Source organism: Delphinus delphis, chromosome 1 (genome assembly GCF_949987515.2).
Source record: "Delphinus delphis chromosome 1, mDelDel1.2, whole genome shotgun sequence".
NCBI lineage: Eukaryota > Metazoa > Chordata > Mammalia > Artiodactyla > Delphinidae > Delphinus > Delphinus delphis.
This window is the reverse complement of record NC_082683.1, coordinates 145421806-145565984: the sequence shown is the minus strand read 5'-3', so window position 1 is coordinate 145565984 and position 144179 is coordinate 145421806. Positions and strand designations below refer to the sequence as shown.

At 39.4% G+C, this 144179-nt stretch overlaps 1 protein-coding gene, 1 long non-coding RNA gene and 1 pseudogene across 6 annotated transcripts; 2 read left to right on the top strand and 1 right to left on the bottom strand.

Moving 5' to 3' along the window:
• Positions 1-41695: 41695 nt before the first annotated feature.
• LOC132413282 (uncharacterized) lies at positions 41696-57843 on the bottom strand. Its single transcript, XR_009516682.1, has 3 exons — positions 57286-57843; positions 48294-48446; positions 41696-42362 (listed from the first exon to the last, which is right to left on the bottom strand). It is a non-coding gene; the product is annotated as an uncharacterized lncRNA (long non-coding RNA).
• LOC132425665 (small ribosomal subunit protein uS7m pseudogene) lies at positions 45730-47947 on the top strand (annotated as a pseudogene).
• Positions 57844-57991: 148 nt separating the features above from the next.
• Positions 57992-108521, top strand: RCOR3 (REST corepressor 3). Of its 5 annotated transcripts, none has more exons than XM_059995180.1 (12): positions 58000-58400; positions 58793-58849; positions 67152-67229; positions 69887-69939; positions 71568-71729; positions 72659-72783; positions 73543-73621; positions 83224-83442; positions 88394-88471; positions 96394-96451; positions 105234-105475; positions 105935-108521. In XM_059995180.1, exons 1-12 carry the CDS (start codon positions 58232-58234, stop codon positions 106277-106279), a joined length of 1665 nt encoding a protein of 554 aa, XP_059851163.1. In that variant the 5' UTR covers positions 58000-58231; the 3' UTR covers positions 106280-108521. The 5 variants fall into 5 exon arrangements, with proteins under 5 accessions (XP_059851188.1, XP_059851163.1, XP_059851171.1 ...); XM_059995188.1 differs by having other exon boundaries at positions 58001-58397; XM_059995205.2 differs by lacking the exon at positions 105234-105475 and having other exon boundaries at positions 57992-58397.
• The last annotated feature ends 35658 nt before the right edge of the window (positions 108522-144179 follow it).

The window sequence follows — 144179 nt, the reverse complement described above, 5'->3', positions numbered from 1 at the left end:
CCTTGACACATTTGAAGATTACAGGCCAGTTATTTTACAGAATGTCTCCCAATGTCTGGTGTTTTCTCATGATTAAATTCAGCTGATGCATGCTTGGCAGCAATATTATGAAACAATGCTGTGATCTTCTGATTGCATTCTATCAGGGGTGCAGGATTTTGATTTATTCCTTTACTGAGAAAGTCAGCCTTAATCATTTGATTAAGGTGATGTCTGCCAACTTCTCCACGGTAAATGTACTCTTCTCTTTCTAATAAATAAATAGTTCCTGTAGAGGCACTTTTATTTCAAACTTTATCAAAAGTTTTTATTTAATTAAATTGACTTTTAAAAAATTAAGCAGAAATTCTATTTCCAAGCACTTCAAAGATTATAACAAACACAAATAAAGTATCCTTTTAGAAGTGTCCCAAATTAAATCAAAGGTACATCATCAAAGTAAAACACTTGTGACATTAAGAATTCATTTAGGTTGTAATATTTTCACATTACTTTAAAAAAATCGTTTGTGGGTCTTCCCTGGTGGCACAGTGGTTGAAAATCTGCCTGCTAATGCAGGGGACATGGGTTCGAGCCCTGGTCTGGGAAGATCCCACATGCCGTGGAGCAACTAGGCCCATGAGCCACAACTACTGAGCCTGTGCGTCTGGAGCCTGTGCTCCGCAACAAGAGAGGCCACGATAGTGAAAGGCCCATGCACGCGATGAAGAGTGGCTCCCGCTTGCCACAACTAGAGAAAGCCCTCACACAGAAAGGAAGACCCAACACAGCCAAAAATAAATAAATAAACAAATGTGGGTTTAAAAAAAAAATCATTTACAATGTTCTATAGATCACATTTAAACATTGTTTTAAAGACGTGAAATAGTATTTAAAAATATTTTTACTTTATATTGGAGTATAGTTAACAATGTTGTTTTAGTTTCAGGTGTACAGTGGAGTGATTCAGTTATACACATACATCTATCTATTCTTTTTCAAATTCTTTTCCCATTTAGGTTATTGCAGAGTATTGAGCAGAGTTCCCTGTGCTGTACAGTAGGTCCTTGTTGGTTATATATTTTAAATCTTAAATTTTAAATCTAGCAGTGCACACATGTTAATTCCAAACTCCCAACCTGTCCCTCCCACCCACTCTTCCCCCCTGGTAACTGTAAGTTCATTCTCTAAGTCTGTGAGTCTGTTTCTGTTTTGTAACTAAGTTTGTTTGTATCATTCTTTTAGATTCCCCATATAAGCGATATCATATGATATTTGTCTTTGTCTGACTTACTTCACTTAGTATGATAATCTCCAGGTCCATCCATGTTGCTGTAAATGGCATTATTTTGTTCTTTTTAATGGCTGAGTAATATTCCACTGTATATATGTACCACATCTTCTTTAACCATTCATCTGTCGATGGGCATTTGCAAATATCCCATTCTTCATCAGACTTTCCATGTAGGAATTTACATTAGCATGGACTCATGACCTCCTCTTATATTCAAGGGGTTACCACCACTTAGATAACAGATGTCATTATCTTTCTGATGCTCAAATTAATCAGTGGGATCTCCTTTCAGCTGGCTTCTGTGTCCTTTGGACATGGTCCTATCATTCCCAGAACACTTGTACTCCCTGGCTCAATAAGATGTCCCAAAAGTTTTGACAGAGCCCTGAAATCAGTCATCTCCAAGAAGCTCTGATTCTTTTGAGTATAAAAGGATACTTAGAAACCTGGGTGAAAAGGGTGTTCATTGCTATTGGGGAGGGAGGGAGCAGGTGCTACTGCAAGGCGATGGCACACACACACCTTCACATCTATATTTATTTAATTAATTTAATTTATTATATGTATTGAAATCCATGAGTTCACAAATATACAACCACAGTGTTCTTTCTAGTTTTCTCCCTTTCCATTAAACAATGAAAATTCTGATTCCTATTTTTTCTGGATATCTTTACTTTTTTGATCAATCCCCATTTTTAATCCATCTCCCATTAGCATTGCCACATCTCCCCTGCTTAATGCCCTCTTTATTCTGTTCAGGCCCTGGAACCTCTTGCCAGGCTGCCCTATATTGGCACCCTTCTCACACTGCTTGGCTCCAAAATTCCCCTCTGGGATGCCCCCCACGTGAATGTCCTCCTCACCCAGATCAGCTGTAAAACCCACACTGTGCTGCCCCCAAACATAAAGGGCCCCCTCCCATTGGGGCTCTTCACTCCTCACACTGGATGGGAATGGGATCAAGTCCAGTTGGATGCACTTCGCTACTGCGTGGGCTTTGGTTCTACCCTCCCACCCCCGCCCCAGGCCAGGCCCACTTTGCTCTGCATCTCATGACTTTACATCCCAACTCTTCAGAGAGCAGAAGGGAAATAAATTGATAAATTTTCTAATGCTATTTAAATACATGGAAGTTGTTCAGAAGAAAAGGAAATCACTGGAGATGTTGGTTTAAAACTGCTTGAAAAAAGATATTCAACAATTCAAAGCAAGATTTGTGTTTTTTTAAAAATGAAAACAGTTATAACCATGAAGAAAATGTTTATTTCCCATGAAGATCTTATGTCAACCAATAAACAAAAATGTATTCATCATATATGACTTTGTAGAACTTTCCCTAGTATTTGCTCGGCCCCTGGCAAGAGTACTAATGGAGACTCACATACAAATAGAGAAAATACTTGAAAGTTATACAACACATGAATAAGCTTTCAACTAAAATATGTTCTATCCTCTCACCTTGACAAATTGCCTTTCATAGCAACAAAAAACTTTTAATAACTAAAACTATGTTTTCATATGACCAAAAGTCAGCTAAATATCAAAAGCAACTGAAGTTAATTACTACTGGATGTGTCTGGGTGTTGTTCTTTTGATGAGCCAGTGATTACCAATGAAACAGAACAAAGGCATACACAATTCATTAATTACATTTTTTGTATGAAATTTACATTTCTAGTTTTCATTCTAGCAAAATCACTAATTACGTGGTCATAATCAAGATTTTCACATAATTTGCTTTTACTTTAAGTTACCCAAATTAGATGACCTTTCTTGAACAACAGAAGTTCTTATATAAATTTTGGATTTTTTGTTTGTTTGTTTTTTACTAATTTCAATTTAGAGAAACTTTGCTGAGGTAACAGCACCTGAAGTAAAATCTCGAAAGCAGGGCTTCCCTGGTGGCGCGGTGGTTGAGAGTCCGCCTGCCGTTGCAGGGGACGCGGGTTCATGCCCCGGTCCGGGAAAATCCCACCTGCCGCGGAGTGGCTGGGCCCGTGAGCCATGGCCGCTGAGCCTGCGCGTCCGGAGCCTGTGCTCCACAACAGGAGAGGCCACAGCAGTGAGAGGCCCGCGTACCGCAAAAAAAAAAAAAAATCTCTAGAGCATTACTTAGATTCAGAAACAAATCATGAACTTTATGTATCATGTTCAAACATGATAAATTTGTTAACATAAATATAAATAAAATATAAATAAACTTATTGTAATAAATGTATAATTACAAATTATTGTAATTGTTAAATATTACAAAGTACTTTAATTTCATCACATAAATTATTATCATATAAAAATATTTTACCATCTCTTAAATCAATATTTATATCCGAGCTTTTATGTAAAGGATCAGTATCACACTTCACCCATGTTATATCTAAACCTACATATATATCAATCTAAGAGTAACGTGAATCATTTAATATTACAAAATGTTTCTCAGATGCCATGTTCAATTGTTGTGAGCAAGAAAGTGGATGCTGAGTAATATTCCATTGTATATATGTACCACATCTTCTTTATCCATTCCTCTGTTGATGGACATTTAGGTTGCTTCCATGACCTGGCTATTGTAAACAGCGTTGCAATGAACACTGGGGTGCATGTATCTTTTTGAATTATGGTTTTCTCAGGGTATATGTCCAGTAGTGGGATTGCTGGGTCATGGGGTAGTTCTATTTTTCTTTTCTTAAGGAAACTCCATACTGTTCTCCATAGTGGCTGTGTCAATTTACAGTCAAAAAGGAAATTGTGCCATTTGCAGAGACATGGATGGACCTAGAGACTGTCATACAGAGTGAAATAAGTCAGAAAGAGAAAAACAAATATTGTATAATACCGCTATATTATTATTCCTATAATCTGAGAGTTAATTTGTTTTCTTTCTCTTACTTAGGAAATTTTACTGCTCAAATCCTTCCCTCAGAAATGCTGTTTGATTCTGATATTGGCAATGGCACAACCTGTCACCTTCACTGCACTCAGATATGGTCAACTTTTATTCTGAGGACATTGAGCAGGTTAGTCTTGAGGGAGGCTGTTTAGGATTACAGGTTCTGCTCTGCCACAGCTCAACAAATCACAAGTGACATACTGCCCATGGGTTACTTAACACATTTATATTTTGTGTGTATGATAAATGGAGCCCTCTGAGGCATATGGTCCAAGGCAAAGTCCCCTTTGTTGGAGTCTAAGGACAGTAATGCTATACTGCCTACAGTGCCTTAAGTGCTGTGTAAAATTAAAGATGAAATTATAAGACATGGCATGTTTCTTCATAAGAGTGTGAAATCTAACTGTGGAGGGGGAGAGTACTAGGATCCATATGTGAACAAACATAGTAAGACAGAAGTTGCCCAAATGTCCAGAAAGATGATGCACTTTGTACCTATACACCTGCAGTATCCCCATGAGTCCCAGGCTACCTAAAGGGCAGGGACTGTCGCAATAGTCATGGAGCTTTGCGGAACACCTGGTACAAAATCAATACACAAGAAATGCTGAGGATGAAAGAAAGGAGCATACAGCTCCTGAAATAATGAGATCAATTTTCTGATGCCTTAAAAATAAGTCCTTCTCACCCCAATTTTTCCTCCACTTCTCTTTCTCTCATCTGCCCTCTTAATTCATCTTGTCCCCCACAAAGGCATATTCTTAGAAGTTAAACTTATCGGCTCTCAAGTTTGACTCCAATGCATATTTGATATTTCCCCCCTATTTGATGTTCTTTTAATTAATATTTACCATAAGCATGTTGTATATACTTGTGTACATATTAAACTATTTCACTGACATTAGGGAATTTTTTCCTCTGCATCCTGTGTGATTTCTATTTGTGATTTCATTTCTGTTCATGAAGTTTCTGACAAGGAAGTGAGTCATAGTAATCTTTAACTTTGTTAAACATTTTTATAACAAAGTAACATTCTTGAGATGACTTTGTAGACTCATTGAAAATGGGAAGTGTTAATCATGCCTGGTATGGATGAGAAAAGCAATAGCTAATGTGAAATGAAACCAAATCGTTGTTCATCTGTTTTGGAACAAAGAGCTATATGTGCACAAACACTCATATAACCACTTGTGGCTATGCTCTAATTCACTCTCTTAAATGCCTGATATTTGACCCTATCTTGGTTTAGCTCTGCTTGCTTTAATTATGATCAAAAGCTGAGAGTCAAGAAATAATCCAGATATTTGTCAAGCACCCACAAAATTTATGGTACCATATGAGGTCCTCGGAACATGGCATACAGAAAAGGCAGTCCTTTTCTTAAAGACCTTATAATCTAGGAAGAAAGGAAATAAGAATATACAATTATAGTAACTACAAAATGAATAGGTCAAAGATTGCATTTGCAAGTTAGAGAATGGGTTGAATAAATTCAAGTCTTACCTAAACCTGGGTTTGCACAAAAGTATACACAGAAGGAAAGAAAGAAGCCAACTAAGAGCATGATATACTCAATTTAATTTTTTTAACTTAAGGTACAACTTACAGTGAAATGCATAGGTCTTACGTGCACAATTCAATGAGTTTTAACAAATGTACACACCATGTAACAAAATAACAATTATGATATATAATATTTCCATCACCCCAGATAACATTGTAGAATCTATATAGTGATATCCCCTCTTTCATTCCTGATTTTAGAAATTTGTGTTTTCTCCTTTTCTTTTTGTCAGTCAATTTTATTAATTCTTTCAAAAAACTAACTTTCAACTGTTAATTATTCTCTATTGCTTCTACTTTTTCTATTTTAGTGATTTCTATTCTTTATTATATTTTTTTCTTGTACTTTATTTGGTTTTAATTTGCTCCTGATTTTCTAACTTCCTAAGGTAGAAACTGAGATCATTGACTTGAGAACTTTGCCATTTTCTAGCAAAAGCATTAAAAAAATAAATTACCCTCTAAACATTTTTCATAACTTTAATGTTTTATTTTTTATTATCATTCAGTTTGAAATATTTTCTAGTTCCCTTTATGATGTTTTTATGGTTTAGAGAAAAAATGTGTTAACTTCCAAATATCTGGAGTTTCTTTAGATATTTTATATGTAATTAATTTTTAATTTAATTCCATCATGTTCTGACAATACACTCTGTAAGATTTCAACCTTTTGAAATATACTGAGAATTATTTTATGACCCAGCATATGGTCCAGCTTAGCAACCATTCCATATTCACTTTGAAAGAATTCATATTCTGCAGTTGTTGGGTGAAATAGTCTATAAATTTTAAACAAGTCAAGTTGGTTGACCCGTCTTCTACGACCTTATAGATTCTTGTCTGCTTGTTTTATCCACTTAATTACTGAGAGAGGGATGTTAAAAATTGTGGGGACTTTCCTGGCAGTCCAGTGGTTAAGACTCCACACTTCCAATGTAGGGGGCATGGGTTTGACTCCTGGTTGGGGAACTAAGATCCCACATGCCGTGTGGTGTGGCCAAAAAAAAAAAAAAAAAATGTGGGTTCATTTATTTCTCCCTTTTGTTCTGCCAGTTTTGCTTCTCATATTTTGAAGTTCTGTTATTAGGTTTATAGATACTTAGGATTGTTATGTCTTACCAATGAATTAATCCTTTTATCATTATAAAACGTTCCTCCTTTACCATATGATCCAGCGAGCCCACTCCTGGGCATATATCCGGAAAAGAAGAAAACTCTAATTCAAAAAGATATATGTACCCCAATGTTCATAGCAGCACTATTTACAATAGCCAAGACATAGAAGAAACCTAAGCATCCATTAACAGATGTGGATAAAGAAGATATGGTATATATACAAAGGAATATTACTCAGCCATAAAAAAATGAAATAATGCCATTTGCAGAAACATGGATGGACCTAGAGACTATCATACTTAGTGAAGTGAGTCAGACAGAAAAAGACAAATATCATATGATATCACTTATATGTGTTATCTAAAAAAATGATACAAATGAAATTTCTGTTTATAAAACAGAAATAGACTCACAGACATAAAAAACAAAGGGGAAGGGGGAGGAGAGACAAATTAGGAGCTTGGGATTAACATACACACTTCTATATATAAAATAGATAAATGACAAGGATTTATTGTACAGCACAGGGAACTATATTCAATATCTTGCATTATAATAACCTATAATGGAAAAGAATCTGAAAAAGTTATATATATAAAACTGAATCACTTTGTTGTACATCAAAAACTAATACAACATTGTAAATGAACTATACTTCAATTTTAAAAAATGTTCCTCTTTATCTATGGTGATATTTCTTTAGTCTACTTTGATATCAATACAATCATGACTCTTTTCTTACGCTTATTACTTCATGGTGTATTTTTTCTCATCCTTTTACTTTGAACTTATCTATGTATTTATATTCAAAGTACATTCTCTTGTAGACAGTTGAGTCTTTTTTTTTTAATCCATTGTGACAATCTTTTCCTTTTAATTGAAGTATTTAATCCAATTACAGTGAATCTAATCATTGATATAATAGTTGGAATTGAGTTTACCATCTTGCTTTTAGTTTTCTGTGTGCCACATCTATTATTTCATGTCTTCATCATTTCCCTTTTGGCTTACTCAAATATTTTTAATATTACATTTCAATTCCTCCTTTGATTTTGTTTGTTTGTTTTTGAGTTATTTTCAGTGGCTGTTCTAGGAATTACACTGTACACTTTTAACTTACTATGGCCTAGTTAAGGTTAATATTATACAATGTAAGAAGAGTATACAGTATGATTCCTTTCCTATCCCTCCATATTTTGTGTCATTTTGTGATGTATTTTATTTCTATATAAATCCCAGTATGCAATGTTACTATTTTTGCTTTAAATAATATTCTTTTTAAAATACAATAAGCAGTCTAGTGTGTGTAATTGGAATCCCAGAAGGAAAGAGGACAGTGAATGAAGAGAACATACATTTGAAGGAATAATGGCTAAAATGTCCTCAAATTTTGTGGAAAAAAAAGATGTATTTAGACACATATTTATCCAAGAAGTTTCGTGAACCCCAAGCTAGACAAATTCAAAACACACACACACACGCACATACCCCAAGCTGGAGAAAAAGAGATACATTACATACAGAGGAACAATGATAAGAAACATCAAATCAGCTAAATTGTCACTAGAAATGGTGGAGGCCAGAAGTCAGTGAACAGATCTTAAAGTGCTGAAAAAAAACCAAGAAAATGCTGTCAGAAGAGAATTGTAAATGCAGTAAAAATGCTTTTCAAAAATAAGAGAGAAAGTCTGGTTTCCCATATTTGTGGGGTGACGTGTTCAAGCAAATCCACATATCATAATTATGAAATCTGGATGAAATATTTTTTTAAATCCATTATTTAAAGGCTTTCAGAAGAAACCAGATGAGAATTTATGCTTGAAAATCCACAAGTGAAATGAGTAAGAATATGAGTTTCTGGTGTTTTTGTCTTAAAATATTCCCTTAAACTCCATATTTCCAGAAGCAGAAAACTGAAGCCTTAGTCATTCAATATGACAGAGGACAGAGTTCAAGGATGAAAGAATAGCTAGAAGTTTAGAAACAATTCTAGAAGTGCAAAAGTGTCAAAATATGAACATAGGGCTTCCCTGGTGGCGCAGTGGTTGAGAGTCCGCCTGCCGATGCAGGGGACACAGGTTCGTGCCCCGGTCTGGTAAGATCCCACATGCCGCGGAGCGGCTGGGCCCGTGAGCCATGGCCACTGAGCCCGCGCGTCCGGAGCCTGTGCTCCGCAACAGGAGAGGCCACAACAGTGAGAGGCCCGCATACCGCAAAAAAAAAAAAAAAAAAAAAAAAAAAAATATATATATATATATATATATATATGAACATAAATCTGCCCATATTACTGGCCAACGACTAACTTATGAGTGCCTGGGAGATACCAATGGGACAATAACTGTTTTAGCTCAGTCAAGTTAACTGCCTATTAAAATAAAAACCCAACAATCCTTAGAAAACTATAAGAGTATCCAGCATGGCTACAATGTATTATCTACAATCTTCAGTTTTCAACCAAACATTATTAGCTGTACAAAAAAAACAGGAAAGCATGACCCACTCAGGAGGAAAAGAAGTCAATAGGCAATGATCCCAAGTGGGCCCAGATTTTATATATAGAAATCAAAGATATCAAAGCAAATTTTGTAAAGAATTAAATTGTGTTCAGAGGACCTTCAAGATGGCGGAGGAGTAAGAAGTGGAGATCACCTTCCTCTCCACAAATACATCAGAAATACATCTACATGTGGAACAACTCCTACAGAACACCTACTGAACGCTGGCAGAAGACCTCAGACTTCCCAAAAGGCAAGAAACTCCCCATGTACCTGGGTAGGACAAAAGAAAAAAGAATAAACAGAGACAAAAGAATAGGGACAGGACCTGCACCTCTGGGAGGGAGTTGTGAAGGAGGAAAGGTTTCCACACACTAGGAAGCCCCTTCACTGGTGGAGACAGGGGGTAGATGCGGGGGAAGCTTAGAGCCATGGAGGAGAGTGCAGCAACAGGGGTGCGGAGGGCAAAGCGGGGAGATTCCCACATAGATCGGTGCTGACCAGCACTCACCAGCACGAGAGGCTTCTCTCCTCACCCGCCAGGGTGGGTGCAGGCTGGGAGCTGAGGCTCGGGCTTCGGAGGTCAGATACCAGGGAGAGGACTGGGGTTGGCTGCGTGAACACAGCCTGAAGGGGGCTAGTGCACCACAGCTAGCCAGGATGGAGTCCGGGAAAAAGTCTAGACATGTCTAAGAGTCAAGAGACCATTGTTTTGGGGTGCACCCCAATATTGGATATTCAGAGCACCACCTAAACGAGCTCCAGAGACGGGCGCGAGCCGCAGCTATCAGCGTGGACACCTGAGACGGGCGTGAAACGCTAAGGCTGCTACTGCAGCCAACAAGAAACCTGTGTGCAAGCACAGGTCACTATCCACACCTCCCCTCCCGGGAGCCTGTGCAGCCCGCCACTGGCAGGGTCCCGTGATGCAGGGACAACTTCCCCAGGAGAACACACGGTTCGCCTCAGGCTGTTGCAATGTCATGCCGGCCACTGTGGCCACAGGCTCGCCCCGCATCCGTATCCCTCCCTCCCCCCGGCCTGAGTGAGCCAGAGACCCCTAATGAGCCACTCCATTAACCCCCTCCTCTCTGGGCGAAGAACAGATGCCAGAGGGCGACCTACACGCAGAGGTGGGGGCCAAATCCAAAGCTGAACCCCAGGAGCAGTGGATTAAATCTCCACAATCAACTTGATGTACACTGTGTCTGTGGAATACCTGAGTAGACAACGAATCATCCCAAAATTGAGGAAGTAGACTTTGGGAGCAACTGTAGACTTGGGGTTTGCTGTATGCGACTGACTAGTTTCTGAGTTATATGTTTATCTTAGTTTAGTTTGTAGCACTCGTTATCATTGGTGGATTTGTTTATTAGTTTGGTTGCTCTCCTCTTTTTTTAAATTACTTTTTAATTTTTTTTATTTTAATAATATATTTTTTTATTTTAATAAGTTTATTTTATTTTATTTTTCTTTCTTTCTTTTGTCCCTTTTCTTCTGAACCATGTGGCTGTGGTGCTCCGGCCGGGTGTCAGGCCTGAGCCTCTGAGGTGGGAGAATCAAGCTCAAGATATTGGTCCACCAGAGACCTCCTGGCCCCACGTAATATTGGCGAGAGCTCTCGCAGAGATCTCCATCTCAACGCTAAGACCCAGCTTCACTCAACGACCAGCAAGCTCCAGTGCTGGACACCCTAAGCCAAACAACTAACAAGACATGAACACAACCCCATGCATTAGCAGAGAGGCTGCACAAAATCATAATAAGTTCACAGACACCCCAAAACACACCACCGGATGTGGTCCTGCCACCCAGAAGGACAAGATCCAGTCTCATCCACCAAAACACAGGCAACAGTCAGTCCCCTCCACCAGGAAGCCTACACAACCCACTGAACCAACCTCACTCACTGGGGGCAGACACCAAAAACAGCAGGAGCTACGAACCTGCAGCCTGAGAAAAGGAGACCCCAAACACAGTAAGATAAGCAAAATGAGAAGACAGAGAAATACGCAGCAGATGAAGGAGCAAAGTAAAAACCCACCAGACCTAACAAATGAAGAGGAAATAGGAGAGAGGGCGAAGATGGCGGAAGAGTAAGACGCGGAAATCACCTTCCTCCCCACAGATACATCAGAAGTGTTTTACGTGGAACAACTCCTACAGAACACCTACTGAACGCTGGCAGAAGACCTCAGACCTCCCAAAAGGCAAGAAATCCCCACGTACCTGGGTAGGACAAAAGAAAAAAGAATAAACAGAGACAAAAGAATAGGGACAGGACCTGCACCTCTGGGAGGGAGCTGTGAAGGAGGAAACGTTTCCACACACAAGGAGGCCCCTTCGCAGGCGGAGATTGCGGGTGGCAGAGGGGGGAGCTTCGGAGCCGTGGAGGAGAGTGCAGTCACAAGGGTGCGGAGGGCAAAGCGGAGAGATTCCCACACAGAGGATTGGTGCCGACTGGCACTCAACAACCCTAGAGCCTTGTCTGCTCACCCGCCGGGCCGGGCCGGGGCTCAGAGCTGAGGCTTGGGCTTCCGTCGGATCACAGGGAGAGGACTGGTGGCGTGAACACAGCCTGAAGGGGCTAGTGCGCCACAGCTGGCCGGGAGGGAGTCCGAGGAAAAGTCTGGACCTGCCGAAGAGGCAAGAGACTTTTTCTTCCCTCTTTGTTTCCTGGTGCGCGACGAGAGGGAATTAAAAGCGCTGCTTAAAGGAGCTCCAGAGATGGGCGCGAGCCGCGGCTAACAGCGCAGACCCCAGAGACGGGCATGAGACGCTAAGGCTGCTGCTGCCACCACCAAGCAGCCTGTGTGTGAGCACAGGTCACTATCCACACCCCTCTTCCGGGGAGCCTGTGCAGCCCGCCACTGCCAGGGTCCCGGGATCCAGGAACAACTTCCCCAGGAGAATGCACGGCGCACCTCAGGCTGGTGCAACGTCACGCCGGCCTCTGCCGCCGCAGGCTCGCCCTGCATCCGTACCCCTCCCTTCCCCCGGTCTGAGTGAGCCAGAGCCCCCGAATCAGTGGCTCCTTTAACTTCATCCTGTCTGAGCAAAGAACAGACGCCCTCCAGCGACCTACAAGCAGAGGCGGGGCCAAATCCAAAACTGAGCCCCGGGAGCTGTGCAAACAAAGAGAAAGAGAAATCTCTCCCAGCAGCCTCAGGAGCAGCGGATTAAATCTCCACAATCAACTTGATATACCCTGCATCTAGTAGAATATATGAAGAGACAACGAATCATCCTAAATTGAGGAGGTGGATTTGGAGAGCAAGATTTATTATTTTTTCCCCTTTTCCTCTTTTTGTGAGTGTGTATGTGTACGCTTCTGTGTGAGATTTTGTCTGTATAGTTTTGCTTTCACCATTTGTCATAGGGTTCTGTCCATCCGTTTTTTTTTTTAATTAAAAAAAATTTTTTTTCTTAAAAATTATTTTTTATTTTAATAACTTTATTTTATTTTATCCTACTTTATTTTATTTTATCCTCTTTCTTTCTTTCCTTTTTTCTTTCTTTCTACTTTTTCTCCCTTTTATTCTGAGCCACGTGGGTGAAAGGCTCTTGGTGCTGCAGCCAGGAGTCACTGCTGTGCCTCTGAGGTGGGAAAGCCAACTTCAGGACAATGGTCCACAAGAGACCTCCCAGCTCCACATAATATCAAATGGTGAAAATCTCCCAGAGATCTCCATCTCAACACCAAGACACAGCTTCACTCAACGACCAGCAAGCTACAGTGCTGGACACCCTATGCCAAACAACTAGCAAGACAGGAACACAACCCCACCCATTAGCAGAGAGGCTGCCGAAAATCATAATAAGGCCACAGACACCCCAAAACACACCACCAGACGTGGACCTGCCCACCAGAAAGACAAGATCCAGCCTCATCCACCAGAACACAGGCACTAGTCCCATCCACCAGGAAGCCTACACAACCCACTGAACCAACTTTAGCCACTGGGGACAGACACCAAAAACAACGGGAACTATGAACCTGCAGCCTGAAAAAGGAGACCCCAAACACAGTAAGATAAGCAAAATGAGAAGACAGAAAAACACAGAGCAGATGAAGGAGCAAGATAAAAACCCACCAGACCTAACAAACAAAGAGGAAATAGGCAGTCTACCTGAAAAAGAATTCAGAATAATGATAGTAAAGGTGATCCAAAATCTTGGAAATAGAATGGAGAAAATACAAGAAACGTTTAACAAAGACCTAGAAGAACTAAAGAGAAAACAAGCAACGATGCACAGCACAATAAATGAAATTAATAATACTCTAGAAGGGATCAATAGCAGAATAACTGAGGCAGAAGAACGGATAAGTGACCTGGAAAATAAAACAGTGGGAATAACTACTGCAGAGCAGAATAAAGAAAAAAGAATGAAAAGAACTGAGGACAATCTCAGAGACCTCTGGGACACTAAAGGCACCAACATTCGAATTATAGGGGTTCCAGAAGAAGAAGAGAAAAAGAAAGGGACTGAGAAAATATTTGAAGAGATTATAGTTGAAAACTTCCCTAATATGGGAAAGGAAATAGTTAATCAAGTCCAGGAAGCACAGAGAGTCCCATACAGGATAAATCCAAGGAGAAACACGCCAAGACACATATTAATCAAACTATCAAAAATTAAATACAAAGAAAACATATTAAAAGCAGCAAGGGAAAAACAACAAATAACACACAAGGGAATCCCCATAAAGTTAACAGCTGATCTTTCAGCAGAAACTCTGCAAGCCAGAAGGGACTGGCAGGATATACTTAAAGTGATGAAGGAGAAAAACCTACAACCAAGATTACTCTACCCAGCAAGGATCTCATTCAGATTTGATGGAGAAATTAAAACTTTTACAGCCAAGCAAAAGCTGAGAGAGTTCAGCACCACCAAACAAGCTTTACAACAAATGCTAAAGGAACAGAAAACACGAGAGAAGGAAAACACCTACAATAACAAACCCCAAACAATTAAGAAAATGGGAATAGGAACATACATATCAATAATTACCTTAAATGTAAAAGGGTTAAATGCTCCCACCAAAAGACACAGACAGGCTGAATGGATACAAAAACAAGACCCATATATATGCTGTCTACAAGAGACCCACTTCAAACCTAGGGAAACATACAGACTGAAAGTGAGGGGATGGAAAAAGATATCCCATGCAAATGGAAACCAAAAGAAAGCTGGAGTAGCAATTCTCATATCAGACAAAATAGACTTTAAAATAAAGACTATTACAAGAGACAAAGAAGGACACTACATAATGATCAAGGGATCGATCCAAGAAGAAGATATAACAATTGTAAATATTTATGCACCCAACATAGGAGCACCTCAATACATAAGGCAAATATTAACAGCCATAAAAGGAAAATTGACCGTAACACATTCATAGTAGGAGACTTTAACACCCCACTTTCACCAATAGACAAATCATCCAAAATGAAAATAAATAAGGAAACACAAGCTTTAAATGATACATTAAACAAGATGGACATAATTGATATTTATAGGCTATTCCATCCAAAAACAACACAATACACATTTTTCTCAAGTGCTCATGGAACATTCTCCAGGATAGATCATATCTTGGGTCACAAATCAAGCCTTGGTAAATGTAAGAAAATTGAAATTGTATCAAGTATCTTTTCCAACCACAACGCTATGAGACTAGATATCAATTACAGGAAAAGATCTCTAAAAAATACAAGCACATGGAGGCTAAACAATACACTACTAAATAACGAAGTGATCACTGAAGAAATCAAAGAGGAAATCAAAAAATACCTAGAAACAAATGACAATGGAGATACGATGACCCAAAACCTATGGGATGCAGCAAAAGCAGTTCTAAGAGGGAAGTTTATAGCAATACAATCCTACCTTAAGAAACAGGAAACATGTCGAATAAACAACCTAACCTTGAACATAAAGCAATTAGAGAAGGAAGAAAAAAAACCCCAAAGTTAGCAGAAGGAAAGAAATCATAATGATCAGATCAGAAGTAAATGAAAAAGAAATGAAGGAAATGATAGCAAAGATCAATAAAGCTAAAAGCTGGTTCTTTGAGAGGATAAACAAAATTGAAAAAACCATTAGCCAGACTCATCAAGAAAAAAAGGGAGAAGACTCAAATCAATAGAATTAGAAATGAAAAAGGAGAAGTAACAACTGACACTGCAGAAATACAAAAGATCATGAGAGATTACTACAAGCAACTCTATGCCAATAAAATGGACAACCTGGAAGAAAGGGACAAATTCCTAGAAATGCACAACCTGCCAAGACTGAATCAGAAAGAAATAGAAAATATGAACAGACCAATCACAAGCACTGAAATTGAAGCTGTGATTAAAAATCTTCCAACAAACAAAAGCCCAGGACCAGATGGCTTCACACCTGAATTCTATCAAACATTTAGAGAAGAGCTAACACCTATCCTTCTCAAACTCTTCCAAAGTGTAGCAGTGGGAGGAACACTCCCAAACTCATTCTATGAGGCCACCATCACCCTGATACCAAAATCAGACAAGGATGTCACAAAAAAAGAAAACTAGAGGCCAATTTCACTGATGAACATAAATGCAAAAATCCTCAACAAAATACTAGCAAACAGAATCCAACAGCACATTAAAAGGATCATACACCATGATCAAGTGGGGTTTATTCCAGGAATGCAAGGATTCTTCAATATATGCAAATCAATCAATGTGATACACCATATTAACAAACTGAAGGAGAAAAACCATATGATCATCTCAATAGATGCAGAGAAAGCTTTTGACAAAATTCAACACACATTTATGATAAAAACCCTGCAAAATGTTGGCATAGAGGGAACTTTCCTCAACATAATATAGGCCATATATGACAAACACACAGCCAACATTGTCCTCAATGGTGAAAAACTGAAAACATTTCCACTAAGATCAGGAAAAAGACAAGGTTGCTCACTCTCACCACTATTATTCAACATAGTTTTGGAAGTTTTAGCCACAGCAATCAGAGAAGAAAAGGAAATAAAATGAATCCAAATCAGAAATGAAGAAGTAAAGCTGTCACTGTTTGCAGATGACATGATACTACACACAGAGAATCCTAAATATGCTACCAGAAAACTACTAGAGCTAATCAATGAATATGGTAAAGTAGCAGGATACAAAATTAATGCATAGAAATCTCTGACATTCCTATATACTAATGATAAAAAATCTGAAAGTGAAATCAAGAAAACACTCCCATTTACCATTGCAACAAAAGGAATAAAATATCTAGGAATAAACCTACGTAAGGAGACAAAAGGCCTGTATGCAGAAAATTATAAGACACTGATGAAAGAAATTAAAGATGATACAAACAGATGGAGAGATATACCATGTTCTTGGGTTGGAAGAATCAACATTGTGAAAATGACTATACTACCCAAAGCAATCTGCAGATTCAATGCAATCCCTATCAAACTACCAATGGCATTTTTCACAGAACTAGAACAAAAAATTTCACAATTTGTATGGAAACACAAAAGACCCCAAATAGCCAAAGCAATCTTGAGAACGAAAAATGGAACTGGAGGAATCAGGCTCCCTGAGTTCATACTGTACTACAAAGCTACAGTAATCAAGACAGTATGGTACTGGCACAAAAACAGAACTACATATCAATGGAACAGGATAGAAAGCGCAGAGATAAACCCACACACATATGGTCACCTTATCTTTGATAAAGGAGGCAGGAATGTACAGTGGAGAAAGGACAGCCTCTTCAATAAGTGGTGCTGGGAAAACTGGACAGATACATGTAAAAGTATGAGATTAGAACACTCCCTAACATCATACACTAAAATAAGCTCAAAATGGATTAAAGACCTAAATGTAAGGCCAGAAACTATCAAACTCTTAGAGGAAAACATAGGCAGAACACTCTATGACATAAATCTCAGCAAGATCCTTTTTGACCCACCTCCTAGAGACACGGAAATAAAAACAAAAATAAACAAGTGGGACCTAATGAAACTTCAAAGCTTTTGCACAGCAAAGGAAACCATAAACAAGACCAAAAGACAACCCTCAGAATGGGAGAAAATATTTACAAATGAAGCAACTGACAAAGGACTAATCTCCAAAATTTTCAAGCAGCTCATGCAGCTCAACAACAAAGAACCAAAAAACCCAATCCAAAAATGGGCAGAAGACCTAAATGAACATTTCTCCATAGAAGATATACAGCTTGCCAACAAACATATGAAAGAATGCTCAACATCATTAATCATTAGAGAACTGCAAATCAAAATGATAATGAGATATCATCTCACACCAGTCAGAATGGCCATCATCAAAAAATCTAGAAACAATAAATGCTGGAGAGGGTGTGGAGAAAAGGGAACACTCTTACACTGTTGGTGGGAATGTGAATTGGTACAGCCACTATGGAGAACAGTATGGAGGTTCCATAAAAACTACAAAAAGAACTACCATATGACCCAGCAATCCCACTACTGGGCATATACCCTGAGAAAACCATAATTCAAAAAGAGTCATGTACCAAAATGTTCATTGCAGCTCTATTTACAATAGCCAGGAGATGGAAACAACCTAAGTGTCCATCATTGGATGAATTGATAAAGAAGATGTGGCACATATATACAATGGAATATTACTCAGCCATAAAAAGATACGAAATTGAGTTATTTGTAGTGAGGTGGATGGACCTAGATTCTGTCATACAGAGTGAAGTATGTCAGAAAGAGAAAGACACATACCATATGCTAAGGCATATATATGGAATCTAAGGAAAAAAATGTCATGAAGAACATAGGGGTAAGACTGGAATAAAGACACAGACCTACTAGAGAATGGACTTGAGGATATGGGGGGGGTAAGGGTAAACTGGGACAAAGTGAGAGAGTGGCATGGACACATATACACTACCAAACGTAAAATAGATAGCTAGCAGGAAGCAGCTGCATAGCACAGGGAGATCAGCTCGGTGCTTTGTCATCACCTAGAGGGGTGGGATAGAGAGGGTGGGAGGGAGCGAGACGCAAGAGGGAAGAGATTTGGGAACATATGTATATGTTAACTGATTCATTTTGTTATAAAGCAGAAACTAACATGCCATTGTAAAGCAATTATACTCCAATAAAGATTAAAAAAAAAAAAAAAGAGTAAATAGTCAGTCTACCTGAAATAGAATTAAGAGTAATGATAGTAAAGATGATCCAAAATCTTGGAAATAGAATGGAAAAAATATAAGAAACTTTTAACAAGGACCTAGAAGAACTAAAATGCAAACAAACAATGATGAACAACACAATAAATGAAATTAAAAATTCTCTAGAAGGAATCAGTAGCAGAATAACTGAGGCAGAAGAATGGATAAGTGACCTGGAAGATAAAATAGTGGAAATAACTACTGCAAAGCAGAATAAAGAAAAAAGAATGAAAAGAATTGAGGACAGTCTCAGAGACCCCTGGGACAACATTAAACACAGCAACATTTGAATTACAGGGGTCCCAGAAGAGGATGAGAAAAAGAAAGGCTCTGAGAAAATATTTGAAGAGATTATAGTTGAAAACTTTCCTAATATGGGAAGGGAAATAGTCAATCAAGTACACGAAGTGCAGAGTCCCATACAAGATAAATCCAAGGAGAAACATGCCAAGACACATATTAATCAAACTATCACAAATTAAGTACAAAGGAAAAATATTAAAAGCAGCAAGGGAAAAGCAACAAAAAACATAAAAGGGAATCCCCATAAGGTTAACAGCTGATCTACAGCAGAAACTCTGAAAGCCAGAAGGGAGTGGCAGGAATAATTTAAGTGATGAAAGGGGAAAACCTACAATGAAAATTATTCTACCCAGCAAGGATCTCATTCAGATTCAATGAAGAAATTAAAACCTTTACAGACAAGCAAAAGCTAAGAGAATTCAGCACTACCAACCAGTTTTACAACAAATGCTATAGGAACTTCTATAGGCAGGAAACACAAGAGAAGGAAAAGACCTACAATGACAAATCCAAAACAGTTAAGAAAATGGTAATAGGAACATACATATCAATAATTACCTTAAATGTAAATGGATTAAGTGCTCCAACCAAAAGATATAGACTGGCTGTATGGACACAAAAACAAGACCAGTATATATGCTGTCTACAAGCGAACCACTTCAGACCTAGGGACACATACAGACTGAAAGTGAGGGGATGGAAAAAAATATTCCATGCAAATAGAAATCAAAAGAAAGCTGCAGTAGCAATTCTCAGACAAAATATAATTTAAAATAAAGACTATTACAAGAGACAAAGAAGGACAGTACATAATGATCAAGGGATCGATCCAAGAAGAAACTATAACAATTGTAAATATTTATGCACCCAACATAGGAGCACCTCAGTACATAAGGCAAATGCTAACAGCCATAAAAGGGGAAATCAACAGTAACACAATAAAAGTAGGGGACTTTAACACCCCACTTTCACCAATGGACAGACCATCTAAAATACAAATAAATAAGGAAAAACAAGCTTTAAATGACACATTAAACAAGATGGATTTAATTGATATTTATAGGACATTCCATCCAAAAACAACAGAATACACTTTCTTCTCAGAATGCTCATGGAACATTTCCAGGATAAATCATATCTTGGGTCACAAATCAAGCATTGGTACATTAAAAAAAAAAAAATTGAAATTGTATCAGGTAACTTTTCTGACCACAACACTATAGACTAGATATCAATTACAGGACAAAACTGTAAAAAATACAAACACATGGATGCTAAACAATATGCTACTAAATAACCAAGAGATCACTGAGGAAATCTAAAGATACCTAGAAACAAATGACAATGAAAACACAATGACCCAAACCCTATGGGAGGCAGCAAAAGCAGTTCTAAGAGGGAAGTTTATAGCTATAAAATCCTACCTCAAGAAACAAGAAAAATCTCAAATAAACAACCTAACCTTACAACTAACGCAATTACAGAAAAAAGAAGTATCAACAACAAAAAACCCAGGGCTCCCCTGGTGGCACAGTGGTTAAGAATCCACCTGCCAATGCAGGGGACACGGGTTTGAGCCCCGGTTGGGGAAGATCCCACAGGCCACGGAGCAACTAAGTCCATGTGCCACAACTACTGAGCCTGTGCTCTAGAGCCCATGAACCACAACTACTGAGCCCATGTGCTACAACTACTGAAGCCGCGTGCCTACAGCCCGTGCTCCACAACAAGAGAAGCCACTGCAATGAGAAGCCATGCACCGCAACGAAGAGTAGCCCCCACTCGCCACAACTAGAGAAAGCCCGTGTACAGCAATGAAGACCCAACACAGCCATAAATAAATAAATAAAATAATAATAAAAAAGAAAACAACAGGCCAAAATCACTGATGAACACAGATGCAAAAAACCCTCAACAAAATACTAGGAAACAGAATCCAACAGCACATTAAAAGGATCATACACCATGATCAAGTGGGGTTTATCCCAGAGATGCAAGGATTCTTCAATATACACAAATCAATCAACGCGATACACCATATTAACAAATTGAAGGAGAAAAACCATATGATAATCTCAATAGATGCAGAAAAAGCTTCTGACAAAATTCAACACACATTTATGATAAAAACCCTCCAGAAAGTAGGCATAGAGGGAACTTACCTCAACATAATAAAGGCCATATATGACAAGCCCACAGCAAACATTGTTTTCAATGGTGAAAAACGGAGAGCATTTCTTCTAAGATCAGAAACAATACAAGGGTGTCCACTCTCACCACTATTATTCAACATTGGTTTTGAAGTCCTAGCCACGGCAATCAGAGAAGAAAAAGAAATGAAAGGAATACAAATTGGAAAAGAAGAAGTAAAGTCATCACGGTATGCAGATGACATGATACTATACATAGAAAGTCCTAAAGATGCTACCAGATAACTACTAGAGCTAATCAACGAATTTAGTAAAGTTGCAAATACAAAATTAATACACAGAAATCTCTTGGGTTCCTATACACTAATAATGAAAGATCAGAAAGAGAAATTAAGGAAACAATCCCATTTACCATTGCAACAAAAATAATAAAATATCTAGGAATAAACCTCCCTAAGGAGACAAAAGACCTGTATGCAGAAAACTATAAGACACTGATGAAAGAAATCAAAGACGACTCAAACAGATGGAGACATATACCATGTTCCTGGATTGGAAGAATCAATATTTTGAAAATGACTATACTACCCAAAGCAAACTACAGATTCAATGCAGTCCCTATCAAATTACCAATGGCATTTTTCAAAGAACTAGAACAAAAATTTTACAATTTGTATGGAAACACAAAAGATCCCAAATAACCAAAGCAATCTTGACAAAGAAAAACAGAGCTGGAGGAATCAGGCTCCCTGACTTCAGACTATACTACAAAGCTACAGTAATCAAGACAGTATGGTACTGGCACAAAAACAGAAAAATAGATCAATGGAATAGGATAGAAAGCCCAGAGGTAAACCCATGCACCTATGGTCACCTGATTTTTGATAAAGGAGGCAAGAATATACAGTGGAGAAAAGACAGCCTCTTCAATAAGTGGTGCTGGGAAAACTGGACAGCTACATGTGAAAGAATGAAATTAGAACACTCTTTAACACCATACACAAAAATAAACTCAAAATGGATTAAAGACCTAAATGTAACCCAGACACTATAAAACTCATAGAGGAAAACACAGGCAGAACACTCTATGACATAAATCACAGCAAGGTCTCTTTTGGCCCACCTCTGAGAGAAATGGAAATAAAAACAAAAATAAGGAAATGGGACCTAAGGAAACTTAAAAGCTTTAGCACAGCAAAGGAAACCATAAACAAGATGAAAAGACAACCCTCAGAATGGGAGAAAATATTCACAAAGGAAGCAACTGACAAAGGATTTATCTCTAAAATTTACAAGCAGCTCGTGTAGCTCAATATGAAGAGAACAAATAACCCTACCGAAAAATGGGCAGAAGACCTAAATAGACATTTCTCCAAAGAAGACATACAGATTGCCAACAGACACATGAAAGGATGCGCAACATCACTAATCATTATAGAAATGCAAATTGAAACTACAGTGAGGTATCACCTCACACAGGTCCGAATGGATATCCTCAAAAAGTCTACAAACAATAAATGCTGGAGAGGGTGTGGAGAAAAGGGAACCCTCTTCCACTGTTGGTGGGAATGTAAATTGATACAGCCACTATGGAAAACAGTATGGAGGTTCCTTAAAAAACTAAAAATAGAACTACCATACGACCCAGCTATCCCACTACTGGGCATATACCCTGAGAAAACCATAATTCAAAAAGTGTCATGTACCACAATATTCATTGCAGCTCTATTTACAATAGCCAGGACATGGAAGCAACCTAAGTGTCCATTGACAGATGAAGGGATAAAGGAGATGTGGCACATATATACAATGCAATATTTCTCAGCCATAAAAAGAAATGAAATTGAGTTTTTTGTAGTGAGGTGGGTGGACCTAGAGTCTGCCATACAGAGTAAAGTAAGTCAGAAAGAGAAAAACAAATACCGTGTGCTAACGCATATGTATGGAATAAAAAAAAAAAAAAAGAAGGTTCTGAAGAACCTAGGGTCAGGACAGGAATAAAGACGCAGACGTAGAGAATGGACTTGAGGACATGGGGAGTGGGAAGCGTAAGCTGGGGCGAAGTGAGAGTGTGGCATGGACATATATACACTACCAAATGTAAAACAGATAGCTAGTGGGAAGCAGCCGCATGGCACAGGGAGATCAGCTCGGTGCTTTGTGAGGACCTAGAGTGGTGGGATAGGGAAGGTGGGAGGGAGACACAAGAGGGAGGAGATACGGTGATATATGTATACATATAGCTGATTCACTTTGTTATACAGCAGAAACTAACACAACATTGTAAAGCAATTATACTGCAATAAAGATTTTTTTTAAATGTGTTCAAATATTAAAGGAAAACATGGTCTTGATGTGTGAACAGATAGATAATCTCAACAGAGATGTGGAAATTATATATATTTTTAAGAACAAATAGAAATAAAGAGTAGAATGATAGAAATGGAAAGTTAGCTAGATGGACTCAACATCACATTTGAGATGGCAGTAGAAAGAATCAGGGAACTCTAAAAAGATCCAAAGAAATTATCCCATACGAAGAACAAAGAGAGAAAAGAATGAACCATTTCAAAACCCTATGGGACCATGTAATTGGAGTCCCAGAGTAAGAGAAGAGAGAGGAGGGGATAGGAAAAATATTTGATGAATAATAGCTGAAAATTTCCCAAATTTGGTGGAACATGTTAACTAGCAGATCCAGTAAGCTCAACAAATCCCAGGCAGGATAAATACACCGAAAACCACAGCTAGTTAGCATATCAGAGTCAAACTGCTGAAAACCAAAAATAAAGAAATATCTTGAAAACATATGTTTTGTCTGGTTTTCTTATTGTAGGTAGGATAGGAAATTCAAGACCAATTATTTCAGTAATGGTTGGAAGTAGAAATCCTATATATTCCTTTTAAGTCTGGTTTTCACAAGACCAGCTGATTAACTTGTACCTATTCTACTTTATTTCTGTTATGCTCGGGCTACATGTCCCATCACTTACTTTTAAGATTGTCCTGTACATCCCATGACTTTAACCTATCTGTATTAATCAGCTCAGGCTGTTATAACAAAATACCATAGACTTGGTGACTTAAACAACAGACATTTGTTTCTCAGAGTTCTGGAGGCTGCAAGTCCAAGATCAAGGTGCGGGCAGATTCAGTTTCTGGTGAGGACTCTCTTCCTGCTTGTAGATGGCTATCTTCTTGCCCTTATGGGGGAGAGAAAAAGAACTCTAGTGTCTCTCCCTCTTCTTATAAAGATACTAATCCCACCATGCAGGTCCCTCTCGCATGATCTCATGTAAACCCAATTACTTCTCAAAGACACCACCTCCAAATACCATCACATTAAATATTTTGGAGAGACAGACATTCAGTCCCTAACACTATCATTGGTCCCTTTAAAACAATGAAAACAATCTGAATTGCTTTGCTATTTTGGTTGAAGTTTTGGTTAAGTTCTTAGCATTAAAAAAAATAAACTCCTAGGACTTCCCTTAAGGCAAAATAAACTCTGTTTGTTTGAGAAACAAGATGCATTCGAGGACTTGAATTTAGGAAGAGCAATGGGAGGAATGCTGCCATCTGACCCAGTTTTCAAACATTCCAAAATCGTTCTTTGGCTGAATCTTTCCTTTCCTTCTTTTATCTCTTTCTGGGTCACTATCTTGGAAATTGGAATAAGAGTATGGCTTAACATATTGTTAAAATAATCACCTAAAGCATTCTCCTTCCTTTCCCCACCTCCATTTCAAAGCATCAGATGATAAGCTGTATTAACAACTTTTTAACTCATAAACATCATTGACATAGCACTTCCCAACCTGCTGTCCCTTTATCAGAAGGAAAAAACTCTTCTCTCAGTGAGACCAAATATAACACAAAAATATTTATTTAACTGGACTCATCCTTTTATTTCTAAGACTGTTTTAATTGTGGCAGCCTAGCCTGACACTGGAACAAAACTGAAACAATTGAAATCTGAAAACAAATTGCACACATTTACTAAATTGGAGCACTATATTTAACTGCACTTCAAATAAACTTAAAGGATTTTAAAAGCACTTCGCTAGTTCAAATTGGAAGTGAGTGTGCAGCTGTTTTTATAAAATTACTAAGTAAATTTGGTCTACAAAAAATATTCTCCAAAACAACCTAAAGAGAAATGATATTCATGTGGTTAAGTTTCTGCCCCTTGAGAAGGGAAGGCAGTGCTTTTAACCTTGAGTATTTTATGGTATATGTCTAGGAGAACTGGAAGTTTTGTTTTGCTTTTGTTTTTATGAAGACATCACCACGTTTAATATAGTGGTGAATGGCAGACGTTAGGGAAGAATAATGGATGGAAAAGTTGAGGGAGAGAAGGGGCCGTGTTTGAACTCCTTGGGTCTAGCCACAGTAGAGTGGCATTTCCCCCAGACCAGAGTCAGCACATTTCAGTAGAACCAGACCCCAGTTTGAGTTTCGTGACTTGTGTTTTCTTTTGTAATTCTAATCACATTTTTATTTGTTCTTCACTCTTTTCTTGGCCCTCTTAATTATTGACACAAGGGACAAATAGGTCAAATTTGTGGCTAAAAATTGGGATCTTTGTACCTGACAGGACTTTGTGTTTATCTTTTATAGCCTGGAGTATAAGACTCCATCCAAAAGTGAGCAAGTGAGATGTTTAAGATGCAATGGGTAGAAATGGAATTTTTCAGCCCTTAAGAAGGGCAAGAGGACAAGAAATATGTATTCTGTACTTTTAGTCTAGGTTTACTTTTCTCAGCACATTTTACCCATGTGAAATACAAGGAGGAAATTACTTTACCTTGGATGGCTGTAAATTTCAAACTCCTTTGGCTGTAATACAAAGAACTTTTGAAAACTGGTCCAGATTGTTAAGTGTCTGTCAGTTTGGTTTTGCTTCTCCACATTGAGACAAACTTGACAAGCTTGTCAGAGGAGCTGCATCTTCCTTGGTTTTCCTCCACTTTCTCTCTCATGGAGTTCCCTTCCTGCATATCCAAGCATTCTCAACATTTCCATCTCCCCTATCCCCCCAAATTATGGTCATTAGTTTCTTCCTTGCTTTTTTCATCTGTGTGGAAGAGGGCATGCAGGAAAACTCTACAAAATTATCTTTATACAAGGGTTTCCAAATGTGGGTAATCATAAAAATTGTCTGGGAGCTGGGCAAAAATGCTGATTTCTAAGCCCCATGTCATGGACTTGAGTGAGCAATAAGGCTTTGAAATTTATTTAATTTGAAAATCTCCCTGAGGGGTTAGAGATCAGTTACGTTCTGGGGATCCACTGCTTTAGTATATTTTCTTACAGCGTATAAAGTAATTATTAAATTAAGTTATTAATTATTAAATTAAGTTAGGATGATAATATACCAAGTTATAGTTGAGTATCTACTGACTCAACGCAGTGGTTTTGCATGATGACAGAAAATATTTTGCTTAAGTTATTTATAGATTCATGGCTGTGTGTCAAGCTGGCCTGAATCTGGAGGGCTTTCTCTGCTTACACTGCTCTTCCCTCTCCCCACTATACCCTCACCTGAAAAAATTACTTTTATCCCCCAGTAAAATATCTTTATTGTTATGGTAAGATTATACAAAAGTGTATGGCTGGCAAAAATTTAAACAACACATAAGTAAAAAAAACAAAAAGTAGGGGACTTCCCTTGTGGTGCGGTGGTTAAGAATCCACCTGCCAGTACAGGGGACATGGGTTCGAGCCCTGGTCTGGGAAGATCCCACATGCTGAAGAGCATCTAAGCCCACGAGCCACAATTACTGAGCCCATGTGCCACAACTACTGAAGCCCACATGCCTAGAGCCCGTGCTCTGCAACAAGAGAAGCCACAGCAATGAGAAGCCTGCACACCACAACAAAGAGTAGCGTCTGCTCGCTGCAACTAGGGAAAGCGCGTGCACAGCAACAAAGACCCAACACAGCCAAAAATAAATAAATAAATAAATAATTTTTTTAAAGTAAAAACGATTTCAAAATCTACCATGTTCACAAAACTATTAATTTGAGGTCTAGCCTTTCATAAAACTCTTTATGTACACATAGAAATGCATAACTCTAAATATAGATTTATATTTACATTTGTAGATTAGATCAGAATTATTAACTCCCTCTCCTATCCCCAAGTCTAGGCTTAGAGTACACTTCCTCATCCCTTGATTTTGTCACTTTCTTTGGCCAATAAGTGACAATGTGCCAGTGTCAAGCCGAGGCCCAAAGATGCCTCTCACATCTCCTCTTGACCTCTTGAGCTTCTGCCATTCCATGAGAAGAGCCTGTCCCAGCTTCCCCAGGAAGAGGGTGAGAGCCACATTGAGTGATGTCTTCCCTGCCAGCTCAGCTAAGCCACAGATATAGAAGATAAAGAAATGTTTATTCCAATGTCACTTAGAGTTTGCAATTCTTTGTCCATACAACAATAGATAGGAAATGAAAAAAATTTTTTGAATAATAAATTGTATAATATTATCCATGCATACATGGACATCATATTTCTTCAGCTCTTGTTGTTGATTTAGGGTTTTTTTTTTTGTTTGCTTGCTTACTATATCTCTCCCACTCTTCTTACTGGACCCTCCCCTCTAGTCCCCATGTAACCAATGTTACCAGTCTAGATTGTATCTTTCTATACCTTTCTCCATTTTCATATTATTACACACAAATATACAAACTTTATATAAAGGAGAATATCATGGTTTGTTTTACAAAAATGAGATAATATTACAATTATGATATGTCATAAAGGAGAAGTGTAGGAACATTTATGTATATGTGTGTGTGTGTATATATATAAAACAGAGGGATGCAAACTTCTTTCAGAGTCAGAAAGTGTTTCCCTGAGGAAGTGATATTTAAGCTAAGCCATAAAGGATGGTGTTATGGGATGGTGTTATGGGCTGAACTGTGTCTTTTCCCCAAAATTCACATGTTGAAGTCCTAACCCTCAGTACCTCAGAATGTAACTGACTGTATTTGGATATAGGGTCTTTATTAAAGAGGTAATTCAGTTAAAATGAGGTCATTGGAGTGGGCTCTAATCCAATATGACTGGTATCCTTATATAAAGGGGAAATTTGGATATAAACACACAGAGTAGAGACCATGTGAAAACATATGAGGAAGTCAGCCAACCACGAGCCAAGGAGGGAGGCCTCAGAAGAAGCCAATCCTGTAGAAGACCTTGATCTCAGACTTCTAGCCTTCAGAAATGTAAGAAAATAAATGTCAGTTGTTAAGCCATCCAGTCTCTGTGGCCTTGTTATGGCAGCCCTAGAAAACTAAAACAGATGGATAGGAGTAATTTGTTACAGGGATGTAGGAAAAAGGGTACTTATACACTGTTGTGGAAATGTGAATTATAACATTTCCATTATACTCGTTTTGGAGAGTAATTTGCCAATAGCTATTAAAAATTTATTTCTATGGGCAAATTCTCAAGAGTGGAATTTCTGACACCAGATCATTTAAAAAGATGCTTTCCTTGTGGGTTCCCCAGAGTCCTATTTTTCCTGCGATTACACTATAAAACTGCTGCTCTCAAAATATTTCATTTTCAAAAACTCAAGCAGCATACTAAGTATGAAAAACAGTTAGGAAACTCAATATCAACAAAATAAAAGGTATCAAAATTCTGTAACAATGTAGATTGTATTAATTTTCTATTGCTGCCTAACAGATTACCACAAACTGAGTGGCTTAAGGTAACATACATTATTATTTCACAGTTTCTGTGGGTCAGGAGTCTAGGAATGGCTTACCTGGGTCTTTTGCAAGGCAGCAATCAAGGTGTTAGCTGGGCTGTGTTCTCATCTGGAAGCTCAACTGGTGGAAAATTTGCTTTAAAGCTCATTCGAACTATTGGCAGAATTCAGTGTGTTGTGGCTATAAGAGCCCAGATTCTTTTTTTTTTTTTTTTTTTTGGTATGCGGGCCTCTCACTGCTGTGGCCTCTCCCATTGTGGTGCACAGGCTCCAGACGCGCAGGCTCAGTGGCCATGGCTCATGGGCCCAGCTGCTCTGCGGCACGTGGGATCTTCCCAGACCGGGGCACGAACCCATGTCCCCTGCATCGGCAAGCAGACTCTCAACCACTGCGCCACCAGGGAAGCCCAAGAGCCCAGATTCTTACTGGCTGGAGGCTGGAGGCCACCTGTAGCTTCTTGCCAAGTAGGTTTCCCCAACATTGCCATTTACTTCATCAAGCCAGCAAAAAGAGCTTGTAAGTGAATCTGCTAGCAACACGGAGTTTTACTTAACCTACCATAGTCACAGGAATGGCATCCCATGACCTTTGTCATATTTTATTGGTTAGAAGCAAGTCATAAATCTTGTCTACACTCAAGGGGAAGGGATTACACAAAGGTGTGGACACCAGGAGGCAGAGGTCATGGAGTGACCTTACAGTCTGTCTGCCACACAAATTTAAAACCTTCCTTTTCTGTGAGTTAAGACATACCCTCCTTTTTTGTACTCCACTAATCAAATTTATTAGTGTGCCTGACTTCCCAAAACTAGTCAATAATGTTACCTTTTGTTTCTTGCTTCCTTCCTGGGCTTTCTATGGCTTGACGTTGCTTTCACTTGCTTTGTTACAATTAAATTCGAATCAGTAAACATTTGTTGAATATCTTCTAAGCAGCAGTCTTTCCAGAGGTTGTGGGAGGTCTGATGACTTCCATCTTTTGAGGCTACTATTATACTAAAAAATTAGGAAGAATGCCTAATAAGGGTTATAACATGGTTGCATATTTTGAATGGGAATCTTAGAACTGAAAAATATAATATCTGCAGTTAAAAAATTCATGGGTGGACTTAATAGCAGAACAAAGATGAGAATAGAAAGGGTTGGTTAATTTCAAGTTAGATCACTAGAAAATATCCAATCTGAAAACAGAGGGAAAATTATCAAAAAATTAACAGAGCCTTAGGAATCTGAGGGATAAAACCAAAAGGTCTGACATACAGGCAACTGGAATTTCAAAAAAAGAGGAGAGAGAATGAGATAGGAAAAACGGTGAAGAAATGATAACAAACTTCACAAATTTGGTGAAACACATACATTTACAGATTCAAGAAGCTTAGTAAATCCCAGTCAGGATAAACACAAAGAAAATCAGGTCTAGACATATCATAGCCTAACTGCTTGTGGTAGTTTCTGACATGGTTCCCAATGACCCCAACCTCCTTGTATTTATTCCTTTGTGTAATCCCTCCCCATGAGTGTGAGCTGAATCTTGTGACTTTCTTTTGATGAATAGAATACAGAAAAGCTATGCGATGTCACTTCCATGATTAGGTAACAAAAATTATAACTCTTGGTAGCACTCTCTCTCTGTGTCTCTCTGCCTCTGTCTTTCACTCTCTCTCTCTTTCCCTCTTGCTTGCTTGCTTTCATGAGACAAGCTGCCATGTTGTGAGGTGCTGTATGGAGAGGACCATGTGGCAAAGAACTGAGGGAAGCCTCTGGACAATAGTTCATGAGAAACCGAGTCATCTGGCCAACAGCCCATAAGGAACTGAATGTCGGCAACAATCACATGAGTGAACTATGTGCAGGTTCCTCACAGTCAAACCTGAGAAGACTGAAATGTGTGAGAGACTCAGAAAGTTCTGCCCAAATTCTGGATTCCTGACCCATAGAAACTGTGAGATAATAAGTGTGTATTGTTTTAGCTGGTAAGTTTTGAAATAATTTGCTACACAGCAATAGGTAACCAATGCACTGCTGAAACCAAAGATAAAGAGGAAATTCTGAAAACAGCCAGGAAAAAAAACCAAAAAAACCCCAATACATTACACACAAGAGGAAAAGTATTCAATGATTTTGGACTTTTCCAGAAAATATGAGGGCCAGAAAACAGTGAGCAATATTTTTCAAGTGCTTAAAGAATGAAACTATTGATTTACCATGCTGTATCTAACAAAAATCTCCTATGAGAATTAAAGAAAACTAAAAACATTTCCAAGTAAAGTTAAACTAAGAGATTTCACTAGCACCAGATGTGCACTAAAGAAGAAATGCTAAAGGGATTTCATCAGACTGAAGAGAAGTGACACCAAAGGAAAGCTTAGATCTTCAGGAATGAATTAGGACTATCAGGAATGGTAAATACCTGATAAACATATACGTCTATTTTTCCTATAATTTGTTTAAAATAAACATGATTGTTTAAAGCAAAAATTATAGCATTATCTTTTGGGGTTTATAACATGTATGGATGTAATACACATGACAACCAGAACATAAAGGAATGGCAGATAGAGGGTTAAATGGAACTATACAAATGGAAATTTATACATTTTTTTGTGTGTGTGACATGATACACTAAATCCAAACAGACTGTGAAAAGCTAATGCTATGTATTATAACCTCTGGAGTGAACAACTAGAAATTAATGCAAAATATAGTTAAAAAGCTAGTAGATAAATAAAGGTAGAATTCAAAAAATTATTCAAATAATTCAAAGAGGGTTGAAAGTGACGAAATAGCAAAACAAACAAACAAAACAGAGGATACAAATAGAAAATAAATAATAAAACACCATACTTAAACCATATCAATCATTACATTAAATGTTAATGGACTAAACACTTCAAAAATGGGGAAGGGGAGAGGAATTATCAGAGTAGATAAAAAATCAAGGCCCAACTCAGAAATGTATTTAAAACCATGCTTGTTAGCTATTATCCAGTACTTCTAGATGTTTTTAGCAGAAAGGTTTTCAGGTCTACTATTTTTCAGGGACCTGAAAACTTATTGTCCTCCTTTATAAAAGAAAACTTATTGTCCTCCTTTATAAAAGATTACTAGGAAAAAGAAGTAGAATGACAACCACTACGTACCAACTCACTCCCTAAATTCTATCCATGGTTGGTGATATCCTTAAACAACAGGCAAGGAAGTTTACAGAAAAATGATGTCCTAGGCATATGGACAAGTTAGTGACTCTCAAAAAGGAACATGTTGTACAATATGTCCCCTGTGGGCTTTAGACTTTAAATTATCTTTTTTCCTTCTGCTTCCCATTTGACAAATATTTTTTGACCACCTTTCTGCCAGCCACTGTGCTATGAATTTGAAATATGGAAAGGAACAAAACAGACATAGTCCCTGCCCTTAACAAGCAGCCCAGTTGGATAAATAAACATTTAAAAATTACTCAAATAATTATTTAATAACACATTATGACAAGTGCTAAGTATAAACTACTGTGAAAGCCAGAACTGCAGCTGACTTCAACTGAGTTTCCAAGCCTCATCCATTTGGAGCACTCCATTATCTTCAAGAACCAAAAAAGAAAGCTCAGTGGGGGGCTTCCCTGGTGGCGCAGTGGTTGAGAGTCCGCGTGCCGACGCAGGGGACACGGGCTCGTGCCCCGGTCCGGGAAGATCCCACATGCCGCGGAGCGGCTGGGCCCGTGAGCCATGGCCGCTGAGCCTGCGTGTCTGGAAAGCTCAGTGGGTTGTAACAAACCTCATTTGCCATGCTGTCATCAGTTTTCTGTGTTGGGCTGAATTTATTACGAGAACTTTCCGTGCTATAGAAATCAGTGATTATATACTACCTTGTTCCTGTCTGATAAGGAAAGCTTTATGTAACTGTATATGCTCCTCACCCGGAATCCAGAAGGTATGGAGCCCCATTGATAGGAATATTGGCCACCTTCTATATGCCTTTAGGGTGCCATAAACCTATGGTACTTCTTAGGGAAGAAAAAAGATGGCACATATGCATCAGTCAGGGTCCAATTCAAAAGAGAGAAACTACACAAATTATTCAACAGAGAGAATTTAACTTAAATAGTTGTTAGTCATTTGTAGGACACTGAAAAGGCAAACATGGAAGCTAAGTTTTCACAAAGATAATCATTAAGGGAAGCAAGCACTGCTCTTAGGGCTGTCACTTTTAAGGTGAAGAATCACTGCTTGGTGACAATGATCATAAACAGGAAGGAGGAAGTTTCTTTTTCCTCCAGACTTATAGCTTTCCTCTAGCATCCCCTATTATCAAAGCCTAAGGTGGAGTGGGTCAGCTGGTAAAGCAAAAACTGTAGTTTGCAGGGCCCAAGAACACAAAGCAGAGAATAGAATGGTGGGTTTGGAGAAGAAACTAGTTGATAACTGTCACAAAGTGAAAGAGCAGATTAAAACTACAGAATTAAGGTCAGTGGGAATTTAGGAAGCTGAAAGTGGACTGATCAGCTCATTGAAGAGAAAAGTTGAACAGGATGAAGTTTGCTGACTTTATCCAGTGAGTGGCCTTTCTTTCCCACTAGTCCTTTACCACTTGGGAACTAAAAGCAGAGGCTGCCAAGAATGAGTTAAAAAATTACCCTTAGGTCTGTCCTTATTCATTCATATTATAGTATTTTTTTCAATTAGGACCATCTAAAATATGCCATAGTGCTTGTCTTCCTCCCCAATCTCTCCAACTACATTGTCTGGACTTTCTCTTCATACATATCACCCTATTTATCTGGTACTCAGACTTCCAGGAACCCCCACTCTGGAACAGCCCGACAAAAGGCTTAAAGTAAATGCAGAAAGTGCCTGAAGCTAGTTTGAAATAGATGTCATAAAAGTCATGCACTTTATCTCTATCCAGACACAGAATATTTAAATTAATATTACACTTAATACTTACTTATCTGGTTTCCATTGGCAACCATGCAGAAGTGGCTGAACAAAAAAGAAAAGAAAAAAAGTTACATCATTCTGGCAGCTTCAAGAAGTTACCATGGAGAAGAGAGATGCAACAAGACAGAAAAAAAAAACATTATCACCACCAAAAAGAGAATGACAGCATGCAATGTGGAAACAGCCCTACAAACCTCACAGTTTCAAAAGCATCAGTGATGGAGAAAACAGATCAACTATAACTCAAGACAGTGCAACAGCATGGCAGTATTCAAGAATAAGAGTGGTTAAGTTCTACGTGTTTCAGACCCCTGAGGCATGTCATTTTTGTCACAGACTAGAACAGCCATGTGTCTATTCACCATTTGTATGCTCAGTGCCTGAAACAAGACAGGCATTCAGTTGAGGAATCGTGGATAACTATATGGATGCCAAATCACAAAAAGAGTTTAAAATTATGATGAATATAGTCTACTGGCAAATGCAAAGATGTATCAGTTGCCTTTTGGAAAGTCACTACTATGATAAGCTACTACCTGAGGGCTATAGAAAGTAGGACCAAAGAAAGTTATTTCAAGAACAAAAATGCACTACTATAGGCCACTACCCTGATTCTAAATGGGAAAAAGGCAAGGATTTGATTCATCATGATTTACTTAAGAAAGAACTGTATTTCTCCTGCTCAGCTAACTATTTGGCCCCTTTTGTTTTGTTGCTATTCAAAGACTCTTCTGTTGGGATAGATGTAATAGAAGAGATAGATAGATACATAATGAACAGTTATATGATTATCTCACAAGGAGAGAACAACTGAAAGCCATCTGCTGTTTGGTGTAACAGAAGATACTAAAAATCTAAGAGTCTAATAAATAGTAATTGGAAATGGTATGGTTCTTTTAACATTAAAAGGCTGCATAGGCTTTAGACTTCCAGTTTTTAAGTCTAAAGTTAAGCTTCTTAAGAGAAGCTCTTCTCAAATTAACACTCCCATCAAGGACAACTATAAACGTAGGTAAAACACAAAAATAAGTCAGTTATTTGAAGACATTGAAGAGCAACCAAGGTAGCCAGGCCCAAGAAGTCAAGATCATAGAGGAAAGGGAAACAAACTGGAATAAATGACGTCCTCCACCAGTTTTTCCTCTGAAGGCTTCTTCCATTTTATAGCTAGGAGATAGAGGCACAGCAAAGAGCAGTGGCCAAGAGCTTTTAACAATCACATGGGGATGGAAAGACCAAAGTTGGAATTCAGACAAGTGGAGTAGCTAAGACTTGAACAGCCAGGATCCCATAGAGAGTGTAATCACAGAGAAATGAGTATGACATTCTGCAAGGATTTTGCCTCAAGGACTATTCTGAATCCTAAGTCTCTAGATAATGGGGGAAGGAAGAGGAACAGTTGCAGTAAAAAGAAAAATAAAAAACACCTCACAGTTGTTAAGGTGTTTAAAAGGTAAATGGAGATTTGGGCAGTCTCTTGAAGCTCAACATACAAAAACAGGAGTTCAGAGCCTGAAATGGAGAAGGAATCCTAGACAATATGCCAGTTTTCAAGCCAAGACCTCTGAATGACTATTCCCTAGGTTAAAGACTACAACATAGAGATCTGAGATATATAAAAGTAAATCAAGTAGCAATCTTAGAAATTAAGAATAAAATTTCAGAAATAAATACTCAATATATAGGATTAACAACAAATTAGACACAACCATAGAGATCATTAGTGAACTGAAAAATAGGACAGAAGAAACCATACAGATTAAAAAAGAGATAAAAAGATTGGAAAACAAAGAAAATTATAAAACAGACTTGTAAGACATGACAAAAAATCAACATATGTAGTCCCAAAGTGACAGGAGAAAGAGAAGGAGCAAAAATCATGTTTGAAGAGATACTGTCTGAAAATTTTCCAAAATTGGTGAAAGACAAGCTACAGATTTGAAAAGCTCTAAAATCCTCAAGAAAAGCAAATATAAAGAAAATCATAACTAGACACATCATAGTAAAACTGTTACAAGTTAAAGAAAAAAGAAAAAGTCTTAAAAGCAGCAGAAGAAGAGAGGGAGATGCATAATTTTAAAGGTGTAAAAACAAAACTGATGGCTGACTCTTCAAAAGAAAATATGGAAGCCAGAAAACAATGGAATAAAATCTGAAGGAGAATAACAGCCAAGCTAGAAAGTTATATCCAGTTAAAATATCCTTTTAAAGGTGAGGGTAAAATAAAGACATTTTCAGACACACAAAAACTTGTGGGAATTTAATGTCAGTAGACCTACACCAGAAGAAATACCAAAAAAATTTTCCAGGCAAAGGAAAATCATCCCTGGTTGAAGCTCAGTAACACAAGATATAAAAACAGATGAAGGGGGATTCCCTGGTGGCGCAGTTGTTGAGAGTCCGCCTGCCGATGCAGGGGACACAGGTTCATGCCCTGGTCCGGGAGGATCCCACATGCAGCAGAGTGGCTGGGCCAGTGAGCCATGGCCGCTGAGCCTGCGCGTCCGGAGCTTGTGCTCCACAATGGGAGAGACCACAATGGTGAGAGGCCCGTGTATCGCAAAAAATAAATAAATAAATAAAACAATAAAAAAACAGATGAAGGACTTCCCTGGTGGCTCAGTGGTTATGAATCTGCCTGCCAATGCAGGGGACATGGGTTCGATCCCTGGTCTGGGAAGATCCCACATGCTATTGAGCAACTAAGGCTGTGCACCACAACTACTGAGCCTGTGCACCACAATTACTGAAGCCTGCACACCGCAACTACTGAAACCTGCATACCCTGGAGCCTTTGCTCTGCAAAAAGAGAAGCCACCACAATGAGAAGGCTATGCACCTCAACAAAGTGCAGCCCCTGCTCACCACAACTAGAGAAAGCCTGCACACAGCAATGAAGACCCAATGCAGCCAAAAATAAATAAATAAAACTTTAAAAAAGTAAAAAAAAAAAAAAACAGATGAAAGGGTAGATATATGGTTAAAAGTAAATGAATACTGACTGTTTAAACAATGGTAATATCTTGTTGAGGTTAAAATATATGTAAAATACATGTAGAGTTAAAATACATGGTATTGATGACAAAAATAGATGTGAAGGAGAAACAGAGTTTACCACACTATTTTTCAAGAATAAGTGTAAAATGAAAGCATTTTCAGTCATAAAAGGATTATGAAAGTTCAGTAGTAATAAGTTCTTTGTGAAAAAAGAACTAAAGGATCTTCTCTGTAAAATGAAAATGAGCCCAGAAAGAAATAGTGGAAGCAAATATATTAATAAATTTTTTTTATACATGAGAACTTCCTACAATCCCCTCTTTGGCTTTGATTAATTTATTAGAGCAACTCACAGAACTCAGAGAAACATTTCACTTACCAGATTACCAGTTTATTATAAAAGGATATAGCTCAGTAACAGCCAGATGAAAGAGATGCATAAGGCAAAGTATGTGGAAAGGGGCACAGAGCTTCCATGATCTCTTGGCACACCACTCTCCCCCCATCTCCAAGTGTTTACCAGCCCAGAAGCTCATCAACTCTTATTGTTGAAGAGTTTTATAGAGCTTAATCTACGGCTGCCCTTCTCTTCCTCTTCCCAGAGGTCAGTGGGTGGGTCTAAAAGTTCCAACCCTCTAATCATTTGGTGTTTCTGGTGACCAGCCCTATCTCAAGGTTCTCTAGGGACCCCACCCTAAGTCATCTCATTAGCATAAACTCAGGCACTCTCAAAGGGACAGCTAATGAATGACAAAAGACATTTCTATCACTCAGGAAATTTCAAATGTTTTTCTTGGGGACAAAGACCACATATATTTCTTACTATACTATTCTAGTCAATGCAGCTACCTATTATCTATCAGATGAGGCTGTTAGTTTAACAGTGAAGACCTTGTCTCAATGTCCTTCATGCCTTTCTCATATACATATCTCATTGCTCCAGTTTCATAACTAGAGCTGAAACTCAGCTAGTATTACCAGTGAAGCTATACTGGTTGCTCATAACTGGAATCTATTTTGATTAGCTTAGCATCTCCTCTGATTGAATGGTGACCATACCTAAATAGCTGTCAATAACTAGAGTCAGACCATAGTCTATCAGTCTATAGTCAGGAAACAGAAACCTCTCTAGGCATTTCAGGCAGGAGGGTATTTAGTGAAAGGAATTAAGTGTTTACAAAACTTTTGAAAGCACCAAAGAGGGCAATAGACAGGGAAAGTCATCAGTTATCTTTGGAAATCAGAAAATTGCAGGAAACTACCACTAATGATCTCAATAGCCTATTGCACCAAAGCAGATGGTGCTCAGTAGAAAGCCCAGAAGTCACTGCAAAATCTCACATTTAATGTCTGCTGAAGACCACATGCCTGCTTGTTGAGGCTGAGCAATAATAATTTCCATTGTCTTCCAAAATCTAGCATGAATAACTCTTATTGGAAGAATCAAAACCATAACTCTGCTGGCAAGGGGTTCTGGGAAACATAGTTTTCAGATTCTGAAATATAAGGGAACTCTTAGAAGGGCAGGGATGATGCTGAGTTACCATCAGACAATATCTGGCAATGCCAGAAATCCCGAGAGATGATTACAATTTTTCTTATTAAAATATAGTTAATTTACAATGTATTAATTTCTGCTGTACAGCAAAGTGATTCATATATATGAATACATATATATGTACTTTATACATGTATATATATATTTAAATATTCTTTTCCATTATGCTTTATCTCAAGATATTGAATATAGTTCCCTGTGCTATACAGTAGGACTTTGTTGTTTGATAATTACAAATTTAAAACAAGAAGAGAAGGATTACAGTTCTCAATAATTGCAAGATTTTGCTAATTTATGCTGGCAGAAGTCTGGAGAGTAAATGTGAAAATGAATTGTGAAGGTGGTAGACCAAGAGAGGAAGAATATAACCTTAGATGCTCACTGAATTTACTTGTCGACCTAAATAAAGAGGTAAACTGAGGTAAGCTCAAAGAGATGAGTTTATTCGAGAATAGCAGAGAAACTGCAATTCAGGACACACAAACTATAGCAAGCTACAGATGAGTCCGTTGAGGGTTTGGGGTAGGCTGTATTTATGGGAAGGGAATGTAAAGAGGGGAGGGTTCTGTTGGAGTCTGTTAAAATCAAAACAAAGAGAGAGCAGCTTTGAAAATTCAAGCAGACAAAACCAGTCCAGTCATACAAACAAAGCTCCCTTCAGCTCCCTTGGCAAGACCAACTCAACCTGGGTCATTTCCCATTCAAAACTCTGGAAACCATAAGCAAAAACTTCCCAAAGTTGATATGACATAACCCCCGATTAACTCCCTATCATTTAAGAAAATTCCAACATTTTCAGTTTTCAGTATATCAGGAAATCCGTTTTTCATTCCTTAAGTTTTGTTTTTCTGAAGGCACATGAATAAGACTTTCCATTTTATATCCTCTGGCTCCATTTTAGATTGAAATTCTTTCTATATCGATATTGGTATTGAAATAGGCATGATACAAACAAATGCTGAAGAGGGTGTGGAGAAAAGAGAATCCTCCTACACTCTTGGTGGGAATGTAAATTGGTGTAGCCACTATGGAAAGCAGTATGGAGGTTCCTCAAAAAACTAAACAGAGTTGCCATATGATCCAGCAATCCCTCTCCCGGGCATATGTCCAGACAAAACTATAATTCAAAAAGATACATGCACCCCTATGTTCACAGCAGCGCTATTCACAATAGCCAAGACATGGAAGCAACCTAAATGTCCATCAACAGATAAATGGATAAAGAAGATGTGGTATATATATACAGTAGAATACTACTCAGCCATAAAAAAAAGAATGAAATAGTGCCATTTGCAGCAACATGGATGGACATATGCAGTAGGGAAGAACCTTTTGTATTTTATTACAAGTTAATCACTAAAGGGATGTTGCCTATAAGCTTAAATTATACATAATGGCCCATCTCTGGGAATCCTGCTTCCCAGGTAATGAACTTTAAGCTAAAATACTTTTGTTTAGCTCACAGGAAATAACATGACCAGGCCCACCTGTGAATGACTGCAGGGAAGAAGAAATTAACACATCCCCTCCAGAGGCTGATGGGAACCAGGAAGTGTTTGACTTTACTCTCTCCCCTTTTAGTATAAAAGAGCCTGAATTCTAACTCAGGAAAGATGGTTCTTTGGGGCATGAGCCCGCCATCTTCTCTATTTGCTGGCTTTCCAAATAAAGTTGCTATTCTTTGCCCCAACAACTCGTCTCTTGATTATTGGCCTGTTGTGCGGTGAGCAGTACAAGCTTAGACTCGGTAACACCTAGAGGTTATCATACTAAGTGAAGTAAGTCAGAAAGAGAAAGACAAATACCATATGATATCACTTATATGTGGAATCTAAAGTATGACACAAATGAACTTATCTACAAAACAGATTCACAGAAATAGAGAATGGACTTTCGGTTGCCAAGGGGGAGGTGGTTAGGGGAAGGATGGATTGGGAGTTTGGAGTTAGCAGATGCAAACTATGATATCAATATATAGAATGGATAAACAACAGGGTCCTACTGTATAGCACAGGGAACTATATTCAATATCTGGTGATAAACCATAATGGAAAAGAACATAAAAAAGAATGTATATATATGTATAACTGAATCACTCTGCTGTACAGCAGAAGTTAACACAACATTGTAAATCAATTATACTTGAATAAAATAAATTAAAAAAAAAGAAATATACAGGATAGGCTGGTTTATGCTCCACAACAAGAAAAGCCACTGCAATGGGAAGCCCGTGCACCGCAACAAAGGGTAGTCCCTGCTCGCCACAACTGAAGAAAGCCTACTCGCAGCAACAAAGACACAACGCAGCCAAAAAATAAATAAATATAAATAAATAAATATAAACACTTTATAAGAAAAAATGTTTAAAAAAATAAAATAATTTTGAAGCTAACTTTGTTGGTGCTTTCAAAGAAAAGTTACAGAGAAAGGTTTCATGCTTGAGCCTAATGCTACAATGAAGGAAAGGCAAATGAGCAAAGAATGCTCTACCTCTCTAAAAACTAGAATCCTAAGTCAGGCGTAGGGCAGCCTGAGGCAGGCCTAGGAATTGTGTCCGGCCTGGTATGAGGAAAAGTTTGATCTAAAGGATCAGTGTAGGGCTATATTTCTGCCTGTAATTTAATGGGGTTTCAAAAACCAGTATCAAGAGTTTGTGTGATTGGAAATGAAAATCTATTAAGAAAAATTAACAGATTTAGGATGATTCCCTCTGGGGGAGAGAAGAGGATGTTTCCTGTCTTTAACCATGGCTCTTAGAATCTTTTGTGCAGCATTTTACAATTTACATGTTGCTTCCATATACATTATCTTATTTTGATCATGACTAAGCATTTACCAAACAGGTTAGATAATAAGAAAATAATCAAAATGAGTTTTTCCTTTTTAAATGAGATTTAAACACATTTTAAACTTATTTTTATAAGTACAGACTTTGAATATATTAAGTTTCAAAATTATCATCATTATGGCATAAAGACTATAACTTTTTATTACATAGCACAGATGGTCCTCCTCAGTTTTAGACATGGTTGAAGTTAAGGGAAAATAAGGCAGAGCTAGCTGACTGGCTGTACCTTTGGGAAGCCCAGTCTGTCCCAGGGAATGTCCACAACTCAATTTCGTTGTAATATCCAGAGCTGGTGTAGCTTTCAGGTCCTTCCCCATACTAAACAAACACTCAACAAACCTGAAGAGTATTTCCCCATTGTAATTAAGAAAATTACTTCCTGTTTTATAAATATTCAAGGATTTTGTGACACAATAGAGGGAAACAGATAAATACATCATTTCAATGAAGTATTGTAGTTATTATCAACGGATCTGCACAATCTACTCAAGGGAGTAAAACCCATAGTTTCCCTGGGGTGGAATCAGAGATGATCTTATGAGAGAACTTCATCTTTAAAAAAATCATTGCAATACCAGAGAACATGCATAATAGCAGAATTGGGATACTTGATTCAAATAATAACTAACATACTAGTATTTCTGTTTTGAAGCTTTTTAATTCATAAAATTAAAATGTAATACTAGGTATTTAATGCAGTTTAAATTTTAAAATCATACATTAAGTAAAATGAAAAATTACAAAAATTTAAACATTAAATATAAATCATTACCAATATCAGTTGTTGGCCGGTAAAATAAAGTGTTACAAACTAATATACACACTACATGAAATAAAGAAAATGTAATTAATCATGAAAAATATAAGATGAAATATGATATCTCTTTTTAAAGAAAGATGTTTCTTTAAGTGTCAATTGGTTTTTATTAGACAGTGAACTTATTTTTGTGCACATTTTTCCAGTTGCTGAGAAAGCTCTTTCTAATTCTACACTAGTTGGAAGAGGACATATTGGTTATTAGCTAACTCCATATATTTTCTTTTTACTCCATCTCCAAAGATCTCTGTCTCTGTCTCTATCTCTTGTTGACTTTGATGACATATTTTTAATAGCTATCTTTTCCATGGGTTGTGATCTTTTTGTTGACAGCAAGCTGTTGTTCTAATTCTTTTAAAAGAGATATTACAGTTCTCTTTTGGCTTCTTCAGTTTCATGGTGGGATTCCATGCAGAGAGTTTCTTGCCTTAGGTTCAATACTGGCATTTTCATATTCTATTTGTTCAGAAGTTCCTGGAACACAAGTAAGTATTATTCTTCCAACAGGAGATTTTCCTTTCAATTGTCATTAATTCTTCCTCTTAAGAATTATGGAGGCAGTGAAGAAGTTTATCTAAATAAGTGAAACAGTTTGATTAGAAATTGTAATCCAGTTTAATATGTAAATGACTCAAATTTCAGACATTTTTAGAATAATGGATTTATTCCAACAAAAAATACTGATCTTCTGGTACCTTAAAATATCATAGTATATGAAACACTAAAAAATTTTTTAAAAACCAATATTGGGGCTTCCCTGGTGGCACAGTGGTTGAGAGTCCGCCTGCCGATGCAGGGGACACGGATTCGTGCCCTGGTCCGGGAGGATCCCACATGCCGTGGAGCAGCTGGGCCTGTGAGCCATGGCCGCTGGGCCTGCGCGTCCGGAGCCTGTGCTCCGCAACGGGAAAGGCCACAGCAGTGAGAGGCCCGCGTAAAGAAAAAGAAAAAAAAAAAACCAATATTGCATTTACTAGCTTAAAAGTGAAATGTAATCCACATAATACAAGGCAGATGTGCGGTTCAGTTCTAGCATTAAAAGAATCACAAATCCAGCAACCTGAAGTAATTAAAATAGAAATTCAGATCTTTACTATACCCTCTGAAGAAAATCCCTAAGGAGAAAACTTACTTAAAACTTCAACAAAATCCCCTTTCTTTATCACAATTGCCTGGAACACATCTGGAAAGTTATTCAAAAGTCTTTCTTCTTTGTTCATTACCAAAGTTCTCAGAACTTTCATTTGAACACATACAGGGTGAATTCTTGTCTTCCCATTATCCTTCACCTTCCAGAATTACCATTTGTTCTTTTACTTGTAACCCTCCCCTCTTTTCCATGAAGGTCTCCTGTGTCCTCAGGTTAAAGATGGAACGGGAGGTAAGGGACTTGAGGTAGGTCCTATATTCCTTCAAGGAGCATGCCTACATTGAGAAAGAGGAAGATAGAACAGTAGCCTGAGGAGGACACAATGTTGAGGGAGGGATTATTTTTTGCATTGCTTTTGAATATAAGAAACATTAACATGTTTATAAGACATGGAAAAGGGGCCAAATGGAAAGACAGAGATTAAAAACACAGAAAAGATGGACTAGAATAACCCAAAGATGGAGGTCCTGGGCCTTTGCACATGCTGTTCCTCTCTTGCCCAATACTCCCTTCTATTTATTCCATCTGGCTGTCTAGTGCTTGTTCTTCAGGACTCAATTCAGACATCAGGTCCTACAGAAAGTCTTATAGGATCCCCCCTCCATGTTTCCATAGCTACTGAAGCTCATCCTAGTGTGGCCCTCACCCCTGTATTTAACGTCCTTGTGCACTCACAGACTCCATCACTAGAGACCAGGTCTACAAAGCAATCTTGAGAAAGAAAGACAAGAGTTGGAGGAATCAAGCTCCCTGACTTCAGAATATATTACAAAGCTACAGTAATCAAGACAGTATGGTACTGGCACAAAAACAGAAATATAGATCAATGGTACAGGATAGAAAGCCCAGAGATAAACCCACACACATATGGTCACCTAATTTATAACAAAGGAGGCAAGAACATACAATGGAGAAAAGACAGCCTCTTCAATAAGTGGTGCTGGGAAAACTGGACAGCTACATGTGAAAGAATGAAATTAGAACACTTCCTAACACCATGCACAAAAATAAACTCCAAATGGATTAAAGACCTAAATGTAAGCCTGGACAGGAAAAACACTCTTTGACATAAACCACAGCAATATCTTTTTTGAACCACATCCTAGAGTAATGAAAATAAAAACAAAAATAAACAAATGGGACCTAATAAAACTTAAAAGCTTTTGCACAGCAAAGGAAACCATAAATAAGATGAAAAGACAACCCTCAGAATGGGAGAAAATATTTGCAAATGAAGCAACAGACAAAGGGTTAATCTCCAAAATATACAAACAGCTCATGGAGCTCAATATCAAAAAACCACACAACCCAATTAAAAAATGGGCAGAAGACCTAAATAGACATTTCACCAAAGAAGACATACAGGTGGCCAAGAGGCACATGAAATGCAAATCAAAACTACAATGAGGTAACACCTCACACTGGTCAGAATGGCCACCATCAAAAAAAATCTATAAACAATAAATGCTGGAGAGGGTGTGGAGAAAAGTGAACCCTTTTGCACTGTTGGTGGGAATGTAAATTGATACAGCCACTATGGAGAACAGTATGGAGTTTCCTTAAAAAACTAAAAATAGACCTACCATAATGACCCAGCAATCCCACTCCTGGGCATATACCCTGAGAAAACCATAATTCAAAAGGACACATGTACCCCATTGTTCATTGCAGGACTATTTACAATAGCCAGGACATGAAAACAACCTAAATGTCCCAAAAATGAATGGATAAAGAAGATGCCGTACATATATGCAATGGAATATTACTCAGCCATGAAAAGGAACAAAACTGGGTCATTTGTGGAGATGTGGATGGGCCTTGAGTCTGTCATACAGAGTGAAGTAAGTCAGAAACAGAAAAACAAATACCGTATATTAATGTGTATATGTGGAATTTAGAAAAATGGTACAGATGAACCTGTTTGTAGGGCAGGAATAGAGATGTAGACGTAGGGAATGGACATGTGGACCTGGGGGGAAAGGGGTGGGTGGGACTAATTGGGAGATGACGTTTGACATAAATACACTACCATGTGTAAAATAGATAGCTAGTGGGAACCTACCATATAGCACAGGGAGCTCAGCTCCGTGCTCTCTGATGACCTAGATGGGTGGGATGCAGGGGTGGGAGGAAGGTCCAAGAGGGAGGAGATATAGGTATACATGTAGTTGATTCACTTCATTGTACAGCAGAAGCTCAAAATTATGATAGATAAATGTTTGTGGAATAATGAAGAAATGAATTTTAAAGACTCTAGATTCACTGAATGTAGTTTGTGACTTACTTGCTCCTTCAAACTAAGAAATTGTGAAAAAGTAGAAAAAAAGTTAAGAACCAGGAAAGCCATTTCTGGTTTATTAATAAATAGGAAGAAAAATATGAAGACTGAGTTAGTCTGAAAACCTAACAACTTAACACCTTAAAACACAGCGTTTGCTTTATAATAGTTAAAAATTTAAAACATTTGGTTGGTTAAAATAATTGCACGTACATTTATATTTTATTCCATTCCACAGAAATTGAAAATAGTTTTATATGTGTTTGTAGAGAAAAAAAATACACAATTACATAAAACTTGTTTAAAATAGTATTATTCACAGTGAGGTGTTAAACCCCTAAGCATATTCAGTGGTGGGTTCACAAAACTTACAAAGTAAATATGCCATATCTTCCAGAAACAAGAGTGTTACAATGATTTTTCCTCTGGGAGGGTGGGGAAGGAGCAACCTGAGAGGTAGGTTGGGGATGAATACTGTTCTCCTTAGTATACATAGCATAAAGAGGCTGTGATGGTTAATTTCATGTGTCAACTTGACTGGTCCACAGGGTGCCCAGATACTTGGCCAAACATTATTTTGGGTGTTTCTGTGAAGGTGTTTTTGGATGAGATTAACACTTAAATCCTTAGCCTGAGTAGAGCAGATTGCTCTCCCCAAGGTGGGTGGGTCTCATCCAATCAGTTGAAGACCTGAATAGAACAAAAACGCTGAACTTCTTCTAAGTGAGAGAATTCCTACTGTTTGATGGCCTTTGAACTGGCACATCAGCATTTTTCCTGCCTTCAGACTTGAGCTGAATCATTGGCTCTTTGGACTAGAACTACACCATCTGCCCTCCTGGGTCTCCAGCTTGCCAACTCACCCTGCAGATCTTGGGACTTTCCAGCCTCCATAATCACAAGAGCCAATATACATATGATAGATAGATGGATAGATAAATAGATAGATGATAGATAGATCCATCTTCTCTGAAGAACCCTGATCAAAACAGAAGCCAAGAACATTCATACTTGACCTGTTGAATTAGAAATGATTCCTTTCCCAGAGTCTTCACTAGTATTTACTAACTTCGGTAAACAAAATAATAACCATTCCATTTCCAAATTGTTTTTGTTTGTTTGTTTTTTGGCGGTACGCGGGCCTCTCACTGTTGTGGCCTCTCCCGTTGCAGAGCACAGGCTCCGGATGCGCAGGCTCAGCGGCCATGGCTCACGGGCCCAGCCGCTCCGCGGCGTGTGGGATCTTCCCGGACCGGGGCACGAACCCATGTCCCCTGCATCGGCAGGCAGACTCTCAACCACTGCGCCACCAGGCAAACCCCATTTCCAAATTGGCCTCAAACTGAGATTGACATAACATAAAAATAAATTGTAGAATCCAGGTGGTAGGTAAATTAATTCTCCCTGTATAATTCTTTCTACATTTCTGTATGTTTGATGATTCTCATAACAAAATATTGAGGAAAAGAAATTTATTGGCCAGCCAAGTTGGCTGCCGCCGCAGTGAAGGCTGCACAAGGATGGTCGGGCTTGCTGCTGGGCGTGCGGAGTGCTGTCCTGCGGCTTCCAGGGCTGACCCAGGTGAGGTGGAGCCGCTATGGTCCTGAATACCAGGACCCCCAGATTGCCAAGGCATATTACCGCAAGCCCTCGGCCGAGCTGAATGAGGAGGAAAAGCATGAGCGGAAGCTCAGGAAGACTCCGGTTATCAAAGCTGCTCCAGCAACGAAAACAAGCTCTGTGTTTGAAGACCCAGTGATCAGTAAATTCACCAACATGACGATGAAAGGAGGAAACAAAATACTGGCCAGATCCCTCATGACGCAGACTCTGGAAACTGTGAAAAGGAAGCAGTTTGAGAAGTACCACGCTGCTTCTGCAGAAGAACAGGCAACCACTGAACGCAACCCTTAAACCATCTTCCAACAAGCACTGAAAAACTGTGAGCCTGTGATTGGGCTGGTACCCATGCTCAAGGGTGGCCATTTCTATCAGGTCCCTGTGCCGCTAGCCGACCAGCGTCGCCACTTCCTGGCCATGAAGTGGATGATTACTGCATGTAGGGAGAATGAAGCTCCGGCGGATGCTGATGCCGGAGAAGCTGTCTCGGGAGCTGCTGGAGGCTTTTCACAAGCGGGGCCCTGTGATAAACAGAAAGCACGACACGCACAAGACGGCCGAGGCTAACCGCGCGCGTACCCACTACCGCTGGTGGTAAGGGGTGGGCGGAGGAGCTGGGAGGAACACAGCGCGCTCTGTTGCAAGAAACAGCGTGAGCCACCTCCATGTTGCAGAACACCTGTGGGTTAAGCGTATACTTCCCTTTCAAGGGCAGGCGGGCCTCATAAGAAGGATGGAGCAGCATGTTTACTGATTGTTAGTCCTTTCTTTGGGGGCTAGAACTCGCTCTCCCTGCCCCATCTCCTTGCAAAGAGGGGACATATCAACTTGGATTTCCCCCAAGAAACTTAGGGCTCATCCAGCCCTTCTCTTCCTTCAGATTGGGGTGGATCTTTGGGTGATATGAAAGGAAGGAGAAAAAGTATCAGAAAAAGTTTATTAGAAAATTCTCATCCTGAGCTAGTGTAGCATGTGATGTGGCATTGCCATTCATTGAAACCAACTGGAGGAAACATGCTTGGTTCCAAAGTGATCCTTGTACAAAATGTATAAAAAGCAGTTTCTGATGTGGAAAAAAAAAAGAAATTTATTTTAAATGCACAGGTTGTGAGAAAAAAAACCTTTTAGGTTAAATAGGAAAATGAATGTTTATAAAGTAAATAGAATAAAGTGGAACAAAATCCTTACTAGGATTTTAAATCAATTGAGTTTAATTCAAATCCCCCCAATTCCAAAACGGCAGTAACAAGATGCCATCTCAGCAGATGATCTTGACCCTTAATTCATAGACAAGAATGATACCTTCAGGCATGAAATACCCCAAATGTCCAGCACCCTCTCCTACAGACTTACCTACCAGTATCTCCTTTTTAGGAGGATGAGGTGTACTGCCTCTTGGTCAAGACCACCTTGTCCTTGTCGCTCCTTCATTCTTCAACGTTTTGCTCCATCAGTTAATCTCTCTCTGCTCTTGTTTCTTCAGCTCCTTTCTCATTACTGGTTTCTTCCCCTACAATATTTATGAAACGCTTAAGAATCTACTTTTCCAAAACATCCCTTCTTTGTCTCAGATACACAAGATAACTATTTCATGGAGATTCCTGTTTAGAAGATTCTGGGTCTTCCTTGGGTAATGCTGGTCTGTGAACTGTTTGTTACTGATCAGAGATTGAGATAAGGAAGTTTCATCAAAGTGTAAAGCAACTACACCAATAAGCATGCAGTTTCATTCAGTGGACTTTTTTTTTTTTTTAAGTAAGATTTTTCTCAATGAAATAAACAGTGTGTTCGTTTATATTCTGGAACCTTACCTCACTATGGTCACGGTCTAGTAATGAACAGTTTGTGGACTGGCACCCGTCAGTGGACTAGCTTGTTTGTGGACTACACATCGAGTAATACTGATTGGAGTGACAAGAATGCAAATCTCACTATATCCCCACACCAACATCCTACCCCAGTCAAGTGAGGCTGGAGAGAGAATTGTCAGAATTAACTCAGTTTGGTGTTCAGATTACACTTCTAAGACATAGATCACGTATGTCTGAATCAACATGCCTCTAGAAAACGGTTTTTCAAACTACAGATCTTGACCCAAACTACTTGCTAAGAATTGTTTTATGGAACTTTTGATTCAGTTATATTTATATATTTTTGATAGCTTATTGTTTAAAAATATTCATTCCCCTTATCTCCGTGAGTATACTTTTCTGTCCTTGACTTAGGGCTTGCCATTGGCTTGCTCTAGCCAGTGGAATGTTAGATGTGACATGATCAAAGGTTTGAAGAATATTTGTGCAACTGGGCTTACTATTTTGCACCTCTGCCATTTCCGTAAGAAAAATATGCTCAGGCTAGTCCACGAGAATCAATAATAGGATGAGAGACACATGGGGCAGAACCACCCAAGCTAGACCCCACCAGCCAGGATCAGTTTATATCAGCTAACCACCCACCAACCCACAGACCCATGAGCAAGCCCTGCCAAGATCAGCCGTGACACCCAGCTGAGTCCAGCATAGATCAGCTGACCCTAACCAACACACAACTGAGTGAAAGAAATGCTTGCTCTTGTATATCCCTAAGATGTTCTGGCTGTTTTATTACAAACAAATAGCTGACTGATACACATGTATATGTCTGTATTGGGTTGACAATATAATATGTATTGCAGTGGGTAACAAAAGGTTTGAAAGCCACTGGTCTAGAAAAATACCATGTTTCTCCTGCACTCCTTACTATTTAATGAGCTTAAAGGAAGTTCCTGTCTGGGAGTGGCTGCTTGCAGTAACAAAGAATGAAGGTAAACAGAGAGAGAATAGAGCTGAGAGATGAGAAATGAGGGGTGTGTGTGTGGGGAGGCAGAAAGAGACAAAGACTTCATAGCAACAAGCCTTTATTTTATATGCTGCGGTCCCTAAAATTGACTGTTTCCTGTTGCTTCTTCGTAGAGAAGCTTTTCTCAAGTTCTAATACAATAGTATTTATTAATAGTATTAAGTCCTGGTTTTCACACTGGCATATATTCATTCTGTTTATAATCCATCTCCTTGCAGTATTCTTAGCTTAAATCATATATAAAATTAAATGTTGGAAACAAAGGTAGGATTTTTCTTCACAATTTAATTCATCCTACCCATTATCATTACATCTCAAACTATAAAATGTTGGATGCTTCACAGAGGCTTAAATATCTTATAATTAAAACACTTTAGTTTCAAAATGCAATTCATGGCTCAGAAGTAATAATTTCTAATAACTGTCTCAATTAATAACTCCCATTACTATAAATTTTATATTTACCATGTTTTCAGTACTCCATTTAAGAGGGCTGCCCACCAGGTGAGGGTTACAGATCAGTAAGGTGAGTCACCCACAGTAAGGGCTGAGGGACAGTGGAGGAGGTAAAGGCCTTTTTTGAGGCGGAGGGGGATTTATTTTGTTTTTTATTTTTGAATTTTATTTTATTTTTGAATTTTATTTATTTAGTTTTTATACAGCAGGTTCTTATTAGTTATCTGTTTTATACATATTAGTGTATATATGTCAACCCCAATCTCCCAGTTCATCCCAACCCCGCCCCCAGCCCCCTACCCTGGTAAAGGCCTTTTGAAGACCAACAAAAACACCCCCAGAATTTGGAACTGCCATAACCAGCGAGTGTTAGAGAAGCAGCAGTAATGACAGAGTGAAGGTTACCACCCTAAGAATAGTGAAGTAAGAAGACAATCTGCCTCCATTCTTCTTCTTCCCTGGACCCACTTCAAAGGGCTGGGGGATGACAGGGGGGAGGGTCCCATACCCACTGCAAACCCCACAAATTTGGCCTATGTTAAACAGAACCGCATTACTCTGATAACCAAAAGTAATGGAATTAGATCAAGATGTAGCTAAGAAACCCTGTATCCAGAGGGAAAGGGGGACTTTTTAACAGTTACTTTTTAAAAATCCTGTTTATATCCTAATAAATCGAGATTCTTTAGGAAACCTCTTTCTTTGTATAGTTATCTCTAGGAATATTTCTATCCAAAAAAGAGACCATTGTATATATTTGGGGTGCCATCTCCTTGGTCAGTTCTGGAGAAGCTTTGATTTTACTTCTAATCTCTATATTTAATAATAATAATTAACATCTGAATATTTACTATGTGCCAATGACTGTGTTTTTGTCAATGTCTAAGTGCCAAATTTATAGATTATTCTATACATTATATTTAGATTACTATCTCCAATCTCCCAGAATTTATTTTAGGAGCCCCTAATCTCATGAGCAGCATGTTTCTGAAACATTTTCAAGTTACTTTCACAAGTCAATTTAATGTTAGTTTGTAGTCGTTTCAGAGGTTGACACATCTAATCTTATCCCTGGATCTTCAGATTACCTCACAATTTGGATTCTATAGTTCCCTATAGACTGGTTTTAATGAATATATATATATATATATATTTGGCTGCGTTGGGTCTTCGTTGCTGCACGTGGGCTTTCTCTAGTTGTGGCAAGCAGAGGCTACTCTTCGCTGCAGTAGCTTCTCTTGTTGCAGAGCACGGGCAGTAGGCGCGAGGTTTCATAGTTGTGGCACATGGGCTCAGTAGTTGTGGCTTGCGTGCTTAGTTGCTTGGCGGCATGTGAGATCTTCCCAGACCAGGGCTAGAACCCATGTCCCCTGCATTGGCAGGCAGATTCTTAACCACTGCACCACCAGGGAAGTCCCTAATGAATATTCTTGCAAACACCTTTTTTAAGCAAGAAAAATTGATTTGTGAATTCTCTTTTATAATTTGTGAAACCAAGGGAAAGAAATGAATGAGTTGGTATATTCTGTATCGGGGCAGAATTAAAATGTAAACTTTAAACTTTTCACTGTCTAGTCTTTTTCTTTCTTTTTTTAAAAAATTTAGCCAAACAAATCATTATAAAATCATATTTGTATGATTTAGAAGTTTAGCAAAATTGTTTAAATCACCTGCCTACTTTTAAAAGACTGTATACACATTTAAATATAATTCTCCCAGATAAAAGTCTATATTATTTTTAAAGACAGGAAGATTTCATAGTCTTCTTTCACAAACAATTCCAGAACTTAAAAAAAAATTCTTCCAGAAAATGCTCTTTATGTCTAACTGCGTAATTCATTCCTTAAACAAACATCTACTATGCATAGGCATTGTACCCAATGCTGAGAATATAAATTAAGACACTGTTCCTGACCTTAAAGATAAATTTCATTTATCACAGGTAGAAATGCCCACAGCCAAGTCATTTAGTATGTTGGGTAAGAAAGTCAGAATTCAAAAAGTTCTCAAAAGTTTCAGGTAAGCTAAAACAAGCCAGGTGAAATTAAATGGCAATACATTTAAACTCATTTACTGAGGAGAGAGGGGAGTGGGGGGGAAAAAAGGAAAATAAAAAATCTACTGGAGTCTAAGTGGGGAGAGACCAGGCAAAACACTAACAAATGCAAAAGCCTGGAGGATGCAGTTGATTCTAGATTTAGTAACCATGTGCAGTTGTTGCCAAGAAAGCTAATTTTAGGATGGATTAATAAAAATATGGTGCAAAGAAAAGGGGTCAAAATATTTCAAATTGATTTTGTAGCAATTAGATCTCACACTGTCGTGGGGGGTGTCTTATTCTAAGTATTCAACACAAACTAGAGCATGTTAACAGGACAGTTGAAGAGGTGAAGGGTCTGAAAACAGTATCACTGTCGATTTGTCAAAGAGAATGATGATGTTTACCCTAAAAGAGAAGCTGAAGTGGGACATGATTGCTGTTTTCAAATATTTAAAGGACCCATGTGATAGAGCTTGCTAGCTGCCTTTCAGTACTCATTTTTCCCTTCATCCTTAGCCACAGAGCCTTCATTCTTAGCAGAGCACTTTGACATTTCCCAGCCTCCTTTGAGGTTAGTGGGCCATGTGACTAAGTTCTGAACATTGATATATCAGCATAAATGGTATATGGTACTTCCAGAAAATCTCCTTAAAGAGAAGGGGTGTGCCCTCCTGCATTTCTTCCTCTACCCTGCTGTGAGGAGTGTGATCATGATGACTGCCCTCTAGCAGCCACTTTGGATCATAAGGGCAAAAGTGACACTCCAGGAATGGAGGAGGGGTAAGAGAGAAGAAGCCTGGGTGCCTGACACCTTGATGGCAGTTGTTATTTCAGCCAAGGAGTTTCAACTTCTGGATCCCTTTTACATGAAAAGAAATAAATTTTCATTTTGTTTGACACTGTTATTTGGGGTTTCTCTTACATGTAGTTGAGCTTTGAGTGTCAAAAAAAAAAAGATATTTTCTAAGACCTAGACATCTTTAAAAAAATGAAATGATCTACTTTGTGATGCAGTTACCTATCTCTGTATCTGTTTAAATGGAGGCTGTAAGACTAGCTTCAGAAATGGTAAATATTCCAGGGGGTTAAGAGAAAGTGGGTTACCAGAACTCTGAAGTTTCTTTCAGCTCTTAAGGTATGATTTCCCCCCACCCCACCCCACCTGGGGATCAGGGGCTCTAAAAAACAAAACAAAACCACACAGCTCCTCCTTCCTGTTGAAAACATGCGTGGACTGTCCCCACCAGACCTGGTCCAACATAAGTGGCTTAATGGTGGGTAGTCTCCTGGCCATGCTGCCTGACTCTGTCTTGGAGTTAAACTTATTCCAAGACAGGCACTGCTAAAGTAAAAATAAAGGAGACCCAAAGAGCAAATCAATAAACTCTTCAGCAAAAGTGATGTCATAAAGACACTCACTATGAACCTGGAAATGAATAAAACAGGACCTCTGTGGAGGTCCTTCCTGTGTGCCTATTGTAGTTGGCGAATCAAGGTGTAGTCCACAATCATCACCATGCTTAAATTTTTTTCCTTTTGTAAAATGAGGATAAAACCCCTATTGCCTTTCCATCTTTCCTCTTCCATTCTACTTCCCAGCTTCTAATAACTGTAACATTACTTTGTTTACTTTGTTACATTGTCTTAATATTGTTTTTTTAACTATATTTACCTGTGTTTTGTCTATTAAGTGATTCTTTAAATATTTATTTCCTCGGAACAGTAATACATACAAATTGTAAAAGAGTCCAACCGTGAACAGAACACACAAGAGATAAAGTCTCCCTTTCATCTCAGAGTCTGACACCCCATCCTCTAAGCATGTATATAGGCTGCTATATATATTCGTAAGTATTTTCTAGAGACACTATTATCTTTTACATTTAGGTCCACAATCTATTTACAACTTTTGCATAAGTAAAATGTTCACATAAGCATCTGTTTGGGAACCCTATTCAGGTCCATTGGTCTACTTTCTAACATCTGGTAGTATAAATCCCCTAACTTTGTTCTTCCAGATTGTCTTGGCTGTTCTTGATCTTCTGACTTTCCATATACATTTTAGGGTCAGCTTGTCAATTTACACAGACACACACACAAAATCTGCTGGGATTCTAGTAGGGATTAGACTGAACCTATAGATCATTTGGGAGAACTGACATTTTTACAATATTAAGTCTTTTGATCCATGAGCATTGAATATCTGTCCAGCTACTTGGGTCTTCTCTAATTTCTCTCAATAACACAATTTTCAGTACAGAGTTCTTGTACCTCTTTCATTAAAATTTATTCCTAGGGCTTCCCTGGTGGCGCAGTGGTTGAGAGTCCGCCTGCCGATGCAGGGAACACGGGTTCGTGCCCCGGTCCGGGAGGATCCCACATGCCGCGGAGTGGCTGGGCCCGTGAGCCATGGCCGCTGAGCCTGCGCGTCCGGAGCCTGTGCTCCGCAACGGGAGAGGCCACAACAGTGAGAGGCCCGCGTACCGCTAAAAAAAAAAAAAAAAAATTTATTCCTAGGTGCAATGGGTGGGATGGTGCCCCAAAGACATTAGGTCTTAATCCCCAGAAACTGTAAAATGTTTTCTTATTTGGAAGAAGCATCTTTACACATATGATTAAGGATCTTGAGACAGGAGATAATCCTGGACTATCCAGATGGGCCGTAAATGCCAGTAGTGTCTTTACATAATAAAGAAAAAGGGAAATTCAAGACACACACAGAGGAGAAGGCAATGAGAAGATGGAGGCAGAGGTTGGAGTGATTGTGGCCTCAAGCCAAGGAAGGCCAGCAGACACCAGAAACTGGAAAAGGCAAGGAGCAGATTCTCCCCTAAAGCCTCTGGAGGGAGCGTGGCCCTGCTGACACCTTGATTTCAGACTTTTGGTTTCTAGAACTGTGAGAGGATGAATTCATTTTAAGCTACCAAGTTTGTGGTAATTTGCTACAGCTGCCACAGGAAACGAATACACTAGGTATTCAATATTTTTGGTGCATTTGTATATGGTATCACTTTAAAAAATTCATTTTCTAATTGTTTAGTGCTGGTACATAAAATATAACTGATCTTTACATACTGACTGTATCAACTTGCTAAAGTCATTATTAATACTAAATGGTTTATAAATTATTATAATTTTATATAGAGACTATCACCCTTTCTCCAAATAACAGGTTTACATATTTCTTTTTAACCCTTATATATTTCTACCTTGCCTTTTTACAGTCGCTGGGAGGTCTAGCACAATAGTGAATTATAAATTCTTATACATTTTGATTTTGTAACTATGAAAATGTACTGTCTGTTCCAAACTTAAAATATAATGAAAATAATATTAGAAAATTTTAATACAATAAAAAAGCAGCCAAACAAAATAATCAACATCCTTCTAGTTAACAAATCCAAAGGACTTTTCTTAAACCCCTCTCATGACTCTGCATCCTTAGATATTATTAACCCTTTTTAATGCTTGCTTCTTCCTTGTCCAGATTCTTTTCTTCCTCTAATCCCTTACAGACATCCCCCAAATTTTCTTAAAACTTTTCTCTTTCTATACTGTCCTTGTTCACTGTTGGGATACCATTTTGAGGCCTATTATTATTCTTCAGAATCCTTTTCTTCAGGGGCAAAACAGAAACTTCCTTCCCTGCCTTTTTTTTTTAAATGCCATACCCCAAGACCCTTTCTTCATCCGACTAGAATGCAGTCTGGCCTGCTCTGCCTTCTTTGCTATACTCAAGAAAATCGTGAAATCTTCTCACTTTAAGGGTTTTACTAATAAATAAAAGTTACAGAAGTCCCCAAACTTTCACAATGTTTTGGTCCTGATCTATATATGAAAATTCCTTTCTGTAGAAAAGTGGCTGGAAGGTGTTGCAAAGTTGGGGTGTCAGAAAGCTGGCTGGCCAAGCAGCCTCAGAGTGACATTTATCTTTGTGAATTCACTCAGTTCTGGGTCTGGCCTTTGTGTTACATGACCAGAGATGCTGAATCATGATCATTAGAACTTGTGTATGAAAACCAAAGTACCAATGTGTTAATTCACAATGAAAAATATAACTGTCAGGGGAAACGACTATTCATTTCATTCGGCGAAGACATTCCTTGTAGAAAAATTATATGGGAATTAAAATAATATTCAGAACTGTATTTAGTAAGGAATAAAAGGTTTAGTTTTATGATTCAAATATTTAATGGCATCATATCAGGTTTTGATAGAGATGAAATTACCTCCACTACCAGAACCGGATAGGTTTTGTACCTGCTCAGGAGACCTTCCCCTTTATAGACTGAGACGCTGTCAAATACTTACTTCCCAGGCTTTTCTTGGCTCAATTCCTGATTTAGACATTCCTGCTTTAGGGATGTTGTTTCTTTCAGTGAACTATTTTCTGGCCAGAGAGGCTTATTTTTGGTTCGATCCATTCTGCATTGACCTACTATAGAAATCTTCCAGGACAATCTTTATTTTTAAGTGTTTGAAGACTACCTTACTGTGGACCCCAAATACCACTCTGCATACATCTGCATACTAGATGTTCACAACAAGTCCTCACTTCTACTTACTGGTGAGCAAAATTTAAAAAAAAACAAAACCCCAAAAAAATAAAAAAAGAAGAAAATCCTAAGTAGCCCCCAATGCCAGGCAGCCTGGCGCAGAGCAGACGTCCTCAAATCTGGTGAACGAAAAATGCAGTTCCTACTCCTGCCTAATGAAATTCAGGAAAGCATTACAGAGCGCATCGCCTGCCAGGCTGGAAACCCTGCCAGACTGCAGCTCTGGCCTCACCTCCACTACGGGCCTCCGCCCTCTCCAGAGTTCTGCTCCAAGGCTCGACCGCAGGTCAGGCGCACTGAGAAAGCACCAACAGGGCAAGGACCCTGTCCTAATTTTATTTAACAACTGACAGCACCCACTCCCCTAATGAAATAGCAAAGACACACACAAAAAAAAAAGGTAAGAGAAGGAAAACGGAGGAGAAAGGTTACCAAAAAAACCCAACAAAAACAACCACCTTTTAGCAATATACAGCTGTATTGCTCGGCACTGGAAACTCATCTCGGAAGCCTCAGTCTCTCCAGGGAATCAGGCCCCGGTTCTGAGGATCAGAAACAAAACTGCAGCGTCTGGATGGTTAGGATCGAGCCTACTTCTCCGGCCACCTCGGCCTCGGGACCCGAAGACCGCCCTGTTACTCCGCCCGACTCCACCGCGGGCAAGCGCACGACCCTAGCTCGACGCTGTTGGAGAAGCCATGAAACTGGGCAGCCGGTCCTCCGCAGCATCTCAAGAGGGCCGCGCTCCTGCCGAGGCCTGTCCTGACATCGCGCCGCGCAACCCCCCCAGAAAAAAGGGGGGCCGCTCCCAGAACTCGGGCGCCTAGGGTCTCACCAGGCCCTTTCTCAGGCCGGCCGCGTTCCTTCCGCCCAGATAGGGCAAAGAGTCCGGATGCCTCGCGTGCGCCTCCGCCCGCGCTCCGAAGCGCCCCCTAGAAAGGGAGCCCGAGAGGCGGCCGCGCCTCTACGGCGATTTTATTAGCGCTCGGTTGGGGTTGCCCGGTCCGTCGGCGAGCGGGGCTTCCCCTCCCCTCCCCCTCTTCCCCGGCGCCCCTCCTGCCCTCCCCCGCCCGGCGGCCGGAACCTCCCTGCGGGGCGGAGTGATACCGGCGGCGCCGTAGAGCGCGGCGCGGCCGAGAGGGGCGCCGGGGACTGCGCGGGGCGGCCGGCGGGCGGAGGAGGAGGGGAGAGAGGCGGGGCCGGGGCGGGTTGTTGTGAGGCGACTGCGCTACTGCCGGACCGGGGCGGTTATGGCGGCTCCATATTAACACCCTCCTCCTCCTCCGCCGCCACCGCCGTCTCCTCCTCCTCCTCCTTTCCCTCCCGCCCGCGCTCGTAAGCCATCTCCCCCTTCACCCTGACGCCTACCTCTTCTCCTCACCTTTCCCCCTCCCCTCTTCTACCATGCCCGGCATGATGGAGAAAGGGCCCGAGTTACTGGGGAAGAACCGATCGGCCAACGGCAGCGCCAAGAGCCCGGCGGGCGGCGGTGGCAGCGGCGCCTCGTCCACCAACGGCGGGCTGCACTTCTCGGAGCCCGAGAGCGGCTGCAGCAGCGACGACGAGCACGGTGGTAGCCTCGAACTCCTCCCAACCAGCCCGCCTGCCCCCCTCCCTCCTCCCCTCCCCCAGCCCCCTCCCCTCGCCGCGCTCCCGCCCTCTCTCCCCTCGGAGCCCGGGCGCTGCGGTAGCCTCGAACTCCCGGTGCAGTGCAGCAGCACCCGCCGCGACCCCCGTCCCTCCGCCCTCGCCCAATCCTCCGCCCTCGCCCCCCCCCAGCTCCCCGCCCCCATCCGCTGCCATCTCCCGGAGTGCCCGGAGTTAATATCTTCCCATCCACCCGCCGCTTCTTTCCTCCCTTCAGCAATTTTCATATTTTATTAAGTGTCTCTTCCTTTTTCTTTTTTCTTTCTTTTTCTACCCCCACGCCTTTTTCTTTTTTTCTTTTTTGACCTTGCTTTGCAGATGTTGGGATGAGAGTCGGAGCTGAATACCAAGCTCGGATCCCTGAATTTGATCCAGGTAGATCTGTTTGCTTAAGCAAAATCCTGTCTCCCCTTTTCTGGGATTGGTTTAGGGTGGAAGGGGTAGCGGGCGGGCGGGTGGGGTTGGGGTCCGGGTGTGCGGTTGGGAGGAGATGCGGGGCTGGGATGGACAGGCATCTTTGGCGGGGAGGCTGTCACGCTTGGCAGGGCTGTGACACAGGGCGTGTGGGCAGATGTGTGCATTGCAAGGTTAACATGGTTCCTTTGGAGGCCACTTGCCCGCTGGTGGCATCACCTTTCTACCGCTTGAGCCCAGGGTGAACGGAGGAAGACGGCCCCTCGGCGGATTCGGGGGTCGGAGGCCGGGGGTGGAGCGGCTGCGGGGCCGAGAGCTAGAGGAGAGGGTGTGCGGGCTGTGTGTGGAAGAACCATGCAAATGTCAGTTGCCACACCACCGGCCCCCGGGAGCGGAGGCCCGCGCTCTGCCAGGGCGGCGATCCCCGGGCTGCTGTCACCGGCCGAAGCCGAGGGCGAGCCCTGCCCAACCCGCGCACACACGGGATTTTCTTTTTTCTTTCTTTTTGGCTAGGTGGTGTAGCTTTGGTGGCGACAGCTTTGCGGAGTGTAGGAGCCGCGGAGCGAATGGGATTGGGGGAAGAGGGTGGGGAGAAGCCAGAGGCACACCTCGCTCCAGAGCCAGCCCTGGGAAGTCAGACCACAGGACAGTGACTGCAGCTGCCAAGGAGACATTTTCTCCCCTAGCAGCCAGGTTCCAGCGTCCTCTGCCAACCCAGCTTGCGGGCTCCCTGTCTACTTTTCTCCAAACAGGCTCTCTGGCGGTCACGGGATTTCAGCCTGGACGGGGATTGGGCGAGAGTTCCGCATATGGAGGCGCCCTTGTTGGAGCCTCTCGGAGTGGAGCGTGTTTCCTTCTCCCCCCAGCCCACCACAGACCCTCTTCAGTACAGGCTTTGGGCAGACTTTGAAGGGGCTTCCCCACCCCCTCGCTTCTTGTTTTTGCCCATTGCCCGCGTATAGTAATGTGTCTCTGTCAGACTCTCGAATTCTATATTAGATATTAATAGGGCTTACTTGTATTTCTTGGGGGGGAAATAGCATGTTTATTTGATTATAGGGTCTCGGTGGGTATTTTCATTCCTCTCCTGCCCATTACTGCAATGCAAAGTGATATTTACCAACCATTTAAAGATTTTTAGGGTTTAGACAGCTTTTCTTGTCCCAAGGGAGAGGGTAAAATAATGTGTGTTAAAAGGATTGTCAGTGCAGGCTATTTTTCAACACGTAAAAACAATGATACAAGAGTGCTCACTAGATCAGAGTTGCCTTCTAAATGACATGGCTTTGATACATTTTATTCAAAAGCTATCAGTGTGTGTGCTGGAGGGCTTCAAATAATTTTAACTGTTGTGAAACTAATTTTCTTTATTAATGTAGCTAGTGGGTGCATGGCGCTTTCATATTACAGTGCTGCCTCAGGTTTTAGCTTGACATTTGGAAAGTGCTTGCTCTGGCTTAAGACAGACTGAATTAATCACTCATGTCTTATTTTTGTGCCCTGAGCAAGTCACTGGCCCTCCCTAAACCTCAGTTTCTCTAGCTGTAAAATGGAAACAAAAATACTTAGGGGAATTCTTGCCAAGGTTGTGTGAGTGGACAAATGGCAGTTACTCAATGAAGATTAAATTTCATAATTGTGAAGAATGATTCTGCATACATTTATTCCTTTCTGATTTGGGGCTTTCATTGGTATCCTGCTTTTTCTAGAATAAACTTATTTCCACATTAGAACTCAGCAGTGTAATAAGCATACCTGTCTTTTTTCCCCATTAGATAGGTTTATATTTCATAGACAACTGTACACAAGTTGATTAGGATCTTGTATTTAAGACCCAGACTTCATGCTAGACCAAATTTATGCATGCCATAGCCTGATCACTGTAGCAACTTTTGGAAAAAATTTCAAGCAAACAAATAACTAGAACAAATTTCAAAGTTTGAAAAATAATTCATTGAAAGCACAGAATACTTTTTATGTGGTTTCACATGGCCACTATTTGTATTATCCAATTTACGTTACATTTTGTCTAAGAATATTTGTCTAAGTAGAATATTTGAGGGAAAAATCACAAATATTACAATTTTTAAAGTTATATTCTCAATAATTTACTCAGACTATAGTTGATACTTTTTATTAGAATAAGGACGAATATGATATTCTTTAATTTCATCTACAAGTATGCCTCAGAAATAATTGCAGGTTTGGTTCTAGACCATTGCAATAAAGCAAATGTCACAATAAAGCAAGTTACACGAACTATAGTTTTCCCAGTGCATATAAAAGTGTTCAATAGCATTAGGTCTAAAAATGCAATGTACATACCTTAATTAAAAAGTACTTTATTGCTAAAAAATTCTAACCATTTACTGCAATAGTAACATCCAAGATTGCAGATCACCATAACAATGTAACAATAATGAAAAAGTTTGAAATATTGCAAGAATTACCAAAATGTGACACACACATGAAATGAGCAAATGCTATTGGAAAAATGGTGCTGATAGACTTGATCGACATATCTGTGAAGCACAATAAAACGAGTTATGCCTGTATTCACTTTCTCCTTAATAATCTGCAGAATATTGAACCCAAGGACACAACTAAAACCAGTTATCATTTAAACTTAGGTGGGCTTTTCTATAGTTGTTATAGGCAAATCTTGTCAAGCAAATGTAGATTATCAATTATTAGACACCTTTTACAAGGAAATTTTGAGCCTGTATGCCATTCAACATAGTACCACTGCTCTATCTTATTCTAAGTGTTGTGGTGGTGTGTGAAGTTTTTACTCCACGTCAATCAATATCATTGGGTGAGAACTTAAACATATTTCTTTGGAAGAGATAAAGAGGAAAAGATGTTTATTAATTAATGATAGAAATTGAGAAATGGTCAGCTCCTCTCCTTTTCTCTTCTTCATACTATTTAGTCTCATAAACCACTCAGTCTGTCTTCATGAAGATTGCCCACCCATAGCCATCCAAGTCATTTGGAAGAAAAATTCCTGAGGTATCAAGATTATGATGATCAGAATGTAGGAAAATTAAGAGGATTTTTTTGTGGAGGTTATTTTTATTGGAGGAGATGATAGAAATTAAGCACAGAAAGAATGAATTATTAAAATGAGTATTGTACAAAATATGAGAAGAACTGAGATTTAAATTGGAATTACTGAAGTTAGGAGATTAGGAACAGTTTATGTTAATTGATGGACCATTGCTAAGAATGCCGTTATAAAAATTTACTAAGCGGATTTTTGATTCTTTTTTAGGTGACTCTTTTCCTTTTGATTCTTTGCTAGGCCCTCCCCAACTTTTATTTAGTGCCTACTGACTATGCTTACGTCACGAGGAGCAGTTTTGTGTGGTGATTAAGAGTCTTACCTCTTATTCATATGCCTTTTAGCCACTATGGCATAGTGACCTTGGATGAACTGGGTACCTGATGTGTCCAAGCCTTAGTTTTCTCATTTGTAAAAGGGAGATACTCTTAACTATATGACAAGATTAAGTAAAAATTCATGTATATAAAGCAGTGGCATTCAAAATATTTTGCCTGCATACTCGTAGAAGAAATTTGGAAAAACAGATTCACATATTTTTAAGTTGACATCTGTTATTTGTCACTGAGTTTATTAGTTGAAAAATGTAATCTCCAGTGTACTGAAAATGTTAACACTTTGAAATAAAGTTGTTATATACTTATTTTAAATGCATCCAATTAAATGTAAATACGATAGTAATGTGGTAGTATCTATTTTATAAAATATATGAACAGTCTCCTAACATTGTTCCTTTTGTTTTTGAAATCATTTCCATGCATTTTCCTCACAGAATTTTATAATACATTTTTGTGCTTGAAAGTGCTTTATTGATCACCTATCCAATTTCTCTACCGTCATAGTATGTATTCTTGTGAACATAAGGTTCTAAGTGTTAAATCTCTTCTGGCTTGAGTTATTATAATTAATGTGTAATTAATTAAAACTGTAATAGTCATGGTGCCTTGAGTAAAAGAGAGCTTTGCTGATGTTCGTTTGGCATCATAGAGGTTTTTAAATTTTAGGCAGTGTACTCTTGTAAGATTTGGGATGGATAAGAGACCTGCCTTTTTTTTTTTAAAGTGAGGGAAGGGTGTTTATGAAGAAGGAGGTCAGAAGTAGAATAAGTGTACAGCTTAGACTGCAGGTGATTTCTCAGGCAGATTGTCTTGGGAAAGAAAACATAGGGAAGTTTGAAGTCCTGAAAATTGATTCCCAGAAAACTTATTAATGCTTGTGTACTGCTTGGAATGTCTTTGTTTACCTTGGTTTGAAATTGGTGAATTAAGTATATTTTTAAAATATTTGGAGTGTCTTACTGATCTCAGTATTTAAGTTCTTTATATAGAATATTTGTTCCATGATTTCCATCAGAATCCTTAGTTGGAATGTCTTAAAGGAAATCTTCAAAGAAATAGAAGATTTATATTTTTGTACTTACTTTGAAACTTGCTATTGTATAGAAATCCTAATCAAAATTATACTTTTGTTGTTGGTTTTCCCCAAATTGGTCTTATAAATGTATTTTACCAACTGCAGTTAAGGAGATCTAAAAGTTTTCAGAAGGCTTGAACTTTTGTTTCATTTAATACTTAAAAAAACTGATTGCTCAATAATTTTATTTTCATAGCTGTTGAGCTACTATAGTCTTTAAAATTGTGGTTGCTTGCTGTCTAAGTTTTGGTTTGTTTATTTTTGATCCATTCAGAAGATAGGCTACTTCTAAGGCCTTGGTTATTTTGTTGCTGAGTCAAATTGGATTCTCAGTATTATTTCTGAATATCAGACAGTTTTGAGGTATAATCTTAAACATTGTTATAGATAAAAGCAAAATAAAAATTGTGTTTTTGTGTCCTTTAAATATTTTGGTTTACTTCAACTTTTATGATGGAAAGTGTAAAGCTTTACTGAATGCAAATCATCCTGAGAGGTAAATTGTTTTTAATAATGCAAGTTACTTTCTCCTATTCTTTTATAGGAGAGGAATCAGGTCTGAGTTGTCAGAAAAACAAAAAAGTCATTTCAGCTATTCAGTTTCATTTTCAAAGGGTACAGCCGTTTGAGTTAAGGCCCCATGAGATTTTATACATTTATATTTTTATTTGATTGATAGGTAAGAAGAAGCCTTTCCAGAGTACAGAAAGAAGGGAACTTAAAGAACTGTCTTCAGTAAGCATATAGTAGTAATCATAAGTCTTAGGTAGTGCTTACCACATGCCAGGTATTTTACAAATATGAATTCACTTCATTTTTGAACAACTCTGTGAAGAAGTTGTTCTTCACATTATCCCTAGTTTTAAAGATGGGTTAAACTGACGCAGAGACAGATGAAGTAAATTTGCTCAAGGTGACAAAGCTAGGAAGTGGCAGAGCTGGGATGCAAACCTGAAGTCTGGCTCTATAAGTGGTTACACTCTTAACCATTATACTAAGCTATCTCTCATTTCTTATAAACATTAGTCATCTTTTGGTCCTAGTGGGACACATATATGATTGAAAATGGTGGAGCCCAATTCAAGAGTAGTCAGGGAAAGAACATTGTGAAATGCCTAATTAGGCATTCTCTATACTCCAGATATATACACCCATATTAGAAGAGCTGTTAGTCTCCACAGTTTGGATGCCAGTTTCTGTCAGAAGATCGGGTCCTTAATTACAGTGCTAAGAATTTTTGAGGAAACTTAACTGTTGTTCTTCATGGGCAAGAATACCAAAAAAAAAAAAAGTTTATATCTGTTTAAGAAGAGATATTTAATAAAAATATTTTAATACAGATTTTCTGTAATACAAGAATCAGATGAAAGGAAATATGTCTAAATATTAAGCATGTATGCTATCAAGACTTGAGACTTAATGGAAGCCTTTTCTTTGTTGCATTCCATGTTCTTTTAAGTAGTATTTAAATTATTTTTGTCACAGTCCATAGTGAAAATGAATCAGTCCCATACTAAAGGATTGAAATTTAGGATACTCACTAGAAATAGCAATAGATTTTATTAATTAAATAAAGGCTTCTGATCAACTTAGATGTCTGTTTTATTTCCACTGAGTGGTTTAGCTATTTTGCTTTTGTGTTTTTATTTTATGTGGTTAAAAATTAAATATATATCTTAATATTTTTTAAAGAAGTTTTTTAAAATTTATTTTTATTGAATATAAATTTTAGATAATGTACTCCTAACTTGCATTTTCTTAAATTCTCAGCTCCTATTTTTATCCTCTTATTAAAGATAGTTATGACAAAATGCAGTGTTTTGCTTTTAGGTTTATTTTGTAATTATGCTTTTTTCTAATACTTTTATAGTATTCTGTCAATACTTTTTTCTCCATACCTAATTTTTCCTTATAGTAAAACATACATAACTTAACAATTTTAGCTTCATATTGCACTAACAGTGTGTCATTCTCTAACTAAAATTTGTTGATTGAATATACAGTAGTGATGTGTTATGATTCTCCAAAAATAAAGAACGGCTGAATGACATTAAATTATTGCTTGACAAAGTCTGTAGTTGGGAGTATAATAGTAGTTACTTTTACCCCTGGAAGTGAATATTCTTTATTCTGAATATCTTATAACTTTATAAATGATTACAGTTTAACCTCAGAATTATATTAATGTTTTCTGTGAGTGATTTTGGAATTCTAGGCATTAGTTGCTGGTGGCTATCAACAGCTCTTAGGTTTTTTTCGTTTTTGTTTTTGTTTTTTTTGTTGTTTTTTTTTTGCGGTATGCGGGCCTCTCCGCTGAGCCTGCGCGTCCGGAGCCTGTGCTCTGTAACGGGAGAGGCCACAACAGCTCATAGTTTTAATTAACTTGAATGCACCTAAGAAGTAGGAAGAAGCCAGAAAAGGACCATCGAGTATTTAAAGACAGAACCTACTGGCATTTACTTGGCTCTGGGATAGATGTGTCAGGCCTTTCGTTCATTCTGTCTATTCTTTTTTATTTGTTAGTAATCTTTTTTATATATATAAATTAATTAATTTATATATTTATTTTTGTCTGTGTTGGGTCTTCGTTTCTGTGTGAGGGCTTTCTCTAGCTGCGGCGAGCGGGGCAACTCTTCATCGCTATCAACTCTCTCGCTATCGTGGCCTCTCCCGTTGCGGAGCACGGGCTCCAGACGCGCAGGCTCAGTAGTTGTGGCTCACGGGCCCAGCCGCTCCGCGGCATGTGGGATCTTCCCAGACCAGGGCTCGAACCCGTGTCCCCTGCATTGGCAGGCAGATTCTTAACCACTGCGCCACCAGGGAAGGGTTAACTTACATACAGTTTCAATAGAGCTTGATTTTTCTGACTTTTTAGATTATAACAGATTAGAAATAAAATTAGAAACAGCAGGCTTCCCTGGTGGCGCAGTGGTTGAGAGTACGCCTGCCGATGCAGAGGACACAGGTTTGTGCCCCGGTCCGGGAGGATCCCACATGCCGCGGAGCGGCTGGGCCCGTGAGCCATGGCCGCTGAGCCATGGCCGCTGAGCCTGCGCGTCCGGAGCCTGTGCTCTGCAGTGGGAGAGGCCACGACAGTGAGAGGACCCCCGTACCGCAAAAAAAAAAAAAAAAAAAAAAAAAAAAATAGAAACAGCAATAGTATGCTTCTAGATGAGAGGTAGACTCAGATTACATTAAGGAGAAATAGCATTATTAACTTTTCCATGGTTTGACTTTGTTTTCTTCTTACACAGAGTACAAACTTTCATAAATATAAAAAGTAATAAATGAAATTAAAAAGGAATAACTGGCAGATTCCTAGCAAGGAGAACAAGATTAAATAAAAACCATAAAAAGCATATACAGGTATTTAAAAATTATAATAATCTTGGCCCATTTAGATATGGGCAAAACAATTAACTCATCACCTGAGGTATTTGCTCTAGTTTTAAAGCCAGAGTTTTTAATGACTCCTAAGTAACGTATAGAAGGTTAAATCAGATTTACTACCCGTTAAGAAGTAGGGATATAAAATGTACTTAATAAAGTCTTTCTTTTTAATTTAAAGAGGGTAAGCTTCAGTGTTTGTGAAATTTCGTTGGTATCTATAAGTGGTATATTTACTATATTTAGTGTATATCTGTTTTCCTTCCTTTGTTTTCCTGTACTTTGTTTCTTTGTCCTCTTTTGCAGGTACTGTACTAAAATAGAAATAAAACTTACTTTGTTTATACTTATTTTGAATGTAAAGTTCATCATATTCAAAATAATTAATTTTTTCCCCAGGTGCTACAAAGTACACCGATAAAGACAATGGAGGAATGCTTGTATGGTCTCCATATCACAGTATCCCAGATGCCAAATGTAAGTTTTCTGAAATTGAATGTTTATGTCAGTAGGGAATCTATCAACCAATTCAAAATGCAACTTATATTTGTTTTTGAGTCTTTTAGATTCTCATAAGAAATCAGTTTGTCTTTGTTTTGTTTTGTTTTTTTGATGGAGCTTGTTATGTTAGAATGTTTTTCCTTTTGAAAGATAGTGGGTTGATCATTCCAATTTGTGTCAGGCCCAGGAAGACTGAAAAAACCTAGGATCTGATGGCATTGCTGCTTAAATCCTCAAGCAGGGGAGGGAGTTACTATGTAGACATCTGCACAGGCTATTCCTCAGTATATGAAGCTGTAAAGAAATGCCTTCAAACTTCCAAGAGCCCACTATCATTACCATTTTAAAGAGGAAAGGGGAAAGAACTGACTTCAGCAGCCATCAATCAGGTCATCTTTGTGCTCTCCATTTCTGGACGGAGACCTTCTGGATCATTGACCATGCACTTCTTGAATCATGGTGTGGCTTTAGACTTCAATGTGATGTAGCGGACCTGATCCTTTGCGGCACATCAGATATAGGAAACGTGCAGGTAACAAAACTAAGATCCCCACCCCTCCATTCAGTTATCATTTGATTTATTAAAACAAACAAACAAAAAACACTGAACAGCTATTCTAGTGGCTGTAAAATAAGCTTGTCTTTTAAAAATATTTACTAAATCTTAAAGATGTCCCATGATGGTTTATTTAGTTTCATGAAAATTAATGATGTCCTATATATCATGTGCATAGTAAGTCTAGTCATACTTATTGATGCAGTAAGAGAACTAAAAATTGAAAACGGGGTATTATTCTGCATACCTGATAATTCTTCCTATTTAAGAGCTTCAGAATACCAGCAAAAAGTCTAACTGGTAACCTAGGAATTATATACCCGTGAGGTATTCCTAACAGAAAACACAAAATTGTACATTTTGTGTACTGAGAAACCTGAAAGAGACGATCAGGTTTTTTGGTTCAATCTTCATTATAGGCAGAGGTTTTCAGTCACAAACTGAGCATTAGGGTGTCATTGGCGTTTGCTGTTTTAGCACTGTTTTATACAATGGTGCATTTCTTAGCAAAATGGAAAACAAAATTCAGAAAGCCAACATGTCCTGGTAGTGGTGTGTCCATGTGGAATATCCAACTGAAGGTACAGGGTAGTGACTTTCATCCCTGGCTGTGCTTGGAATCACTTAGGGGAACTTTAAAAAAAATTCTGTTGATGTCTGGCCTCTACCTCAAACTGATTAAATCAGAAATCTTGGGGGTGGAGCCAGGACTTCCTTTTTTAAAGCTCCCCTACTGATTCTAATGCATAGCCAGGGTTGAGAACCACAGGGTGATTGGTATTGTTCAGCCTTCTATTTATAGGACTCTAAGACATTTTTGTTAATCAGCATGTGTTTAGACCTGTCATATGTTTAAGTACTATGGGTTCTAAATAGAATATAATATTTGGATTTTCTTCATCAAAAGCTTCCAGTCTTAGGGAGATATAATAACATCCATAAAAATTAGTTAATCTTAACAGCATTATTGTTATAATAGCATATTTATATATTAAACTGTACTGTACTATTAATAACAGCAAACTCTTAGAAAGTACTTAAAATGGGCCAGATGCTGTTTCAAGCACTTTACATATATTAGCTCATTTAATCCTAGGAGGAATAGTATTAAATATAGTACTATTTTTATCACTATTTATAGTGAGGAAACTAAGGTACAAAAAGGTCAAGTTAATTGCCTAAAATCCAAAAACAAGTGACAGGGCTGGGAACCAAGTCCAGGTAGCCCAGCTGTTCTAGGATCAGAATTCTCAACCACTGCTTCTCAAAAATGTGCTTAAAGAATTTATATATATATATATATATATATATATATATATATATATATATATATATATATATAAAATATAGGATCAAGAAGGACTTCATGTAAAACTGAGTCCTGCTGAATGTGAAGTGGCAGATTTCTTAGCAATGAAGCCTTGAAATAGCCAGTATATATATCATCATAGAAACTGCTTATTTAAACAACTCTACTGGCTTGATTACAATAATTGAGGATGAAGAAAAATGGAATATTCAAACATCTTTTGTATAGCTAGCCGGAAGAGCTGAAGAAAATTTTAGGAATACTGAAGTATATATAAATTGTAATTATGTATAGTTGGCAAAACTATAGATAAACCATCCTTTATACAGTAATCAGAAACGGGAAGGTAAAAGCTTTGGGAAAACTCTAAACATGAGATGGGGTCTTAAATAATTGTCTCTTCAAATAAAGACTGCAATAGAAGTTACCTAATATTTTATACTGTAATTAGGCTTTGTTGGCTAACCACAGATTGGTCTTTTTTTTAATACAAAAATAATTATAGTAATGTCAGTGAATTTAATAAGTAGATGCTGTATGGTCACAGAGATAACTCATACTAAGTAGAATTTTAAACCAAGTGAACTTCTGATCCTGGTCACAGAAGTGAAAGTCTTTTTTATAGTATTTCATGGAAAATGACTTTGGCTATTCTTTTACCCCTAGAGTGTAATTGTTTTTAAATTTTGCTTTGTTAAAAAAAAAAGAGTCAACCGGGCAAATGAAGTAAATGAGAATAATTAATTATATAACATTGTTTCATTACAGTGGATGAATATATTGCAATTGCAAAGGAGAAACATGGCTACAATGTGGAACAGGTATGTAGAGAAACATTTTAATATTAAAGTTTGCCTCAGTATTTATCAAATCCAAAGAACATCTCATGATAGTTTCTGTCTTAAGAAACTGCATAAGTTCAACCAACTTTATAGATACTACAAAAGTCCTAGCAAAGTCTGACCTTTCATCATCAAGGATTTTGCTTTTATAAACATTATTTATCTCAAGGACTTGAACATTTTTCTCTCGACACCTCTGTTTCTTATCTGTTTTGAGTTCTTCAAGTATCTGAAAGCCTTCAGGATTACTCTAGCAGATGCTCAAGAAAAAGGGAAAATATTTTTAAGTAGAGGTAATTCTCTTTGACTTTTTAACCTAAAAGTCCTAAAAGTTAAACTTTTAATTTAAAGAAATACTTAAGATTTTTAGATTTTGAAGGAAATCATTCACAAAGGGCTTTAAAAAAAATTAGATAACTTTAAGAAGAGATATATATGGCATATGGTTCATTATCCCTAGTAATAAGGGAATGGAGAACATGGAAAAGTAAAATAGAAATTCTTAAATTTCATTTTGACTAAGTAAAAAATCAACCTTTATCAGAATTAATATAAAGTAAGTGAATTTTCTGTAACCTGGATTATTAAGAGCTAACTTTATAGTTAGTAACATGATTAAATAATAGAAAGTCGTTTCAGTGAAACTGAGATGTTTATCTAAATGTAGTTAACTATTCTGTGGATTTTGAAGACTTTGATTACGTATTTTGTTTTTAAGCCTCGGCTTGCTTTTTAATATTTGTTTGAGAAGGTTAATCCTTCAAAATGTGACTATACATATTTTCGTTTTCAAGGAGTATTACCAAAGTACAGAAATTTAAAACTCACTATTTAAAAAGTTGCTGTATCTCTTCTTAAAAAATAAATCTTTATCCCCTAAATGATACTCTGTACCTTATAGTAAAGATAAAGACCTACCGCTTACTTACAATAGAGGGGAAAGTTGTTGAATTGTTAGAAATTATCCATTTCAGTCTTTCCTATGATTTGGTAATAAAGTCATTGAAGTAATTAATATGCCTCATAATAATTCTTTGTGTATATTATGATAATAAAGAACATTAAAAAATATATGTGGTAAAATATTGTTAAAGTTGCAGTTGAGGTACTCTTACTTCTTAGAAGTATTTAGCCCATGATACACTTCTAACAGGTTAAAACATAAATATTTCTCTACTGAGTCTTGACTGAGCACTTCTAGTTTTGTGTTATAATTGATAGTTTCATTTAAGTATTGACTTACAGGTTATTTTTCCTTTTAGCATATTTTTCTCTACACATTGACAAATGAATAAATGTGAGTGAAAGTCTTGATATGAGCCTACAAACCTGCTTTAGTAATTATAGCCACTCTCCTCAGCTCACTTTTTCTAGATTCTACAGCAAATATGGTATGTAAGAACATTTACTGTTCTGAGGCCCTGATTAAAAGAAATAAATAAATGAGGTATGCTACCTGGGCACCCCTGATTAAAAGCCCCAAACTGTGAGTGTATCTTCAGTTGAAGTCATAGGCTTAAGATTTTAACCTAATTTGTGTTTAACTCTCTTAAGTGTGATGGAACATAAGTCCATTAAAACCAAAGGGGAATGATTTCTCTTCAAAGGCACTTGGCATGTTGTTCTGGCATAAACATAACATTGAGAAGTCCCTTGCTGATCTCCCTAATTTCACTCCCTTTCCGGATGAGTGGACAGTGGAAGATAAAGTCCTATTTGAACAAGCCTTTAGTTTTCATGGGAAGAGCTTTCACAGGATTCAGCAAATGGTATGGTAATTTTGCTCTTACTGTGATTCATACCTGAGTGATAACCTTATTCTGTTGTTAAACACTTCCTAATTATTAAAAACAAAAAAGTTTTCCAATCTAATTTTAATTTTTAAAAATATTTTTAAATAAGTATATTTACATACAGTCTTATTTTCTACTATTCTAATGCATGATCATTATGTGTCATTTCATTGTAATAAATTAACATTTATTATGACTTAAGTATATGTTTAATAGAGTTATTAAATACGTCTGTCATTTCAGGAAAAAAATTTCAATTTTATTTTTAAATGTTTCATTTTTCTAACATTAAGATTTCATTTTCAAATTTATATTCCTTTGGATATGAAAACCAATTTTTAGAAATTCTGTATTATTTCAACATTGTTCAGGTGCTGTTGCTTTTTTTTTAATTTAAAGAAGAGCTATTTCTAGTTGTTAAATTTCTAGTATTATGTCAAAATAATATAAATCTGAGAAGTTGCTACACTAAACTCTTTTAACTTGAATGAATGGAAATTAGATAATGTTTGCAAATATATCTAAGTGTCTTCCATAATCAAAGAGAACATTTTTAATTGGAAGTGTGTGTGCTTGTTTGCCAGTATGACAAAGCAGTGCATGATCATTAGTCATTTTGTAGCTTAAGTCTATTTGCATCATTTATCATTTTAATTTTATCTCTCCTTTCCCTGCTCAGAATAAATAGGAATATTTATTTAGAAATGTGAGTGACATAGGTGTGGTGGGGTGCTATGACTACAGCTGCATTTTTTAGCTCTATAATTCATAAAGGTACCTGGGAAAATATTTTTTGTCTATGCTTTTGTTTGCTAAGTATCAAAGAATAATAGAAATATTTTTCATTCTGTTAATCAGAGTTTATGAATAAACTTGCTTGATATTAACATGATTTTTTTTTCAAGCTTCCAGATAAGACAATTGCTAGCCTTGTGAAATATTACTATTCCTGGAAAAAAACTCGATCTAGGACAAGCTTGATGGATCGCCAGGCTCGTAAACTAGCCAATAGACATAATCAGGGTGACAGGTGGGTTGAATGCCTTTATGTAGTTACCGGTATTGCTTGTATTTCCTAAGGCAGAACAATTATCACAATACAGTGTAAATGCTTCTTATCCTTACATTCATGTTTCCACTCTGACGAGAACTGAGTGATCAGAAATCTTAACAGTAAGAACTCTCTTCAACTCTTTAACTGTTAATCATAGCCAGCAAACCTTGCAACTGAGTTATATGTGAGTTGTATTTAACTAATCACAAATGCTTCCTTTCAGTACTGATGTATTCAATACATACATTTAGAATATATTAAGAAATATATTCTCTGGCAGATGGTCTTTCCACAGTTATCTGAGTAACTGAGGTCCACATTATTGTAGCTGTATCTTTCTGGTAGTATAAAAGATCATTTTTTCAGTTCTCCACTTGGAACACATTTATTAATTTGATATAATAACTTATTATTTCAGTTCTCCAGTTGGAAAATAAGTATTATATCAAATTAATAAATGTGTTCTTTTTCCCAAATGATATTTCTTTCTAAATATCTTTCCTATTGGATCTCTGTTTTTAGCTAGAAATGTTTGCTTAAATGATTCTATATACCTAAAAGGGTAAACGTTTCTAAACACTACAGAAATCTAAACTATAAAAGCTCATCTTCCCAAGGACAACTCCTGGGGAATATTTAGTAAAATTATTAGCCAGGTATATTGCAGTTCGATGAGAGCACTGGAACAGAATGAAAGGAAGTGAATTAAGTTTATTAATCTTTGTTTTTTCTCAGTGATGATGATGTGGAAGAAACACACCCAATGGATGGAAACGATAGTGATTATGATCCCAAAAAAGAAGCCAAGAAAGAGGTAATGATAATCATTAGGGTGCTTATAATTGTTCTACAAATCCACTCCAAAAAACGAATAGTACTTCATATTAAGAAAAACATTTTTATATAATGGGTTAAAAGGTAGTAAATTTCAATGGTAATTGGAGGTTTTTGGAAAAACGATAACATCTAGAACTCCAATTAGCCAGTGAGTTAAGTAATTTTGGGGTTATCTCATCCACTCCGAAGTATAAAAGCCCTGCTACGATGTCTACTCTTTTTTTTTTTAATAAATTTATTTATTTATGGCTGCATTGGGTCTTTGTTGCTGCACGCAGGCTTTCTCTAGTTGCGGTGAGCAGGGGCTCCTCTTTGTTGCAGTGTGTGGGCTTCTCATCGCAATGGCTTCTCTTGTTGCAGAGCACGGGCTCTAGGCTTACGGGCTTCAGTAGTTGTGGCTCGAGGGCTGTAGAGCACAGGCTCCGTAGTTGTGGTGCACGGGCTTAGTTGCTCTGTGGCATGTGGGATCTTCCTGGACCAGGGCTCGAACCCATGTCCCCTGCATTGGCAGACGGATTCTTAACCACTGTGCCACCGGGGAAGTCCCCATGCCTATTTTTTTTTTTTTTTTTTTTTTTTTAATTTCTGGCTGCCCCAAGTAGCTTGTGGTATCTTACTTCCCCGACGAGGGATTGAACCCAGGCCACAGCAGTGAAAACCACCAAGCCACCTGGGAACTCCCCACGATGCCTATTCTTCACGCAGGCTCAGCGGCCGTGGCTCACGGGCCCAGCCGCTCCGCGGCATGCGGGATCCTCCCGGACCGGGGCACGAACCCGTGTCCCCTGCATCGGCAGGCGGACTCTCAACCACTGCGCCACTAGGGAAGCCTGATGCCTATTCTTTAATCCATAGAAAAGAAGTAGAACCACCCTCAGATAATACAATATTAGGTGTAGAATATTCTTGGAAAACATTTAGTTTATTCCATGTTATAACAAATTATTAATTAGTACCGGGTATACTGACAGCAGTGAAAATTGAAAGCTGCATCAAAGGAAGAGATGGAAGAATCCCCAACTAGAAGAGCACTCATATTCCTCAATTTAATGATAATAACAGTGACTTAAAATCATTAAAAAGAAAAGTTTTAAATTGATACGCATGCTCATTTATTAAGGCAAGGAATTACATAATTGTAAAAAAATAGACCAAATGTTGATGGGTAAAGGCTTGTGATGTATTGGCAGCTGTGGAATAGTGAAAATAACATTGAAAATTGGAGAATGTGACTTCATCCAATATGACTCCCATTCCTCCTCTTAAGGAACTCAATGCCATGGCCCATTCTGGCCCTTGTCATCTTTCATCAATGAAATTTAATAAATCCTACCCTTAACTTGATATTTTACTGATTTTCTTACTACTGCTAAATGTTCTCAAATTCCTTGATTCCTTCATTTCTTTTCCGAGTCTCCTTGTTTCCCTAAACCATAGACCAAATGACCAATTACTTAAGTTGCTCTCTTCCCAGTATCTTTGACTCCCCATTTCTCTCAACCTTCTGCTATTCCTTCTCTAACCCTATAAACCCACAATGCTGGATCAATTGCTATTCTTGGTCTGGTGTAGCAGGAGAAAATTGCAGGATCATGTACATTGTTGCTACTTACAAAAAGTAGTTTCCAATCTCAGTGTAGCCCTTAGCACCTCTCAGTTTTTAACCTGTAATTTTCAGTTTTTTCCATTGGTAAAAGTAAAAGGTTCTGACAATCAAAGAGGTAATATGTATAAAAGCACTTATTACAGTACCCAGTACATAATAAATCTTGAATAAAATTTATTATGTAAGCAACTGTTTGAACATTCATCCTTTGCTACACATCACCTACCACCTCTCCACTCCCCTAAAAAAACTTAGCAGATAACTTCACTTTCTACTTCATGGAGAAAATATCAAGCAGGAACACCCTTAAATTCCAGCCCTTCCTCTGTGCTACCATACTAGCCTTTTTATCTGAGTATATTTACACTTAGGATGTTATACTAAAATTATTGTCTTTTGCCCACTAAGCTGTGAACTCTTTGAAGTCAGGCCCTCAGTAACACTGGAACATCTGGTATCCCCTAGCACTTCACATAGTACTCATTGTCCACTTCCTTGCTGGTACTTGATAGGATCAGATTTTTAAAATGTCACAAATTCAGTAATATGAAATTACTGAATGAACAGTCTGAGCTGAATGCCTCTCTCATTCAAGATAGGCCCCTCCCCTTGTTCTGTATAATTTCACTGCTTGTTTGACCTATCTTATCCCTTCATATTGCCTCTAGGACCTTCTGTTTGCCATACTTTCAACCTTTTCATTGCAGCCCAGAAGTAAGCTCCAGTCTTTCGTTTAAAAGCATGACTATCTCCCAACCAGTCTAGAAAGAATTATCCTCCTTAGCATGACTTCACTTGAGTTTGCTTCAGTCAGACTTCTGTCCCTTTACTTCACTGAAACTGCTGATAGGTCAGCAGTGACCTCCTAACTGCCACATCCGAGGACTGGTTTCTCAGTGTACTCTCCTTGTGCTTCCTGTATTATTTCAAGTTATTGACCCCTCCCTTCTTCTGAAAATCTCTTTTTGAGTTTTCTAACACCATTCTCTGATTCCTGTCTACCTTTTTAACCACTGTGTCTCAGTTTTAGTGACTTCTTTTTCTCAATTACTCTGTTCATTTTGTCATTACCGTTTTTAATTCTCTCTCTCAAATAACTGTAAATTTTGTTCTTTTCTCTTTGGTCTTTCTAGGTGACTGCCTTTTTTTAGGTTCTCATCTCTTCTCTGAATTACTGACATTTTCTGTCTTATCTTAATTTACCTTATCTCCATGCCTCCAGACTCTGCACCACACCTTCCAAGTCCATTCTTCACCCTGCTGCCAAAGCAATCTTTTTAAAACCAAATTTACTGTTTGCAGCCCTTCCGTGGCTTTGTCCATAGGATAAAACAGTCTTTCTAGTTAGGCATTCCCTGCCCCACCCCACTTATTTCACATTCCTAAGAGAGTTTCAGGTAAGTGTTTTAGTTCCCCCAGCCTTTGTTCTTTGTTGGTCCATTTTTTTTCTAGAATTTCCTTTCTTCTCAAATCTGCCAGGCAAATTCCTCATAACTCTGCAACATGTAGCTTGTCTATGAACTCTCCTGTGCCTTATGTTGAATTGACCACCTCCTTAGTTTTCTTTGAATCCATTGCAGTACTCATTGAGCTAAGTGGTACTTGTTTACATCTGGTTTCCCCTCACCTGCCTACCTATCCCTGGGTGGTAAGCTCTTAAAGAGCAAGAATTGTGTCTTAACTACAGGGCCTGGTAGATAGTAGGCTTTCAGTCAAATTTATTTTAACAGATGAGAATATATGTTATGAATTCTTAATTACTGTACAAATATGAGAGATTAGGGATTTGGGTTTAGTTATGTAGGAAATGTATGTATGTGGAATACTGTTTTTTCCAACTATGTGAGATGGTACTTACACATTTGGTCTTTTGTTGGCCTGTGATCTCATCCTGTTAGCAAATGTAGTGAGGGGAGTAAAAGTTAAAAAGTGTTAAAAACATACTGCAAGGTTGTGGTCCGAGGCTCGTACTGTTTGTCAGCAGCTTCATTCATTTCTCTGTTCTTTCACAGATGATAGGGACACCACTCAGGGAATGATACTATATCATTGCCTTTAACACATCTTTATAGCTGCTTCTGCATGTTGTTGACACATTATATGGAAAGGTTTTTATTTTTAACTTTTAAAAATTATGAACTATACATACCATAGACTATGTACAATTTAAAGAATAATAATAAAACAAACACCAGTGTGTCCATGACTGAGCTCAAGAAACAGAAGTCCTTTGTGTATATTTTCCTTATTGCACCCCTCCCTTCTTTCCAGTGGGAACATCTATCCTGAAATTTATCAATTATTCACTCCCTTTTTTATAGTTTTATCACAAAGTTATGTATCTCTGAGCAACTCACATTTAGTTTTGTACATTTCAGACTTGATTTAAATGGAACCATATTGTATGTGTTCAGCTACCCGCATTTTTTTGTTGCTGTCCAACATGTTTTTGCAGTTCATTTTCATTGCTGTATTACAGTGTTCCCTTGCATGCATATGCTACAACTTAGCCACTCTCTAATTAATGGACATCATTTGTAGCTTTTTATTATTATGAACAATACTGATAAGAACATACCCTGGATACATATATATCAGAGTTCCTTTGGGACAGTGGTTCTCAGCTAGGTTTAGTATTACTCACATAAAGGGCATTTAAAAATTATGGACGTGTTTTTGGTTGATGGGCACCACTGGCATATAATGGGAAAGGGATGCCAGCTCTCCTGAAATGCACAGCACAGATTGTTCCACCAAAATGCCAGCAGTGACTTAGTGAGTAATAATACCCTAGGATTGTTTGGAGTGGAATTACTGTATTTTAGGGTATAACCATGTTTAACTTTCCTAGGTAATGGCAAATCATTTTCTACATTTGATGTACTTCTGTTGGGCTATGAGAGTACTCATTATCCAGTTCCTTGCCAATACTTTATGTGGTAAGACTTTCAAGATGTTAGAAATCTGATAACCTGAAATGGTATCTCATTGTGTTCTCAATTCATTCATGAGATTACTAATAAGGCCGATTATTTTTCCATCTGTTGTCTATTATTGTGTCTTTTTTTAATGCTTATTTGTGTTTGTTTTTTATCTATTGGTTTGGTTTTGTCTTTTTCTTAAAGACAATGTATAAAATTTTTAAGTTTTAAAGTTTTGTTTTTTACATTTAAGTCCTTGATCTTTCAGTAATTAGGTTTTGTTTATGTTGTGAGATAGAGACCCGTTTTTATTTATTTGTTTTCCAATATGGAAGCGAGTTCATTTCTTTCAACTGGTCTGCCATGTCAGCTTCATCATAGATGAGGTTTCTATATATGTATGGCTCTCTAGTCTGCTTCTCTTGTCAGTCACACAATGTCTTGATTACTATAACTTTATAATAAGTCTTGATAGCTGCTAGGATGAGTCCCATTACTTGGTAGTGCTTCTAAAGGTGAAAGTCCTTGGCTATTTTTGGACTTTTGCTCTCAAACTTCAAAGTAGGAAAGTGCTACTTGATGTTCCGTTGAATCTACATATAAACTGGAGAGAAATGAAATCTTTAATTGTTTGTAGATTAGTTTGCATTTCCTATATAGAGGTTTATATTATCTGAAAATAACAGCAGTTTTATTTCTTTTCAGTCCTTATAATACCTTTTATTTCTTCCCTTACTGAACTGGTTAGAATCACCAGTATAATGTTGAATGAAGTTATGATAGCAAATATTTTTATCTTATTCCTGACTTTAGAGAGAATGATTTTTATGTTTCAGCATCAAGTAGGATGTTATTAAAGGTTTTTGACTTGCTCACATGACTGGTAGTTGATATACTAGCTGTTAGCTAGCATTCCTCTCTAGCCTGGTGGTCCCTTAGTAATTTGGTTTCTGACCATGGCTGGTTGCCTCCAAAGTAATCATCCCCAAATCTACTGCATTCTGTTGGTTTTAAGTGAGTTACTAAAGTTGGTCCAGAATCAAGGAAAATGGGAGAGGGTCCCACTTCTCAGTGGTTGGAATGTTGAAGAATTTGAGGATATGTTTTAAAACCTCCAAGTCTAGAATGTCGAATTTTCATGAATGTTTTTCCATGTGTGCTTGAGAGTAATACATACTCTAATTATTGGTTACAGGTTTTTTATGTGTCTTAATTGAAGCTTGTCAGTTATATGCTTGAAATCAATATTCTGTTACTGCTTGCCTACTTGCTAGGGTTGTTTAAGTGGGTGTTTATGTGCTTATCTGATGGATTATTGAGAAATAATACTTTTTATATTTTGAAGCTATTGTTATTAGGTGTATAGAAATTGTTTTATCTTGTTGAATTGAACCTTTTATCAATATGTAATGACCCTTTCATCTCTTTTGATGTCTTCTACTTTTCAAGATTATTTTGTCTGATATAACTCTTATCACCTTTCTTTTGTTAAGTGTTTGCCTGGTATATCTTTTTTTTTTTTTTTTTTTTTTTTTGCGGTACATGGGCCTCTCACTGTTGCGGGCTCTCCCGTTGTGGAGCACAGGCTCCGGACACACAGGCTCAGCGGCCATGGCTTACGGGCCCAGCCGCTCCGCTGCCTGTGGGATCCTCCAGGACTGGGGCACGAACCCGTGTCCCCTGCATCGGCAGGTGGACTCCCAACCACTGCGCCACCAGGGAAGCCCTGCCTGGTATATCTTTATTGCTTATTTTCAACATTTCTGTGTCCTCACATTTTAAGTATGTGTCTTACAGGAGCATATAGGTTGGGTTTTATATTTTATCTAGAGAGTTTAGCTCCTATATACCAGTCATGATCATTGATATTTGTATTTTTGTTCTTTCTTATTTTTACCTTCTATTTGACTTGCTTTTTCTGGTTTTCTTTCCCCTCCTTTATGGCCTTCTTTTTGGATTAAGAATCCATCTCTTGTTTGATTTTTTTTTTTTTAACTGTCTACTAGTCTGGAATGTTTCTATATTTCTATTCTTACTGTGTATTCTGAAAATTTTATCCTGTATATTTAACTTAAAGCCTAATATTGGTGTTTTTAATGGGATTCTAATTAATATAAGACCCTTAGGCTGCTTTGACTTCAACCACTATCCTCTTGATTTATATGCTATTTTTGCCAAGTTTTACTTACATCTTATTTTTTAAAGTATCTCATATTAAACACATAGTCGGGGTTAGTTTAGATTTACTCACATGCTTAAAATTAATTTTGCTTATCATTCTTTCTTGAATCTTAGAACTTTCTTTGAAAATAATTTTTCTTTTTTCTAAAGTGTATCTTTTACAGGTTAATTTAGTGAGAGTCTATTGATTATAAATACAGTCAGTTTTGGAATGTCCAAAATGTCCTTCCTTGTTCTTGAACACTTAGTTTTGCTGGGGTTAGACTCCTAGGTTGATGGATATTATTTGAAGATATTATTCTACTGCTTTCTGATTTCTGTCATTGCTTTAGAGAAGTCTGCTGTCAGGCTAGTTACCATTCCTTTGGAGGTAATTTAGCTTTTCTCTTTGTCTGCTTTTATGATCTCTTCTTTGTCTTTAGTGTTCTGTAGTTTCATTTTAATGTATCTGGGTATGGATTTCTTTTTTTAAACTTGCTTCGGATTCATTTGTACTTTCTGAATCCTGTCTTAAGTTCTGTAAAATTCTCATTTGTTGTCTCTTTGAATATAGATTCTCCCTCATTCTCTCTATTCTTTCTTTTGGGAATTCTTTTAGAAATGTAATGGACTTTTCACATGTCTCTTAACCACTCATATTTTCCATCCTTTTGTCTTTCCATACTTCTGTACTATGTTTTGGGCATTTTTCTCATATGTGCATTTGAAGTCACTAATTTTCTTTTGAGCTCTGTCTGATCGGCTAAGTAACCCATCCATTGAGTTTCTAATCTTATTTATAATATTTTTTATTTCTAGGTGTTCTATTTGGTTCTTTTGCATATCTGCTTGGTCAGTTTTGATAGACTCACTTCTTATAAGAATATTCCATATTTTCAGTTCTTTTATTTCTTTGTACACATATAACACATGTATTGTATTCTCTTTACCTAGTAATTGTAATATTTGTCATCTTTGCAGATATAATTCTATTGTTTGCTCTCTGCTGTGTTTCACTCATGAGGCTTGTTTGGCACTCTGTGGTTGTGAGCTCATTTTCCTTGGAACATATTTGTTGAAAATTTTTGAGACCTGGTTTTACAGTGCATTCTTCTGAGGATAGTTTCCCTTTACTTCTGCTAACTGTCTGAAGGCCCTACCAACCTGAGACACTTCAGAGTACATTTTCGACTTGGAGTTTTTCAGGCCAGACATTCCTGTAAATTTAGTCCCCAAACCTGCCTGAATATAGGCCTGTGGTTAGGGATTCTTAGGGAAGACTTTTTGGTTTCTTTCCTTTCCTTTCGGCCAAAGATGAATTAGGCATGACTTTCTTTAATCATCTTCTCCCTCTGCAGGGCAGGGGCACTTTTCCTACTTTGCACAATGATGGAGTCCCCTTCCAGAGTTCTGGCTTTATCTCCTGTGCCCTGCACCTGTTGTCCATTGAAGCCTAGGCAAATGTCAGCTCCTGCATCCTTGCTTATCCCTCTGGTTTCCTGCTTTCTCATCATTTCTGGTCTCTGAGGGATTTCCTCACCTCTCTGCCAGCTCAGAAATTAATTTAAAAGATTTAAAAAATATGTTTGATCTAGGGACTTCCCTAGTGGCACGGTGGTTAAATATCCACCTGCCAATGCAGGGGACACGGGTTCGAGCCCTGGTCCAGGAAGATCCCACATGCCACGGAGCAACCAAGCCCATGCGCCACAACTGCTGCGCCTGCGCTCTAGAGCCCATTAGCCATAAGTGCTGAGCTTGTGCACCACAACTACTGAAGCCCTCGTGCCTAGAGCCCGTGCTCCGTAACAAGAGAAGCCACCACAATGAGAAGCCCATGCACCACAACAAAGAGTAGCCCCCATTCACCGCAACTAGAGAAAGCCCGCACGCAACAAAAACCCAATGCAGCCAAAAATAAATAAATTTATTTTTTAAAAAAATACTTGATCTAGCAATTGTAGAAGTGCTATACTGGGAGGAGTTTCCCTGAACATCAAATCTGCCATGTGTTGCTTTGAGTTGCATTTTAAGCAACAAGGTGGATTATACTTCACTATACAATTATTTTGTGACTTTTCTTGGAGTTTCTTTTCTAAAGAATTGGATTATTAAGTCTATTCAGTGAAATAACCTTCAGCCTAATGGACACAAGTTTCTAATGGATTCCTGTCTCAGAAGCACAGAATAACATTGTATTTTTACATCACACTTTAAGAATATTGTAAGTAATAATGAAATCCTCCTTAAGAGTTCATGGTGATCATTGTTAGAACTTTTCTATCCTCTTCCAAAATGCAAATTTGAACTTTATTTTATTCACAGATAAATAGACTTGGAGTTTAGAAATGTTGTTAGGATTAAAATAATCCTGTGCCCTTTTTAATTTTTAGAAGGCATAGTTCTCTTTCACCAACACTAAAGTGAGAATGAGATGTTATCTCTTTTTTACCAGTTGTCTAATTTGCCACTTGTCATGATTCCTAATTTGCCCCTTTTTTTTACTTTCTTTAAAACTTTGCACTTAATAAGTTATAGCTTCCCCCTCCCCTTTATTGCTGAGGGAAAATATATCCCATCTTGAAATCTTGAAGCAAACAGAAATAGTTTAGAGTCCACCTTATTTTTTCATTTGTTCATAGTCCTCTAGGTATAGAAACCAAACATTTTATTGAGTGGATTAATCAAAGATACGTTATGGTATATGCTCATTTCCTCCTAATTGATGAGTTGTTGTGTGTGTGTGAATTTGGACTCGTATGTAATATAATTGGTTAGAAGTATTTTGTAGGTGTACTTAGTGTAACAGATGCTTCTACTAGTAATAGACTGTTTTCAGTTTATACATTTGTAAAAACCAAATGACCTATTATTCTGTCTTTATTCTTCCAGGGTAATACTGACCAACCTGTCCAAACTAGCAAGATTGGACTTGGGAGGAGAGAATATCAGAGTTTACAACACCGCCATCATTCTCAGCGTTCTAAGTGCCGTCCACCTAAGGGCATGTATTTAACCCAGGAAGATGTGGTAGCTGTTTCCTGTAGCCCCAATGCAGCCAACACCATCCTGAGGCAACTGGACATGGAGTTGATCTCTTTAAAACGTCAGGTATTTTATAAAAATCATATTTTCGATGATTCTATCTATTTTGCTTATATACTTTTATCTCCGTAAACTCAAGTTTTTTTGCAGATTTTCTCAGCCACCCGTTTACATAAGTTTTGTTTTTTTATTTACCTTGTTTCCAAGTTATAAGATGCCTCTGTCTTTCTAGATTTGAATCCCAGCATTGCTGCCTGTTAGCTTTGTGATGTTGGGAAATACTAGTCTCTATAAGCTTCAATTTTTTATTTATAAAATTGGGCGCAATGATCCTACTTCTCTCACAGGTTGTTGGGAATCATTTGAGATAACACGTGTAGATTGTTCAGCAGTGTTTGGCACATTTTGAATGCTCAGTGAATAATGGCTGCCCTCTTCATTATTATCATTATCACCAGTAGTAGTAGCAGCAATATTATTTAAAAGTATCATTATCATAATCAGGTAGTGGTTAAGTTAGGTTTTAGAGTCAGTGATCCTATGTTCTAACCCTAGCTACACTGTCTACTTCCTGCGCAACCATAGAGGAGCTTGTTTAACTTCTCTCAACTTCAGTTTTCCCATCTCAAAATGAGGATAGTAATATTTTTGCTTGGGGGGAATTAAACAAGATAGTATATGGTAAGTGCTTACAACATTACTGCCTTGCACATAATATGTACTCAATTAATGGTTGTTATTAGGACTCCGGTCTTTCTCAGTCATGTTTTCCTTTATTTATTTGTTTGTTTCTCTTGTTTTAGGTACTCTTCTAAGTCTGTACTTTCTTGCTCTAAATTAACCAGCCTTACACTATTTGCCAGAGACTTCTGAGTCTACTTCTTAAGCTGTGGCTTTTCTCCCAAGCTCTGTAGCTACATTTCCAGCTACGAGCTAGACATCTCATCTAACCCCCAAAAGATTTCTTTCTGTGTTCCTTGTCTATTGAAACATCTGAATCATCCTTGACTCATCCCTTGCCTTTATCACTCCCCCAACACACACAAACATAAGTGGTAAGTTATGTGAGTTTCATCTCTGAAATTTCCTTTAAATCAATCCCCTTATTTTTAATCTCATCCCTACTACCCTTGTTCAGGCCCTTATCACCTCTTATCTGACAATCCCTGTCTTGTTGATTCTCCTTGCTGTCCATCTCTCTTCAGCTCTATGTTACACATTGTTATCAGTGTTATCCTTTTAAAATTCTGGTATAATCCAGATGACTCATCTTAAAACTCTTCATTAATTTCCACTTGCCTTTAGCAGGTTACAGCAGAGCTAGGCAGGAATTTATAGGAAGGTCATGTTAAGAAATTTAAAATTCATCATGAGTTAGAGAACCACTGAAGGATTTAAAAGAGGTATAACGTGGTCATATTTACGTTTTTCAGCTTTATCTCTTCGTATTTTTTTTCCAGTAGTTGCTCTAGGGATGATAATATGCATGCTTAGCTTACAGTGTCATCCTCGCTTAGATATTACAATGTGCATCCTTAGAGTTACTATTATACCACTTCACATATAATGTAAGAACCTTGCAACAGGGTAGTATGGACCAAGATAGTTTTTCTCTATACCAAACATTCAAATTTCTCTATCCCTTGACCCTGGTTACTCACCCAAACTGCTTTTATATTTCTCTTTTCTTCTCCAGCAAACTTCCTGAATAAATATCTATCACATTAGCTTACCCTGCTTTCTTACCACTTATTCTCAGAGGCTTCCCAATCTAATTTCTGCCCTACATCCCATCGCAATTCTGCCACTGAAAAAGCTATCTTAAGATTGTTTATGAACAAGTTGCCAGGTCTAATGCCCTCTTCTTGGTTCTTATCTCTTTTGACAATCACTTCTTCCTTCTTAGAATTCCTTTGTTTTGACTTATATGACCCTGGACTCTCAAGTATGTATATAGTATATATTTGATTGAATGCTTTGCCTTTAGTCGAACCATACTTGTGTGCAAGACTCCCATCTTCCAACCCACAGCACTCCTTCTCTTTAGAGAACTTCTGAAACACTTTGCCTGTGATATTTTTAAAGTGCGCAGAATTTTTTTTTTTGCAGTACACGGGCCTCTCACTGTTGTGGCCTCTCCCGTTGTGGAGCACAGGCTCCGGATGCGCAGGCCCAGCGGCCATGGCTCACGGGCCCAGCCGCTCCGCAGCATGTGGGATCTTCCCGAACCGGGGCACGAACCCGCATCCCCTGCAACAGCAGGCGGACTCTCAACCACTGCGCCACCAGGGAAGCCCTCGCAGAATTTTTTTAAGTAATGAAGGAATAAAATGTACTCAGTCACCTGTAATCATACTTAATCCTCAACACTACTACTTCACTACTACCTCACTTAAGACTATTTTTATTGATTTTTTAAATTAATTTATTTTTTTAATTTATTATTTTTGGCTGTGTTGGGTCTTCGTTGCTGCACACAGACTTTCTGTAGTTTCAGCGAGCGGGGACTACTCTTCATTGCGGTGTGTGGGCTTCTCACTGCGGTGGCTTCTCTTGTTGCAGAGCACGGGCCCTAGAGCGCGCAGGCTCCAGTAAATGCGGTGTGTGGGCTCAGTAGTTGTGGTTCATGGGCTCTAGAGCACAGGCTCAGTAGTTGTGGCACACAGGCTTAGTTGCACCGCAGCATGTGGAATCTTCCCGGACCAGGGCTCAAACCCATGTCCCCTGCATTGGCAGGCGGATTCTCAACCACTGCACCACCAGGGAAGTCCTATTGATTTTTACAAAGGAACTTTTTTAAAGCTTTAAGTTCCTTTCTTGGATATTCGTTTGATGTGTAACATAGTAAAGATTTGCACTCTTGGATTTGCAAATTCTACCACTTTTATATCCCAGACGCATCTCATAAGCAGTGTCCAGACTGAATTCTTCCGTGCCCACAAGGTATCTGTTCCTCTTTTTGCATTCCCTGTCTGGGTGAATAGCACCACGTACACTCAGTTACTCAAACCAGTGACCAAAGAGTTATCCTTGATTACTCCCCCTCCCTAATTCTCCACAATCAGTTGTTTACAAAGACGTCTTAATTTTGTTTCCAGGTTATTCCTTAACCCATCTCTGTGCACCACAGCCACCGCCACCCCTTCATTTCTACTGTTTAAATCGAAGTCCTCAACGTTTCTCATTCGGATTGTTACATTAACTTCTATCTTCTTCACCCCATTCTGTTCTCCAGATTACTACTGGAATTATCGTTATAAAAGTGAAATATGGTTGTGTCGCTCCCTTGCTTAAGGTTTCCTTCAATCTCGGCAAGATTCAAATTCTTTGGTCTGGCCCCAGCCTAACTGCTTGCTGCTGCTTTAGGGCTGTCATGTCTTTCTAATGCTATTCTGCCTGGAAGACATTCCTTCCCCACAATCTTGTCTACCTGCTTCATTGTTATTAATCCATTAAAACTCAATTTAGGTGTCATCTCCTCTGGAAAACTTTCCCTAATCTTCCCCATGATCCACACCTGCTAACACATGCAAACACACTTACTCTCTTCTTTCTCTCTCCAAGACTATGGTGTTTTAGCACTTATCATACTTTTATATTTATTTATCTCCCCACTAATCTATGAAATCCCTAAAAACTGAGACTTCACATTTTCTCTCTTTATATCTATCTAACATGGCTGATCAATTAACTTCATTTGAACCAACCTAGATTTATACATTTTAGCTTTGTTTTTAAGATCTCAGGTGAAAAAAAATTTTGCACATCACTTTATAAATATCAGATTGTCCGTACCGGAAAAACAAAAATAGAAAAAAAATAAACAAATGAACAAACAAAAAATCCTAACCCTTAATATTCTAGGTAGAGATTAACTAAATTGCTAGTGGAATAGTAGTTTCAAACTTGGCATGGTTCAAAATCAGGTTCTACCTCCTATTTCTATAGCCTTGGGAGTTTCTTAATTTCTCTGTACCTTACCTTCCTCATCATTAAATTGTTACAATAGAAATAGTCAGTTCTGCTATAATGCTTGTTTTGAAAACATGAACTTTTTCCAACACAGTTGATATACTAGGGAACAGTTTGAACATAATGTGACTTTTGCATTTGCTTACATGTGATTTTTGTTAGGGAAAAACTACATCTTGCTGAGTACATGCCCACACACTTCAGATGTATACCAGCTACCTCAATTCACTGTGTGTTACGTGCCATCCACATCCACATCTGCTGTTAAAACTTTTAATCTGTTTTCAAATAACCCTTCTTCAACCACTTCCCAATGACTCACAAATTGCAGTTATTTTGACACCTACTTACGTAAGCAACCTTTTAAGGTAAAGTATCATCTTTATTGTAACGCTTGTGAATTTCTTTATTATTTGAATGTATAAAAACTGTGCTATCATTTTTATTAGGTGTCTGTCTTACGTGTCACTGATGAAGTTTTTGAGTGTTGTGTCCCAAGCTCCTTTTCCCCATAAGCCCTGTGGTTTTTATTGTGCAGTTTTGCCTAGTACAGTGGCTTTTGAGAATGCATATGTCAGGTTATAACAGAACTGATTGTACTTACTTCACAGAGTAGTTATGAGAATTAAGTGATTTATTACATATGATGCACTGGCAATGATGCTTCACATAATAAACACCTAATAAATATTATCCACTGTCATCATTACTATTCTTATTAGAATAATTGTTATTTGACCAAAGCATTATGGTAATGAGAAATATTGGTGGAATTTAATCCCTATATATACCAGTTGTCTTGGATTATAAGAGACATTGTTTCAGATATTCAAACACTATCATTTATGAGTCTGTTAGATATGTATATAGTTGATGTGTATATTACTTGAATGAGTGTTGTATCACACACTAAGTGTGATAAGTGTCCTATCCTCACGAACTTCAGTTTAACAGGGTGTTGATATATATCCTTTTCACTTATTGAATACTCAAAAATTCACCTAAGTAGATGATCTGATTCATATTTTGGGTTATTTTGTTGAAGGTTCAGAATGCTAAGCAAGTAAACAGTGCACTTAAACAGAAAATGGAAGGTGGAATTGAAGAATTCAAACCTCCTGAGGTATGTTATTGAGGAGTACATGTGCTAAGTACAGTGAAACCTTGTTCTTTGAATTATCCAGTGTTCAACTACTATTTTGGTTACGTGTTAATACTTTGAAGGTTTTATAATATGGATAATTTATTATGTCTCTATTTTGTCATTTAGATAGTTACTCTCTTGAGACTTGGCTAATGATTTACATTAAATCATTTCGTCCCTGTCCTTAGCACTTCTTATCAAGCAAAGTAATTAGGGAAAATAGCGATACTAGTAGGCCCAGTGCATGTGAAACTAGAAGGTCATTAATGAACAAGCCAGGGCATTTTTAGGTCTAGAGCAGTGTTTGTTCAAAGCCCTTTCCTACCTGTGTAAATTGGTAACAGGAAGAAAAGATCACAAGAAAAGGAGCTCATTTTAACAGTTTTAACAAAATTTTACTTTAATTTTGTGTATTTGGATTTTGGCTCAGGTTTCCAATTAGGATTTTAGTAGGTGGACTTACATTCTTGTACTCATATCCTGGAAAATATAAAATCCAAAAACAAGATATAGATTGACCATTTTCTCAAGTCTTACTTGTACTTCAGCTAAAATTTAATATGTTTTTTATATTTGTGATGACTAAGGATGTACTTAAATGCTCATAAAATCCAATCAAATATTTTTACAGAAGCTTCTATTATAAAGTCTTTTCTCTTTTCTCTCTCTTTTTTAAGACTCCTGTGTTATGCTTCATATCCTGGACTTGCTTTTCTATGTATGTAATAATCAAATAATCCTACTTGGTCTTATTGGGATGTTTTTTTCCCCCAAATCACAGGTTGACTGAAACATCTACAAAGGAAATATGTATGAGGGGATGGGGGGAGGCAGAAGAGTAGTACTTCCTATGCCATCTTACTCATTAGAATCTTTCAGAAAGGAAGAATCATTATGAAGGAAGTTGTTTTTGTTTGTTTTGAATAGTCTCTTTCAAGAAGGTCAGGCAATGGAAAAGAATGAAATATATGTAGACTAATATCTCATTCCAAACCCCCAGGTAAACTGACAAATATTCTAGTGATATTTAAATAAAGATAGTGTAATACAAAGAATACTGCTTTATTTTATGTTATATTATTGCAACAAAAATTAAATTTTGTATTGGAATTAATTTAATATTTAATTATGCATTATAAAATGCATAAAAGCAAAAAACTTTAAATGCCTATGAGTTTATAATTTAAAATTAAATAAAAAAATATAGCAGATGTTGAAATGTTGAAAACATTATGGGAATATCTTGAAGAACTTTATGCCAATAAGTTTGAAAATTTAAACAAAACTTAGAAATTCCTAGGAAAATATGGCTTACCAAAAGTGTCTTAAAAAGAAAGAAAACTGAATAATTTATAACCATTAAATAATTGAAGGAACAATTAACATTTTTTCTCATAAGAAAACAGCAGGCCAAGAGAACTTTACAGAAAAAGTCTACCAAATTTTCAAGGAAATAAAATTCTAATCTCAAATTTTCCAGAAAATTGCAGAATAGTCTCATTCACTAACATTATATAAAGTAAGATGTGAAAGTACAATAGCATTTATAACTTTCCTGTATGCTGCTTCTTTTGATAATCGCATAAGTCCAAAGAAGTAGATGAAGTAAATGCTGTTATTTTACATGAGGAAGTTGGGCCTCAGAGAGATTAACTGACTTGATCAAGATCACACATCTAGTAAATAGTGAAACTCTGACTGTATTTCAGATGCCTAGAGTCCAGTTTAATGCCATGCTGTCCTAGATTAATGCCATGCTGCCTCTTACTTTTGGAAGTTTTCATATAATAGTAAAAGTGTATATTAGATTCTCACATTTAAATGCAGTTATTGGGGGACTTCCCTGGCAGTCCAGTGGTTAAGACTTCACCTTCCAATGCAGGGGTGCAGGTTCGATCCCCGGTCGGGGCGCTAAAATCCCACATGCCTCGTGGCCAAAAAACGTAAAAGAGAAGCAATATTGTAACAAATTCAATAAAGAGTTTAAAAATGGTCCACATAAAAAAATATATTAAAAAAAATTAAAAAAAATAAATGCAGTTACTGGTTTAGAAGTTATCATTTATTATATCTCTTGGTTTATTGTAAAAATAATGATCAAAATGAAACAATCAAAATCTTAACACACTACAATCCATACACTGAAGTTTATATATTACTTTGAGGTTGATTTTGAGCTCACATGACTTGAAAAATGTATATATGTTTTATCATCTAGAAAATGCCCAGGATATATTTATATTTATCATATTGTTCCTATTCCTTTACAGGGGAGAGCAACCTGAATAGATATATTTCAAAACACTAGATTAACAGTCATATTAAAGACCTTGAAAAATCATGTAATCTGTCCCCTTACCTTTAGGTTAGCTGGTACCTAACCTAAAAAATTTCTCCCTAATACCTAATAAAAGGATTTTATTAACCTTTTAAACAATAGGCTACTAAATTATGTAACTCAACTGGAAGTAAACAGTTACTAAGATGCTTACTTATTCATTTGGTTGTATTTGTTATTTTCACTGATTTAGGGAAAATATTGGTGAAGAAAGTCCATTCACTTCCCTAAGTATTTATGATCACCTGTTTCATGTAAGGCACTGCATTAAGCGGTGTGTGTGGGGGGAAGAGGCGACACCTAAAAAGGAGGAAGGATAGATTTTTTCCATCTACTTCTTAAAAGAAGAATTTATAGTCTAGATATTATAAGACAAACTGATTAAAGTTATAGATTTATAAGTAAAGATCTTAGGAAAACAAGTGGCTATTATTCATTCCAACTAGGGTAATCAGGGAGGACTTCCTAGAGGGGGAAGTTTCAGCTGAAGTTTGAAGGATGAGTAGGAGTTTTGCACATACAAAAAGGGCAGGTGAAGGGAATAACGTGAACAATGGTTTGGTGTTGAGCAGTACATTCAAAATATAAATACAGTGGGGAAAAATAAAAGCACTGGATATTCCCTGAGCACTTCTTATGTGCTCATTATTGTGCTAATTACTATTGAGAATTCAGTGGAAGTATAAAACAATGTTTTCTCAAGAAGCATATTGTCTACTTGGGAAGGCAAACTTGGTTGCAGAGGATGAATGCACAGGGTGTATAAGAGATGTTAATGAGGTTGAGTTTAACAGGGACTTCTTTGTGATAGAGGTCAGTGGGCAAGAACACTGTGAAAACAAAGTCTTTGTGAAAGCTAGGAAGAGAAGTTTGCCTTTTAAATTAAGTCAAATGGAAAGGCCCTATAGCTTCTTCAATTTAGGAAGGATGTAATGCAAAATTTTTATTTTGGAAAAGGTATCCTGGCAGTGTTTTACAAGATACATTAGAAACTTTAGAGCTGCTAAAATACCAAGCATGTAAGTGATAAAGTAAATGGTAAACGGGTACTGGGTAGTGTCAGGTATTAGTTGTAGGAATGGACAGCAAGTGATAAATCTAGAGAACATTGCAAAGTAGAGGTTACTGTATCTCCTGGAAAGTATGTGAGAGTGTTGTGGGGAGCAGTGGTATGTTTGGTTATGCTTTGATTTGTTGTGGGAGGAGGTAAGTGGGGGGCAAGGAGATTAATGAATCTAGGAAGGAAGAAACTGAAAAAGGAGTGCTTTTTGAAGCTAAAAATTTCCCAGTCTGGGTATTTTCATGCATAGGTGTGTGACATCCTTTCATTATGGATGTTGGATGGAATTTTCAACACTGAGTAGCGGTGACCTTTTCTAACTCTTCCAAGTCAGAGGTAGTATGAATCCACTACTGACAAAAATGGGAAAGATGTGAAGACAGTTTAGCAGGGGAAGGATGTAGTAAAGATGCTGAATTCACTAAGGATGTCATAGATTGTTCTAGATGGCTCTTTGGGGCCTTCTACATTATCATCGTTACTGTTATATACTGGATTGTTTTATATTAATATTTTATTATTTTTAAAACAACAGTATTTCAGACTGGGGTTTGCTGCAAAAGAATATTCTCAGTGGTACCTCATAGCTCACCATTACTACCACACAGTTTTAGATTCCTAGATATAGTCTAGTTGTCCTTTCCTTAAGTTAAACAAATCTCTACCAAAGTTTCTTGGGTCTAAAATATAAAAATCAGTAACGTAAAGGAATCCTTTGTATTTTTTAAATGTTGATTCTCTTTCTCCTATAATGTTCCCTTTCTTCCACTGTTTCCATTTTGTAACACATAGACTTCTAAATTCCATACAGTTTCAACTCCCCCTCTGCATTTTTCCACTGAAGCATCGTCTTAAAGATTCATATTGGTGCTAATGACCAAATTCCACAGCTCTAACTCATTTCCCTTGCCTTTTTCTGAGCCCTTCACATAGTGATGACCTCCTTCTTCCTCTAACTTTTGAGAAGTTATGTTCTCTTTTATAACTATTATTTTCCCTTCTCAGCCGTAATTTTTCTTTCTCTACATAAATAAAGACATTCTCCAAATTTTTATCCTCAGAATGCATTTCTCTTCTGTTTGGAAATATACAGTCTCATCACTTTGCTATATTAAAGTCATAACATATGTACATTTAAATGACATAAATTCAACCATAGCTATCAGCCAAATAAAAAAGAGTATGTGTAGTAATAGCGAATGCAGTAGTACTGGCAATTCTGCCTAAACTCCATTTATTGAGTGTATACCCCAGAGTGAGCAGTTATGAGCTGGAAACTGTAAATCCGCCATTCCGTTAGTCAGTTTTAGCTTCCATATGCCTCCTGAGCATTTCCTTGAACTGAGCGATGTTCTAGTATTTAAATAAGTATTTATATTTTTCATTCAGTACTATCCTAAATTCGAGCCACAGGCTTCATCTGGGATTTAACTGAGAAACTAGTGGCCCATTCCAATGCTGGAGGAATAATTGGCTATGTGGACTTTTTGAGAGACTGTGCCTGTCTCCGTGGCTACCTTTGTAAGAACATTTCAAGAGTAATTTGGGGAGGGAAAAAAAAAAAAAAAAAAAATTCACAGGCTGGTTTTAGTAAGATGACTCCATTGTTTTCCCTCATAAACATTTTCCAGACACTTAAAAAAAAAGTGTTTGAATAGATGAATCTGTTTTAGCCTCCTGCCTAATACCTTTTTTCAGTGTATCCCAAGTTAAATTCCTCATCTTAGCCTTGCCTTCCCACATCTCCCAAATCCTAAATCCTTAACAGCATCACCCTTCTCCCAGCTTTCTAGGCTTAAAGTCTTACTCTGCTCATAATCCTACCCTTCTCCCCTTGCTCCTTACTGCCCCACCCCCCGCCCAGCACAACTGCTTATTAAATCTAGTATGAACTCATCAACCTTGGTTTTTATGGCACTTCCAAAAGTGGTCCTTACCGTATTTTGGTTTAGTTAAGTATCACCAACCTTCCAGGCTTATTTATCACTTCTTCCTGGCAAAAATCCTCTTGTTCCCTGTCATGGTATGCCTTCTCCTCATTTTTGCCTTTCAGAAACTTCTCCTATTCTTAAACCCACCTCAGACTCCAGTCCCTTCAACTTCCCATTTTCCCTATTCTAATCATTTTGACTTTTCCCTCTCGTCTTTGAATCCCCAGTATACTCTGTACTTTTTAATTTTAATAATAGTTATTCGTCTTCATCCCATCTCCTGATATGCTTGTAAACTGATAAATAAGTCTTCATAGTGCTTGTTATTTCTCTTTCACCTTTTATTCTCTTTTCACTAACGACACCTTTTCCTCCAGTTTATGCCTTTCAGGTTTAACAAATGTCGATTGATCAATTTCTGCTGCTAAGGCACTGTGCTAGATGTTCTACATGTATCCTAACTTTAATCCTAAGAACAACTTGCAATGTAGTATTACAAGAGATCCTTAGTATCCAAATGTTCATTAATCTAAGGGATACATGGAGAAGCAAAAGTTGCCAAATAAAATATTCACTAATGAATTGAGCACCTATAAAATTAGGCTCTATTCACCAATTCTCCCTAATTAACTCTAGCTGTTGTCCTTCCCGTCCTTCACAGCAACATCCTTCTCTGTTACTCTCTTGCTAATACAATGCAAATACAAAATGAAATTGTAAGCCTTGCAAAAGATGTGAAACTTCATGAAGTCTATGAAAGTACACGAGAATGACTTTAATCATTTGCAAAATTGTTGACAAATGGGTATCTAGCAGAATTAACAATGGAAAAAAAAGAGGATGGTGACTGAGACAAGCACTTTAAAAAAGAATAATTTGAGTAACAAAGAATTAAGAGGGGTTTCAAAGAATTAAGAGAAATTTGTTGAAGTCTTCAAAACAAAAATGGCCTATATGCTATGCTCATGTTGTAAATTGCAAAGCTAGAGAATGTTATACCATTGTATAGTCAGAAGAGGTATGCCAAAAAATAAAATTAAAGCATGTAAGTGGAATCGGTGACTATTTTTTAATGAGCTAATTTTCCTAAGTTTTAGTTTCATATTTCAGATCAAGTTACAATCAACCCTTTATTTTTTAACCATTTACTCTGAAATACTTGGACCTGTTTTAAATAGGTTCCAGTACCAATTATCCTTGGGTACCAAGGGCCTCTTCTGTCTACCTGTCACAGCCACGGTAGCATCAGATTGCCTGGGTATTAACTCAAATATTAGCTCCTACTTCATTCTTGTTACTCCTCTTGGGGGATTAATTGCTAGTTTTTCCTCTGTCATCTCCTTTTTCTTTTCACTTTTTTAGCCTTGGTTCACCCTTATTACTGCTTCTGTATGTCCTATTTCCCCTCTTTCTCTTTGCCTGTTTACTGTTATTCCTTTACCTTATCACCAGTATCCTAATCTGGAGGCTTATCCGGGCTTTGCCTGGCCTGCCTTGCTATCCCTTTATAATCTCATTATCTGGAATTCAGTGCTTTGTGTTTTAGGTTTTTTCCTCCTTTACTATAGGTGTTTTTTTTTACTTTTTTCTTTCTTCTCTCCTAATTTTTTTTTGAATTTTTGTTTCATTATTTCTTCCAAATGCTTGCTTATACCTCTTCACTCATGGTGAGAAAGTTGATGTTACCCAGAACTGCTGTGTATTGTGGAAACTCTTATTGCTAAGACTACAAGTGAGATAAGACCTAAACACCCTTCTCAGAGGAAGCCTTTGTTACTGTTTTGCCCAGCATGTGCGTGTATTACATTGGCCACTTTATCTGGGCAGTTTCTACTGCAAACCTCTGTAAGCCGGTATACTTATTTATGTCCCTCCATCTACTGCCAAAGGTTCTTGATTACTCAGCAGCGGGTATACACTAGTGAAATTTGGTTAGCTGTTTAATTGATATTGTAATGCTGCCATAGTAAAAATCTTAAACTTAGAAATTTGTTAAACAAAAATACTGGAAAGAATGTAGGAGGTCTTGGGGGGAAAATATTCTTACAGTGGGTCACTCTGCTTTAGAAATGAAGTATTTTAGGGCATAGGCCTGATCTACAGTTTTATGGTAACTTACGCAACACTGTTTTTGATGGAGTGAGGATAGGTTTAATCTAAATATGAAGAGAAGAAATTTTAGAGAGAGTCACAGATCCTTCTCTGAAGAAAACAAAGTCTCTTAAATGTTTAAAACTAGGCTAAAATTAACATCTGCAACGTATGATAGGAACATTGTAGTTGGAAAATAGGCGATTAATAGATTTTCTCAGTTTTGATATCTCTGCCTAGAGTATAAGTGCGAATGTTGTTCATTCTCCCAAAATGGTACATTTCCCTTTCATTATCTTTTTGTGTTGGTAAAAGGTAATTCAGAATATATTTTTTAATTCTTATAAAAATGAAATCCTCATAAATCAGAGTTTTAGTAATCTCTTGTCTGTGATTTGGTGAAAAGTTTAAAAAAAATAAGCACTTTGGAAAAATGTCTGTCTTCATATCCTCATTAGGAAACTTCTCTTTAATTTTGTAGTCAAATCAGAAAATTAATGCCCGTTGGACCACAGAGGAGCAGCTTCTAGCAGTGCAAGGTATATTAAAGATAAGCAGTTACTGTTGTTAATAATTATTTAACTTGTCATGAAAGGTGACTACCATAGTTCTTCCCTTCCTTTAGAAATGGATCAAGAAAGGGGTCTTGTGTTCACCACAAAGTCCTGGTGACCATGAATTCTGTTTTGTACTTGTGGATGTGACATACTGAGCCTGTGTGCATTTTGGGTCCTGAACAGCATGTAATGCATTCTCAGCACTAAATAAATGATGGTGGTGACAAGCTTGAACAAGTCATGGTCTCTCCGTGCCTCTACTTCAGTATTCCTGCAGTTGGGTTCATTCTTACTGTATCAGTCAATAACTCATTACTTAAAGCATAAACTAATTTATGTTTCTGGTTTCCCTGATTACTCTGTATTTGATAAATGTCAGGTACTGAAAATATTAATGATATGCTTTACCTTCAGTGTACCATAACTTAAGAGATATGCCACTGAATGCTTCAAAACCTGACTTTAAATATGTCTATTTATACAAAAGAGAGACTTAAGATATATGTGTATACACATACAATTTTAAATGCACTATTTATAAGACTGCTTTGTTGTATGAACTGTATGGCAGAAAACTTTTTGTAATATGAATACCCATGGGCAAATTGGAAACACTATAATCTTAGATTTTCTTGTATTTGAATTACTTAAAGAAGGGCATATTGTATGTTTTAATTCAGTGTTGTAGGTTTTTTTCCCTTTCAAGATGAACTATCTGCAGGACTGATTGTGTGATTTAAGTTTGGTTTACAATTTGTTTCTTCCTGGCTGAGCCCTCTGTATTGAGTACTAATAGCTTTTTTGTCTAGGTTAACTACTATAAGAGGGTTGGGCCCCAGTGAAACATATACCTTTAAAAATAGTTCCAAGTATTCAAACATAGAGAAAATATTTAACTCAAAAATGTTGTGCAAGTATCATTCGGATATGAGAATAATGTAGTTAAAGATTGATTAATAGATGACTCTGCAGTTTGAATTAGAGTAAGAATTACTCACCCAGTGTGACTTGAAACTGTCACAGGAGGGTGCCAACAGGATAATGTCAGCCTTCCCTTTGGTATACAGTCATTTCATAAATAGAAATACTTGATTTGATGGAGGCAGGGTGCTGGATGTGCATTGAGCACATCTGTAATTGTAGAATTAAGTTTCTGAATGAGTCAGAACAAAGTTTAATTAGTTTATAATGTTCAATAATAGCTGTTTTAAAACTAAAAACTGACAATTTAAATTTTTGATTAAAAAGTTAGTATTTTCAATGGCTGTCTCATATTTATTTAGAATTATGTCTTATGGCTCTAACATAGTTATTTGAGTAGGCATTGGTTTGACTGATGGTTTGACTGTTTCCCTTCATCAGAGTAGCCTATAGAATTTAACCCCATCTTCCAGTATTTCATTGCTTAAAGGTTAGTATACTAATCCTGTACTCTTCATATAAGAAATTATCCCAGTGAAATGGTTTTCTTAAGAGAATCGGCTAGGAAGTCTGGGTTAATCTTTCCCTATATGTACAGAATCAGGATTTGATATTGTTCTACAGTACTCCTTTAAGTGGTAGGATCCATTGAATCTTATGGCTGGGTTGGTTGGATATTATGAAAAGCTGCATTCAAGAGAAGGACAATGGAAAGATTTACATATGGAGTTGAGCTATATATGTGGACATTATTTCAGCTTGTAAATATTACAAGAATGGAGTATTTATAGAAATAATCAAACATTTCCTCTCTCCTGAGGGATATTCAGTGTCATATTTTTATGCTCGTTTAAAAAGTAGTCCTTAAATAAATTACACTAATGGAGCAATTTGTATGGAAAGATTCATGTTCTTAGGATTTTGAAAGCACTCTCTTAGTATGTTAATGTCTTCGTTTTTATTTAAATATTTATTTTGACTCTGTGTGGGAAATTTTTATTTTCACTTTGAGTTTTTAGGGTTTTTTGGGTTTTGTTTTGGGTTTTGTTTTTGTTATATAAAATAAAACAAAGCTAAGCTATTTGTGTCCAAAATAGTTATTTTAGGGAGAATTAAAAAGTACCATCTTTGCTTCATGTGCCTATGTATTTATATAATACTCAAAAGTGTGTCTTATAAACAGTATAATCGTATAGTAATGTCACCTGTACCTGAGTCTCAGTGTGGTTAAGGTACATAATTGCACTTTTTATTTTAACATGTGTAATCCAGAAGTACTTATCTTAGCAGGTAATTGTTTTTGGTTTTTTCTTCTTCTTTTTAATCTTTATTTATGATAAGCCTTTATATGATATTATTCTTCTGGCCACTTCAGTTTCAAATCATTTATGTTTTGATACTAACATGTTTTAATTTATATAGAACTGTCTATTCAAGACATTTTACATATAGATTCTGATTTGACATTCATTTGTTAAATGCTTTATTTTATCTTGCTCATAGTTGACCATTACAGTGACCTAGAGAGAGAAATGTTGACTCTAGTGTCACGAGTGAGATTTATAACTCTACTATTAAATAAACTTTTTGTTGTAATTCTGAAAAACAATTAAGTATATTAAGATCATTTCCTAGGGCTTAAATATATATTTCCCACTTCCATCTGCTCATATTGTTGTTAACTAAGTACTAGCCATTTAAGTTGTAAATAAATATTATTTTAACAACAAATATTTAAATAAATAAATAAGCCATTTCCCCTTCTTTCTCCCTTATTTGGAAGGGGGGAAAATCATGCTCAGACCAGATAGGAATGTCTGCTTTTACTTGTGTAATCTATCACTTTATTATGTTGATTTTAGTTCTAACTATGTTACAACTTCAGTAGCATTCTTCGAGAGTCCCCAAGTGGGATATTATAAATGCTGCTTTAATTTAATTTAATCCTCTTAAAATACTTACCAAGAATGGTATTTCTACAATTTCTGTAATCTGTTTCAGCTTTGAGTATCTAAATTTTCTATTATAACAAATTAGTTAACAGTAAGACCAGTTATAGTCTTCACATATTTGTGTTAATGGTGAAATACCCCTGTTTGTAGCTTATGTCATATATATAAATATTTTTTTCTAATCTATGGTGCTTTTAGAAATTATCCTAAAATCAGTCTTGATATTCATATGATAAACATTCCTTATTAAGCAAGAATTAAGAAAAGAATTAGATTCTAGGTGTATTTTTTTTCATGTAAAATGGAACAATTATTATCTGTTTTCAAAAAGTAACAATACATTTAAATGATAGTGCAAAACATCTGCTTTTTAAAGTGTATAGGGGCAGAAGCATGGTATACAATGTTTGACATTTTTATTTTATGTCTCCTCTTAAATGTATTCATTTCTTAGTCATTAGTGGTAAAAAACTAAAAAACAAACAAAAAAATATGCTTCCCAACTACAATATTTGTGCTATATTAGGATAAACAACAAAAAATTTTTCTAATTTTATCAAGGCATCAACTTTAATTTTTAGTTTTTTTTTTTATATATTACTTGCCTTCTCATATAAAATAGGAAATGACAGAACTGTGTTCAAGTGAGTTATGCTTACAGTTAAATTTTACCTTCTCAAAAAAAAAAAAAAATTTTTACCTTCTCTCCCTATAGTTTATACATTCATTCCTTTTTAGGAGCAATGAAGTTGCAAGTCTAGAAATTGTCTTCTTCCTAATTTTGTCTCCTACTTTAAAAAAAGCTAGAATGGTCCCTAAAGTAGGGGGGGAAAGAGATTTGGCTGTTGATTAAGGCATAAGGATTGTAACGATCCTTACATGATCCTCAGTACATGAATGATCAAAAGGAGGTGGAGATAGATTCATACTTTTCCATCTAAAAGTTATCTGTTTGCATTAGAGAGTTTCTTCTGTTATAACTGATATCACAAGAATGGAGGCCCAAAAGTATAATTGTCAACCCTCTGATGCACTTGCTTCAGATAATTAATGATTCAAAATTCCCAGCATTTTGGGGATGGAATTTAACTTGTAGCAAGAAGATGGGAAGCTTCAGAAGAGAAAGGCTAGACATTGGAAAGAGAATATATGATTTTGACTTTTAGCCATTGCCCAGATGCACCAATCACTGTCCCACTGCTGTTGATATCTTTTTTACCTTCTTTACTAGGAATTCTTGACAAGATTTACAGGAGGTGAAAAGAAATGCATGTTCCTGAATGGTCTGAGTTAAAAATTAACCTCTTATTGATAGGAAAGAACCATATCCTTGGAGTTTCTAGATGTCACTGTATTCTTACTTCAAAAATAGATGTTTGAAAAATTAATATTTCCCAATTATACTAAGTACATGCTCACTTTAAGACATTTGTGCAAGAAGCAGGAAAAAATCTCCCCCAAATTTTCATTACCTATATCTAGAAGTAGCTTGTCACTGTAATATTGGCTTTGGGTTTTTTTTGGAGTCCAAAATAAGATTTTAAAAATAACTTTTTAAACGTACTGAAAGCAGATTTATGATATCCTTTCTGTCAAAGTAAAAAAACGTCTAAATACCATGTCCAGAATTGGGAAACACCATATTACAAATGCTCCTGAACTTACTATTTTACTATTTTACTACCCAAAGCTCTAAAAATACAAATTGTTTTTTGGTTGGGTAATATAGAACACTGGTTGGAAAATAAAATAATGATAACACAATATCCTAATGAGTTATATTTTTATATTAATTCCCAAACAAAACTTTAAAAATATATATTATAAAGATTATACGGTTTCATCTGCCAGTGTAGAAGCCATGTTGTTTCACTGTAACTTTGAAATGAAATTTAGAAATTTTACTGAAAACAATTTTTTCCTCTCCCTGGGAAATATTTAATTTCCCTCTTCTGGGGTTCTCTTAAGTTTTTTCCCACTCACCTTTGAAAACTGACCTCTTGCCCTAAAGGTCACAAATTTAATTTAAAACCGTGGTTCAGATGGACCTAAGCCTTTTATATCTTCAGGAGGAGTGAGAGAGATTTAATCTTTGTTTTGTTTTGTTTTAGAGAGATTTAAAAAGTATTCTACATTTATTTGTTATTTCATGATGAGATAATGAGTGATTAGATGATTTAACTTGTTTACTTTTTGATACCTTTAGTGAATTGTCAATCAAAAGTGATAGAGATAGTATATCACATAAGGAAATAGAGTTACTAATTAGGAATAGTTGTGCTATCTTATTGTCTCACAGTATTACTTTATTGATTCAGCCTGTGATATGGGATATAATTCAGACCATAAAAATCTGTTTATTGGGCTTCCCTGGTGGCGCAGTGGTTGAGAGTCCGCCTGCCGATGCGGGGGACACGGGTTCGTGCCCCGGTCCGGGAAGATCCCACATGCTGCGGAGCGGCTAGGCCCGTGAGCCATGGCCGCTGAGCCTGCGCATCCGGAGCCTGTGCTCCGCAAGGGGGGAGGCCACAACAGTGAGAGGCCCGCGTACCAGAAAAAAAAAAAAAAAATCTGTTTATTGAAGAAATCCATGAGAAGTTGATCCTTCACTAGAATACAAATTTGGATTTTCAAGGTCATTAATATTAGCATTCCCATTTTATGTGTTTTTTGTGCCTAGAATTTTTATCAAGGTGAACATTCTTTAAAGGATAGCAAAATTCTCATACCTGCAGTATTTAATGATGAAAATGAAGGAGAAATTTCAAGTTTTGTAGTAAGAACTTCCTAAGTCATTCTAGCACCAATTCTTATGAGGGATATAATATGAGATATGATGGACCTCATTTTTTATAAACTGTGGAAAAAGAATGGACCACCCTTTCCTCAGGTACGAGTTGTAACAAAGTAGCTCTGATATCATAGGTTGTTAAAGATGGTTGCTCAGCACCACTACCTTGCGAGGCTGACCTCCAGAAGCCTACCTGGGGATTCATCGGAAGGAGTCAGTCCCATTAAGTCTTCATTTGGTGTTTCACTAGAGTTTGACTAGTTATCAGCCATAGTACAGAGCTTAAGAATTCCACCTTCTAGCCAAAATGTGCAAGGTCACTGGGAATGTGAAAGTGATAAAGAAGTCAGCCATATGTGACTCTTGTAGCTTGGGAAGAATAATAGAATGAAGCCCTATGGAGGAGAAAAATCAGTCGTATTTCCTGAGCACTTCCTCTGTACTCTGCGTTGTAGTAATGCTGTTGGTACTTTGTATTCCATAGGACAGTACTTTCCAACTTTTTTCACATCACGGAACACAGAGAAAATTATGAAAAATTTCATAACACACTGAGGCAGACAGATGAGGCTGTTGTTTGTCCAGAGGAGACTGCCAAGGAGCTCTAGCTCTTCCAGACCCGGCCCAGCCATCCTGCAGGTTAAAGACATTAATATCTGGACCCACTTATTCTCAGGACATGATTGAGATCCTTAGCCAGACTACAGAAGTCTACAGTGTGGTCTGAGCCTTAAGACTTTGCAAAGTAGTTGATATGAGACTAGCATACACAAGTTAATGATAAACTTACCTAGGTGACTCAGAACCTAGGTGAACTGAAGAAAATCCAAAGTGTCTGGGTAAACTAAAGTTCTTATAGGAAGTAGTTTTGGTTTGGGGGCATGCAATTCTGGAAATGCAACAATATTAGTGACAAGGTCTATGGAGCAAGAGAAAATAAAGTGGAAGACCAAAAAAAAAAAAAAAATAGAGTCAGAAGAAGAGGGGACAGTTATATAGTGGAGTTAGACTTGGGGACAGCTTAGTGGTAGGTTTTAGAGTATATTTTGCTAAACAAATGGGTGTTCGGAGGGTTGTAATATTGTCAGACTTGGAGTCAAGAGTTACTCTTAATGTGACTTCTTGCTATGAATATAGCAGATCTAATCCTAGATTTATTTAAGGTTTTCATTTCTAAGCTCACGTATTCAGTAGCATTGGACATTTCTAGAATGTAAATTAAATATCCATCATGAAAATTAGTACACTGGTAGAGCACTGTGTGTGATTTCCAATTAGTATCTGTTTTTCAGTGCAGTCATCTCAAGTTGAGTTGCTGTTTTCCAAAGTACAAGTAGTAGAGAAGTACTTGAGTATGCAGCAGTAATTCTTCATACGAAATGACCTTGGGTTCTTATTGCCAGATAAACCCTTGGTGGAACCTAGTCACCATTAGAATTTATACTCAGTTATGAAGTTCAAACTGGAAATCAGCTCATGGATTTAAGAGAATATAAATTCATTTATATTGTAAAAGAATATAAAATAAAATATTATCAGTAGTGTTTAAGTATCATTATTACTTTGTTGTCATGCATATATGTCTTTCCCTTTGAGAACAGAGCAACTGAGCATAGTTTATAAACCCAAAACTCTGTATTAACAATGGGATATGGTTATAGCTTAATAATGTCAGGCCTCCTACCCAAAATGCTCTAAGAGAAAGGAACTCCCCATAGAGTCAAGCCTAGCAAGTTGAATGTAGCAAGAGATACTTACTCCCAAGTTTTCAATAAAAAATAAGCACAGAATTTAAGAACAGGAGTTATATCATGCTGGTGCTTTAGGTAATAGGTGTATCACCCAAATAGCTATCAGTAAGAATATGTCTAGCATTTCTGCTGGGGTATTAATATGTCCTTATATTATTCTCTTATGTGTGATTGTATACATGTTAAGTTTATCTAAATTCCTGTATTTCTGGCTGCTTAGGTTAAACTACAGACTTTAATATCATAGACATCAATATTTTTTTTCTCCTTTCTCATCTCTAATTAATGAGTTACTGTTTTCTGGTATTTTAAAAAGCAGTTATCAAATTGTAAAATAAAAATTTTGACAGCTTTTATATTTTGAGCTAAGTGCATCTCTTTCTAGAATGAGTCAGTGAATTTCTTTTAGAATTCCCTTAAGAGCAAATTATTGTCCATCTGAGTATATAAACTCACTTTAAACTCTGTAGCGTAATTGACTATCTCAAGTTCATAAATCAAATATTATCCCTCATTTAATAAAATTTCCATAATTTTATGGAAGTTAGGTTTTTTAATAACTGAATGTACAATCCTTCTTAAATTTAAGGTAGTGATGATAAGCACAAGTATCTACAAGTAGTCACTATTATACCCTAATTCTTTAGGCTACAGAGCATATCTAGGAATCCTTCATATATACAGTCCTTAGAACTGTTAGGTGAGTTAAAATCCAACAAACTCTGAAAAATAGTTTCCCCTTTTTTTGTCCATCAGATTGTGATGATTCTCCTGCTTTTTATGTTTAAATTCTTATCTCATTTCTCTTCATTGGTACCTGGTAAGATAGGCAAGTAATTATGTTGAAGTTGGTGTTAAGACCAAAATTACAATGCTTTTCTTAATGGGGGAACCCTAAGACTACTCACTCAGTCCATTGAGGGGATAAAAGAGATGGTTCGTTCCCATCCAGTTTTGTTTACAAACGGTGTTGCTCAAATTTAGGTGACTGGCTACTAGGGAAATAAATGAATGTGGAATTGAGGATGGAACAAAGAATTCAATGCTTTACAATAAATGGACTGTATTTGAGAGTTCAAGAGAGGATTGGAGAAAATAACTGAGTATGTAAAAAATGGTAAGTTTCTGATTGTTCAGTTGAAGGCAAGTGGCTGGCTCGATGAAATGACATAATTGATAGTTTTCATCTGTGACCCTGATATCTTAGCCTCTATCTCAGAATTGAGAAATGAGCAGAGTTTATCAGAAAGGATTTTCATTGCTGGTATCTTGTGTGTGTGCATGATGTATAGTACACACAGCTCTCCTTATTGATCCTTCACAGGTGTATTATTTACTTTGCCTTCCAGGTGTCCGCAAATATGGTAAAGATTTTCAAGCTATTGCAGATGTAATTGGCAACAAGACTGTTGGCCAAGTGAAGAACTTCTTTGTAAACTACAGGCGTCGGTTTAACTTAGAGGAGGTATTGCAGGAGTGGGAAGCAGAACAAGGAACCCAGGCTTCTAATGGTGATGCTTCTACTTTAGGGGAGGAGACAAAAAGTGCTTCTAATGTGCCATCAGGGAAGAGCACTGATGAAGAAGAGGAGGTGTGTTTGTGTATGGAATTTGAGCTAATATGAGTTGAGGAATCACCATTTTGTGTGGTGTTCTGTAAGGTTAATTTGTCAGAGGACTAGCAAAATGAGCATGAAAGGTTGACAATACACTTACTCAGTGGTGCATCTCTCGTGACTCTTAAGTCATAATGACATGCTAAGTTCTGATCCTTGAAGAATGGAGAGTGTATTGTTCTTTCATAGTCTTATTTTTATTTCCAGTGTTAAGCTGTTTACTAATAAAGATGCCTGTTTGGTAGCTTCGTTGCTTTTTCGGTTTTTGGTTTTTTGTTTTGTTTTGTTTAAAATAAAAGAAGCTTGTGCTTCCAAAAAACACTGGTGTTATGTTTTTGTTTTGTTTTGTTTTTCCTGTGACAGCCCAAACTATATTGTGTTAAGTTCATTAGGAACTGTCATCTCATACGTGTATTTTTGTTTCTTCACCTCTAGGCACAGACCCCACAGGCTCCTCGGACTCTGGGTCCATCACCTCCTGCCCCATCATCCACTCCAACACCAACAGCCCCCATTGCCACTCTGAACCAGCCTCCACCACTTCTTCGTCCAACACTGCCTGCTGCCCCTGCTCTTCACCGGCAGCCTCCTCCACTCCAGCAGCAGGCTCGGTTCATCCAGCCCCGGCCAACTTTAAATCAGCCTCCACCACCTCTCATTCGCCCTGCTAATTCTATGCCACCCCGTCTAAACCCAAGACCAGTGTTGTCCACAGTTGGTGGTCAACAGCCACCATCACTTATCGGAATTCAGACAGATTCACAGTCCTCACTGCACTAAGATTAAATTGGACAGAGCTGCAGTAACTTTTCACCCCATCATTATACCAGTGCTCACCTGACTGATGCAAAAGAAGAAAGAATAATCCTTCCTAGATACTGAGGCTGCAAACTAGTTCTGTGGCAGTGGGCTAGCATAAGTAGATGCCTAAGAAATTTTTTAGTTCACGCAACTGAAATGTTATACAACAGAAAGCCTACAGTTAGCCTCCTTTCTAGAGTATACATTCAGCGACATGATCTCATTAAAGGAAAAGAGATTAAGTATTCTATATACCGAGGGTTTTTGTTTTGTTTTTACTGTATTTATTTTATTGAGAATCTTTATATTCCTGCCTCTTCATAGTCAAGGCTCTTAGTACAGGAATATTGACTTAGGAATTGTGAAAACTCCTTAAGTTTCATAAGTTAAGGATGTTCGACTTTTTCTCTTTTTTCTTTAATTTAATTTTTAACATTTTCCTATGTTAGGAGTGCAAGAATAGATAGCCTGCATTTCAGATTTTGACATATGTTCATTTAATGCATATTTAAGAAATTATAGCTGCATATCCCTTTTTTCAAAAACTCTTGCTTTTTTTTCTAAAGGAATTTAAATATATTCCTTTAAAAGAAAGCAATTTAATCAATTGCAAAGCAATTATATGAACCCACAAAGAATGTACTGAACCTGCTAACTCTTTAACACACAGTTTAGGGGTCCTAGTGCAAAGTCCTTGCTTAAAGGTCATTGACTTGCGGTCTTGCAGTAGTAAGAGGATCAGAATAATAATTTTACATATAAATGAGGATTTAATCTGTTAAAGTACAGTGTCTTTAAGTTCCTTGAAAATGGAGTTAATTTTGATTTTTTTTTTTAATCTTTCTAAATGCTATCTGCTTTTAAGTAGTAGTTGCCTACATTGGGGACTTTAGAAGAGAATTATATTTTGTCAGTTATGTGGAGATAGTGATTATGGAAGCATTTATTTACAGTACCCTTTTTGTGTTTAGGTTCTGAACTTTAAATTGCCGTCAGACTTATTAATATGGTCTGTATTTAATATAAAGGATGTTTTCTTGATAAATCTCTATTGTACTATTTGGATGCATTTGTGTATTCCTTGCAGCTGACCTGTACTTCTGGGTTTGGTTTAGGGTTAAATCATCAACGTTATTTCATAAAATAAATTTAAGAATTTGTTCTGTGTTATCCAAAGATGTATCAGTATATTGTCACAATTGTGCTGTTAACTTAAAATGCTGAGACCCCTTTTATAAAGAAACAAATAATTTCAAGTCTTCTTAATTCAACACATAATCATTAAGCACCTACAAAGAATATTTTACAAGTGATAGTATTTCAACAATGTATTACTAATATTTTTGATACAGTGATTTCATATTGGAATCATGACCTGTGCAAAGGGACAGATCTCTTAGATTGCTATACTAGTGGAACTTAAGCTAAATGTTTGCACATTCACATTCTCACATTTAGAACTATTTCACGAAATGGTCAACATCAAAGGCCCTAGTTTATATTTTGAGATGTCATATATTCCCCAAATATTGGGTAGTCCCTACCTTTGGCTCTAAAGTGTTAACGAGCTATTGACTTAAATCCATTGATTAGTTTTAATTTGAAGTTTAGACCACTTCTTTCCATAAGGACCTTAAGTTCTGGCGTAATCTAAAACTTTTTCCAGGATGTGTTCTTTCTCTCTCATTGGATCGCCTTATGATTTAAAATTCCTAATATTCAAGAATTTATACTTATTTTTACTTTAATAGCCATGGGGACACATATATCTTAAAGGAAAATATCTAAAGCATTTTTTAAAGTATTTAGATTGTCTTGCATATGTGCATACTATACAGCTTCTATTGTCTTGTCTCTTGTCAGTAGACCTTCAGTATACAGTGTGTGGGATATGTGAGTCAAGTTGGTCAGCACCAGCGTCTGTCCAGCTGTTAAGTATATTGTGATTCATTTAAAATCCATTCTATCCCAACCATGGGCAAAGGTGCTGTATCTGAGGGATGTGCTGTAATTTGATTTACGTACACTAGAGCACACAGTAGAAAAATCTTAGCTTCATTAGTAATATGACACATGTATATAGTGAGATGTCTTTATTGTGTGCTTTGCATATTTTGTAAATATTTTGCACGTCATTATTTTTCTTTTTTGTTTAAGCAGTGTTTGGCCTGGAAGAGTGATATGCTTGCTGCTTAATCAAAGGATTAAAGAGTTAAAGATGTGTATGTCTTCTATTTTTATATAATTTCATGTTGTATGAGAAATTTAGGACCTCTTCACTGTGAAATTCTAAATACTGATTTTTATAAAAAGGAAAAAAAAAAGCAAAACCTGAAAATCTTTTAATGACCATTTCATTAATTTCAAGTTTATCAGTTTAAAAAAAAAATCTACACCCAAGTATTTTTTTCATTACGTAACTAAAAATAAATCACGCTGTTGATACATCTGGTGATATTAATAAAAATTATTTTTCTATATGATTTAATTCCAGTGTAATACGATGGAGGTAAAAGTAGGTTATGATCAAAACTTTTTCTTAATAGTCTTATAATAAAGTGAGTAAAATATAATGTAAAATAAAGGTGAAAGAACGTCAAATTCTGTCTTAATATAGGCCTACATTCTTTTTAGGAATAGATGTAGAGAACAAGCCAAAAAAACCTGGCAGTCATGATTTTCAACTATACTAAGAATGTTGCAAATACTTTGGTTAAAGTACCAAGTTTAGTTATTAAATATGTTGTATTCTTTTAATGTTTCTTCCTGCTATCAAAAGAATATTATCCATGGATATTAATAACTGCTGATCACTTAACACTGGGGTGTCAGTGTCTCCTCAAAAATAATAATCTGACTTAGAATTCAAAGGAGGATCTCTGTGCTTTCCTGAAATAAATGATGAATACATTCTGATAATAGGAAACAAGAAAGTGTGTATTAGTTTTTTAATTTGGACATTCATTATAGATATATCATTCATAAGATTACAGAGTAAGTGAATACAGAAGGAATCCAAGAACCAAGTTTGAGAAACCATGCTATATTATAAAATGTCTACAAGAAGGTACCTCACTTTTTGATGCATTTGTGGGGGTACCTTAACTGCCCTCTCTTAGGAGAAAAAATAGGTCACATGTAACTCCTCCCAAGTTAAATCTTGATTAACTGCCTTAGTGAAGGAATGTTCTGCAACAATATATTTTAGTAACAATGGAGTTTGGGAGTAAAACATTAAGAGGAATGTTCCTAAATGTGTGACTGTGTCTAAGAGGCCATGTGGCGTTATCTTCCCTTCTTCTGTTATCAGAAGAACACTTAAGAGAGAAACAATGAAGATCAGAAATTAGTGTTGGATTGAGATGTTTGCAAATTGTCTATACCAGATTTAAAGTAGGCTATTGATAAGGAATGGGTCTTTCTTTGCATTGTGGTGACTTAAACTTTACAATCTTAAAGCTGGAATTTGGGTGAGCAGTCTCAGAAAAAGATGCTGGGACAGTGAAGTGGAGAGATCTAGGAGCAGTCTCCACACTGTAAATGGCATGAAGGGTAATCTTCCAGAATGCTTTATAGAATTATCTTTTTTTTCTGGATTATTTTAAGAAAGGTTAAATTTTTATTCTACTTAATTTAATTTTATTTAAATATATAAGGTACAATTACCGATAACTAAGAAGATCCTGAATAATACCACAACACAAGATATCTATCTCTTGAGGTATCTATCTAGCTTACTGCCCAGAGCAGCTTTCATAATTTGCAGGATTTGGCTTCAAAAGGCCTTTATTCCCAAGACCATTTTTGTTCACATGCTGTGCCCTTTCCAAAAGAGAATTTGAAAACAATCAGAATTGTTGAGGGACTTGTCACTTGACTTATATATAAAAAGTTCTCCCTGTACCATGGTGACTCTTCCTGCTCCACTGAAGTTACTTCACCTCCCTGTGCCTCAGCTTATTTATTTTTCTTCCCACCCCAAAGTTTGGTGAAATGACAAGAAATACAAAAACAGAAATAATGCTTAACAGTGCTGGAAAGCCAGAGAAGGTGCCACCAGCAGATAGAGACAGACTTATGACAAAAACCTCATAGAATTAAAGAAGCTCCAACTCCGCGAAGGCAAAAGAGCGGGAAAACACTGACATTCTCAAAAGGATCCCATAGTAACCTCAAATTCGAGGGATATGGAGCAGCTTCCAAGGATTCCTGCTTCCCGGTATTCATGCCATTGTGTGCGAGCTGGACTTAGGGACTTGCTTCTGACCAAGAGAATACAGCAAAGGTGATGAAATGTCACTTCTGTGGTTAGGCTAAAAGACTGGGACTTCTGTCTTGTTAGTAGATTTCTCTGCTTGCATGCTTTGATGAAGCAAGCTGCCATGTTGGAGAGGCCCATGTGGCAAGGATCTGAGGCAAGCACCCTGCCAACAGCCAGCAGAAAAATTAGGCCCTCAGAATAACAACCTGCCAGGACCTGAACCCTGCCAACAACCACGTATGCTTGGAAGTGGATCCTTCCCCAGTTGGGCCTTGAGATGACTAGAGCTCAGCCAACACCTTGATTGCAGACTATGAGAGACCTTGAGACAGAGAACTCAGCTAAGCTGTGCCCAGATTTCTTAACACCACAGAAACTGTGAATTAAAGAGTGTTCTTTTGAGCTGCTAAATTTTGGAGTAATTTGTTATGCAGCAATAGAAACAAATACAATGAACAAATGTATACCATCTTCACAATTAAAAGAAAGTTGGAGTGACTATATTAATGTCAAAGATTTCAAAGCAAGGAATATTGTCAAAGAGATGTTCACTGCATAATGATAAAGGTGCCAGTTCATCAAGAGGATCCCTGATAGAACTGCAAGAAGAAATAGGTAAATCTGCCATTAAAGTCAGTGACTTAAATACCCATCTCTTAATAGTTGATAGAACATGAAAACCCAAAATGAGTAAGAATATAGATCTGAACAACACTATGAACCACTTTTACCTAATTGAAATTTATAGATCATTCCACCCAACAACAGCAGAGTAAACATTCATTTCATGTGCACATGAAATATTTCCAAGAATAGACCATATTCTGTTCCATAAGCAAGTTTTAATAAATGGAAAAGTGTTCAAGTTACCCAGAATATGTTCTCTAAGTACAATGGAACTAGAAATCAGCAACAGAAATATGGAAAATTCTCAAATATTTGGAAATTAAACAACTCATTTCTAAATAAGTTATGGGTCAGAAAATAAGTTACAAGAGAAATTAGAAAATATCTTGAACTGAATATAAGTAAAAACAGTATATAAAAAATCAATGGCTGTAGCAAGTTGTGCCTAGAAGGAAGTTGATAGCTTTAAACGTTTATATTATATAGGAAGATAAAATCAATCATCTAAGCTTTCTTCTTTAAAAGCTAGAAAGAAAAGAGTAAATATAACTTAAAGTAAACGCAAGAGAGGAAATAATATTATAATTAAAATAAATGAAATAGATACCAGGAAAACAATAGAGAAAAATCCCTGAAACCAGTAGTTGCTTCTTGAAAAGATCAACAAAATAGAAAATCCATTAGTTAGACAATTTGTTAGATCAAGAAAAAAGTTGTGCAAATTATCAAAATCTAGACTGGAAGATGGATTATCAACTACATAACCTACAGAAATTAAAAGTATTTGTAAAGGAACCTTATGAACACTTTACGTCAACAGATTTGTAAATGTTTTTAAAATGGACAAATTCTTACCACAACTGTCTCAAAAAGAATAGAAAATCTGAATCAAGTAAAGAAATTGAATTTGTGATTAAAAGCCTTCACACATAGGGGCTTCCCTTGTGGTGCAGTGGTTAAGAATCCACCTGCCAATGCAGGGTACATGGGTTCGAGCCCTGGTCCAGGAAGACCCCACGTGCCACGGAGCAACTAAGCCTGTGCGCCACAACTACTGAAGCCCGCTTGCCTAGAGCCCATGCTCCGCAACCAGAGAAGCAACCGCAATGAGAAGCCTGCACACCGCAACAAAGAGTAACCCCTGCTCGCCACAACTAGAGAAAGCCCGCGTGCAGCAATGAAGACCCAACACAGTCAAAAATAAATAAATTAATTTTTAAAAAAGTCTTCACACATAAAAACGTCTTGGCCCACATAGCTTTATTGGTGAATTCTATCAAACCCTTTAAGAAATAACGCCAAGCCTACATGAACTCAGAAAATACAGGAGGAAGGAACACTTCCCTATTCATTCTATAAGAGCATTATTACTCTGATTTGAAGCCAGATAAAGACAAGAAAGAAAAAAAAAAAGAAACTTCAGACTAATGAACAGAGATGCAAAAATCCTTAACAGATATTAGCAAATAAAATTCAGCAGTAAAAGGATTGCAGAACATAACCCAGTGGTGTTTATCCCAGGAATGCAAGTTTGGTTTAACAAAAGAAATCATTTCATGTAATATACCAGAGTTTCACAACCTCAGCACTTTTGACATTTTTGGCTAGATAATTCTTTGTTGTGCATTGTAAGATGTATAGCAGAATCCTCAGCCTTTATCCACCAGATGCCAGTAGCATCCTCTCCCCCACCTCCAGTTTATCAAAAATATTTCCAGCCATTACCAAATGTCCCTCAGGGAGCAAACCCCTCAGTTGAGAATCACTGCAATACATCATATTAATAAAATAAAGGGAAAAGGAAAATGATCATAACAATAGACACAGAAAAGACATTTGACAAAATCCAACACCTATTCCTGATAAAAACTCTCAAAAAACTAGAAATATAAGGGAACTTTCTCAACCTGATAAAAAAACATCCACAAGAAGCCTATAAGTAATATTACACTTAACTGAGTGCTTTCCCCTAGGATTGGAACCAAGCTAAGGATACCCGTTCTCATCACTTCTAGTCAACATTTTACTGGTGGTTCTAGCCAATTCAATACGGCAAGAAAAATAAAGGCTTACAGATGTGAAAGGCAGAACAAAAATTGTCTTTATTTGTAGATGACATGATCTTGCATGTAAAAAATACTAATAAACCTGCACACACTTATAGAATAATGAGTTCAAGAAGGTCACAGGATACAAGATCAATATAAAATCAGTTGTATTTTTATATACTAGCAATGAATGGTCTGAAAATAGAATCCAGAAAACAATTTTACTCACAGTAGTATCAAAAAGAATAAAATATTTAACAATATATTTTAACAAAAATGTGAAATAGCTGTTCACTGAAATACATAAAATACTGCTGAGACAAATTAAAGAAGACCTAAATAAATGGGGGGACATACCATATTCATGAATTGGAAAACAATATTGTTAAGATGGTAATTCCCCTCAAATTGCTTTATATATTAAACCCAATCCCTATCAAAATCTTAGCTTTGTTTTGTACAAATTGACAAGCTAATTCCAAAATTTATATGGTATTGCAAGGACCTAGGCCAGGAGCCAGGAAATTTTTTCTCTAAATGGCCAAGACAGTAAGTATTTTAGGCTTTTCAGTCTCCACAGTCCCTGTTGCAACTATTCATCTCTACCAATGTGGTTCAAAAACAGTCATAGAAAATACATAATGAACAGGCATGGCTATATGTCAATAAAACTTTATTTACAAAAACAAGTGGCAACCCGGAACTTAGATTAACCAAAACAATTTTGAAAAAGAACAAAATTGAGTGACTTACACTAAGTGATTTCCATACTTGTTATAAAGTTGCAGTAATGAAGACAGTGTGATATCGGTGTAAAGATAGACACATAGATCCATGGAAGAGAATAGAGTCCAGAAATACCCTCACAAATATATGGTCAATTGATTTTCCATGACAGTGCCAGGGTAATTCAATGGCAGAAAGGATAGAATATCTGTATGGGGAAAAAAAAAAAAAAGCATGATCTTTAATTCACACCCCCCACATGGACATATATACACTACCAAATGTAAAATAGATAGCTAGTGGGAAGCAGACACATAGCACAGGGAGATCAGCTCAGTGTTTTGTGACCACCTAGAGGTGTGGGATAGGGAAGGTGGGAGGGAGACGCAAGAGGGAGGAGATATGGGGATATATGTATATGTATAGCTGATTCACTTTGTTATAAAGCAGAAACCAATACACCATTGTAAAGCAATTATACTCCAATAAAGATGTCAAAAAAAAAATTCACACCGCCCACAAAAATTAACTTGTAATGGATTATAGGCCAAGATGTATGATCTAAAACTATAAAGTTTTAGAAGAAAATATAGGAGAAACAATGTAACCAATAGCATGATCTATAATAGAAACAAATTAATAAATTGGATTTCATCAAGACTTTAAAAGATCTTTTCAAAGCCAGAATGTATGTGAACTCTTAGAACTAAATAATAATAACTCTTACAAGTCAATAAAAAGAGAACAAAAAAAAATAAGCAGAAGATTTGAAGACATTTGTCAAAGAAGATATGCAAATGGAAAATGAGCACATGGAAAGATGTCACATCATTAATCATAAGGGAAATGCAAAGTAAAGCCACAACAAGGTGTGTATAACACCCACTAGAATGGCTAATATTAAAAAGACTGACGATATCAATCGTTGTCAAGGATGTGAAGAAACTGGAACCTTCTCATACAGCCGGTAGAAATGTAATATGCTACAGTGATAAGCCACTTTGCAAAGCTGTTTGGCAATCTCCAGCAGATTAAATGTACATGTACAACACAACCCAGTAATTTATTCCTAGGTCTACCTAAAGAGAAAGAAAATGTAGGTCCACACAAAAACTTGTATTCAAATATTCACAGCAGCATTCTTTCTTTTCCTTTTATTCATAGCAGCATTATTTATAATAGCCCCAAGCTGGAAATAATCCAAATATCTATCAGCTGGTGAATGGATAAACAAAATGTAGTGTATCTATACAACGGCATACTATGCAGCAATTAAAAGGAAGAAACTACTGATATGTGCAACAAAATGGTTGAACCTCAGAAACATTATGCCAATTGACACAAAGTGGTACATGATTATTTACATAAATTTTCCAGAAAATGCAAAACTATAGAAACAGGAAGCAGATCCGCTCTTGCCTGAGTCCAGGGCTGGGAGTGGGGATTGACCACAAAAGGACAAGAGGTGATGGATTTGTTCTAAAATTTCATTATGGCTATGGTTGAAAAACTGTATACATTTACTAAAATTCATTGATTGGATGAATGGTATTGAAAGTATAACAGTAAAGTTGTTTAAAAAAGGAAAAAGTATGAAACAAAAGTATGTGCAATAGGGACTCCAGTGTTTCCATAATTAGAGGCCCCCATTGTGCCCACAGAAGATCACATGGGATTTCTCAGGACAGAGGGGCAAGCTCATGGAATACTGAGGTGTGGTTGGAATCAAAGACATTTGAACTTTATTTGTCAATTTTTCCCAGGTTAACCCCTTCCTGAGCTTCTGCCTTTCCTTCTTAGTTCTTCTGTCTTGTTTTCTGTGAAACAGAAGATGTGGTTAACCAAGGTATAAGAGCGTTGTTTAAAATCTCCTCATACAGCGTAGCCACCATTCTCAAAAAGAAGAAATACCAAAAGAAAAAAAAGAAAGGTCTTCCTTGTTATCAACTTATTACAAAGTCTAACAAAGCCAAATCATGCCAATCAAACCATTGATCTTACTTCATGGTTCCTAAGGTTAAATAACAACCTTAAAATCTATAGTTTAATGTATTACAGTGAATTAATGTTACGCAGAATTAATGTTAAAATGTCTTTCCAAACACTGATGGGAATTTGCATGTGTGAATCTTATTAAAGGTACTGTCAAAATGGACAGAATCCACATTCAGCCAAGCATACAATGAAGACAGCAGGCCTCATTTTAAAATAATAAAAATCTCGTTTCTCCTACGAAAAGAGTGACTATCAGATAATCAGACCATGAACAGAGAACAGGATGGGTGAGTTGTGTGTACTGAGTGGGGGGCCCCCTGGAACAAATTACAGCATAAGTCTGTTTTCTTCAAATAGGCACTAAACCTAGATGAGAATAGAGTGAATCAAGTAGAACAAAAGAAACATGGGTTTTTTTGAGCTACTAAGCTAAAAGTGCAGCTGCTGGATGCATGTACATATGAGATGTGTGTTCATGCCAAAACCTGCACACAAATGTTTATAGTAGTTTTATTCATAATTGCAAAACCTGGAAAAAACCAAGATGTCCTTCTGTAAGTGGATGAATAAACAAACTGTGATACATCCAGACAATGGATGTACCTTTTGAAAAAGTCTTTGGAAAAGTTTTTTTTTTAGTAAATCTATTTATTTACTTTTGGCTGCATTGGGTCTTCTTTGCTGTGCGCAGGCTTTCTCTAGTTGTGGCTAGCAGGGGCTACTCTTCGTTGCGGTGTGCGGGCTTCTCATTGCGGTGGCTTCTCTTGTGGAGCACAGGCTCTAGGCACACAGGCTTCAGTAGTTGCGGCACGCAGGCTCAGTAATTGTGGCTTGCGGGCTCTAGAGCTCAGGCACAGTAGTTTTGGCGCACGGGGCATGTGACGCATGCTCCGGGGTATGTGGGATCTTCCCACACTAGGGACCAGGGCTCGAATCCGTGTCCCCTGCATTGGCAGGTGGATTCTTAACCACTGCGCCCCCAGGGAAGTCCAGAAAAGGAGTTTTTTTAAAAAAATTACATCGGTCCTCGGAGAAGCCCCCTTTCCCCCAGCACTCCCTGCCTCTCTTCTGTGGTGGTCAGCATACTGACAAGCAGAGCTGAATAAAGGTTATTTGATGAAAGCAAAGGAGCCTCACATCACTGGATTAAGAAGTTAAATACAGAAAATCCACAGGCATTCATTCATTTATTGTCTCAAGGCAGGACCTACTTAATGAGAAAGTGCGCATTCTATGTGCTCAGTACCCTGAGGTTTCGCTTTTTGCCTGGGAGGGGTATGCTGCTGTTATCACACTTTCCATGTGTCGTTCCATTACAGGCAAGGACTTTCCATTTTAACTTGCAGCTGAAGTTAGAGGTGCAATGTAAGGCCCAAGGAGAGGATTTTTCCCCCTTATATGATCTCACTGATCTTTCCGTGATAGAAGATATGACCTTTTATCCTGCTCTAACTAACCCACAATATTGATCAGTCTTTGCACAAAAGGTCAGCCCAACGAAGATAATGCATCCATCTATTACTCCAGTAGGTGGCGCCCTCCCCACTCCATCAACACCATCATTCCATTGACAGCCAAGGCTGCCATCTTTTATTCTTATCAATTTATCCAGCAAATTAAACAGCTGAAAGCCATGTCTGAAGTCTGGGGGTAGTCTTAGGATGTTTAGAATAAACAGATTCAAAGTTTATCCCTTTTCTTCTGTGCAAAAATTTAGTGAATAGTCCAACCTGCCCTTATTTTTCTAGAGGAATTTAGCTTGAAAACTGGATTGTTTATAACATTGCAAGTATTTTGAGAACACTAAAACTGCTAAAATTCATCTCCTTCTCAAAGTTGTTTTGTCTGAAGTCACACCAACCATTTCTTTGAGGGGCAAGGTGGCGTAGTGACTAAGAGCCTGCAAGAACAAGACTCCCCAGGTTCGAATCCCACCTCTCCCAAACTAAGAATTTTGCAATTTGGGGCAAAGTGTTCAAGAGATGAATTTTCCAAACTATAAAATAGGGCTGATGATCAAATGGGTAAATATGGGTAAAGCACTGAGCACAGTACCTGGTGTATAATAAAACTTAATGTTAGCTATCATCTGCAAGTATTTTAACGTTTGTTTACATTATTTAATGTATATTTATGTTCTGTCCTTCCCATCCGTCTTCAAGTCCTTGAGGAAAGAGATAATGTCTCCTTCATCAGACTGGGCTAGGTCCCAGGGTTTGTTTTCTCTATTCTCCCAGACACCCTGCAGAGGATTCTGTGACCAACAAGGGGAACTAGCAACATGTCCTTGATTTCCAACTATCACCCATCTAAAATTCCTCTACCTTCCCACTTAGGCTCCTAGCCCTGGAGTTGTGCAGCCTCCCCTTCCCACTACTAAAAGATTCACTATCTATCCCAGCATGAGATTTCATCATATTTAAAGTTTGGATATCACTTTTGGGATAAACTGGCTGCTTTATTCAGTTGACGGGGAAGAGGTATCTGAAGAGACAATTGAAGCATAGTCAATGACAGTACCAGGGCCCCGAGCATACCCGCATATATGCATACAAGACATTGTGTTTCTAGCCAGTGAGAGGAAATATAACTCTACAAAACATGCTGTTTAGTGTTGGGCTGTATTTGCAGCATGCTGGGCAGCGTGGGGATGGCGGGGTAGATAATGAGAAAGGAGGTGAGTGCAGGCAACCATGCGAGAAGCTGCAGGCAACCATGCGAGAAGTTGCCCACGGGCCCCAAACCACCATGGGGTGGTTTGAATCTGGATTTGTGGCTGTCGCTGAAAAATAAGAGACCAGATAAGGACAGGCTGGCACGGAGCCTGGCTGCTACTCTAGACCCCCACACATGGTCTTTAGTGTGCCAGTGTCCCTCCCCGTCCCCGGGACGACAACTTTCACCTCTCTCCTGTGTGTTTCCTGCCTGGCTCCTGTGCCTATCTGAGTGGTGCCTGTTATTATTCTTCCCTTTTACGGATGAGTAATCGAAGCCCGGGCGGTTAAGTAACTTTCCCACGGTTGCCTAGCTGAAAGTGAAGGAGCTAGAATTGGAATTCTGGTCCCTTTCATTCTAAAGTGCATGATCCTTATAATCCATCAGTCTTCACAGAGGAGATTTATGTAGAGTACAAATATCATTTAGAACATATGCGCATGGAGAGCAGCAGTGTAAGAAAGAGCCCCGTATTGGGGAGCAGGGAGACCGGGACTCAAGGCGAAGCTATGGCACTTGCTGGGTGTCATCACTTCACGTCATTTCTCTGGACCTCAGATGGCTCATCTGTAGAATGGGGATGACCAGGCCTACTTCACAAGGTTTGGAAGCTCGAAGGAGATGTCTGGGGAGTCCTTGGAACGGCAAGTTCTACAACTCTAAGGGATTGCTGGGCCAGCAGCAAGGAGGAGGGCTGGCAAATTTGTGCTGCTGTGAAGGAAGGTCGGGAGGGACCGACCTGAGCCAGATCTCAGACCTTGGCTAATGGGTCAAAATATGAAAGGATTGGCTGAGCCTGGTTATCCCTGACTGAAGGGTAAGATGTGTACACTTCAAACGCCCGTGAGGGAAACCAGAGATGATTTTTATTTGTAGGTACTCACGATTCTAGCGAGGGTAGGTTAGGTCTCTTACGGGCTGGGTAACTGCCTCTCACCGTCCTGCCCGACACTTTCCTGCGCTTCCTCCCGACCCGGGAGCCTGCGCCCCTCACCGCCCCCGCTCCCGGGGCCCCGCCCCTTCAGGGCCCCAGGCCCGCCCTCCTTCCGCGGGGGTGGGGCTCCGAGCGCCGGGCTCCGGGGCTGAGAGCCGAGCCCCCGCCTCGCCGCCGCAGCCCTGGAGTCCTCGCGCGCCTGCAGCCGGGAGCCGGCCGAACCCCCGCCCGCCGGCCCACACGTGAGTCCAGCCCGGTCGCCGCCCGGGGCGGCTGCGCCGCGGGGATTGAGCCCCACGCTGTAGGACTGGAGTGAGGGGACCGAGGAGCGCTTTTCGGCTCATCCCATTTACTTTGAAACCGAAAGCGCCGCGGCGGCAGGAGCCCCCCGCCGGGCTGCGGGGACCCGGGCCTGGCTGCCCGTCCCACTCGAGCCCGGTGAGTCCCCGACGGCCGCCGGGAGGGCGCGGGGGGTGGGCGGAAGGAGGCGACGGGGCCCGGACCCGGGGTCGCGGGAAGCCGGAGGAGCAGGTGGTCCTTGATGCGCGCGAGTGGGTGCGGCGTGGGGGGCACCTGGGTTGCGGGAACCCGGAGCGGGTTTTCTTAGCAGAGGAGGGATGTGGCGAGGACGGAAACTGGGGGTCCCGAGCCGGGGAGCGGCTCCAGGGCGTGAGTGTGAACTGGAGGGGCCAGGTTCAGGTCGGGGTGCGCAGGTGGGGGAGGACCTTAAGGCGTGCCCCGCATACCCGCACTGCAAACCCCTGGTTCCCCCTCCATGCCCTTAGGTCCCCCCTCTTTCCACGTTTGCATGACTTTCCAGCCAAAGTATTCTAGAGTGAAACTTTAATGTTGGCATGAATGGAAACCTCCAAGAACTGTTCGATTGAGCGTGCTCATTTAGAACCACCCTCACCCCCAGCCAAGGGGAGCTCAGAGGGGTCCTGCAGGAAACCAAGACTCACAGAGGTTGAAATGAGTTACCCAGGGACACACAGAGAATTGGTGGAAACCAGATTGCCTCCCCCTCGTTACTGCTCTGCAGGGTTTTGGCAGTTCTGAGAATTTTCAGTGAATACTGGGGCCACGCTGTTGCCACTAACCCCTCTGGCCGTCTCCTCCGACTCTTTCGGCTGGTTCTGCCTCCTCCTGCAGCGTTTCCATATTTGGCTATTTCAGATTTACTTTCATCAGAACTCAGTTACCTCGCTGTGGCAGGCAGGGTTGCTCAGGGCTCGCGGTGGGGTTGGTGAAATGAGGCGTGGCTCCCGCCCGGACTGCCCCCTGCGCACCCCACCTTCCACAGCGCCGGGCTCTGACCCGAGTCCCTTGAGGACAGGCCTCTAGTAAGCAATGGGATTAAGTAAATATTTATTGGACACAGGTGCTGGGTGAGAACTGTGGTCGGGTCAGTGGAATGCATTCCTCCTTTCAGAGATATTTGCATTTTAAAAGGAAGACACAAAATACAAAGAAATTGGTTGAAGTGCTTCTGGAAGTAGAGCCGTTCTGGGGGTGTGTGAGATAATTTTAGGCAGGGAAAGGCTGAGCTAGAACCTCTCAAATCCGGAGTGCTTTACACACAGACAGCTGAAGACGGGGCGTTAGCACAGTTGATGGTTTGGGTGAAAACCTTATCATCTAAACACTCCCACCTCCAACTCTAATTTGGACTGGAGAGACAGAAATTGCTGTAGAAAAGATGAATGTGAGGTGGAAGCAGAAAATGTCTAGCTTTACCAAGGTGCTTTTGTTTTGTTTTTGTTCTTGCTTTGAACTCAGTGGAATGGGTTGGTGCTCAGATGCTGGAACCTCTCTCGCTGGGTCCTGGACATAGGCAGGAGAAAGCCTCCCATCTGAGCCAAACTCTGGAAGTCCTGCCAGAGGGGCGGTGATGGAGGTAGTGACTTTTTCAGGTCCTCGGGGCAGAGGTCTGTGGCTGGCGTAAGGAGAAAGACGGGCAGTGTTTCCATCAGTCCGCAAGCATCACCTGAGTACCCGCTGGCTGTGGGTGGCAGAGTAGCGGAAACAATATGGAAAGGAGATGGAGTCGAGTCCGCTGGAAGTACCAACTGTAGGGACTGAGATATTTCAGTGGAGATGACTGCAGAGTGAGGGAGCTGGATGCCTCTGAGTCAGTGCCATTAGGCTAGCCATGGGAAAGGCTCGTCAGCATTTAGACAAACAGACCTCCTGTGATTATCTCAGCTTTACTGGAGAGGACCCTGAGGAAAAACTAATAGTGCCTTGTTTATAAAGCTCTTTCCTTTTCAAAGCATTTTGTCATTGCTCTTGTCATTTTGTTCTCATTTTGTTCTCCACGATACCCTTGTGATTCAAGCCAAAGCAGGATTATTCTCCACATGGCCCAGTTGGTGCGGGTGAAGCACTGAGAAGTGAAATAACCCTTTGGGCTCCACTGCTGGGCCAGGCCTGGGTCTCCAAGGACTCCGGTTCCTCTGCTCCAGGCCCTTCACCCTGGTTTCACAGAGAGCTACATCTGCCCAGCTCCCCCTCAAGAAGGGTTAACAAGGGGACCCAGACTCTAATAATGCGTGTGTGGTCTGTTCCCGGCAACACAGAGCAAGTTCTCCTCCAGACTCTGACCTGGCCACGGCATGAACAGACACCCGCTCTGTTAGTTCTACTTCGGTTAGTGAACTCAGGGCGAGACCTGTGTCTGGTCTTGTTTGTATTCTGGCATCTGGCACAGAGGAGGCCTAAACAAATGTTGGCCTTGAATTCATTTGAGCTGTGTCTCCCTTGGGCTCTGAGCTGCCAGGGCCTGATGGCTGGGGAACGTGTGCTGGGTGAGGCCCTGGAGAGACAGGTTGAGCTGCCAGCAGGACTGGCTTAAACCCCCGAAGTCAGAGTAGCACCATCCAGTTGAGAGATAGCCTGTCTCACCTGATGAACTTCTCACTGCCTCCCTGAGAGCAGGGAGAGATAGGTGCTGTTCCTTCCACTTTACCTGGCTGCAAGCCGGACCTCAGAAGTGACTTGAAAGATCTCACAGCACGTAGGGACCGGCCAGGACTCCAGCCCAAGTCTTCAAACTCCAATCCATGTGCTCTTCTCCTAGTTTTTTAGCTAGAGGAAGCCAGGATTCTGGGCAGGAGGGCGAGGAAACCAGAAAGGCATGCATCAAAGGCTGCCTGACACCTCTGTCACTGATCCGGGGTCTTTAATAAGAGCTGACAGACCAGGGGAAGGGGATCAGTGGCCGACTCTGCCTCTGAACAGCTCTTCCTGTCCAGGTGATGGCTTTTTCTGACGTTCCTCTGGGGCAGGAGCTATCACCCCAGCAGAGTGTAGTAGGTGGATGGGGGTGTGTGTATGTGTGTGTGTGCGTGTGTGTGTGTGTGTGTGTGTGTCAGGGTTAGAGGGGAGCAAGCTGCAGGGCACAAGTCATCCCCAGGGCTGCTGAGGCCATGGTCGGGCCCCAGTGAGTTTGTTGCTTTGCGCAGAGCAAAGCTTTTTGGAGGGTCACACAGCGGTTTTTTCCCCCTAGAGTCCCCGGCAGGCCCTGTCTTGTGAGGAAGTGGGCTGGAGGGCCAGGGGAAAATAAAAGTGAAAATACTCAGTGGTCCTCATAGAAAAATTCGAAGTCCATTTGCAGTGACAGTGATGAGCACTCTCTGCATTTTGTTACCTGGAGGCAAGCGGTGGTACAGGCTTAGACGGCGCTGTAGCAAGAGCAGTGTGCACCCAAGTGTCCGTGCAGGTTCTGTGGCCCTGGGGTTACTGATGGAGCCCAGTGAGCGCCCCTCCCTGGGGGTGGGGAGATAGGTTCTTGTGGGAGGAGGTACCCATCTCACTTCCAGCAGATCCTCATGCCTCGTTTCTTGACACACACTCCATCAGCTTCCCTCCTTGCCAGTTCAGAACATCCCTGGAATTTCCCCTATAGCTTTTTTTTTCTCTCAAGGAAAAGGTGCTCTCCTGGCCAGCGGGAGGGCACCTTCTCCACCTACACCCCTGATACAGCTCTCTCCTCCCTCGGAGATGGAGATGGAGACGGAGACGATTCCCTTCATAACTCTCTGGTCACTGATTCCTTCCGCTCCACCACATGCTCAGTCTCTTAAACAAGAAGACCCCACGTTTCCTCTCCCTTTCACTGACCAGCTCCTAGAAAGAGCAGCCAGCACTTGCCCTTGCACTTGGTGCTCTCCTCCTCACTCGGCACCGTGCACCTGCCCTGCTGCTTACATTGCCCTTTGCAAGGCTTCCAGGGCTTGGTAATCCTCAGTCGCCAGCCTGCTCTGCAGCTGTTGCTCAGCTCCTTGGAGGGGGCCACACCGTCCCCACTGTCGTTTCCTTCCTTGACCTCGAGCTTCTCGTCCTCCTCCTGCCTTGTAAGTGTCAGAATGGGGCCAACACTGTGTCCTCGGGCTGGCTTGCCGTTCCTACGCTCCTCTCCCTCCACGTTCTCCCTAACCCTTGCAGAGATCATTGCTGTCCCTTAGCCACCTCTGTCCTGTCTCTCCCCAGCCGGTCCTGATCTACTGTCTATTCCCAGGGCTGCAACCTGAGTTCCCGTCTGCCCCCCACTTTTTCCTGTACTAGCTGAACTGTCCATTCACTCGCTTTCCTTCCCTTCTGTTTTCTCTTCCACACTGTTGCAGAGGGGACTCCTTAATGCATAGTCTAATCAAGACCTACTGCTTCCACCAATGGCGTAGTGGGAATAGGATGGATTTCAGAATCTGGCAAGCTTGGGTTCCAGTCTGGATTTATGGCTTGCTGGTTGTAGTTGTATGATGTGGGCAAGTCGCCCAACTTCCATGAGCTTCTGTTTTCCCACCAGTAAACAGAGATAGTAATGTCACCCACTTGGGGTTGCTGGAAGGATTAAATAAGGCAAAATATACACAGAGCCTAGGGTATGGCGGGTTCAATAAAGCTGGTTTTCGTCTCCCGCATGTTTGACAGCATAGGGAGTTGTGGGGTCTCCGGGGAGGTGGAGAATATGCGTCTAGCCTAAAGGCATTCAGATTTAAATTAAAAACAGACAAGCACAAGAACTGCCACATACCAGGCTAGACCATCATTTAAACTAGCCTATTGCTGTCGCTTTGCAATCTCTAGACCAGGCCAACCTCAGGGACCAGAGTCGGTGAACTGGAATGGGGCAGGGCATGGTGGGGATAAGTTGGACCGAGCCCTTGGCAGGCAGAGGGCAGAGGAGGGGACTGGCAGCGTGAGATAGAGGAGGCTCAGCCCCAGGGGGTGGGTTTCAGGGGCAGGTTTCCAGTCCTTTAGAAGGACGTGTGGGCAGAGCAGTGCAGCCTTGGAGGAATCATAGTGCTGGGCAGGGAGGCAACACAGGGACCCCACGGAAGAAATAAAACGGATTTAGGAAGCAAAATACAGGTGCTGGCTTGTGTGGCTCACCAGGAGCAGAGCCATTACTTCAGTGGGATCCAGCTGTGAAGTGAGAGCAGGATGAGGAGTGAGGTTGACTTGGGACAAAGCTGCCAGCCAGAGCCCTCTCTGTGCTCCCTTCCTAAAGGGGATGGCTTGGAACAGCCAGGCTATGTTCTGAGCCTCTGTTAGAGGAGTCCTTGATGCTGGAGGATGGAGGCAGGGGGTGGGGTTAAGCTGAGCAGGTCACAGAGGTCCCTCATCTACCTTCAGGATGTTGGGATTCTGAGGAAGAGGCTGGGCAGATATCTGTGGTACGACCTAGGAGAATTTCCCATGCTTCCCTGGGTTCAAGGCAAACTAATGTACTATGAAGTGAAAGCTTGAGTGTTAAGTAGATGCAGAATAAATAAAAGAAGTGATTCAGCAACTGGATGGGATCATTCCAGGAAGCCCTCCTGAGGCGTGAGGAAGGTGGACAGACGGGAGGGAGAGGAGGGAATGTTGAACCACGGGCAGAGGCATTTCTGAGGGATAAAGGAAGGAAGGAATAGTTGTTCTTAATGTATGGGAAGTAGATTATTCTAGAGCAGATTGATGTTGAGGTGGTTTATATGAAAAAAACCTAATAATTTGGGATGTTGCTTGAACCTCTCCATAGCACTCCCATAGACTTCCTCAAAAATGCCCAGTGCCATGTATTTGCTTTGGACGGGCAGACGCTAAATTCTTTCAATCTTTCTGTGATGCTAATTCACTGACACTAGGTCTTTCTAACGAGTGTGACTGACTGCTGTAACCCCTGTCTCTTCCACCTCATAACTGTAATGCGGAATTTTCTCAGTGTCAGCTCTCTTTAGACCATGTGGAACAGCGGCAGGGCCTTCTACACCTGACTTATCTATTCCTAACTTTCTTCACATCGTTTCTCCTTCCTGGAATGCCTCCTGTTTTAATCTACTAATCCGTGCCCCTCTCACTCTTTTCAAAGAAAACTCAAAATTCGTTTCTCGTTAGGAAGGCTGGTCTCCAAGAACACGCCCAGGTTCAGTGATTTGCTAGGAGGACTCACGGGATTCAGCCTATAGTCATAGAGCTAAGATTTATCACGGTGAAAGGATACAAAGCAAAATCAGCAAAGGGAAAAGGCACATGGGACAAAGTCCAGAGGAAACCAGGCACCAGCTTCCAAGTGTCCTGCCCCAGTGAATTCACATAGGACGTGCTTAATTCGTCCAGCACTGAACTGTGACGACACATGTGAAATGTTGTCTATTGGGGAAGCTCATTAGAGACTCAGTGCCGAGTATTTTTATTGAGGACTGGTCATGTAGGCACCCTCTGCCTAGCATACAACCAAAATCTCAGACTTCCAGAAACAAAACAAAACAAAACAAAACAGATGTTCAGCCTAAATCCCATTGTTTGCACAGTTCAGGCACAATGAGCAACTCAGGGTGGTGAGAGCCCACCCCGAATCCACCTTTCCGGACATCAGCCGAGGCCCATCCTTGGAAGCAGACCTTTCTAGGGGTAGCAGGTGCAGGCCTGCTCTGTTAACGCTTTTCTGCACAGCTTCCCTGCATAATCCCACCTCAGTGCCTAACTATAGTTATGCTCTAGAGAGAACCACCCTAGATAAGGGGCCAGATTACCTGGGTTCTAGCCCGACACGGCCGCCTACTGCTGGGTGACACTTTGGATCCCTCAAACTCTATTTTCCTCATTTGGAAAAGGAGGGTTGTAATTCTCGTGTGTAGAGTTCAAGGGTGACTGCGATGATCAAGTGAGATGGCAGAGTGGGTGTCCATCCCCCTAGATTGATCACCCACTGTGTCTAGGGCCATGTGTGAGCACGGGGAGTACGGAGGGAAGCGTGGTGAAGTGGCTTTGATAGGAGACAAGCCCGAGGTTGAATCCCAACCAGGCAGTTGCCAGCTACGTCACCTTGAACACGCTCTTCAATCTCCCTGAGCTTCAGGACCCGACCTGTAAACTATGAACGTGAGTAATGAAACTAGTACCCATCCCTCATTGGGCTGCTGTGCAGAGTGAGTGCAACAGCCCATAGAAAGCATCTGGCCACGGTATCTAGCACACTGTAGGCACCCAGAGTGGCAGCTATTCATTTACTCAGGTATTTGAGCAGTTGCTCTGTGCCAGCACCTTGAAAAAGACACAGTCCCGGCCCAGCCTTCTATTTGCTCATGTAGACTAATACTGAACAGATAATTACATTAGAAATGAATGTAATCATACGTGTTATGAAGGAGAAGTACAGAGTGATAATAGGGCGTGTACTGAGGAAGAAGGGGCTGATTAGCTGAATAATGATGCTTAAGCTGGGCTTGGATGAGTTTAGTTCCGTGAGAAGTGGGGGGAGGGAGGAGAGGATGTTTCCAGCAGAGACAACAGCTTGAGCAAAGGGAGACCAGCCTTAGGGCGAAGGCTGGAAGGAAGGAAGGTTCTCCTCTCCTGTGAGGAATGGCAAAAAGGCCAGAGAGGCTGGAGAGTAAGGGGTGGGGAGGGAGATAACCTGGAGAAGTGGGTGGGACCTCGGTAGCTCAGTTAAGGGTTTGGAACTGTGAGAGTAACGGGAGGCTGTGGAAAATCTGTGTGAGTGAGAACACCTTGGCTTTTTCAGAGGCTAATCAGGCTGCTGTGTGAGGGATGCTTTGGGGGAGTGAGTGGGTGAGGGGAGGCCAGCCACAGTAGGGGATGTGAGGGGAGACCAGCCACAGGAGGGGAGGGGAGGGGAGACCAGCCACAGGAGGGGAGGGGAGGGGAGACCAGCCACAGGAGGGGAGGGGAGGGGAGACCAGCCACAGGAGGGGAGGGGAGACAAGTAATAGGAGGCTGGTGCAGAGGCCCAGGGGAGAGGGATGTGGCTTGAATCGGGGGTTGGTTGTGAGGGAGGAGAGAGGGCACTACCAGCAATGATACCAGTTGTCTGGTGACAACAGCAAGATAAAAAGCGGCCCTTCACCGAGAGGGACCACTGGAGAGAGGAAGCCACCACATTTTGGATGTGGTGGCTTTGGAGTGCCTGTGAGACATTGAAAAGGAAACACTAGGAAGGCAGTAACATGTGGGTCTAGATGCAGTGGAGAGAGACATTGGGGGTCGTTAGTTCGTATGTGGTCTTTGATGCCAGGACAGTGTGGTTTCAGGGAAGCTAAAGGGGAAAAAATATTTTAAAGTGTGTGTTTGGGTTCGGGATGGGGGTCGGGGTCCCTAACATCAGATGTTTCTGGGAAGCCACTTAAGATGAAGATGGAAAATTGACCATTGGCTTAAGTGACCCAGGAGTCCCTGGGTCCTGGGTGAGAGCAGTTTGGGGGGCTTGGTGGGGTGTGAGCCAGGCCGGAGTGGGCTGAGCGTTGAAGAGAGGCCGGTGGAGATAGTCACTCCGCTGTGAGAGGGGGAGGATGAGTCAGGAGGTTTGGCTGTGAGAGGAAGCAGAGCTCGAACCTTAGAGAAATATGAGAGTGAGAATTTGGGGGGTTGCTTGCATCTCGGGGGAGATTTGTGATTGTGTGAGCGCTGATAGAAGAAGCCAGCTGAAAGGGGGAGGCTGACGGAGAAGCAGCCTCTTCCCATCAGAAAACCCCTGAGGAGGCAGGAGGCTGGGACAGGTGGAGAGCTTGTCCTGGTGCAGAGGCCACCTCTGCGGGGGCCCTGGGGGGGGCGGAGGAAGGGCAGAGCAGGGTCCCCCTGCACAGAGGGCCGGATGTACAGTCCTGGTGGCAGGAAGTGGAGGTACCTCTGCTCTGAAAACTTCTATTTTCTGTGCAATAGGAAATGAGGTTTCCTGGGGAGACGGGGAGTGTGGTCAAGGTCTGTGCAGAAGAGAACGGTGTGAAACAGATGTTGAAAACAAGAGAGTGAGCTGAAAGGGAAACTGGCCCAGAACTCTGTTACCTGATGAAGTCTCTGGAAAAGGAATCCAGCAAATGTGATTTTAGATCTCTAGCACCTTGTGAGGCACCTCGCTGAGGGCCCCGTACCTGTTTTTTTTGTTGTTGTTGTTTGTTTGTTTTTTGCGGTACGCGGGCCTCTCATTGTTGTGGCCGCTCCCGTTGCGGAGCACAGGTTCCGGATGCGCAGGCCCAGTGGCCATGGCTCACAGGCCCAGCCGCTCCGCGGCATGTGGGATCTTCCCGGACTGGGGCACGAACCCGTGTCCCCTGCATCGGCAGGCGGACTCTCGACCACTGCGCCACCAGGGAAGACCCCCGTACCTGTTTTTTGAATAAAAAGTCCTTCTCAAGAATGAGGGGCTCAAGATCTCTATTTTCTTTCTAATCAGACAAATATTTTGCACTGCTCTGTCCCTTTGGTCTTTCCCCACATCTCGCCATGTTGATATTGTCTAGGATTTTAGTTCTATGATAATTATAGATTCAGTTCTATGATATTCTTTTTTATTGTCCTTAGTCCTTTAGACAATTGTTTCATGATTTTCATTTTCCATACCTCTTATCACATCTTCTTAGATTGAATTATTTGAACACTTCTTCCATGATTGTTTTCTAAGTAGAAGTTTTTGTGGCAAAAGAAGAAAGAAGTCCTTCTCAGCATTTTCTCTCTTTCGCAGGTACCTGGCTGCCCACTGGGACACCTCACCCAGGGGCTAGTTCACATTGGTGGGAGTAAGGAGCACTGTTCAGGCTCCACTCTTCCAGCCCCGGATAGCTAGACCCTCCCCCTCCTTACACTGACTACACCCCCCCCCCAAGTCAGCCATCATTAGCCAGCTTTGCCTTCTCTAGCTGTGACTGGTAGAATTTCAGGACTCAGAATGGGTTGAGATGAAGTGTTAGGCCCTGGGGAGCATGTTCCGTGGGAGAGAGCCTGTCCTGCTTTCTGCAGAAACTGTAAGGCTGCTGTTCAGTCTTCCCATGAGTACTTACTGAGTGCCTATCATATGCCCAGTTGTAAGTACTGCTACCTCAGGAAGCAGAAGAAACATTCTTGCCCTCATGGAGCTTATATTCTGGCAGGAAGATAGTAAAGAAGCAAGCGTATACCAAGCTACATGGTAATAAGCGCTTTGGAGAAAAATGCAGCAGGTGATGACGGGGCTGCCGGGGATGTTGCTACTCTACGTGGGTCGGTGAAGCCCTCACTTGTGAAGTAACACCTGAGCAGGTACCAGAAGTGAGGAATAAGCTATTCAGGTGTCAGGCAGAAGAGCATTCCAGGCAGGGCGGCAGCACGCAGAAGGCTCTCCTACTAGTCAAGAAGAAGCGAGGCTGGTGTCACTGGAGTGTGTGAACAGAGGAAAGCACTGGGAAATGGGGACAGAGAATGGAGGCCAGATCACAGGACTCTGAGGACACTGGCTTTTACCCTGAGTGAGATGGGGCCTTTGGAGCAGAGGAGTGACATATCTGACTTCTGTTTTTAAAAGGATCACTCTGACTGCTGGGTTGTGAATAGACTGTAAAGGGACGGGGGCAGAGGAAGAGACCAGCTAGGAGACGAGGGCTTTATCCAGTGGGGAGGTGACGGTGGCTTAGACTGGGATGGTTATGCTGACAGTAGAGAGAAGTAGGTAGATATGCTTGGAGGAAGAGCCAATAGGATTTGGTGTTGTGGGATGGAGAGTGAGAGGTGCCAAGGATGATTCCAGAATTCTTGGTCCAAGCAACAGGGTGACTGGCGGTACTGGTTTACTGAGGTGGGGGAAGGCGGTATAGGAGGAGCAGGCTGGGTGGGGCTGCATGTCTTACGTTTGAGATGCTCAGTGAACAAACATGGAGCTATGGACTAGGCAGTCGGGATGACTCGAGTTCAGGATGGGGGTCCAGGCTGCAAATAGGAACCAGGGCATTGTCAGCCTTAGATGGCATCCAAGGCAGGAGCCGAGATGGGCTCACCAAGAGCACAAGTGTAGATGGAAGAGAGCAGAGGTCCAGCACCAGCCTAGGTGCCCGAGAGGTGGGGCAGTGAGGAGTGGCCAGCAAGGAGAAAGTGACCCGGAAGCCGGTACGGTGGTCTAGCTCGGCTTGTCTCACACTGTAACGGGCTGCAAAATCGAACCTGAGAACTCATTAAAAAAGCAGACTTCTAGCTACCGCTGAGAGATCCTGATTCTGAAACATATTAATTAGGCCATGCTAAACTATTGTAACAAATAGTACCCCAAAGCAGAGGTCTGTTTCTCTGGGGTATGGTGTCCAAGCCAGCATTTTTATCATGTTCCAGGGCACATTCTTAGCAGAGCATCCAGGGACCCAACCACTTCGGAAACTGGTGCTGTGCTTTGTGCCTAGACATGCTCCCCACTGGACTGAAAACATCTTGGGAACAGGAACTTGGGGTCCTGTCCCACTTGCACCCCTTCCCACAATAGAATGAGGTTCAGACCTCTGCATGCAGCAGGCACTGAATAAATGCTGGCCAGGAGTGAAGAATGGACAAGCATGAGTATTAAGCACTTATTTTTGTGCCAGACACTGTGTGCTGGTAATTTATGTAGATTAATACGTTTAATATTAACTGAGCCTTAGAGGCAGGTGCTATTGTCCTATTTTGCAGATGAAGAGAGGTGACACAGGTAAGTGAATGGCAGAAAAGATTGAACCCCAGTGGTGAGGTTCCAGAGCTGGTCTCTAACCAGCAGGCTCTACTGCCTCTCATCAAGACCTCCCTTTCGGTACCAGTTGGGTTGTGGTACCTTTACTTCTGGACATGACATGGAGTAAAGAGTACTGGATTTGTAGTCAAAAAGCCTAGATTCAAGTTCCTGCTCCATCACATGTTAGCTGTGTAATTTGGGGCATAGGTGCTTCACAACTTGGGGCCTCAAGTACTTCATCAGAAATATGACCATGATATTCCTATGGGGTTAGTGTGAGGACTGGGTGTGACATTGTATGTGAAAGTACAAATTGCAAAGCAGTAGTACATATTATTATTAACTTGAAAAAACCAAACTGTAGAACCCCTACAATTACCCAGAAGAGCTGCCAGAGGGGTGTAGATTGTAGGCAACCCAACAGGCCTTGCTTAACCAGACAGGTTCTCTGTACAAATCCTTTATTTATGGATTTGGTTTTTCTTGAGATTTGGTTTGATAAGTTTCACTGTTTTTAAAAACAACTGTGAAACTTCTGGCTAGCTGATCCCTTAAGTCCTTCCACAGCTGACTGGCTCAGTTGTTGGGGGAAGCCACTCCTCAGATTCTGTCTGCTTTTCTTGGGTCCCCTTCCTGGACTCCCCACCTGCTTTCCCTCTTCTGTCGTCCTGATCAAGCCCATCAGTCCCAATAGCCCAACATCAACCGTTGAACTGAGGGGACTCTAGGCTGCCTGCCCATGTGTGGGCTGGCCGTCTGGGGTGTGCCTGGGGTAACGGACCTCGGGAAGCTTCTCCCCCCAGGGCTGGGGGGAGAGGGCCGCCTTCGGTCCCGTGTGCTTCCTCCCCAGACCTGGGCCAGAGCTGGCCTCACAGCTGGTCAGGAGGGGATTGCCCATCTGCCTTTCCCAGGACATCGACTCATGCCCCAGCCACAGAGTCTTCCAGGGCTCTGGGGGCTGTTGGCAGTCGACAGTACTTCACACATCTGTGGTCAGCTTTGGAGGTACGAACCTAACGCAGTGGGAGGTGTGTGTGAGCCTTGTGGGAAGATGAGGCACAGCTCCAATGATGTTGGCCTTTGGTAGCTAAAAGTCACCAAAAGGTCAAGCCAAGGTTTCTGGATCCTCCTTAGCCCGTCTGTTCTGTAGCCTGCCTAGGGTGGTCTCCGGTCTCTCCCCTTTCCTTAGAGCACCCTTAGGCCATGGAGGGTGGGGCCTGGCTCAGTCCCTGCTTAAAAATGCTTCTGAGTGCCAAGCTAAATCTGAACTGTTGTCCGTTGGCTGTGTATTCCAGCTTCCATGTCACTCCACTTGCAGGGTCTGTGGAATCTCCATCACTTTCTGAGAGCCTCTTTGTGGGAGCAAAAGGCCCATCAGGAAGGGAGACGGGAGGGAGAACGGAGTCTGAGATGGTAGCCCCGTGCCTCGATGAAGCAGGGATGCTCACTCACACTGGGAAATGCAGTCTGGCTGAGGGTGAGGGAGCCTTTCAAATGAGGCGGGTGGGAGCTGTGGCAAGAGAGCTGACCCAGCCTCAGGGGAGCCCTGTGGGGGGAGCCGCCTGGAGGTGTGGTCTGGGCCTCAGGAGAACCAAAAGGTACGTGTCCCCCCCCCACCCCCGGGGAGTTTTGAGAAGGACGTGTCAAATGCCACGTAAATGGCCAGAGGGCAACAGTTTAGGAGAGACTAATTGTCAAATCTGATTATGTGGTTACAGTTTAGATCATCAAATGAATATAACTGTGCTTTTCCAAACTACCTTCATGGGGCCTCACCTCCTACCCCAGCACCCAGATGATTTGGGCCTCCGGCTTGTTCAAGGGCAGAGTACAGGTGAACTTGGGAGATGTTTCATTCAGAAACTGGGGATGATAATAATAATGTGTACATCATAGGGTTGCTGTCAGGATGAAAATGAGACAATGCATATAAACTCGCTGGCTCTGAGCCTGCACGTCGCCTCAGTAAGTGTAATCGCGACCCATGTCCAGTTCCAGCCCTTAGGTTCCATTCACATCTTTTCATATCGCCCCCTTGCCGTCCGTCTGCTTCATTCCGATTTGTCCTAGGTTGTCTTCATGGCCCTCCTTCCAATAGCCCTTTTCCACTGAGGCCTTACATTGATCCCGAATTTCCCTTCTTCTGTACCAAATGTTGATGGAGTGATCTGTGCCGGGCCTCGGCTGGCTCTGAAGGTCTGAAGACTAATGAGGACAGCCCCACCCTCGAGCAGCTTGCTGAGCCGAACCCGGACAGCAGTGGGGACTGTGATGGGCGTGGAGCTGAGGCAGAGGGTCAAAGCTTTGACTTGAGTCAGAGCTTCTTATAGAGGAAGCTCTTGCATGGGAAGGTCAGCAGTCTTTATTATTTCCCTCTTGCTCTAACTTCCGAGAGCAAATCTCGGAGGTCTTCTGCAGCATCACCTGGAGCCAGGCGGACTCTGGTTGGTTCTAAGCAGGAGAGAGTTCCCTTCAAGGCTTCCCTGAGTGAGACTGATGTTAAAGCAGCAGCGGCCACAGAGTCAGGAGGGCCTCAGGAATGCCCTTCAGCCCCTGACCCCCCCCTTCTCTCCACCAGCAGTACTTTGCTGCACTCCCAGAGGAAATGAGGAACCAGAGGTCTCCTGACAACTTGGAGAGACATCACACTTCTCTTCAAAGGAATTAAAACCATACCCACATCATTCTCCATCCCGTGTCCAAGAAAACCCTCTTCTGCAAAAGTGTAAGGAAAAGAAAAGACACCCTCCTCTGCCTCTGCGACACCAAAGCCAGCCATCGTGTGGATGGGACAGTTGGGTTTGGGGGGCTGTTGTCACATGTCATCTGGCTGTGGTGGGATCACCTGCTCCCTGCATGGTCTCCCTGTCACGTTAGACCTGATGGGAAATGACCTCTTTACACCTGAGTTTCTCCAAGGCCCTTCCTCTTTGTCTAACCTGCATGGTTAAAGGTTGATGAAAATAAAACCAGTCTGTCCTGGAGGTCACACAGTGGTTGTGTTGTTGTGTTAGGCTGTAGGAACAGCGGAGAGGAAGAGAAGCATGAGCGGGGGCAGAGGCCAGCAGTTGTCTTGAGGGGTTTCACCTTCAGGAGCTTTCTGGGCCGTTGCAGACAGAGGCTTTGGTAACAACTTTGGGCCCATCTCCATTCTCTGTGCCAGTGGAGGCAACGTGCTAGATAAAGGGCTTTTCTTTTTCTTCTTCCTCTTTTGCTGCCTCCTCCTCCTCTTCTTCTTTCTTTTCTTTTCTTTTTTCTTTTTTTTTTGTTGTTGTTGTTTTGTTTTTCATTTTTCTGGTAGTAACCATTCTTCCTGGAAGAGCAGCATCTCAGAATTCAAGGACCAGGTGTGACTTTGATAAAGGGAACTTCCTGTCCTTCAACAGGTGGGCATCTGGCCATACCAGCCAAGGCTGTTCTCTATTAGATCACTGCCCAGGGCACAGGTTCGGGCATCTCCCTGAGTCACAGCATCTTGGGATTTCACATTTTAACTTTTCCTCATCAATAACCAACATCTCCCCTCCTTTAATTTAAGCCCAGGACCTGTCACTGGGTCTCGGGTGGGTTTGGGGAATAACATATTTGCACCTGCCCCCTGTTAACGTGAACCTCGGGGAGTCGGCTTCTTAAGGTCCTGGCGAGGCCTGAGCAGAACTGAGAAATGGGTTGTTTGGCTCCTGGCAGCCCACCCTATAACTGGCAGCTTCATGGGCTGGTGTGTTGTTACCCATCTGTTGCCCTTGGCTCAAGGACCATCCTGGGGCACCTGGCCAGCCTTTGTGCCCCCATCTTATCACCCGGGTCTCACCTCCCAAAGGAAGCAATCTCTCTTGACTGTCAGTACCCTTTCTTACAAAGGGGCCTCTGGAAGGGCTACAGGCCTCTCCCACAGTCCTCAGACTCCCCCATCCAGGCACTGAGGTACATTTAACAACACCCCCTGGACCCTAAGAACTGCTGTCAAATCCAGTCATTAGCAGTAGGGATCTCAGACCTAGTAGTGGGTGCAAGGTCACACAGGCTGAATGGGAGTTAACTTTGGGGGAAGCAGCACTGATTAAATCCCAAATAGGGAGAAACACGGGGCTGTGCTGTAGCAGTGGGTGTGATGGGGAAGGACCAGACAGCAGACCCCAGTACTAGCTTCCAGGAGTTCATGCGCTGCTGGCTCTCTGGGATGTCTTATCTCGCCAGACCTTACGTTCCTGACATAGATCTAAGCCTGTTATGTCAAATGTCATCACTAAAATGACAACCAAATTACTTGCAAAGTAAAAAATGAATAAATAAATAAAAATTAGCACCTTGGGCAGTGTTAAAACAATTATTGAGACCACAAAGAAAATGTGGCCATTCCTCAGAATCATATAATTTATTCTGGAAGAGATGTTAGATGTCGGCTGGTCTGAGTCACCCCCATTACTCTAAGATTGTCCCTAAGGCACCCCAACCTGGATATGTCTCCTCCCGGCATCCTTCACTTTCTTCTCTCCTTCATCCTCTCCCATTGGTGCCATGATTTACTCAGCCCTCCAAACTGGAACCTGGGGTCATCCTCCATGTCCTCTCACTTGGCCCTTCCATCAAACCCATTTCTGAATCTATGCATTTTCTCTCAAGAATGCCTCACGAACATAGCTTCTTTTTGCCCCTGCCTTAGATCAGGCTGTCGTCATCCTCTTTGGTCTGTTTTAGTAGCTTCTTCCCCTCAACTCCCCGCCTGGGCCTGTCCTTTATGTCTGTCGTCCCTAAAGAGATGAAAACCATGGAGTGAAAACTGGACTTCCTGACCAGCATACACTCAGGGCTCTTCACAACGTGCTCTTCCCCCCCTTCCACACACACATCTCACGGAGACCTTTCTAGGTGTTCCCAGCTGGGAATTTAGTGGCACAGGGGATAGCAAAACGGGGAAGCCAAACAGGACACTCGGAGTGAGGCAACTCCAAGATGACTCGTAGCGGGAAGCTGCCCACCCCCTCTAGAGCAGAAGGGACCAAGAGAGGAGATGGTGTTTCCAGAGCTTGGGAGCCAGGGACCTGCCTGGTGGAGCTAGTTCACAGAGAGAGGGGCCATTGGTGGGGATTAAAGCCGTGGAGGAGCCCAGTCACTGTTGAGATGCTGCCTGACACTGAGGGATGCAGGAGAAATGGTCTACTACTCCCTTCCTCTTACTCTGCAGTCTCCTGCCCGTGTCTCTCATTGGCTGAATGGAGCCAGAAGCCAGGGGACTATGGAAACACAGTTTTTGGGGGGCCAGCCCCCTTGACGATGCAGACCAGGGCAGAGGCAGGGCAGAGGATGGATCTGAGAGCAAACAGGCGGATGACTGGCGTGTTCCCCTAATTTCACTTCAGCTACAGTTAATCATTAACTGTTCCTGAACTTTGTGATACCCTCTGGGAAATTGTTTTATCTCCTTCATTTAGAAAATGCCTCCTCCTTCTTCAAGACCAGCGGAGATGTTTTCTTCTCTCTGGAATCAGCACAGACACCTCAGAAAGCATTAGCTACCCCTCATCTGGGCTCCAGCAGCTTGTTTAAATCTCTCTTGGGGGGACTAGCCACGAGGGTATTACCATATATCATTCCTGGGTCTGATTTCCTCTGCTCCCCTTGGAGACCCTCAAGGACAGATGTGTTGTCACAGGTCTCCGCATTCTCAGGACCCAACCCAGGACAAGTACATGCTGAGTGTGTGCAGGGATGTACAAACAAGGGATCTGTGGGAGTGTCTTCCCACGGGTCACAGCTGGTGAGTGGCAGAGCAGGAGCTGAGCCCAGGTCTCTGGCCCTGTACCCTGTTCACTCTGGGATTTGATCTTGAACTTTCAAGAATCAGAACTTGAAAACCCTGAAGACAGTTCCTGAGCTTATGTGCTATGAAGTAAAATATAGTACATAAAAGCATTCCTGAGTTTTCCAAACCTTCATTAATCTATACAAGATGCTGGGGGACTGTGGAAGTAGTGTGGACAGACAGACAAGGACCTTCCTTTTTTGTGTGTTAAACCTGAGAGTGAATTCTGCTAGACATGTGTCCTTTTTATTGTAACGAAAAGCCAAACTCATGCTGCTTCAGAATGTTAGATTATGTATTATTTGTTCCCCAAACATGAGTTCCCCAAATATCTAAGTAAAGAGGAACAGTGGGGTCGGGTTGAGGGCCTAGATATACCAGATATTAAAGTACATGACAAAGCTTCTCAAAAAAAGGAAGAAAGGAGGGAAGGAAGGAAGGAAGGAGGAAAGGAAGGAAGGAGGGAGGGAGGGAATATTTTAAATCGTGACATCCTAGCCTTTCTTTGGAATTTCTAGAAAATTCTCAGGGAAAAGATGCATCAATTTATGAAGCTTAAAAATGGCATTTAAAAGAAACTCAGTAAGAGTTCTTAGGTAGCAGATGGGATATGATGTTCTCTTGTCTTTCTTGGTTTGAGTTAATAACTCTTCAGCAGGAGGACCATTATAATTCCATCAATGGCAGGAATAGACACTGTTTACTGCAGTAAGGAGATATACACGCTCTAATAGTAATTTTGATGATTTTTTTTTCTTATTTATAAGAACCGAAATCTTTTGCTCTTCCTGTTACATAAGCTATTATACCCAGAGGGGAAAGATTTTAATAAAATGGAGCTCTTATTTCCACTAAATAGCAACCTGGGAATGACAGAGTACCAGCTGGAAATGTTGAATTGCTTAGAGAAATATATTTGTTAGACAAAGGAACGTCAACCTTTATAGTTCTATTATTGGGGCTGTCTAATGTCAGCCAGCGCAGTGCATTGATTCCATTTTTGGAGCTGAGTCACAGGCCTGAAGGAGCTTCAGAGGATGGAGACAGACCCTGCCCTGGGAAACTTCACTGCTCGGTTTCCGTATAAGAACATCCCCCTGACACTTCTCAAGTCCATATTGTAGAGCAAAACACAAGTGCTTATTTTTTTTTATCTAATGAGATAAAAACTCGATTGCATAGAAAACAAGTATTGGACAAGACGACACTGGAGAGTGAACAAGGTCAGCGGATGACTTAGGCCTGCTGACCAGGGCCGGGTAAGACACACAGTGGTAGGGAGAGTGTGGCCGGGCTGTCCTGTCCTCCACTGGCCATCCAGCAGGAGCAAGGAGACTGTCTGTGAGGGTCACATGCTGGGCCTGCCAGTACAAAGACTGACAAGGAGCAGGCCACCGGGCAGCCTGATAGACCAATGGTCCCAAAAGCGGGCTTCAGGGGCCCCGGGGTGCTGGAGCAGGTCTTACTGGGACATGGGTTTCCTATAGCTAATCGGCTCTTGCATCATTCAGGTATGTTCAGGCACAGAATTGACAACTTTGACTTGGAATTTTTCCCCAAGGAGAGCAGACTGTTAAGCATTTACCACCACACCACTGCCTGGGGCTCCCTGAGACCCTTTCAGGGGATCTGCATGGGCAAAACTATCTGCATAATAATACTAAGATGTCGCTTTCCATCTTTACTCTCCTTTAATGAGTATACAGTGGTGTTTTCCAGAAGCTACATGACATGTGTTAATGCAACAGACTGAATGCAGAGTAGATAAGAGAATCCAGCTATCTTCTCTTAAGCCCAAACTGATAAGTGCAAAAATGTAAAAAAAAAAAAAAAAAAAGCCACTCTTCTCACTAATCTTTTTTCTTTCGGAAAATGATTATTTTTCATAAAAATATTATTTATGTTAACATATAATTGGCTCATTATTATCTTAAAGTGAATTAATAAAGAAATATTTTCTTTAATTCCTCAATTTTACTCTCAGGTATGGTAAATGTTAATAAATATAACTGACATAAGCAAAAACTCTTTGGGAGTCCTCAAATTATTTTTTAACATTTTTATTGGAGTATAATTGCTTTACAATGTTGTGTTAGTTTCTGTTGTATAATAAAGTGAATCAGCCATATGCATATGTATATCCCCATATCCCCTCCCTCTTGCATCTCCCTCCCACCCTCCTTATCCCACCCCTCTAAGTGGTCGCAAAGCACCGAGCTGATCTCCCTGTGCTATGCAGCTGCTTCCCACTAGCTATCTATTTTACACTTGGTAGTGTATATATGTCAATGTTACTCTCTCACTACGTCCCAGCTTACCCTTCCCCATCCCCGTGTCTTCAAGTCCATTGTCTATGTCTGCCTCTTTTTTCCTGTCCTGCCCCTAGGTTCTCCAGAACCGTTTTTTGTTGTTATTTGTTTGTTTGTTTTTAGACTCCATATATATGTGTTAGCATATGGTATTTGTTTTTCTCTTTCTGACTTACTACATTCTGTATGACAGACTCTAGGTCCATCCACCTCACTACAAATAACTCAATTTCGTTTCTTTTTATGGCTGAGTAATATTCCATTGTATATATGTGCCACATCTTCTTTATCCATTCATCTGTCGATGGATACTTAGGTTGCTTCCACGTCCTGGCTATTGTAAATAGTGCTGCAATGAACATTGGGGTGCATGTGTCTTTTGAATTATGGTTTTCTCCGGGTATATGCCCAGTAGTGGGATTGCTGGGTCATATGGTCGTTCTGATTTTAGATTTTTAAGGAACCTCCATACTATTCTCCATAGTGGCTGTATCAATTTACATTCCACCCTTTTTTCCACACCCTCTCCAGCATTTATTGTTTGTAGATTTTTTGATGATGGCCATTCTGACCGGTGTGAGGTGATACCTCATTGTAGTTTTGACTTGCGTTTCTCTAATGATTCGTGATGTTGAGCATCCTTTCATGTGTTTGTTGGAAATCTGTACATCTTCTTTGGAGAAATGTCTATTTAGATCTCTGCCCATTTTTGGATTGGGTTGTTTTGATATTGAGCTGCTTGTACATTTTGGAAATTAATCCTTTGTCAGTTGCTTAGTTTGCAAATATTTTTTCCCATTCTGAGGGTTGTCTTTTCGTCTTGTTTATGGTTTCCTTTGCTGTGCAAAAGCTTTTAAGTTTCATTAGCTCCCATTTGTTTATTTTTGTTTTTATTTCCATTTCTCTAGGAGGTGGGTCAAAAAGGATCTTGCTGTGATTTATGTCATAGAGTGTTCTGCTTATGTTATCCTCTAAGAGTTTTATAGTGTCTGGCCTTACATTTAAGTCTTTAATCCATTTTGAGTTTATTTTTGTGTATGGTGTTAGGGAGTGTTCTAATTTCATTGTTTTACATATAGCTGTCCAGTTTTCCCAGCACCACTTATTGAAGAGGCTGTCTTTTCTCCATTGTATATTCCTGCCTCCTTTATCAAAAATAAGGTGACCATATGTGTATGGGTTTATCTCTGGGCTCTCTATCCTGTTCCATTGATTTATATTTCTGTTTTTGTGCCAGTACCATACTGTCTGGATTACTGTAGCTTTGTAGTGTAGTCCAAAGTCAGGGACCCTGATTCCTCCAGCTCCATTGTTCTTTCTCAAGATTGCTTTGGCTATTTGGAGTCTTTTGTGTTTCCATACATATTTTGAAATTTTTTATTCTAGTTCTGTGAAAAATGCCATTGGTAGTTTGAGAGAGATTGCACTGAATCTGTAGATTGCTTTGGGTAGTATAGTCATTTTCACAATGTTGATTCTTCCAATCCAAGAACATGGTATATCTCTCCCTCTGTCTGTATCATCTTTGATTTCTTTCATCAGTGTCTTATAGTTTTCTGCATACAGGCATTTTGTCTCCTTAGGTAGGTTTATTACTAGCTATTTTATTCTTTTTGTTGCAGTGGCAAACGGGAGTGTTTCTTTAATTTCTCTTTCTGATTTTTCAACATTAGTGTATAGGATTGCAACAGATTTCTGTGCATTAATTTTGTATCCTGCTACCTTACCAAATTCATTGATTAGCTCTAGTAGTTTTCTGGTAGCATCTTTAGGATACTCTATGTATAGTATCATGTCATCTGCAAACAGTGACAGCTTTATTTCTTCTTTTCTGATTTGGATTCGTTTTATTTATTTTTCTTCTCTGATTGCTGTGGCTAAAACTTCCAAGACTATGTTGAATAATAGTGGTGAGTGGGCAACCTTGTCTTGTTCCTGATCTTAGAGCAAATGGTTTCAGTTTTCCACCATTGAGAATGATGCTGGCTGTGGGTTTGTCATATATGGCCTTTATTATGTTGACTTAGGTTCCCTCTGTGCCTACTTTCTGCAGAGTTTTTATCATAAGTGGGTGTTGAATTTTGTCAAAAGCTTTTTCTGCATCTATTGAGATTATCATATGGTTTTTATCCTTCAGTTTGTTAATACGGTGTATCACATTGATTGATTTGTGTATATTGAAGAATCCTTGCATTCCTGGAATAAAGCCCACTTGATCATGGTGTATGATCCTTTTGATGTGCTGTTGGATTCTGTTTGCTAGTATTTTGTTGAGGATTTTTGCAGCTATGTTCATCAGTGATACTGGCCTGTAGCTTTCTTTTTTTGTGACATCTTTGTCTGGTTTTGGTATCCGGGTGATGGTGGCCTTGTAAAATGATTTTGGGAGTGTTCCTTCCTCTGCTATATTTTGGAAGAGTTTGAGAAGGATAGGTGTTAGCTCTTCTCTAAATGTTTGACAGAATTTGCCTGTGAAGCCATCTGGTCCTGGACTTTTGTTTGTTGGAAGATTTTTAATCACAGTTTCAATTTCAGTGCTTTTGATTGGTCTGTTTATATTTTCTGTTTCTTCCTGGCTCAGCTTTGGAAGGTTGTGCTTTTCTAAGAATTTGTCCATTTCTTCCAGGTTGTCCATTTTTTTGGCCTATAGTTGCTTGTAGTAATCTCTCTTGATCCTTTGTATTTCTCCAGTGTCAGTTGTTACTTCTCCTTTTTCATTTCTACTTCTGTTGGTTTGAGTCTTCTCCCTTTTTCTCTTGATGAGTCTGGTTAATGGTTTATCAATTTTGTTTATCTTCTCAAAGAACCAGCTTTTAGTTTTATTGTTCCTTGCTATTGTTTCCTTCATTTCTTTTTCATTTATTTCTGATCTGATCTTTATGATTTCTTTCCTTCTGCTAACATTGGGGTTTTTTGTTCTTCTTTCTTTAATTGCTTTATGTGTAAGTTTAGGTTGTTTACTTGAGATTTTTCTTGTTTCTTGAGGTAGGATTGTATTGCTATAAACTTCCCTCTTAGAACTGCTTTTGCTGCCTTCCATAGGTTTTGCACCATTGTGTTTTCATTGTCATTTGTCTCTAGGTATTTTTTGATTTCCTCTTTGATTTCTTCAGCAATGTCTTGGTTATTTAGTAGTGTATTGTTTAGCCTCCATGTGTTTGTATTTTTTAAGTTTTTTTTCCTATAATTGATGCCTAGTCTCATAGCATTCTGGTTGGAAATGATACTTGATACGATTTCAATTTTTAAAAATTTACCAAGGTTTGATTTGTGACCCAAGATATGGTCTATCCTGGAGAATGTTCCATGCACACTTGAGAAGAAGGTGTATTCTGTTGTTTTTGGATGGAATAGCCTATAAATATCAATTAAGTTCACCTTGTTTAATGTGTCATTTAAACCTTGTGTTTCCTTATTTATTTTCATTTTGGATGATCTGTCCATTGGTGAAAGTGGGGTGTTACAGTCCCCTACTATGATTGTGTTACTGTCCATTTCCCTTTTATGGCTGTTAGCATTTGCCTTATGTATTGAGATGCTCCTATGTTGGGTGAATAAATATTTACAATTGTTATATCTTCTACTTGGATTGATCCCTTGATCATTATGTATTGTCCTTCTTTATCTCTTTTAATAGTCTTTATTTTAGTCTATTTTGTCTGATATCAGAAATGCTACTCCAGCTTTCTTTTGATTTTCTTTTGCGTGGAATATCTTTTTCCATCCCCTCACTTTCAGTCTGTATGTGTCCCTAGGTCTGAAGTGCGTTTCTTGTAGACAGCATATATAAGGGTCTTGTTTTTGTATCCATTCAGCCAGTCTGTGTCTTTTGGTTGGAGTGTTTAATCCATTTACATTTAAGGTAATTATCAATATGTATGTTCCTACTACCATTTTATTAATTGTTTTGGGTTTGTTTTTGTAGGTCTTTTCCTTCTCTTGTGTTTCCTGCCTAGAGAACTTCCTCTAGCATTTGTTGTAAAGCTGGTTTGGTGGTGCTGAATTCTCTTAACTTTTGCTTGTCTGTAAAGATTTTAATTTCTCCATCGAATCTGAATGAGGTCCTTGCTAGGTAGCGTAATCTTGGTTGTAGGTTTTTCCCTTTCATCCCTTCAAATGTGTCCTGCCACCCACTTCTGGCTTTCAGAGTCTGAACGATTAGCTGTTAACCTTATGGGGATTCCCTTGTATGTTATTTGTTGCTTTTCCCTTGCTGCTTTTAATATTTTTCTTTGTATTTAATTTTTGAAAGTTTGGTTAATATGTCTCGGCCATGTTTCTCTTTGGGTGTATCCTTTATGGTACCCTCTGTGCTTCCTGGACTTGATTATTTCCTTTTTCATCTTAGGGAAGTTTTCAACTATAATCTCTTCAAATATTTCCTCAAACCCTTTCTTTCTCTCTTCTTCTTCTGGGACCCCTATAATTCGAACGTTGGTGTATTTAATGTTGTTCCAGAGGTCTCTGAGACTGTAGTCAATTCTTTTCATTCTTTTTTCTTTATTCTGCTCCCT

Coding starts and splice junctions, on each gene's coding strand:
- RCOR3 (XM_059995180.1), top strand. CDS start 58,232: ATGCCCGGCATGATGGAGAAAGGGCCCGAGTTACTGGGGAAGAACCGA. Junction 58,401..58,792: donor CAGCGACGACGAGCACGGTG/GTAGCCTCGAAC, acceptor CTTGCTTTGCAG/ATGTTGGGATGAGAGTCGGA. Junction 72,784..73,542: donor AGACATAATCAGGGTGACAG/GTGGGTTGAATG, acceptor GTTTTTTCTCAG/TGATGATGATGTGGAAGAAA.